This window comes from Lutra lutra, chromosome 7 (assembly GCF_902655055.1).
Source record: "Lutra lutra chromosome 7, mLutLut1.2, whole genome shotgun sequence".
NCBI classification, from domain to species: domain Eukaryota; kingdom Metazoa; phylum Chordata; class Mammalia; order Carnivora; family Mustelidae; genus Lutra; species Lutra lutra.
Window position 1 is genome coordinate 139,085,763 of NC_062284.1, and position 119,579 is coordinate 139,205,341.

The 119,579-nt window shown below is 42.2% G+C and overlaps 2 protein-coding genes and 2 non-coding genes across 13 annotated transcripts; 2 read left to right on the forward strand and 2 right to left on the reverse strand.

Moving 5' to 3' along the window:
- Positions 1–15,835: 15,835 nt before the first annotated feature.
- Positions 15,836–90,662, reverse strand: ATG2B (autophagy related 2B). Of its 3 annotated transcripts, none has more exons than XM_047739229.1 (42): positions 90,038–90,662; positions 77,916–78,078; positions 74,727–74,879; positions 74,001–74,103; positions 72,469–72,631; positions 71,172–71,351; positions 67,349–67,445; positions 66,930–67,115; positions 65,765–65,916; positions 65,568–65,673; positions 63,271–63,532; positions 61,283–61,433; positions 60,447–60,539; positions 60,123–60,311; positions 58,011–58,284; positions 55,938–56,040; positions 53,956–54,148; positions 53,566–53,708; positions 46,957–47,114; positions 46,410–46,582; positions 45,712–45,862; positions 44,286–44,485; positions 44,056–44,136; positions 42,766–42,872; positions 42,511–42,603; positions 41,614–41,684; positions 41,130–41,206; positions 40,508–40,678; positions 38,813–38,954; positions 36,988–37,190; positions 35,695–35,921; positions 33,939–34,047; positions 32,782–32,976; positions 31,809–31,910; positions 26,425–26,503; positions 25,920–26,127; positions 23,405–23,474; positions 22,973–23,055; positions 21,744–21,865; positions 21,339–21,493; positions 20,480–20,629; positions 15,836–17,113 (listed from the first exon to the last, which is right to left on the reverse strand). In XM_047739229.1, exons 1-42 carry the CDS (start codon positions 90,197–90,199, stop codon positions 16,883–16,885), a joined length of 6,231 nt encoding a protein of 2,076 aa, XP_047595185.1. In that variant the 5' UTR covers positions 90,200–90,662; the 3' UTR covers positions 15,836–16,882. The 3 variants fall into 3 exon arrangements, with proteins under 3 accessions (XP_047595185.1, XP_047595184.1, XP_047595182.1); XM_047739228.1 differs by having other exon boundaries at positions 33,939–34,044; positions 65,765–65,919; XM_047739226.1 differs by having other exon boundaries at positions 65,765–65,919.
- On the reverse strand, positions 57,643–57,806 carry LOC125105940 (U1 spliceosomal RNA). Its single transcript, XR_007129178.1, has one exon. It is a non-coding gene; the product is annotated as a U1 spliceosomal RNA (small nuclear RNA).
- Positions 90,663–90,733: 71 nt separating the features above from the next.
- On the forward strand, positions 90,734–115,317 carry GSKIP (GSK3B interacting protein). Of its 8 annotated transcripts, none has more exons than XM_047739233.1 (5): positions 90,736–90,831; positions 103,315–103,375; positions 104,705–104,857; positions 109,601–109,859; positions 113,621–115,317. In XM_047739233.1, exons 4-5 carry the CDS (start codon positions 109,602–109,604, stop codon positions 113,774–113,776), a joined length of 414 nt encoding a protein of 137 aa, XP_047595189.1. In that variant the 5' UTR covers positions 90,736–90,831; positions 103,315–103,375; positions 104,705–104,857; position 109,601; the 3' UTR covers positions 113,777–115,317. The 8 variants fall into 8 exon arrangements, with proteins under 8 accessions (XP_047595195.1, XP_047595189.1, XP_047595193.1 ...); XM_047739234.1 differs by lacking the exon at positions 90,736–90,831 and adding an exon at positions 90,921–91,182; XM_047739235.1 differs by lacking the exon at positions 90,736–90,831 and adding an exon at positions 91,240–91,258.
- TRNAK-UUU (transfer RNA lysine (anticodon UUU)) lies at positions 99,119–99,191 on the forward strand. Its single transcript has one exon. It is a non-coding gene; the product is annotated as a tRNA-Lys (tRNA).
- Positions 115,318–119,579: the final 4,262 nt, after the last annotated feature.

Below are 119,579 nucleotides of genomic sequence, written 5' to 3' on the forward strand. Positions count from 1 at the left end.
CCTATTATGGGAATCATTCTAGCCATGCTTATCAGGCCCCAGACAGGCAGACCTGGGGTATCTCCAGGGCTGGGGTTTTGCCAGAGGACCTCCACCGCTCAAGGGGATTGGGGGTTTTGGTCGGACTATGGAGACTGGCTGAATTAGAGAAGGCATGAACTTAGGAGGTGAGGAAGACAGACATGGATATGGCCACAGAGCGGGGACCGTGGGAGCACCTAGGTGACAGAGCAGAAGAACAGCAGGTTGAGGCCACAGAGTAAGAGTGTTTGCACAGAACATTCCATCTCCCGTGTGGCCATGGCCTTGGGCAGCTGGAATAGAGAGAAGGAGAAGGCCATTGGTGACAAGGCAGTCCAGGAATGGAGAGGCAGGGGATGGACAGCCCACAGGGTCCCTGCGGGCAGGCAGGCAGTGCTGGAAGGTCCTGGGGAGGAGACAGCTGTGGGTCAGGTGCCAAGGAGGGTGTCCGGGCGGGGGTGGGAGTGCAGGGAGGAACAGCTTCTGCTTGAGAAAGGCCAGTGCTCACAGGGCAGCAGCAAAGCCCTGGATGCATTCAGGAAAGGGAAAGAAGCCAGTGCTCCTGGAGCCCGCCAATGGGATCTAAGAGGGCCTGGGCCACCAGACCCTCGCAGGCCAGCAGTGGCCACCCCCGAGGTCAGTGCACCAGCCCCTGGAGGTGTCCTGGAGAGCAGAGATTTAAGTCAACAAGCACCATCCAGCCAGCACAGTGTTTAATTTAAATCACGTGCTATTTAAAAACTATTTTTGAGTTGGTGACCAATGTTTAAATTCCACCCAAGAATCCCATTCCCGGCTTCCCTTGGGCATTAGCAGATCTAGTGACATGGAGCTGCATTCCTTCCTTAGGCAGAAGCTTACTGGCCCTCTAGTTCGGGCCAGACACTGCTGTGGGTGCTGGGAGCACAGCAGGGGCCCCCAGGCACTGACTTTGGGGTGCTCTCTAGGACACCAGTTCTCTGGTGCTGAGAGCAGGTGCCCCTGACGCCAGGGCTACAGCCACCTCCCACAGAGCAGAGGCTGGAGTCACCAGCTTGCCTGGTTGCTTCCCAACACCAAGGCCATGTCTGAGCCCCTGGGGCAGGAATCCTGGGAGCAAAGGTCCTGAATAAGGTGGCCAGGACAGGACTAGCAGGCAGAAGTAGAGGGTCGGAAAGGAAAGTAACACCCACTCTCTCCTTCGCTCTGAGTGACCTGACCTGAAAATGTCCTCCTTGCTGCTTTCTCGGTCCCCTGTACCTTTTAAAAATGCCCTCTGGGGGTTGCAAAAGACGATGCCACCATCTAGAGCGTGCTGGCATGAGAAATCAGACTGTTGGGGCGCCTGGGTGACTCAGTGGGTTAAGCCTCTGCCTTCAGCTCAGGTCATGATCCCAGGGTCCTGGGATCGAGCCCCACATCGGGCTCTCTGCTCCGCAGGGAGCCTGCCTCCACCTCTCTCTCTCTGCCTGCCTCTCTGCCTACTTGTGATCTCTGTCTGTCAAATAAATAAATAAAATCTTAAAAAAAAAAAAAAAAGAAATCAGACTGTTGCTGGTGCACCTGTTCAACATTAGGCTGTATGCATGGTCTCCCAGACACCTGATCTCCTGGATGGGTGTAACTGTCACCAGAGCCCGGCCCGCAGCCCTGCGGACAAGGTCAAGTGTTCGTGGACAGAGGGAGAAAATCCTGCCTTGGTTAAAAGGATCAGTGCTGTGCAAGAAATAAAATTTTTGAATTTGCTGCTCAGGTGATGCGCTCGACCCGGGGGATTCCATGTGTGGGTTAAGCCTCACCTGGTAGGGCTAACACCTGACATGAAGGGATGAGTGAGCACGTGGTCTCCCAGCATCCCTGGCTCCAGCACCCAGGTGGGCTCCCACTTTCTGTCTGAGAAGGGCCCAGGGTAGACATGCAGGGCCCGTTCTCTAACCCAGGTCCTGCTGTGGGCCTGTCGCGTCAGTCCGCAGTCGCCCTCCCCGCTCCCCCACCGTAGCCATCACCCCATCTGTCGTGGACACTGAACAGCACTAAACACTCCCAAATCCCAGCCCGGGGAGACTCCTGGGTGTTGCAATGGACATAGACAGGTTCTTCTCCGGAGATGAGTCACGAGCTTGACGAGGAGCAGGCAGGAAGTCTCTCCTACATGCTAGAAAAGGCTTTCCATTAAATTAAAACAAGTGCGTGTCAAACCAGCACAATGTGGCTAGAATCCGAAAACGTTCCTGGTTGTGACATTGCACCAGACTTACACACGATGTCATCACAGGGTAAACTGAGTAAAAGAGTACAAGGGATCTCTCTGTGAATTGAATAAAAAGTTTAAAATACATGTATATACTATTGAGTTGAACATTTCCATTTTACAGATAAGGAAGCTAAGGCCCAGACACAGGCAGAGACTTTCCTGAGGTTACCCAATGAGCTGGATTGCTGGGGCAGGGCTCTGTCCAGACCCAGGGATGCCCACCAGACTATGAAGTCAGAGAACAGGCCTGAGTGCCAGGGATCCCACCATGGGAGTTGCCTTCCTGGTGGCAGACTCCCTGTGCCTGGCACTGGATTTAAGATAATGAGCAGGAAGACAGGCTCACTTTTCAGGAGCTTTTAGAGACAAAAGGGTATTAGAACGGTCAGTTGGGGCTCTGCAAGTATGAGGGGAAGATACTTCAGGATTTTCCTTGACAGGGAGCTTAGAGACTGCTGAAAGAGCTGCCAGTTCTTGGGTTATATTAATAGGAGTATAGCATCTAAAATGTGGGAGGTGATAGCCCATTTAGCTTAGCAAGGGACAGGGTACATGAAGAGTATTGTGTTTCATCTCTTGGCTCATTCAGAAGAAAGGGATCAGACTGGCAAAGGGATGCAATAGCATAACCTTCATGACACACAGAGCCTGAGAGAGCTTTCCTAAAGAAGCAAAGACCTACAGAGAAAGGGGAACAAATGTATTTCATGTTTCCCCAGCAGGACCAAAAAGAAAAGAAAATCCTGAGAAACACATTCCAGCTTACTTTGAGGAAAGAACTTTCTGAGAGGCAGAGCTGTCCCATGATAGAACCTGGCTAACAGTGGGTTCCCTGGTCCCAAGGCACACCCACCCTTGAGCAGCTCACTGCAAGCAGGGGGGCCGATAGGGAAAGTCATTTCTCAGTATGAGCTGCTAATCCCAGGATGACAGAGTCTGCCTGGAAGGAGTTCAAGAAACGGGGGTAATAGAGGAGGTGACCCCGAGCTGGGTCTTACAGTTAAATAGGACAATGAGGGTGTCAACTACCCACCGTCTTTGTCTTGCCCAAGAAGTGATGCAGTGAGATCAAGGGCTGGAAGAAGTATTGCAAGGCTCAGAAGTCAGTGTTCCCTACAGGCCACAAGAGGCCACAGAGACACTAAACAGGGGAGTGTCAAGTTCAGACCCACTGAACAACCACTCCACCAGATTACGTGGAATATGGATGGTGGCCTGGCACCCTGTAGAAGCTATCTCTTGCTGCACAACAACCCGCCCACAAGCTTATAGACTTAGAACACCCGTGGCTCACAGTTCTGTGGTCGACCACACCAGCCGGGCTCTGCTGACGGTTCTTCCGCTGGTCTTGGCGCGCTCCCGCATGCATCTGTGATCAGCGGCCGGCCAGCCAGCTCTGCTTCGGGAGGCTGAGCAGGAGGTCTGCAGCAGACCCACACCCGGCCTCAGACAAATTCCAAATCCCTGCTAAATGAGGTGTGATGCTGGCAGGTGGGGGAGCACCCCAAATCTGACCTCCCCAATCTAAGAATCAGAGCTGCTGGTCCACTGCTGTGACCTCATTCACTGCGGGCTTACTCCATGGTGGGTGCCGTGCAAGGCTCGGTGGCAGCAGACCGTGAGATGCTGGCCTCTCGGAGAGTTCATGGGGCAGGGATGAAGTCATCTCATGGAGGCTGCTCAGATGATAGGGGACCCGAGACCCAGAATGCTCTGCCCCCTCGCACGAGGTGACAACACTGATAAGAAGTCTGGGTGAGGCACCAACTCCCTTACTGCATCTCCCCCTGCACGATGGCTCCCACAACACCTTCCTAAGAACGTCTTGTCTTTTGCTTTCTTTTTTAAAGATTTATTTATTTATTCAAGAGCAGGGAGGTGGGGCAGAGGGAGAGGGAGAGAGGGTCTCAAGCAGACTCTGCACTAAGCACAGAGCCCAACTCAGGCCTCGATCTCATGACTCTAAGATCACGACCTGAGCTGAAACCAAGAGTTGGACACTTAAGCAACTGAGTCACCCAGGTGCCCCAAACACCTTGTCTTTCCCCAAACACCTTTGCCCGGAGCTGACAGGGTGAGGGGAGGGGTGGGCCAGTCTTCATCCTTGCTCTCCTATAGGAGACATTTCTACTGTCTGCAACCGTTCCAGGCCTCCCGTCTTCCAGGAAGCAGGGATTGGTCCTCCTCGTGCTGTGGAGGCTGACAGTGGCCCTCTCAACTCCTTTGGCCAAGGCCAGGGGACTTGGATTCGCTTCTAGGCAGAAGCAATTCCCTCTTCCTCTGCTATAGCAGACCCTGAAGGCTTTTGTCTAGGAGGTGGTATCATTAAGACGTGGAGACCCATCAGCCTGGATCCCTGAGTTACCAGAAGAGCAGAGCCCCTACCCCACCTGCACGAAATGCGCAGTATGAGTGGGAACTCCGCCTTGGTGGTTTTGAACCCCAGAGCACTGGGGGTGTTTGTCACACAGCAGAATCCTGCCCATCCTGACTGACCCACCAGGTTTCCCTGAGGAGGGAAAGCTCCCCACACCCCTGCCCTGTTGCCCTCTCCTTACTCCTCTCCATGGAATGAAAGTGACCTGACTGGCTGGTTTCAAAACAAGAATTGAGCCTCTAGAGCTCACTGCCTTCCCCCATGTCCTCTCTGTCCGCAGACCACTCCACTCTCAGCCACAAGACGGACTCTGCCTCAGTGGGCCTGGTGGGTAAGTTGGCCTCATTCTGGAGTTTGGAACTAAGAAGCCTCTTGATGCCACACATTGAAGTGACATCACCCAGCCAAGCCCTCCTCAGTCATGAAGGTGACATTGTGGCCCCATCTGCTGGCTCCTGACTGCCTCACTTAGCTCACTTAGCTCCAAACTCGGGCAGGAAGACAGTGTCCCTCAACCCCAGCTCCCATGCCCTTGCTGGGCCCTCACTCCAAGGGACTCAAATTCCAAACATCCATCACTCCTTGGACAAAAACATGAAATGCAAACCTGATTCCCGAGAGACTTTCCACAAAACCTGTAGTAAAACCTTAGCGAGTTTTGATTCCGGGTTTCTTGACTGCAGACACTTCGGGCCTCACAGCCCGTGGGGTGGGGTCTGTCTTTGGCAACACTTCATACCTCTCTCTTCTTCCACTAGATTCTAGAAGCCGACCCCCGGGGCGACAGCCTAAAAGTCCCAAGTTATTACCCAATGTCCTCTGCGAGCAAGGTCACCCCAATCGAGAACCACGTTTTAGCTCATGTGATCTAGTCCTTCAGTAACGGCCTCAAGGAAAGTCTGGTGGTCCAGGGAGACTTCCTGAAGGTGGAGGGATGCCAGGCTTGAAGGATGGAACAGAGGGAAGGGGAGAAGCCATGGTGTCAGAACAGCTGGAGCAAAGGGAGGCTGGGGGGCGGGCACACAGACAAGTGGCATCAGAGCAGGAGGTCCACACAAGCGGCAGCTGGAATGATTGAAGAGCCAAACAGAAAATCGCAAACAGTAAATGTTTGCTGGTCCCATTAGCGCCATCTCTCCTCCCCCCACAAACAGTGACAACATTTATATTAACTCGTCATGATTGACATTGGCATCATTCCCTGGTGTTTAACCATAATCCCTCCAGTCAACACCTGTGCCTCCTCCCAAAGTCCCAAATTTCCCCTCCGTCATCCTATTGCGGACCTCAGGGTGGGCGGAGGGGTGAGGTTGGGAAAGGGGGAGCCGAGGAAGGGAAGAATGAGATTCAGTCATAATGTAGGCTCTGGACGTGGAAAGTAAAGACAGGATCCAACAGGACGTGGCTGAGGGTGGGATGACAGGCGCTTGGAGGTGCAGGGTCAGATCTTTATGTAAAATGATGATGTTTGGAGGCACCCGGGTGGCTCAGTCAGTGGAGGACACAACTCCCGATGGCGGGGCTGTGAGTTCCGGCCAGTGTTGGGCATCGAGCTTACTTTCAAGAATAAAGGTATTGCCTATTTAAAAAATAAAAAAGGGGGCACCTGGGTGGCTCAGTGGGTTAAATGTCTCCCTTCTGCTGAGGTCACGATCTCGGGGTGCTGGGATGGTCCCTGCTCAGCGGGGGGCCTGCTTCTCCCTCTCCCTCAGCCCCCAGCTGTGATCTCTCTCAAATAAATAAATAAAATCCTCTTTAAAAATTAAAATAAAATAAAAATTAAAATGTTGATGTTTTGCTCGCTGGCCTCCCCCTCCTGCCAGCCCCCAGCGGCAGGGTCGGGGATCTGGGGCTCACCGCCCGCGGAGGACGCAGGAAAGACCGCGCAGATCTTCATCTGAATGGAAAACACTCGTAGTATCTCACGCCCCAAACACTCCCTTATCAGCCCCAAACACTCCCTTATCAGCCCGGTGCGACGACTGCCCTGGGGCTCCGGTGTTAACCACCATCTGGGGGAGGAGCTCACAGGGAGAAACCAATTGCGAAATTACAGGATAGTTTTATTTTTAATTTAAGCAGTGTCCTCAAGAAATAGAACGCTGCCTCAGACGAGCCTGGCGAAAGGGCTGGGATAGTTAAGATTTTCCCCAAACCTTCCCACTGCGCTGGGCCGGGTGCGGGCCGGGGAGCGGGGTGGAGGGTGTGGTCAGACTCTGCGCAGGCTCAGTTGCGCCGCTGCTGCCGGCGGGCTCCGCGCGGGGCTAGAGCCAGGCTGACGTTCCACTCGAGAAGGGAGCGGGCGCCCCCTGCTGGCCGCGGCGGGAATCGCTCTTTCCCCCCTACAGAGGATTCTGCTCAAATTTCCAAAGCTCTTAAAAGGGTTAAAACACACAGGTTTCAAAGCTTCACGGAACATAGAAATGGGAAAAGGCAGTGATTTCTCTGGAGCACAGTTGTTTAAAGATCACTTCAAATAATAAAAAATGGGGGCGCCTGGGTGGCTCAGTGGGTTAAGCCGCTGCCTTCCGCTCAGGTCATGATCTCAGGGTCCTGGGATCGAGTCCCACATCGGGCTCTCTGCTCAGCAAGAAGCCTGCTTCCCTCTCTCTCTCTCTCTGCCTTCCTCTCCGTCTACTTGTGATCTCTCTCTGTCAAATAAATAAATAAAATCTTTAAAATAATAATAATAATAAATGTGGGCACCTGGCTGGCTCAGTGGTCTGCCTTTGTCTCAGGTCCTGGGATCGAGCTCTCTGCCTACTTGCGATCTCTGTCAAATAAATAAATAAAATCTTTTAAAAAATGTTTTAATGATGAATTTTGTTGGGGCTTTGTTAGCAGGTACCACTTCTACAAGAGGAAAATTGGCAACAGACACCCCCGCTTAAACGGGTGTATCACTGACCCGGTGTTTCCCCTCGTCAGGATTATCAGACAAATCATGGAGAAACCGAGATCCTGCCAAGTTAAGTGACTACTCAAGGTCACTCTTGGGGATGGAGAGTGGCTGAAACTCCAGCAAATAGGGACATAAAGGCTAAGAAAATGGCTTTCACCTGTACCCCTGGGGCAAATAATACATTATATGTTAATAAAAATAATTTTTAAAAAAAGAAAAGAAAGTGGCTTTCAAAATGAAACCCTGTAAGAAGAATTAAAAAGGGTTTTGAAGACAACAGAATGTTCTGAAGGGGAAAATCTTAAAAGCGAAACTTTAGTTTAAGCTGAAATGGAGAAGAGAGGAGCACCTGGGTGGCTCAGTGGGTTAAGCCTTTGTGGTCACTGCAGGTCATGATCCCAGGGCTCTGGGATTGAGCCCGCATCCATTGGGCGCTCTGCTCGGCAGGGAGCCTGCTTCCCCCTCTCTCTCTGCCTGTCTCTCTGCCTACTTGTGATCTGTGTCAAATAAATAAAATCTTTAAAAAAATAAAAAGAAATGGAGAAGAGAGGTGTTTATTTGGCTTTGGGAGTGAGTGTCCATCATAAGTGAAAGGGGGGGATTTCTGAGTATAGAGCTGTGACACTGACACTGATTTTAAACAAGTGGAACGGGGAAGGAGGTTGTGCTTGACTTTTACCCAATGTTAAACGCATGTTGGAGTTAGAGCCCTGAGGCCTCCCGCGCTCTGAACATAACTGGGCCATATCTGGGCAGACAGAGCCTCCCATTAGGGTTTTGGAAGCAGGATAATACTTTGCACCGAGCAGCCATATTTTCCTTTATTCATCAGTGGAATCTAAATTTAAAAGAATGGTTTGTCCTCCGCTGATAGTCTAGAAATTCTTACAGTAAGGACGTGGGAGGGTTTGGTTTTCTTGGGGATAAACAAGCCCGAACGACTTCGCACCCTCTTTGCCTTTTATTTCCAAATGCTAACCAGGATGTACCCTCCAGGTCCAATTTCCCCGTGACTGGGCAATCCTGAACATCAGGCTAAAAAGGGAGCCGGCTCCCCCAGCAATCCCCAGGTTTCCCCAGATCCGTGTTTAATGCCGGGGAAGCAAGAGGTCTGAATGGCCGAGGGTAAGACCAGGTGGGGGGTCTTCAGAAGCAGGAATTCCAAGTCTAAAATTGCTCAGAGTAGTTTCTGCCTCGGCTTTGTGAAATATCACTTGATTTCTCAGGAGCAAGACATATTGATTTCCATTTCGTAAGGGGCAGATGCCTGGAATGATGAGCTAGGTCTAATCGATGTCTTCTCATGGGGTTCTGAGCTCCCTAAGAGCAAGGGGCTGTCTTTCAGCTCTCACCTGGGACATGGCACACGGTAAGCATTCAGGAAACAGTAACTACATCGAATGCTCACGTGACACTTACAGTATGTGAGACACTGTTCTAAGCACTTGCAGGTATTAACTCACACAATCCTCACAACTGTATTATCTCTGTTTAATAGAGGAGGAAACTGATGCACAGAGAGGTTAAGCAACTTCCTCAAGGCCACAGAGCTAACAAATAGTGAAGTCTGGATTCAGCCCTAGGCAGTCTTGCTCTCTAAAATCCGTATTCTTAGCCACTCTTCCAGTGGTACCCAAACTTGTCTACATACAAGTCACACCCCTCCCCGGGGGAGCTTCAAAAATAGGCCCCAGGGATTGTGATTTAATTGGTCCTGGGTATAGCCTGAGTTTTGGAATTGTTAAAAGGTCCTCCAGTGGTTCCAATATGTAGACAAATTGTGAGGGCTGCTACATCACTCAGCAAACTGAATTTAATTTGCTCCATGCACAACTGCTTTCAGGAACACGAATAAGCCCAGGGCGGGGGTTGGGGGGTGGGAACCCAACTCGGGTAGTGGCAAATTATCTTGGAGTGCAACTACTTGTGATTCCAGTAGGGTGCTGCTGAATGTGGGTGCCAGGTTCTCAGTCAGGAGCCCCATGTAGCAGTCCGGGCAGGCGCTCACCAGGCCCCATTTCCTCCCTTCCTAAACACACGAGACTACAACGCCAGGTTCCCTCCATCCTGGGTGTGGTCACGTGACAGGATTCGGAGGCAAATGTCTCCAGCACGAGGCTGTCCTCCTGCCCACGCCCCACACGTTTCAGGGGAGGCAGAGCCACAAGGTGGGGGAGGCTGGGCCCCGCCAGCCCCACTTGAGGAGAGCTGCCACACAGGGAGGGGCACCGACTGGGCTTGAGAACGAGAAGCAGCTGGGACCTGGAGCTTTATCTGTCACCAGGGACTTGTGTTCCTTGACCAGCAGATTGAGTGGCCTTGGGCCGGTCAGTTCTCGGAAGCATCAGTTTTGTCACCTGCAGAAGAAATAGCACAGATACAAATAAGGATGCTCGAGGGCTGGGGGGTGCTTATCTGCCCCTCGGGAGGGTAGGGGCCCCGAGGGTGGGATTTACTCCTCTGGCGGCTCTGGTTCTTTCCCTGCATGCCAGGCCACGCCGCTGTCCAGCCGCCCCTCCTTCAGCTGCAGGTTTGGGGAACCTTGGTCCCCTCGGGCCTGCAGCCAGGCTTCCTGCTGCTCCAGCAGCTTCTCAGAAGGTGAGGCATCACCACGGACTCCTGGGAGGCCCGGCACGCCAGAGCTGAATGCCAGAGAGGGTCCAAGGTCCTGTGGTCTCCCCGGCCCCGCCCACCCAGGCTCCATCAGTCCCTTCCTCAGGGCCTCCTTCCAGTCGTCCGCCTGGCCCTCTGCTTCCTCCGCTGCCGGCCTGGCCCAAGCTGAGTGTGACTGTGACAGGGCGGTGTGCTGAGCGTGGCAGTCCCAGTAAATACGGAACAAATACGGGGTTTTCACCTGTTTTCTATAGGTGTATGTACTGATATTCTCATATATTGCTAAAATCAAGAAACAGTAAACTGCACTGCGTAAAGGGCCTCTTCAAGTCCTGATCATGTGATCTCAGGCACAGACCTTTGTCTCTCCGGACTTCATCCTCCCTGCAAAGTGACCGTGTGGGACTACAGGACCGCTAAGATTCATTCACTCACTCATCCATCCACTGGGCCCCGATGCCTTGATTCTGGGCAAGGCCCCGTGCCAGGCGCCAGGTGCGTGTGCGCCCTGCCCTCACCGAGGGTGCCAGGCGACGGACACGGAGGCAAGTCAGTGCGGACTTCTGAGAGCAGCACCACAGACGTCTGTCCTGTTCGTGTGCGATAATGGAGAATAGTCGGTCAGTAGGATGGCTGCCCTGTCTGAAAACGGTAACTTTTAAGTTGCGACAAGGAGGAAGCGGGCAGAGCATTCTGGAAAGGAACGTGAGAAGGCTCCAAGGCATTGTTCTTCTTTCAGGAGGCACATTATTTCCCCCCGGGGGAGCGGTTATCCCAGTGGTTTGCGCCAGGAGGGTTATTCTGCCTCCCGGGGGACACCTGACCATGCCTGTGGACATTCTGGGTTTCACAGCTGGCGAGGGGTGCCGCTGGGTAAGGCCAAGGGTGACAGACCCTGTGACAGGGTCTGACACAGAGCTATGCTGCTCAACATCCCACCATGCACAGACGGGCCCCCCAACAAAGGATTAGCCAGCTCTGAATGTCAAGACTGCTAAGGTGTGGACACCTTAGTGTCCCGTCAGCAGCCCCGTCAGCAGATCGCAGTTAGTTGGTGCTGCGTGGGGCCTGAGCTTCCTCACGAAAAAAGAGAAAAAAGGGTCTGTAACCTCTGCATACAGGAAGTGGGAGAACCAGAGAACGAGGGCAGCTGGCGCCAAGCCAGGCGCGCGGAGCAGGGCTGGAGATGCAGGTGAGAGACGGAGAAGCAAGTCTGTTCCTGCCTTCGGCTCAAGCATTCCAAGAACCGTGAATCTTACTCTTCTAGAAAAATTCCCTTCTTAGTTTCCTAATTCGTGACGAGCTTTCACTAATCCAGACCACAGTGCAAGTTGCCCTTAAGGGATGTGCTAGGATGAACATGGGGTTGGGAGTCACAGCCTGGGACCAGAGCAGGGTTTCTGACTTCTCTGGAAAACAGGGGCCGCACCAACCGCGTCTCAGAGGGGCCCTGAGCTTATGGAAGGAGCCACCCACAACCCCGGCAGGCAGCAAGCACCCTGAGAAGGTTCCCGCCCGACCGTCACAAGAGCCACATGTGAGGTGTGCCGTGATGCTTCCCTGACAGCTCAGAGCGGTTCTACAGTGACACTTGTCCCATCAAAACCTCTTCCTGAGCAGGTTCCCTTTAAAAGTATTCCTTTAAAATCTCTTTTAGGGCAACCCTCTCGGGTCCCCTCCCTCCTTGGGAGCTTTGTACTATCACTTTGCTATCACTTAAAAAACCTTGCTTTGCTGCCCCCCAAAAGATTAATAATAAGATCTTCGTCTTTTACAAGTAAAAACATTTCCCCACATAGAGCAGACTTGCCAGGGATTTATCTAGGCCCCTCAGACGGACACTAGAAGGTGTGCTTGCCACAAGTCCACCTTGCAGGGCTGAGATAACGGTGACGGATCCCCTGCAGGGGGGAGGAGGGGCAAACTTTACCGTCACGTCCCTGTGCCGCTCAGAAACAGGCAGCAGGTGGACACGCGATTTGCCATCATGAGCACCGGGCTCAGGGGAACACAGTTTCTCAGTGACAGGGTCTGACACAGACCTATGGCCCACCCCGAAAAGCGTTTTATACAGGCCTTGGGACCCATGCATGGCGAAAGACAACAGCGTTTAAAGCAAGCTCCAAAGAGTAAATATTTTAATTTTCTTCAAGAGTACTCTTCATTTCATAATATTTTTCATAGTCACACAGACACGTTACATTTCCACAAAAAGACTCATACAGCAGCAGCATTCTTAAAGTACTCACATCCAAAATTAAGTAGGGAAATGAGGAAACTTAGCAACGAGTATACAGCGTTGTGTGAGATTAGGTTTGATCTCTAAGGTAAGTCAGGCTGGATTCGAAGAGGGGCTGAACTTGGCAACCGCCCTGCTGCCACCCCTCTCTCCCCCCACCAATTCCACAGTGGACCAGTGGCTTATGGAAACGACACAGGACAAATCCAACCAGAAATTGGAAGCTGCCATTTCGTACATACAGAACACAAGTGAAACAGCAAAGCAGACACACTTCTTAAACAAGAGGCTGCTAAGTCCACAGCCCAGGGCACCGGAAGGGTTACGAGCCCCCCGCTGCCCTCCACCACCCTATGATGCAAAGCAGCCCGCACCCTGGCCCCTACCACGAGGCCACATGCTCAAACCACGGTGCCCACGGTTGGGACGGGAGCCAAAAATCCCTGACACGGATGCTTCTGACCACTGTGGACCTCTCAGCGTGAGCAGTTGAAACTCCCAATTTCTCACCCCAAAGCAGCCCACGAGGATGGTGTTAGAGTACCTTTTGTGTGTCTCACGTACAGTAACAGGATCTAAGGAAAACACTCGCACATCAACGGACCCGCGGCAGCTGTGTTTACAAGGTCTAGCAAAGGGGGTGGTGTGCCTACATGGTCCTGAAGATACGGAAATAAAAATAAGTTGGCACTAAAGCACTCACCTGGGCTTCTATGGCAAGACTGACTCTATCTTCCGATAAACAGAAATAAGATTGTTTGATTAAAGATTTTTTCCCCTACGTTAACTATACACTATACAGATAATCTTCCTAGTTAAACCTAAGACTCACAGTTTTCTATTTGATTTATTCTATTTGATACCAGCGGGTATGTCCAATGGGTGCAGCTACAGATACAGGAGTATCACTCTGTTTTTGACAGTCCCTTACTTTCAAGCTCAAAGAACTTTATAGACGTTGGCCCTTTAAGTAGGTTCAGAGGATGTGAGGGGAAACGGGGTAACTGCTCACCATGAACACTAGCCCTGACATACTCCTCCCCGTAATTCTGAAGAATTTTATCAGTGCGGGAGTAAGAAAATGGAAGCACAGGCCAGTGAGGTCTCTTAAGTCATGAGGTTTTTCTCATCTACAGAATTTAATGTGCCAGCAGTTGTTAACCCTGAAACCATGTAGTGAAGGGTTCTCATTTAAAACTGCTGAAAGTCAACACTGCCCGCTGTCCGTCTGCTCTGGGGAGAAAACACAGTGCCTAGAATCCAGCCCAAACACACTGGCAGGAGGCAGGACACCCTGGACCAGCAGCCCCAGCAGGGGAGCAGACAAAACCGTCTAGACTATTTTGAGACTGAGCAAAGGCACCACACCTACAGATCACTGTTTTTAAAGGAGGGGATTAGAAACTAAACATTTTTCCTGGAAATATTTTAGTACCATTTAAGAGTGACACACAGCAGGAGGCAGGAAACATGAGTTTTTAGTATTTCTGCTATTCTAGGCACACTGCGACTTGGAAAGATTCCCTAAAGTGAGTCTTGCATTATAAAAATATTGATGTGACATATATGTGCTTAAAGTGGAAATCCAAATTGGACCCGAACTCCACAAAAATGAAAGTTTATTGCTATGTCTATAAGAAATACTGTGTTACATCTATCCTAAAAGGCAAATATTGAAAGGGAATGGTCTACTTGTAAATAATAGCAATCTGGGGACACACAGGACGGGAAACCGGAGGTGCGCATCAGCCCCATTCAAGAGGAAGTATTGCCATGGCCCACGGCCTTCCCGGCCTTTAGAAAGTGGCCTTCACACGCTTCTGTGACACTGTGCTATCCTAAAACTCGCTGGCGGATCTTGGCCAGGCTCACTCACCCGGCCTCACCGGGGAAACACCTAGATGGCTTCCATGTAGCGACATGTGCACACGCTGTCTACTCCACACAGAGTAACACATCAAGAGTCAACCCCACAGGCACCGTGGCCACTCAGAAACGCAGTATTCTGAGAGATCCAAGACCTGAGGGAGCCTGTGGCTACTGTGTGCAGTGTGACCTCCGTGCTTTCCTCTAGCGTCCCCAGCCTGGGGAGTCACAGGTCTGGGACAGTCTACCAAGCACTACATCCCAGACCTTCTACACACACACACACACACACACACACACGGCCTGATTCCAAAATCTGTTGCAATTTGTCATATAAAACCCCTTGGTTTACAGACGCTGAGGCTTAGAGAAATCCAATGCCTTGACCATGTCACCTGCCGAGTGAGGGCAGACTTGGCCACCTAAGGGTCCTGCCCAATGCTCTTCTTTCTTACTGTGTCACTGTGACATAAAGGCTGGAAAAGGTATTTGTAAGAAAGAAAAAAATAAGGATACTTAATAATGCAGAAGCTTTCAAACAGTCTACCTAAACATCTCAAATAAAGAGCATCTTGGTTAAATGGGCCATGAACAGAGCCTTGACCTGGACTTTTCTGAGGCAGGTTTCTGGTTCCCAAACCCAGATTCTGTGGCTAGCAGGTACAGGAGTGGAGGACAGAGAAAGAACCACGGAGATGACATTATGAAGATAAATGTTACAATAGGACTTATAAACCAAATTTGTCAAAAGATGGGTCTATCTGCAACTCAAGAGTACAAAGAAGAGGATGATTCTTTCTCCCTAGACTGTATCTAATTAAACTTAAATAGGGTTACTATGGAAGATGTATTTTAAAATTAAAGAGATTTTATATTTTTACGTTTGGTCAAGGGCTTTGCAGTTTGGTTAATCACCACAAATGACAGACATGGTATGTTCTGTTTTCAGGACGCATGGAAGTCAGCGAGCAGGGCGGTCAGAACGTGCCCCAGAAGCAGGCTGAGCCTCCTCCGTGACACACAGGTGTGGCTACTGTTCACTCAGGAGCACATTCTACACGACTCCATTTAACTGGGACAAAGTAATTGATGGTTCCGTGAGCAGATCCCTTTTAAGGTTTTTTTAGCAGTAAAAAGGAAACAAAAATTAAGTGCTGTTTAATGCAATTTTCATAAATTTTAAATGTCCAGATGTTGAGTTTACATTGCTTTCTTGTTCAGAAAATCTAGAGAATGGGATCGATTCAACATCATTTTTCAAACCCCAACCTGAAATGTGGTTCTGAAATCCAAATTCACACGGATGGCGGCCTTTTCCCTGCATCAGAAAATGCACATCATACAACTTTCAACAGTTTTAAACACGAAGCCCTACACTTTCTTTCTGCTAGATCCACCTGAAGTCAAAAAGCGAGTCCTTGCAAACAATTTTCCTCTCACTCCTAGGTAATGATTTACTGGATATTAACCAAAATTAGTTTCGAGGAAGTATTCCCAAGTGTCTTGGGATGGAGCCAAGTGCTGCATCTAAGAATATGCTCTAAGAAAAGCAGAATGTTCATGGAAGCATAAAACAATTTTAAATTTAAATAAAAATACTTTATTCATTCCTGACAGGTTATCAAAATGTACATTGTTAACCAAGTAAAAGCGGTACTTCGAAATAGCTGACTAGGGCATGTTTGGAGGATTTTTGGTTAATTTCAGAAAAGTAAAAATCATTTCCAATCTCCCCTTCCACACATTCCTAACAAGCTTGCACTGTATCTGCTTGAGAGTGAGCACACAAACAATCATACGGGCCCCAGTTCATTAGAGAGTGCACATTTTCATTTACACTTAAAATAAATGAAAGTTACTCCATTTGAGTTCGCTTCCTTTGCCAAAAACATTGTCTTACTCCTCTTTATATTTTATGAAAATCTGTAAATTACATAACGAACAGATCACATGACTTGTATTAATCTACACACCCACACCCACACACACACACACGATAAAGTGCAACACAACAGACATGTCTGCGACACGCATTTCTCAAACGCCCCTAGAAAGACCTTCTGAGGGGATGGAAATAATGTTCTTAAGCGCACGGACACTAAATCCAACAGACCAGGTCATTTATTCCTCTGTGATATTTATATTAAAATCCTATTTGTTTCACTTTCCCTGTAGCTTCTGTCTCTCTTTCTCAATGAGTTTCGAAGCTGTGATTCTCTTTAAACCTTGAGAAAATCAACTCCTCAGGGCAATATAAATAGCGCTTTCAAAGTGCACAAATGCTTCTGAGCACTGTGGACGGTAACAGGAGGCTGCCCATGATCTCTCACCCACAGCGAGGAAACCACAGCCACTTCCGTAAGAGCGAGCATCCACTCACTCGGCAGCAAACGCTTAAGGTCTTTTGACACTAGTCACCAAACATTTCTCTAGGCAAGTACCAAACCAGCCCTAAATGTCACAAGCTTTTGGTTGCATGTTGCTTTGATATTAAATTATTTGACTAAGAAATGCTTTTGTTCCTGAGATGAGCACAATCAAAGTAAAGGAGTACCCTGTAAAGCGGCCAGTGGGACACGGTGCTTCTTATTTCCACCCTCACTATCTCCATAAACAATCGCGTCTGAAGTATCAGTCTTCCCCATGGCGCCATTTCTGTGACTCGTCTTGCCGAACGTCGGGTCTAATTTGGTTTCTCATGCCACCTAATACATTTGATGTCGCTTCTGTGGCAACAATCAGAGGTTTCACCACCGCAGGAGGAATCTGGCGCAGGACCTCGCCCACGGCACCAGTGACCCCTCTGCTCTCGTGTTCTCGAGCTGCGGTTTCGTAAATCGTCTGAGCCGTGTCCGTGAGTCCCTGAAAGGGGGAGGGGAGAGAAGGTCAAAAAAATCTCTGCATTGACCTACTGTATACAACTTCAGCAGAGTTCATCAACATTATGCTTATAACTAGACCAAAAAGTCCACTGTGCTTTTGAGATAACCCAGGATAATTATATTTATGACAAATTGTAATTATACGGAATATAAGACGCAATTATTATGATTTAGCATTTTGTTGTGACACGTTGTGTGCAGAAAATAGAGCTAAGCTACCATTTCAGGTAGGGAAGCTTAAAGAAGTATTCGATGATCGAAGAGTAGCTTTCTTGGCACTAATAATCACTCGAGTTAAATCAAACATCGCAAACAAAGCTTCTGAAATAAATATAATCACAAAAGGGATATGGTGATAGTTTCTTTGATTCAACTGTAATAAGAAAACCTAATTCTACAAAGCTCCAGAAAATTATCTGTTTTAAGTTACTGGCTATGTACTAGAAAAGAAACTGGAACATTCAATGAAGAGGAAAGGATTGGATTAAACAGAAAAAATTCTGAAAACATAAAACAGGAACTTGTTTAATAATTTAAAAGTTTCTTCAGCATTTTTTCATGTTTCTTATCCCTGTGTAACATTAAAATAATTGTGGCTGCTACACCGTACAGCTGAATGTGGAAACCTGCTCATCAAGCCAACGTAAAGCGTCAGCCGACTTTCGACTCCACCGTCTGCCTCAAACCCCACAGAGGCCACGAGGCACGGCTCCGCTGACTCTTCCAGGCAAGGGCACCGCACCAGGCACTTCGGGCTGCTCTCCAGGGAAAGCAAGGAACGCTGTCCGAACCCAGAATCCAGTCCTCGCTCCGACAAGCTAACAGAGTGTCCTCTCCGCCCAGCACGGCAGGGTAAGCACGCGATGCCGCAGGGGGACACCAAGTACGGAAGACGGAGAAACAAGTACAAGTGCGGTTTTCACAAGCACCTACAGTCAGTGGAACTGACAACAAAGAAAATGCGCACGGCTGCTGCACGTGTCCGCGGCATCCCTCTCCCCTCGCTCGGCGCCGCTCCCCAGCCCACGGACAAAGCGGGCACGAGCCGAGGAGAACACAGCGAGGACCGCCCCCGCGTTGCGGAGACGACGGACGTGAATTCCTGTCTCGGCTGCATCGCGTCACGGTGTCCTCTTAGTCAAGTCCTTTCACTCACCCTTTCCTTCTGTTTTGTTTGGGCTGGTTGCTAGTCGAGTCCTTTCAGCGGGGAGCTCCAAGTGTGCGGTGAGGGTCAGATGCGAGCGGCACGGGACACCCGCAGGGGCCGGCGCCCGGAGCTCACGAGGCCCGCCCCGGAGTGCGGCCACTGCCCTCCCCATGGCCCCCGGCCACCACGGAGGGGAGCGACGTCAGCAGTGGTCAGCCAGCACATGGAAATATCTGCAGGCCACACAGTTTCTACCACAGATGCTTTTTCTTTTTCTTTTTCCAATCCTTTAAAAAATTGTTAAAATAATTCTGAGCTGGGAGGTCCACACCAATACGGGTCTGGGCCAGATGTGACCCAGAAGCCACAGTGAGTGGAGCCCTGACCTCAAGGAGGAGCCAATCTGTGAAACAGCTGGAATGTTTTCTGTCCATCTTTGAGTCACTAACATCTCAAAGGGAAGATACTTATCACCACAGAGGAGCTTCCACTCAAAAAGCATTTAACACCGAAGTCCGCGGAATCAAGCACCCCGACCACCTCCATCCGTGCTCACTGCTCTCACCCTCCCCTCCCCCACTCTTCACACTGACAGTCAGACACACAGAACCAGTCGGCAGACCCGGATACCCCGGGTCCCACAGTGGCCCCGCTGCTGACTCGCCGGCTACGCGGGGAGCCATTCCTGCTGCACCAGCATCCTCTCGGGCAAGTGAGGAACACTGCCTCCCCTGAATGGTCGCTATACGCCTGACACAAACTCAGCACCCAGATGTTTCTTCAAACAACCACAGATTAAATCAGGCAAGCGTTATGCTAACTGCAAAGTGCTCCATACCCAAGTGCTATTATTTCCTGCTGCCCAGGGCCCCAGCTTTGCCCTGAACCCCAGGATCGTTTCTATAAACCAGACTTCTAACATGTCTACTGATAACTGGCCCAATCCTGACATCTGTAGGATCGGATCTGACCAGTCCCTATTCTGCTAATTAAATCTCCTTTGGAGAAAAGCAAGTGGTCTTGCTTTTATTTATTCCATCAATACATTTCCTGGGGGCCCTACCTCAGTGGCCTTCCAACCACTCGGAACCACAGAGGCCACTTTGTCAGGGAAAAGACCATCCTAGGCACTTGTGCCTGTCAGAATATGACGGGGACTGGGTGGGGGAGGGGATCTTTAATGAAATCCTAATACACGCATCAAGAGTAAAACCACCTCAGGGAACCTGGGCGGCTCAGTTGGTTAAGCATGAGCCTTCAGCTCAGGTCATGGTTCCCAGGTTCTGGGATCGAGCCCCGCATCGGACTCTCTGCTCGGTGGGGACTCTGCTTCTCCCTCTGCCAGTGCTAGTGCTCGCTCGCTCTCTCTCACCCTCTTGCTCTCAAATAAATAAATAAACTTTTTAAAAATCTCAAAATTCATGTCATAAAAAGAATGTCGGAACGTCCCCGACAGTGCCCATTAAGAACCAGGATTCACTGGTGCAACTAAACTGCAATTAGGCTTAATAAATGTTGAGGTTCAGATAGTTACAAATCACCAACTTCATTCTTAACCTCTGGCACAGATGAACAAAGGGACATTTATATGAACATTGCTGCAGCAGTGCTTTAAGGAAAACAAGGTCTACCAAGAGAAAATGAAGTACGGTATGCTCTACAACGAAAGGCCATGCGACCGTCCCAACGAGGGGGACATGTATCGCCACGGGCAGACCTTGCAAGGCAGACTTTACAGGGGCACGTACACTACAACACCAAGTATGTTAGCTCTTAAAATAGAAATAATGGTATGTGTTGCTTATGAGTAAATACACAGTAAAGCTATAAAAACATGTACCCAAAAATGTGTACCACCTTCAGGAGAGTGAAGGCATGGGAATGGGATCAGGGTGAGCGGTTCGCCCGCAAAGCTGTACTTTTAAGCAAAGCTGAGTACTGCGGCGCAGAACTTCCGAGCACGTGGGGCCGGCGCGAGCGTGTGCGCGTGGCCATTACCCGGCTGGCTCCGCACGCCAAGAACCAGCCTTTCCTCCAGATCACGACTCTCCTGGGGAGCCCGTCAGGACCTCGTGCAGGCACTGCCACTTGCTATGGGCAGCGATTCCAAGCCCACTCCCAGGGTGTGCAACCACAGAATACTCTTCCAACCAACCGCAGGAAGGCGGCTGCGGTCTGCCCGCCCGGGGAAGCACTCACCTCCTTGACAACACTGTAGGCCTTCGCCACGCCCTCCCGCAGGTCCACGGGCTGGTGCGCTAAGCGGTGATGAGGGAACCTTTTCATCTTCTTGGGCTCAATAGAAAGGGTCCCAGGAGACACCATGTCATAAGCGGTCTCTGCTGCGGCCTGGATCGTTTCGCCAGGAAGTAAGAAACGCATCAGAAGACAGTCTGCAGAGCTGTGCTCCACCAACGCAACTGCCACCGGAGCCAGGAAGAGCAGGGGGACTCGCAGGCCCTGCCGCAGGCGCGTCTGCAGGGCCGAGTTCTCCCCGACAAAAACTGAGCGCTTCCGTAACAAGAACATTAAAGGGCACACTAAGAACTAGTATCTGGACTGAGTGTCCCTCCTCTGTCCCTCTGAGAACCCTCTCTGTGTTACCAGGTGAATCGACAATGCCCTTTCTGGGACACCTGCATGAGGTCAACCAGAGTTCAGTACTTAGCAGGACAACCCTTACTGCATCTCCTATCCGAGCTGCAATGCCTCCTTCACGTCCAGCTAGGATCTAGTCTCACTGATGAGGCAAAATAAATCCCCGACTGACTTAACGGTTACAGTTTAACTGAAACGGGCAAGCAAATTTGACATTGCATTCCACTGCTTTATTCTACCAATTATTTAACACCAGAAAGCTGAGCAATTAAAAAAAAAAAAAAAAAAACAAGCAAAAAAAACCCCCACAAAACCCAATGATATTAAATCATCATGATTAGGGTATCTGTTCTCAGCATTTGGTGTATTTCACAGTATCTTTTTAAAAACACAAAAACCCCAGCCGTTTTACAATAGCGCTTCCTCTCTGTATAGAGTGAGGTGGTCGGTGGCGAGATACCTGTATAGTCTGAACCATCCTGTTTGTGAGTTCTAGAGCAGCCATCGCTGTTGAGGTGCCAAAGGAGGCAGCCCCTCTCTGGAAGCCTCTGACGATGCGGCCATCCTTCCGGTACTGCTCTATCGGCAACCAAACCAAGTCCTTTAGGCCTTGCACTAGAACAGCAGTCAACAGAGAGAATCAGCGGGACTGCGGGAGCTCCGATCTCTGCTGTCATTCTAACCCTGGGAGTTTTAACCTCAATGGGACGCAAAGTGCTCTTACAGGTGTCTAAGACCACATGCAGAAGTCTTCCAGAAAGATGGTCCTCACACAGACTGTCCCAAAGACACCCATAATTCCAAGGGGTTAAGAATCACAGATCAAGCAAAATAAATCATCTTTTGATTAAAAAAGAAAACTCACCTAATTGTACTAGTGAATGCATAGGCCCAACACCTCCCAGGATTCCCGGTAGCTGGTTCTTCTTAATGTCAGTAAGCCATTCAGTGATTGCATACGAAAACAATTTGTCAACACCTAGCAAGCTAGAGCAAATGACTATTAGTATACAGAGAAAGGAAAGAGATTTGTAGGTTCAGATAAGCTGGGGAGTTTTTTTTTTTTTTATTTTAGTTTCAGGGGTAGAGTTTAGTGATTCATCAGTTGCACAGAACACCCAGTGCTTGCTGTATCACGTGCCCTCCTTAACACCCATCACCCAGCTACCCCACCCCCCACCCCAATGCCCTATAGTAACCCTCAGTTTGTTCCCTACAGTGTAGAGTCTCTTATGGTTTGCCTTCCTCCGTGTTATTTTATTTTTCCTTCCCTTCCCCTATGTTCATCTGTTCATCGTATGAGTGAAATCATATGGTATTTGTCTTTCTCTGACTTAGTTTGTTTACATAATAAGTTGGGGGGATTTTTTTTAACTTAAAAGAAAATGTACCAATTACGAGGACAAAATATTACAGATGTTTAATCTGAATATACATAAACATTATGTACATATATATAATCCAGCTTAATGTTAGTAATTTCTATAAAGCTTCAGTAACATATATGAATGTGTTCTTCCACTGCTCCTATTTCTTTAACATCTAAAGCTCTAGTACAGGAGTGCCTGGGTGGCTCAGATGGTTGGGTATCAGACTTGGTTTCAGCTCAGGTCATGATCCCAGGTTCATAAGATCGAGTCCCACATCAGGCTCCATACTCAGTACAGACTGTCCTTGAGATTCTCTCCCTGCCCCCCACATGTGCACACACGTTCACTCTCAAATAAAGAAATAAAATCTTTAAAGCTCTAGCACAGGATTAACTGTCTATAATTGCCACGTGGGTCTCAGTTACTATGAACCATTATGTTGTGAAATTCCAGTCCTCCTGCTAAATAAATGAATTTATGACCTTGGGAAATTATTAAAAAATAACTACACCTATTTCTGAAAAATACTACTTTAGTCAAACTACTACTCTCTCAGCATAAAAAGTAGACCCTAATCAGTAAGCCTCCTCTACAAATGAGCCCTCTGCACTGAATACTGTAAAATAATGATTTATGTTTGCTAAGAAAAGTCAGTGCCCGGTTTGTTTGTAAACTAACTGCAGTCACTATACCATAAAGCCTCATAAGATAAAAACCGACCTACCCATGCCGGTAGAAAAGCCGCTTCAGCTTCAGCTCTGAGCAGTTTAACTGGGCCAGACCAATCAGAATTCCGGCCAGAGTACCCTTTAAAATTCAAAAAAGCCAGATTAATGTGTAACTGAGCGACCAAACACTTAAAATAGTGGTCATTTGGACAAGTCAAGGTAATATTCATTCATTAATGCAGCTAAAACACTTGAAATATTTACAGCAAAAAAAAAATATATACTTAATAATATATATTACCCAATTTATACTAAATTTTACTCATGGGTTAAGTAAATAATGTTTACTTTAAAAACAGAATTAAATTTTAAAATCTTGCACATCACTTCAAACATATAAACCATGACAGAAAAAGTTTGAAAATTAACTCCATTAGAAAAACAAAGAAGGTAACTTTGTAGGGTATATTTATACAAAGTTTCCAAACCTGATCCATTGATACGTGTTTGCCATGATAATCAAGTCGAATAGGAACTTCTGATGTGAATCTAAATTCTCTGAAGATAAAGAAAGGAGGGGAGTTAGTTATATTCAGAAGTACCTGTGGTTGAAATTAGATATAAATTAAACAGTTCAACTAGGTAATAAAAACGAAACCACAAAATAAATAAGGTGACTATCTCGAGGCCTAAATAAAGGGCAATGTCTTTTGGCCCTACCTTTTCTTAAGGTAATATAACAACTAAACGAAAGTTAATCATCTTATACACTGTATATATTTTATTTAAATTTTCTCACAAAAAAACTTCCCCTAGTTTACTAAATGTTTACCTTAGAAAAATTTATTCTGGCAGATATTCTCAATTTATAAAGAATAATAAAGGCAACCTTCAAGATCAAACCAAATAATATAATCATTACCAAGAAGTAAAAAAGAGAAGAGGTAAGGGATTTATCTCAACCGCGTCATGACGCAGAGAGCACCAGAAAAGCCAGCCACGAATCCCACTTTTACCAGCTATACGTGTATATAGGAACTTAAGGAACTTAACTCAAGGAACTTAACTCTGAGCCGAAACGTCTTAGTCAACTTTTAAAATGCCACCCCTGTTGGTGAATTTTAGTGAGCATCCTTGAAATTAATGCTTATAAACAGGATATTGACACACAACCATTCGGAATTCTTTAAGAATGAAATCATAGTTAGACACCGATAGTATACATCAAACAAAAGGAACTTCCCAAAGCTGGACTGTAAATTGGACTTAAAACATAATTTTTCTACTGAATTAGTGTCTGCATTTATATCCTAAGCCATTCCACAAAAGTCCAATTTAACGCACAGTAGAATGGAAAAGCTGTACTTAAACATCAATCATTACAAGAACCTGGGACCCCAGGTCATCCCTCATCATCCAGATACGTATCTCCACTTGGTTCTCTGGGCATTTTGGTTCTCTTCCTCTTTGTTTTCTTCATGGCATATAATATGACAAATCATGTATGTTCATTATTTGTAGGCTCAATTATACAGGGAATTTTTCTCGACCTTGCTCACTGTGGCATACATAGAGCTCAATAAATATTGTGGGATGGTTGGCAGAAATCAGGCCATCACTTAGAAAATACACTAGATTTGGGATTAAGACCTGTGTTCTGGCCTTGACTCAGCCACTATCTGTGTGGTCTTGAACAAAGCAATGTACTTCTCCAGACACTAAAGCTCCTCGCCCGTGAAGTGAGTAACCTGGACCGTATCACTGACTACCACCCCTAAGCCTTCTAGGAGCTTGTGAGAGTAGAAACGCAAATCCATAGCTATTTTAAACAGTCTAATTAAAAAAGAAACAAAACAAAACAAAACATTTACCTGAGTGAGGCTATGCACGCTGAATAAAAAGTGTCAAATTTCCCTGCCTGCAGGCCAGAACTGTTAACAATTCAATTTCTTTTGGACTGGTTATCCAGTGTTCACAAAAACCAAACCAGGAGTTCATGTGTGATTAATATAAAATGAGAATTTGAATTATTACTTATGATACACAATTTTTTGTAGTTAAAAAAAATTTAAAGATCAATGTGGGAAAGTAATTAAAGAGACTCTTCTTTCCTGGTGAAATGTTTAAAACTGCCAGAGATCATTTACAGGACCCTTCCAATTCTCATAATGTTATTTTTTCCCTCTATTTTCTACAGTATACAAGATATATAAAATATGAAAGCACTTTAGTTACACTGCCCACGTAGGGCCATACCCAAAGTCTAACCTAGAGTCAGCTTGAAAAGACAGAATCTGGGGATGAGCACAGAAAATGAGGGGAAGTAACTAACGGTTCCTCACAACACAGGTGGCTTCAATCTTTCTTCTTTCTCCTTCCAAAACAGCCAAGGCTCCAGGCCCACCATGAAGGGCGGGGATAGAAGGAAGAAGGGAAGGATGAACAGGTCTGGAAACGGGGGATAAACTCCAGTGTGCAAGCAGCTAGCGGAGTGGTGGGGCAGGACAGCAGGAGCATGCGGGCCTTTCCCGACGGTGCCAAATGAGCCAGGGAGCAAGCAAAGGGCCAGGAAAGACAGAACAGTCATTGGGAAGGGCAGATGCAAAACCAGACAGAAAATGCCCTTCTCCACGTGGGAGAAGGGAAGCACAGGGAAACCGAAGGGAAGCCTAGGTATGTGAGGGCAAAGAGGAAAGGGCATCATGTTTGAGGAGGTACAAATAAGCCAGTAAGAGTGACCAGGAAGAGGGACAGAAGGAAGAAGCTAAGAGGAAAAGGACGTTCCTGCTCCAGAATCAAGAGACACGACTCCTGAACCAGGGTTACCATGTGTAATCAAGGGTGCAGGACACGTGGAGCCCACACATAAATAAAGACACCAGTTACTGCTCAGCAGTGCAAAGAAAAGCTGGCGTAACCTCATAATTAGTGGCGGATAAACACATTAAAGAACCTGCAAAACACTAAAATAATTTCATGTGTCATCAAAATTAAGTGACTTACCTAAAAAACATGGGCTGATCACTAAATGATGCCTCTTCAGCTGAGAAGTCCTTCTCTTCCTCCCCATTAACCACTCCCACTGAGTTGGCACCATCATCTTGGGAAGGCTGCTTTGGCCCAGGGAAAGAAAGAACTAGATTTGGCTCCTTGGAGGTGCTTAAGTGCCTTGGCAAACTGCAGGTGACATCAGCTCCAGGAGACTTTTTAACTGAAAAGGTAATGCGCACATTGGAAAAATTAGGAATGCTTCTTTAGAGAAACCATTTAAAATTCCTATGAATTTAACTTGTTTTGCTGCATTTAATAAACACAATTACTGCTAGAGAAAATTGACTTCTACCTTTTAAATTATTACTATCACATAAACAGCATCTGCAAAGTACAAAAGCACATTTATATAAATGAGAATAAAGACTGTAAGTACACTCTCAAAAAGGCCTCATAACAATCAAAAATCAACCCAAGTACTTGTTATAGACTTTTTCCAAATATACATATTTAATACCTTCTGGATCTGGAGCCATTAGAAGCTCTACTTCTGTAGAAAGACTTGTGAAGAAATCCTTCAGGAAGAACAAGGCATCCTAAAATGAAAAGATGTAATTATAACCAAAGGGCAGGCACAGGGGCGGGGGGGCCTGGGAGGGGGACATCTACTTCTGAAACTATGAAGTATCTCAAAGTCCCATATTTTACATATAGTGGTATAAGAATACCACTATAATTTTTTTGAATTCTTAGTCTGCGTGAGGCACTGCTCCTATTCCCCATCTCTCTCTCTCTCTCTCTCTCTCACACACACACACACACACATTCCTTGTTAATTCTCACAACTCTGAGAAAATTAGAGATGTGAAAATTAAGATACAGAAGTTAAAGATCACATAGCTATTTCTAAATCAAGTACATTCTGGTTTTCTCAGAAATACAGGCATCCTTGTTGTTGGACACCAGCGCTCCGTGTGAACCAGCGGCAGCGGGCGTGTTACCGCCGTGAGGAACAGCAGCCGGCCAGCCTGGACACAGGCACGTACCTCGCAAGTTCTTACTGCCGTATTTCTGCCTTTACCACTACATTCTATTGCCTTAACACATTTTCTCCAACAGATAAGATACTCAAAATTAAAATCCATAAAATCACCCAGTGTGGTCTCTTTTGAAATGATACCGTAACGAAAATGCACGGACCTGTCTTAATGCTGTCCGGGCGAGCCACATTCGCCGGGTATTAGTAGCTTCGTTTTACCCACCTCACTCTCACCATCTGGAGATTAAATGCCTATTCTTCCTTCCATTTAAAAAAATTCTCAATTAATGTAAAGCATTACTACTGTACCAAAATGCAATGTGGTGGGGAAGTAAAGGGTCATATTTGGTAGCACACCCTAAGTCCGGTAATTCCAAAGGATCTAATCAACTACTACTAACATTTACCAGAAGTATAAATGATGAAAGTCAGAAAGGTATTTTTTTCTAGGAAATGTGGCATATGGGAGACTGAGGGATGGGACTGAAGAACAAGGACATGGTTTTAATAGTACTGAAACTATTTTGGTTCTACAGTAATGCAGTGGGTTTATGAATTGCTCATTACATTATGCTTCACACTTGTATATTTTGTTCCATTACATACATTATATATCACCCAGGTATGTGTGCATATATACATTTAACATATGTATATCAAATATTAGATGTTTCAAATGTAATAGTACCTAAAATATTATTCTTTGACCACTAGATGGTGATATTTTAACACAATAAATACTTCGACTCTACGACTGCCTTCAAAAAACACGAGAGAAAATTTCCAGGTATAAATATGCTCTTAAAAAAAAAAAGAGAGAGAGAGAGAGAGAGAGAGGGCACCTGAGTGGCTCATCAAGTTAAGCCTCTGCCTTCAGCTCGGGTCATGATCTTAGGGTCCTGGGATCGAGCCCTCACATCAGGCTCTCTGCTCTGGTGGGAAGCCTGCTCCCCCCTGTCCCCCTCCCCCGGCCTGCTCTGCCTACTTGAGATCTCTCTCTGCCAAATAAATAAATTAAATAAATAAATAAAATCTTAAAAAAAAAAGAGAGAGAGAGAGAGAGAGAAGACCATAGAGACAGTGGCTTTTATCCATTTTCACTACAAATGCACAAAACAGAAGAGGGGATATTAATTGTCAGCATTTCAATACGCTCTCAGAAGTTTTGATTTTGGTATTTATGCTAAACTCTTTACAACTCAATAAAACCACCTGATTTTAAAACTAGCAAGACACAAACACTTCACAAAAGGGTACAGAGACGCCAAGTAAGCGTGTGAGAAGGCGCTCAGCATCGTTAGCCATCAGGGAATCCAAACGAAAACCACAACGAACACCAAATAAGACCGTTAAAATTAAAAAGACACTATCAGGTTTGGTCAGAGTGTGAACCAGCAGCAGCTCCCTTTAAGTTCCTGGGGGAAGGGATGTCCAAGGGTCTAACCACCTTATAAAGGAAAACCAGCAGCTTCTTACGATGGTCAAATACACATCTGCCTCATGGCCTGGACACTGTTTATGATAACCAAGACAAAGACGACTTGTACACAAACTTGTAACAGCTTTATTCCTGAGAGCCCAAACCAAGAAAACAACCAAATGTAAATCACATAAATGGATACACGAACTGTGGTACGGCCACACCAGGACATCCGTCCTCAGCAATAAAAAGGAACGGACCGAACAGAGGTGAACAGCCACACCTCCGCACAGATGAAGCTCCCGGCTCAGGAAGCCGAACACACTTCCGTTTACACTAAGCTGTGGGACGGAACGAGCTAACCTATGGTGATGGAAAGGAGACCAGTGGTTACTTGGAGGTGCTGGAGACCGACCACAAAGGGGCACGGGGAACTCTGAAAGACACAGAAAACGCTATTTCAACTGGCGGAGTAGTTACTCCAGTGTACCTGTCACGCTGTACACTGTACACCTAAAATCCGGCACTTTATTGCATGCAAACTGTACCTCCATAGAATCAACTTCTTAAAACTTTAAAGAAATGTGGTTTTGGTTTTTGTTTTTGTTTTTTTCTTAACAAACTTAGGCTATAGTTATTTCTAGCTTCAAGAAGATACTAACAGTATCCTCTATCGCAGGACAGAAGTGTTAAAATAACAAAATAAAATAAAATAAAATAAAATTAATTATAATGTCGTACTCAATCAAGCAATGATGCTAAAAAGTCACAAATGTGCCAACCAGTACTGCTACAGAGTCACCGTCTCAGCCAAGCACATACTTCCCTTAGCAGAATGGCCTCACATCTCCTCTCACAACCTGAAACGGGCCCTCAATGCCTTTACACAAATCTCAATGCAACTAACTCCACCACTTCCCTTAAGACCCATGGCAAGTGTCACCTCCTCCAGAAAGCCTTTCCTGATTACCCCTCACTCCTCTGAACTCCCTGCCTGGCTTCAGAACCCCTTCTGCTGTGGCACATCCTGCTATGCATATCTTTACCACTAGGACTCACCACAGGGTGTTAAAGTCCTCTGTTTTATGTCAGTCTCCACCCCCATACAGAGATCTTTGAAGATGGGGATGTTCACTTATCTTTGTATTCCCAGCATCCTGGTACAGGACCTGGGACAAGGCTGGCATTCGGCAGATCATTTGGGACTAACAAGCATATCTTCCCCGCACAGATTTGTACGCAGTGCTACACTGAAATGGACACCAGACTGGGGAGTCAGGAAATCTGGCCTCTTCATGGTTCACAACTCAAACTGCCTAGTTACATGACTGCCTCATTTACTTACCCTTTCCCAGATGAAAACTGTTCCTTCTGCCTAGTATCCTATGGGCATGCTAAGCTTTGGAAACAATGGCCCTGAACTTAAACAGCAATGCAGCTTTTTTGAAAACATGAGAAAATAGCATTTTGCTTTCATACTTACTATCTGTGATCTAGTTAAAAGAAATAAAGTCAGGGACATGCTTGGTGAGGAAAACATTATGCAAAGCATCATTGTTCTTCAACTGATTTGTTTTCAAAAGAAAAAATGGAGAACAGAAGTATCCAGTTTTCTCTTCAGATGACCATTTGCTCTCTCAAACCAAAGCTCGTCGATCTTAGAAGGTGCCAGTCCGAAAGGACGTTTGCTCAATGAACCCATTGGCACATGCCTGTGAGCATGGCTGTGCTCCCCTTGGGTTCATCTTTGGGAATGATTTCCCGCTCCTCTTCAGGTCAGCCAAAAGAGTGAGTTCCCTGTTTTCTCAAAGATTAGTATCTCCCCATTTCAAAAATCACAATGCTTTATAGTTCTAAGAAGAAATTAAGCTCAGTATTTTTTTTTTAAAGTCTATTAAAGAAAACTGGGTAGGGCGCTTGGGTTGCTCAGTGGGTTAAGCATCTGCCTTTGGCTCAGTTCATGGTCCTGGGATCAAGTCCTGCATCAGACTCCCTCTTCAGCGGGGAGTCTGCTTCTCCCTCTACCTTCCCCACTGCTCATGATCTCTCTCTCTCAAATAAATAAAATCTTAAAAAAAGAGAAAAAAGAAGGAAAAAAACCTGGGTTTGCTATGTCTGGCAAAGTCATGCCATAAAGAAGTATCCCACTCAAATTCTTGCTCACACTAATTTCCAGAGATCGAATTTCCCATAAATGCTTGACTGTAAAACTATTCAATCACAGGCCCATGTATGGATAAATCAAAATATGGGTAGCCAAAGAAAGTCTTCTCATAAGGAGAGAAAATAAATCTAAAGAACCACTGGCAAGTCTGTCCCAGCTCAGGAGCTATAGATACTAATGTGAAACTGGGCTGGACTTCTGTGCCTCACAAGACAGTTTTTCTGAGAAACTGCCCATATTTTCACAAGATGATCATTTTAATACCTTCTTCCAGAAATATGTTACTTATTTCAATAACAAGTCAACATTACTTAATCCGAACCACGTAAGCAAACCAACAGTGCTATTCCACAGACTCTCCTTCTCACACCAATGTGAGGCAGAGTAGGACAGTTCTGTCTCAAAAGCAGACTACTTTGAGAACTCCATTTATCTGTTCAAGGTGTGGCGTGCTTCAGTTAATAAGAACAACAGTTAATACTTCTGATCCTTAACACCAGGCTAAATATTTAACTCATGCTAGTCTCTTCTGATCCTTATTTTTTAAAAAATGATTCTGTATCTACCTCTACTACTTTGATTTTATCAGTGAAGGAAATGAGGCTTGGAGAAGTGACTTGCCCAAAGCCACCAACTAGGGAAAGAGAACTGAGGCGTTAACCCCAATCTGACCCCAGCGGACTGAAGGGCGTCAAGTGCTCACACCCCCTGAACCTAGTTTGCCCAAGTGGCACCGACTAGCTTTTAAACAGCGGAGTTAAGGCAAAACCCAGGACAATTTGATGGAAATGCTTGCTTGCAAAGTGGACTTCTTTGGGTCTTTCCACAAATCTGTTGTTTGTGACCGTGACAAAATAATTTGTCATCTTCCCCAGGGCAGAAGGAATTCTCTTCCAGGTGCTGTGGTGAAGAGACAAGCCCTCAGATCTTTCAATTACAGGTATCAGGGAGTCATTTCCTACGCTTTGAGAACACCTGAGTACCTGCCCCAGTGTGCATCCGTGAGCACGGGAGAATGGGAAGCAGGGACCGAGTGCTGGGTCATGCAGACAATGAGGAGACTGGAGCAAGACATCTAATAATGTTTACTCACCAACAGTTCAGATTCCAAACGCCTGATGAATCTGCCCTGTTCTTTACCAGCAGAATTCTTGGCAATTACGCGATTTTCGTAACAGTTAAATAACAATAAACATTTTAATTCACCTAAATTAAATCTCTCCTTCTGAACCTGGGACACAGAAGTAGAATTGCACACACGACGCTTGCAGCACAAACCTGGTCAATATTGAGGCGAAGTGGCATCAGGGACACTCGCAAGCAGCACTCCTGCGGTGACCTGCCGGACTCCGGGCGCACATGCAATGCTTTCACCGTCAACTACGAGAGAAGAACGACATTTTTCTCCAACTATATTGCAACCTTGTTTTCTTTAAAAAAAAAAAAAAAAAAAAAAAGAAGAAGAAGAAGAAAGAAGAAACAAAAGGAAAAAAAGTCCCATTTGTTACAGGATAACTGAAAGTGGAATTTTTTCCCCTTTTTGTTTAAAGGCCTGAATCACACCCTCCTGGGTCACGCGCTCCCCGAAGCTCAGGATACGGGTTCTCTTTAGTGGGAAAGACACAAACAACAGTGTGGTACACGCACTTCAGGGTCCGCTGGGCCCTGGAGCAAATTCACAGGGCCACACTCCAAAGACAGCTTCTAGGACATTTTCTTCTAGCAATCCTGAGTGAACCATTCCTACTCCACTACAACTCACAAACTGTCAGACATCTGGAACACTTCCAGCAATACTAAATATTCTGTGTAGATCACCATGGACTTCCAGTTTGCCTTGGGTATCAATACACTGACAATTATAAAATAGACCCTAAAAGCGACATGTAAAGTAATTTTTAAATAATAAAACTTTAAGGGGCACCTGAGTGGCTCAGTCACTTAACCATCTGCCTTCAGTTCAGGTCATGATCCCAGAGTCCTGGGATCAAATCCCACATCCGGCTCCCTGCTCAGAGGGGAGTCTGCTTCTCCCTCTGCCCCTCCCTCCAGCTCATGCCTGCTCACTCTGTCTGAAATAAATAAAATCTTTAAAAATAATAAATCTTTAAGCAGCATATTTAAAAGGTATTTTCATATTAATATGAAAAAAAACCTTCAATTTCCCATTTCAATCTTCTGCAGTTAGATACAATAAACACACTTTTCCAAAACGAATATACAATAGAAAATATGAGGTCTTAAATCTCACCATGTTGGAATGAGCTTTTCGAGGCATTTCTTTACTGCAATACAGGTACAAGAACTTATTCATTTGTGACGTTGCCAGACGGTCTCGAATTTCCAGATCCTGCACGATGAACGCCTGGCGGGAGACCGGGCGCTCCAGGAGGCCGGAGTCACACTCTGGCTTACAAGGCGGGTAGACCTCGTGCTGAAACTTCACCTTCACAGAAAAGAAGGAACACAACCCTTTTTACCCTTTATTTAAATTAGATTTCTCCTTTAAAATGCAAAGTATCACCCATCACTTTCTTGGAATTCTCGGGTTCCGATTCCACTTTCAGAGAACAGAACCCTCCTTCACTTGTTCACTTTATTCATCTACGTGTGTCCCACCACACAAGGATAAGCTCGGCTGACATCTCTTATTTGATCCTGGCAAAATCCCTATCCTTTTCAAGCAAAACTCTCTATAAGAATACAGAGTAATACATAAAATCATCACCTTGCATACCTATGAAATTGCTTGAAAAACAACCAGTGGAGATAAGGATCAAGTTCCAAAGTGGGGCAAGGATACAAGGAAACCATTACTACGGCATTTCCGCAGTAAGCACCCTAACATACGGCGGCCGGCACAGTCCCCGACGAGCTGAAAGAACGGAGCGCACGGGAGGCCGCTGGCGCCCTGATGCCGCTGGCGCCCTGGACATACTGGTCTCTAGACATTCATGACGGACCTGACACAGGCCTATCCAATGGCAGCCCTCCCAGATAGCTACTCCAGGGGAGCTGTCCCCAAGTGTGGTCCTGGGAAAGGTATTATCAGAATCACTGGGGAACTCATTAAAAATGCAAATTCCTGGGCCCCACCTCATACTGATTCAGAAACTCTGGGGCCCAGCAACTTGTGTTTTAACAAGCCCTCGAGGGGATTCTGATGCTTGCTCAACTCTGAGACACACTCTTCTAGGGACAGCCTGGGAAAACAAAAGCAAAACAAAACCCCTCAAACTTCTTGGAACATTTGAGAAAGAAAAAGCAAAAGTTTTACAAGACCCCTGCATTTTTCTAATCCAAAAGGCTGGGACTTATGGCTCAAGACCACCAGGTTGGGGAGTAACCAAGGAACCCCCATTAACGTTCCTACTTCAGTGGCTTTTTCCTTTCAAAATGCCATCTTACCTTGCTTAACTGTATTTCCATTAAAAAGTCATGGTTTCTTCCTTTTCCCCCACATACCATGTTACGTCCATGCCTTGTGGGAGTGTGAGAAGGTGAACTGTGGGGACTGCTATAAATGGAAAAATTAAAAAAAAAAAAAAAAAAAAAAAGCCTTTTGTTAAAGGAAATATTCAAAGAAAAGCAATGAGTAACCTCAGGAAAAATAGCAAGATAAAAAGAGAAAATATGATTACAGAACTATCAAGACATGGTCACAGACGGCATTTCTTTGTATTAAATCTTAATGCTTTGGAGACCCGGAGAACGTGAATTTTATTACTAACATTGTGGCAATCATCTGCTGCTAAATATTCAGAACTACAGAAAAACCTTACTATGGTGTTGGTGTTCATGTAACAGGACACAGAAAAATGAGACCTCCTGAGAAGTTCCTTATTACTTCAGAAACTCCCTACAGAGTACAAGTCCTTAAATCCCAATCAATACCAAAAATAAATAAATAAAATCACGGTTTTTTTTCTTGAGATTTTATTTATTTGACAGAGCATGAGTGAAAGAGCAGAAGCAGGGGGAGCAGCAGAAGCAGACTCCCCACTTAGCAGGGAGTCTGATGCAGGACTTGACCCCAGGGCCCTGGGATCATGACCTGAGCCAAAGGCAGATGCTTAACTGACTGAGCCACCCAGGCATCCCTAAAAAATCACTTTTAATTAGAAAGTCTCTGCACTGTTGTGCCAACGATTCCCATTCCTTGAAACCTTTTCTGATCCTCCCACCCTAACGAGAATGTTCGCTCCCACTGCACCGAGGCTGGCTGGTCCTCTTCTAGCTCCACCTAACAACACACTCATTTAACAAGTACTTCAGGAGCACCAAGTACTTGCCTGGCACTGCTGGATGCCAGGCATTCAGGGTCACACCTGGTCCCTGCCTCCTGAGGCACAGGTTTCACTTCACTGCCCTCATCTGCTTCCATAATGGCCCTTCTGAATGCAGGGCAGGGTCTGGGTTTATTTTTAAGATTTTATTTATTTGAGAGCAAGAGAGAGTGAGCATGAGAGACAGCATGAGTGGAGAGAAGGAGGGTCAGAGGAGAGGCAGAAACAAACTCCCCACTGAGCAAGGAGCCTGATGTGGGACTTGAGACCAGGACCCTGGGACCACAACCTGAGCTGAAGACAGACACTTAACCCACTGAGCCACCCAAGAGCCCTGGGTCTTATTCATTTTAGTGAATGTGCCTCTAATATAGGCTCCAACACATGGTAGGTACCCCCAAAATTTTGCTGAATGGTAATCATTTAAGTCACCATATTTTAGTAAATATACAAACAATGCAACTAAGTTTACAAATGAAAAGTTTCAATATTAAAAGAGTAACATTTAAATAACATAGTTTTCAATACTACTTTATTAATAATTCTTAAAATGACAAATCCTAGGGGGTCTGGATGGCTCAGTCAGTTAAGCGTCTGTCCTCAGCTCAGGTCAAGATCCCAGAGTCCCAGGATCAAGCCTCACATCATTCGCCTCCCTGCCCAGCGGGGGGCTCTGCTTCTCATCCTGCCCCTCATTCCAACCGTGCGCTCTCTCACACGTGCTCACTCTCTCTCTCAAATAAATAAAATCTTTTTTTAAAAATGACAAATTTTTTCTAGGAAAAGTCTATAATGGTCTGTAAAAAAACAAACAAACAAAAAAAGCAAAACAAAACAAAACAAAAAACCAACAAAAACTTATGTAGAAATCAACTTACATGTAACTTTTAGCTGGAGAAGTAGGAGGGACTGTTCCAAAATCCTTTCCTCCATAAAGATGCCAAACAAGAGAGACTTCTTTAACAACATAGCGGACGACAGGGATGGGAAAGTGCAATGGGGCTTTGCTCGTGTCCGTCTTCTTAGCGGGCTGACTAAAGTAATTCTCTCTTATTACAATTGCATCATCGACCATCACTTTTACAACAGGCTCTTCCTCCTTCTCCTAAAATAAACAAGGAACACACACGGTCTGGTCTCAGTAGAAACCACTGATTATGCTGCGGATCTCAAGATTTCTTGATTCTGAATTCTTTCTAACAACAGTATCAATATATGAAATGGGCAAGTGGTGATATTAATCATCACACAGGATACTCCGCATTATTCAGCATCAAATAGACTTTCTAGGTAAATCACTCCACAAGGAGTCTTTCATAGTCTTCAATCTAGCTTTTACCATTTGATAATAAAAAGCCACAGATTTAGTATGTGTGTGTTGATGTGAGTGTGTGTCTGGTGTGTGTGTTTATAGTTCTTTAATTCAAAGTCAAGACTACATTCCAAACTTGCCATACTTCAACATATGGATCAAATTACCATGATCCTAATAATGAAATCATCCTGAGTTTGACTGCTTTTATTTTTTTTAATTTCCCAGGATGCAGTAAAACAAATACATTCACCAAGTCACTACTGAGCAATTTAGTATGTACATGTGCTAAATGGCGATTTCATAAGTTCAACTCCAGCACTTAACTGATCTATAAGCTGTGCGCTCATTACATCCAGACCACACTTTTTAAATGGAAGCAGGACTCTCACATGGCGATTACACTTATCAAACACCCATCAGCCTTCACACGAACCACGTCTTACCTTTCCCAGTTCTTGGACTAGCAACTCTGGATAGCACTCCTTTTGCCACGTCCTTGCCCTGAGGAGCTATCTTAACTATGCACAACATCTGCAGTTTATAATCTACGTAGAAAATTTTGCCCTGAAACTAATAATACACTATATGTTAACTAACTTGACTTTAAATAAAATCTAAAAAAAAATTTCGTTTTTAATTTTGCAAATATTGAGCATTCTTCTCTGAGTTTTAGAGCGATATGTCACAGAAATAGTATAGCAAACATTTGCAAAGCCTTAATAATAAATCACAGAATGAAGTCGTTGTGAACTGCCAAGAGTTATAAAAAAATCTGAAGACTCTTTCTCAAGTACCCTTTGGTCAAGTCAACCTGTAACACTACCTTAAGGCCTCAATTATAGTATCCATTTATTACCTGAACGTTTGCTCTTGGTGCAAAAATAATGCAAAAGTCATCATTCTCCGTGGGCACACGTGCCATGGCATCACTAACCAAGTGGTGTGTGAATGAGGTGTAAGGAGGGCCAGGCTCCTGGGACACATTTCCACTCTCATCTGGAAACAGGAAGAGGTCTGAACAACATGGCTCCTGAGTTTGAGATTTTTCATCCAAAACACCTAGGTAAAAAAGAATACAACACTCAGTTTGGGCACATTTTGAACAGTAATGCTCAGTACACATTTTAACCACATGTCAGATACACATTACGTTGAGATGTTTTCACCTGCAATACCTCATTTATTTCTTACAATAACCTTCCCATTACTAATAGAAAGACTGACAGTAAGTTTGACGTTCTCTAAGAGAACAGTAAATGACGGTCTCATAAAGTCACAGTGAGGCTCCTCTTAGTTATCTCGCGTTAGAGAAGCTCCGAAATGGGCAGCAGCTTGTCAGTGTGGACTGGAGTTTTGTTTAAGCCAGAATTGCACACTGACAACTCTGTCCTGTGAGTGGAGATCTGTAAACTTCCGGAACAATGCTGCAAGGGGAAGAACCACCGGTTACATCTGGCAGTGTCTCCCCTAAAACTACAGGAAATCTCTGCTTAGAGAGAGACGGGTGGGGGAAACAGTGGCTAAGAGGGTCTTTGGCCAGGGAGTGGTGCCCTACAGTAAGGAGGCTACTCTCTGGGGCACTGGATACCCAAATGGGCCACCTGTTCTTAGGCAGCTGTCAACGTGGTTCACAAAAGACTGCATGCATGCCAAAATCTGTCACGTGAACATACATTTTTATGCATTTTTAATACATAGTAGATCCACTAATTCTTTCTCCATTCCATTAGTCATTTCAAGCACTGTGACATGGACTGGGAAGGTGAAGATGAATGAAGTGATGTTTTAGCTTCCACAGGCTCAGAGGCCCGATTTTAAATTCTTCTGCAGCAGCACCTTGGACATACTCATCCTTTGTAAGTGCCCAGTGCACCTGAATATTGAAGCTGCTCAGTAAATATTCGTGAAACATTCTTTCCCACATAAGTAGGCTAGCTGCTAATACAATGTAATACATAGGAAGCTGTAAGTTCTGTTTCCGGAGTTCTAATTTATGCTAAATTAGAATAAAATCAACAATTTAACCCTAAACTTTTATAATACCATGAGATTTTTTTTTTTTTAAATTAAGATTTCAGAACATACAGAAATGACTACATTCATCCAATTAGAAAAAAAATATTCTGGCCAATTCTTTCCAATGAGGAGGGAGCCTGGGCTGCAAGATAATTAAGGCTTCTGCATGCTTCTGTGCCTCTGTCAACGTTCATGACCTTGCCAAGACGACCTTCTCTCTCCCTCCACATACCTAAAACCCAGCCACTCTTTAAAAAATTAAGCCAATTCCTCTCACTTTCACTGAAATCTCATGAGACAATTCCAATCCCTTCCAACCAGTAGATGAGGACGTGACACATGCTGAAGCCCTTTCTCACGTCATTTCCTAATCATTCTAAGTAAGAACATCAGTCTGGCTTAGTGCCGATCTGTGTTAGGAAACTCGAAGCTAAAAGAAAAGATAAGCTTGGACTTTCATTTAATCTGGGCCCCCACAGCACCCTGGGCCAGTGTGTGTGTGTGTCCTGGATGCTGGATCAACTCAAACCGATTGGCTAATAAGTATCCACCAAAACGCAGACTTGTTTTTTCTTTAATAGGTGACTTACTGCAGAACTTGCAACCATACAAATAGCTTAAGCCTCAAGTGAGGACTCCCAGGGAGGAAGGCCAGCCAGTCCTACCGTTCGCCTGGGCTTGCGCAGACGCGGCGGCCTGCTGCAGGTCTACCTCCTCCATGGCGTCACTCATCAAATCGCGTAACATCTGCTGGTCTGCTTCAGGAAGTACTGGACCTCGTGAAGAAGAGCGGCCGCTGGAATCTACCTACAGCCAAAACACCTAATTAAAAATAACTGAAAATGCTCTAAGGAGCAAACTACTCAGCATGGTGCTGTCCTAGAAACACATGGCATTTTACTAAGACACCAGAAACAGGAACAGTCATCGTTCTACCTTCTGCCGGGCAGTGGCCGCATTCTAAGTGGTTGGCCTCATCATCACCCCAACAACTACTGGCAAACAGAAATGAGTGTGCCATCATCTCAAAGCCAGCACTGAGAGCCGGGGTGGTGGAGAGAGCGCATATTAGAGGAGAGAGAAACTAAGAACACTGTAGTGAGGCCTGGGGGGAAGCAGTCTCCTTCTGCAGAGTGCTCAAATCTGGGGGCTTCCCCAACTCTCACCCCATGGACACAAAGCCGCTGGAGGGCAGAGTCTCATGTCTTAGAACGGATGGACAGTGAAGGGTAAGGAGGGGGCATAAACAGCGGGGTAAATCTACCACGTGGGGACCCACAGGGTTCAACTCCAGCACGGGTGCTTAAACATTTTGGTTAGTGAAATGTGGGTTCATTAAATCCAGCCCAGGCTTTTTAAATGGGAGTATGACTCTAAAATGAAAGATCCAATTTGAAAGGGATAATTTAAAACAACTTTCAATAAACTGGAGAATGTCTTTAAAAAGAAAAACAGTATAGAGGGAGTGTCATGAACTGCCTTCTTATCAATGAGAAAATGGCAAGAGCAAGGAGTCAAAACCCAAAGCATAACATGGATGAAGTGTAGGAGCATCTGAACAAAAGACAATGCAAGGCCAGTCAGACCCTTACTAGAGGCTCCATTATCTACGAGACTGAGAATCCTGTTCACAGAGCAGGCCATGAGAAAGAATGAAAAACCACCAAAAAGTTAAAAACGCTAAACAAACCAGACTTTGTTCAATCTGTACATAAGAGAGGACAGAGAGGTGATACTTGGGGGCATAAGAAAGCTCTGGCCCATAAATAAAAGTATCTGAGTTTTGTTACTATTTCTGCTACTTAATTTGGGCAAATCGCCTAATTCTCTGGGTTTTAACTTATTCATCTTTGAAACAGAGATGATAATCTTCCGTCTTTATCACACTGAATTCAAGGAAATCACAAATGAGAAAATACACTGAAAACCGAACAGAATCATATGTAACAAACAAAAGATTACGTAAATCTTCCGGTAATAATACTAACGCTTGTATCTATCCTGTCATAAGCAGTTTTACATACGAATGCCATAGAACAAGCTCTCGTGCGCTACAGGTCTTCTTTCTTCCTGGAGGGGAGATGAAAATAATTCAAGTCTGGAAGATAGGATTGTGTTGGCTGAGAAGATTAATGTTCTAAAACAAGGAATATCAAATGGTAGAATGGTTTTCCAAAAAGGCCTATGGAGTCATCTTTCCAGACCCATCACCCTGAAGGGAAAGAACAGATGGGTGATTTTTCAGTTTCTTTTCTACCTCATGACTGTCATAAAGACCTCGCTGATGCATACACGTCACGCACGTGACTGCAAGGTGTCCAGGGTGAGTTAGTTCTAGTGAATCATGTTGCTGGCTATACCTTCATCTTTCTCTGAGGGGCTCCAGGCTTCATCTCCACCTTGTTGGCTGCATGTAAGTCCCCGTAGCTTGCAATGTACTGAATGAGATTCATGAGTGCAGCACAAGAGTCCGAGCACGTTCTGATATGCACAATGTCACTGGAACAGTGTAGCTCGAAGCGTGGCTCAGTCTGGACGGACATAAAAGAAATGAACAGGTTTTTCAAACAGGAGTAGAAAGTTCTTCTTTTGCATAGGCTTACATTACATAAAATAGAATTTTCCTTGCCACAGGAAATGTATATTTTAACTATATCCTAATTTGAAAATATTTTATCTATTTTTGACCAAAATAATTATATATATATATATATTTTTTTTTTTTTTTTTAAAGATTTTATTTATTTACTCATGAGAGATGGAGAGAGAGGCAGAGGGAGAAGCAGGCTCCCTGCAAAGCAGGGAGCCCGATGTGGGACTCTCTCCCAGGACCCTGGGATCATGACCTGAGCCAAAGGCAGACACTTAACTGACTGAGCCACCCAGGCACCCCGACCAAAATAATTTTACAGTAAATTCAATTCTTTAGTCTCTCCTATAAAAAAATAGAAGTAAAAATTTCCATTTATTTTAATAACTTACTTGTTCTCCATTGGAATCAGATTTCACTGCAGTTATGGTTAATTCCAAAAGCCCCATGTCCATCACACGAACATAATCTAAAATTTTTTAAGTAAACAAAATATCTGAGTAAGGCCTTCAAAAAAATGCGTATCCAACCAAAACGTAATAAAACTAGCATCTTAAAAAAAAAAAAAAACTAGCATCTCTTTAAAATTCATGGCAATTAGTGGTACAAATATTTAGAATTGAATGGAAATATAGTTTCATCCTATAAAAGTCCTGTAATTCCCTTTATTTTACTTAGGAACAAAACAAATCTTACATTAAATACAGTACATGTAATCTGATAAACTTAACTGACATTCTAAGGACAGTACAACTTCAACTGATATTTAATAAGATCCTTAGTTCAATAGCATTATTCCAGAGTTCAAATGCTCTAAAATATTCACATATGAAAACTAAAGAACATTCATCTATCTCAAATTTTTTCAACTCTTACCTCTATTCAAATTTATAGTAACAGTATTACACTTGTCAGACAAATGCAAAGCAGCTTCATCCAAGATTATTCTGAGGAAACAATATTAAAAACATCCAAAAAATTAACTCTGAATACACGATGCATGATCATGACATACTTCATTGTATCATTCTTCTGATATACAAGTTATCAAAGTCCCATGTAGTTTCTTACAAGTGGTGTCTAACATTTCTTTAAAACTCATTATTTCTGAGTGCTGAAAATACTTAAATGGTGTAAAGAATGAGAATGAATCAAACTGGAGGGGAGATGAACCATGAGAGACTGTGGACTCTGAGAAACAAACTGAGGGTTTTGGAGGGGAGGGGGGTGGAAGGTTAGGTGAACCTGGTGGTGGGTATTAAGGAGGGCACGGATTGCATGGAGCACTGGGTGTGGTGCATAAACAATGAAATCTCAGAACACTGAAAAAATTTAAAAAAATTACATCTATACTTCACACCACTCACAAAAATAAAATCCGAATGGATCCAAAAAAAGAGAGAGACATAATCATCTGCTCCAATTAATTTTACATTTTCAGCATTTTTTTAATAGTACCCACATTCAGAAGATCTAAATTGTGAAAATAAAGTGCTATCAAGTAGTGTAGGAAGTTTAGATTTCTGTTTTCAAAAGTAAACCATCTCAAGAATCCATTTCATCTCTAAAAATAAAAAACAATGATAAACAGAAGAGATAAGATGAATCATTTGAAAATGAAAATTTGAAAACCTGGATAAAGGGACATGACTATGAGCAAAAGAACGCTGATTTTTACAAAAGGTTGGGACGTCAGTCAAAGAAGTTAGCTCAACACCAGACAGCATGTTTGGAAGAGCTGCATTTGGCAGACAGTCAAGTTTATCCAGGCACCTGAGAGTAGACGAGGATTTGTCCAAGGCAACACTACTCGAAACGCTGAAGGTTTCCACAGTGAGAAGAGATCGGATCGGCAAGTGAAGAGGTCTAATACCAAAAAGAAACAAATAACATCAGTTTGCTGCAACAATAGAAATTCCCTTAAAAGAACATTTTGAACTTTAATTCTACAATCTGAATTACGTATTTTTTTCAAAACTTGACACATATTTTGAATAAAGCTTTACTTTGTTCCATTTGCGAACTGACCTATAATCAAGGGCACAGCTCCAGAGATGCACATGGAAAGTTGTAAACGAAGTTGGAGGATTATATCCCAGAACAGGTTCATCAGCAATGTTCAAGAAGTATAAAATCTACAAAAACAAAAATATAAAATGCCCTGCTTTAGAAGGGAAAAAAGGTTTGATAGGATAGCCTTAATACCAATGTAAAATATCTCATAAAAAAAGCAACCATTTTGGGGGGAAAAAAATCAATGCTAAAAGGAAAAAAAATCATCATTTTGAAGCAATTCATTTTAAAAAGTATTTGCAAAACCACTCCTGAGTTTGAAATGAAGAGCCAGCCCCATCTGACAACTGCAATGCTATAAAGTCTTGAGAAAATTATATCTTGTCAAAGATATAATTCATAACAAAATCATTATACAAACTAAAGTATGTATAATATGCTTGCACATTATTTTGCTTGGGACAATTCCTGAAAAAATAAATAAACTTTGCTGAAGATTGCTTACACTCCATCTGGTTTTCTATGTAACCCACTTTTGGGAAAAGCTTTTTTTCCTTATATTATACCTAGCTCAGTCTGAAAACCAGACTGTCTTACCAACATCTATTCTCCTGAATTTCTATCTAAATGAGGTTAGACTAAATCTTCCCCTTACAACTGAGTTCAGTGTTCACACCAACTATCTCTCTACCCTTGCCACAGAGATCTAGATCTCCTCAGGTTTCCTAAATACTTTTATGAAAGCACTCTGAAAACCTGCAGGTATAAAAATATTTTACTATTTTCCAGCACAAAGAAAAAGTTCTCTTTCTAAGGAAAATGAACAAGAATCACAGTGCACTAATTTTCATTTTTATTAGAAAAGAGCCAAATGTATTTCACTAATCAAACACTGTAAATTAATTACAGAAATCCTTATAAATGCCTCGAAGCATGTTACTGGCCTAGGGAGTAATTGTGAAGTTATGACACATAAGGAGTGAGGACAAGTCAACACATCATTTGTCGCTCCTCTATGTCAGGTACTCTACAGGGTCTGGGACAGAGAGTCCTTTCCCTTAAATGACTTAAAAGATAGGTCTGCCTTTGAGATGTTTAGGGTCAAAACTTAAAGTTAAAAAATCAATTTCATTCTGGAGTGGTGATAATGTTCTATTTCCTAACCTAAGAGGTGGTTATATGGAGTATTTACTTCAATGATAATTCAGTGCACACTGATCATCTCTGATTTGTACCTCTACAGTGTGTGTATTACATGTCAACATAAAGTAAAAAGCAAATCGATATGTACATAACAACTCTTACCTGCTCATGCCAGCTAAGCCCAGAAGGAAGCATTCTGTGCTGCAGTGTGGCTCCTTTCAGCCCCACAGCAATGAGAAATTCCTATAAAAAAGTTATACCGATCACCTACATAATCCTCTTATTCAAACTTAAAAAGTTTTTCTAATAAATATGTTGTCTTTCATGCAATCACTTTTAGCTAGTAATCAAATGAACAAGTCTTTAATGATATAAAAGTACAAAACACAAACCTTTGTATTGGACTCTGACTTATCAGATAGTATTTTAACTGCAACAGAAAGCATATTCAAAGTGTCTCCTGCAACGCCATCTGTAGAAGCTCTACTGAGGCCATCTTCCTCAGAGGAATAAATAGTAGGTTCCAACCAGTGTGGGCGGGTTGAACTGGGCAGTCGTGTTTCTGTAGGGAGAATCACTCCATCTACCACACCTACATCAACAACAAAGTGACAATGAAACAAAATGATAACTGGACATTAGTTCACAGACTTTCACAACTCAAAACAAAAATCCATATGTTTCCACTGAATATAATCCTGGAGGTAAAAATGACCAAGCACCAGCTGCGCATTAATAATCTGTACCTCTCTGCTAATGTTGGTATGACTGATAGTACCCTACTTAAAAAAAAAAAAAAAAAATTATGAAATGCTAAGAGAATTAAATTTTAAAAATCTGATAAAGGTTAAGACTGTGCAAAGTATTTTCTGTACTTTGAAGAAAAAAAAAAAGAATTTGTATCTTCTATTCACAGGGGAACAGGGAAAGTGCTCAAAAGATGGTAAATTCTTTTTGTTACCAAAAGAAAATGCTGCTAAAGAGAGAGAGTAACGAATGTAAAGTCCCATCAACTCATTAGTGGATAATAAGATACAGCACATCCATAAAATGGAATATAATTTGTCAATAAAAGGAATAAAAGGAATTACACTTGGATGAACTTTGAAAACGTCATGCCATATTTTCATATTTGAAAACGTCATGCCAGTCACAAAAGACCATATATTATGTGAGTCCATAAACACCCAAAATACACAATCCACGAGGCCAAGTAGATTAGAAGTTATTTAGTGCTGGGGGTGGGGTGTTGAAGAGCCATGGGAGGTTACAACTAAAGGGTGCACAGCCGCTTTCGGGGGCGACGGGAAGGTTCTAAAGTTGATCGTGATGATGGTTACAACAACTCTGTGAAATACTAAAATCCAGTGAAATAGATAGTTTAAATGGGTTAATTGTATGCTACATGAACTACTGTACTTCAATAAAGTTGTTACCCAGGAAAAAAAAGTCAACATATAACTTATGGTAAGTATTACTTTGCCAGTGGAATCAGAACACCCCACAGAAAATAATCTCTAATATGAGAATTCTGTTCTCAACAGATTTTCTTTACTAGGGGGCACACGGGTGGTTCAGATGGTTACATATCTCCCTTCAGCTCAGGTCCCGATCCCAGAGTCCTGGGACTGGGCTCCATGTGGGGCTCCCTGCTCAGTGGGGAGTCTGCTTCTTCTCCCTCTGTCCCTCCCCCCACCTGTATTCTCTCTCTTTAATGAATGACTAAAATCTTTAAAAAAAAAAAAAAAACTTTATTAAACAAAATGTAAATGGGTCTGAACAGAGGTGAACAGAACACACTTTCAACATATGTCCTACCTTTGTGGTAGAGACTAAGACTGCTAGAATGAAGGCAGATGTAGTGTTTGTCATCACAGCCTTCATACTTGGTCACACAAAACAACGAACCACTGTTGAACTCTAACCAGAACTCGCCATGCTTATTTTCCAACAGCTCTCCATTATCTTGCTAATAAAAAGATCAGAAAAACACAGAAGTCATTAATTTTTTTCATTATGTTGCTAGTCAGCATACATCACTAGTCTTTGATAGTGTTCCATGATTCATTATTTGCGTTTGACACCCACCAGTCATTATTTAAATGCAGAAAAGTCAGAATGCCCATTGGGTTGCCCCTTCCTGATACAGCCTAGAGGATTCTCCCACACGGCAGCAAAGCGGTCTGAATCCCAAGCCACGCAACGTGGTGGCACGAAATGCTGTGCAGGGTCCCCCATGCAGAGTGAATCCCCAACTTCACCGTCCTCTCTAACAGGTAAATTACTAGTGATCACCTCAGCAGAACCAGCATGTTTGCAACCACACAAGGTTCGTCTTGCGATCCACAGTGAAAAGCTCACTGTCCAAAGCCACCATCAGGGCAGAGCACCTCAGAACCCGGACCTTCCACAGGCATTCAAACAACCTCCCGCCACCCCACTGATGGCAGGTGCAACCACGGTGCGTTTAAAGTAAAATATAACTGAAACAATACTTTGCTTTTGCAAATCCTTACCCTAACATCTGTAAACACTGCCATTAGTCCATGGTTAATACTCAGAAGAACTGAGAGAAAACTCTGTGAGTTCTTGTTCTGAGAATCTAGTTTTTTTTTCCTACGGGAACGATAGTTGGGATCGACAGTAGAAAAATACTGCAGCGTCTCCTCCTCAGATCCACTCTCCTCATCTGTGAGAAATAAACGTCATAGTGATATAGCCCATGGAAATAAAATAGCAACTGGAGTATCATCCTCAAAATACCTATTTTACAACAATTTTTCACCAAGAATCTACAGGACAATAAAAATGTACTTTCTGTATTTTTCTTTTGCACTGAACTTTAAACAATGTACATACTATCACTATAAAGATAACATTTAATTTATAATATTCGCAGTATATAGATAGAAGAGGAGAAATACTATAAATCACTAAAAGATATAAAATATAGTTACAAGGGGAAAATATCCAAGAAACATTTTAAAATCTATCATTTGAAAAGGTTACTGCTTTACTGATAAAACCGGCATTTTAAGTCAGAACAAATTTAAAATATATTACCGTAGTGCACTGTGGATTTAAATGGACTAAAACTATCTTTGTTGAAGGTATTAATCAGCTGACTGGCTACAGAAAGACCAATGCCATAGGAAATATTTTCAAATGTCTCCACTGGCGAAGGAGCTGTTGGTTCCCACAGCAGCAAGTCATTAAAGATCCTAAGGAAGACAAAAGTTGAAAATAACGTAACTCATAGTTTAGCTCAAGTTAAACTCAAGAACATGTCTGTAAGAAGTCACATGAACGGGGCGCCTGGGTGGCTCAGTGGGTTCAGCCTCTGCCTTCGGCCCATATCGTGATCTCAAGGTCCTGGGATGGAGCCCCGCATTGGATTCTCTGCTTGGCGGGGAGCCTGCTTCCCCGTCTCTGCCTGCCTCTCTGCCTATTTGTGATCTCTTCTCCCACCCCCCTCCAACAAATAAATAAATAAATAAATAATTTTAAAAGTTAAAAAAAAAAAGAAAAAGTCACATGAACAATAATTTTTCTAAATGGGAAATAGAAATTAGATCCTACAAAGTAGGGTTTTTTTTTTTTGTTTTTAAAGCATTATGTCCTTTCAATGGAAGTTACTGATGCGGCTCTACTGAGGGCATTAAGAAAAAAATCTGTACAATTAGGTACAATTAGCTATCTGCCTGCTTTTACCTATGCTGTGTGCACCAAATTACATACACCTAAATGCACTTTACAGGAGGAAGTTACTTTAAAAAAATTAAAAGAACAGAGGAAAAGCTGTTCACACTGGAGAGCAACTCTATAAACAGTAACAGCACGCTGTCTCATCAGCTGCCCTGTCTCCCCCAACCCCAGAACCTGCCCCCACCCCGCCCGCCCCCACCCCAGCCCCGCCAATCCCATGGGGCAGCAGAAGAATCATTACTCTCACTTCACACTTGGAGAAACTGCCTCCTAAAGGTTAAGTGCCTTACCCAAGGTCACACAGCTAATTTGTGGGAGGACCAGGGCCACAGCCCAGATCCTGTCCAGCTCCCAAACCCAATTCAGCTCTCCTCATTACTCACTGTTCCTAGGGATAACTCCTTTCTCTCTCTCTCTCCCACAGAAAGCACCACTTCCCTGGAAAGTGGGCATGGACTAAGAATGCATCCGAAATAGGAACAAAGACAGGAAACCCTCTACTTGCTGCACAGCCAAGTCAATCCTGGTGACTAATGGGTGATACACATCAAGCTGGACTACTAGCACATCCTACTTTTTCAAGGAAATATCTGTCACTACTCAGGTGCCCTTCTGCTCCTATCCCCCCACCCCCCATTATCACCCCTGCTCTAACATTTCTATTAATACTCAGACTTCACAATATCCTCTCTGAAGCCTGCTGTTAAGATCTGGACCCAGTGAATCCTTCACATACGTAACTCAATCATGGAGCCTGTAACAGGATTTTCTTGCTTCCCCTTCCAAGACTGTAGCCTCTCAGAGAAAGGGCCTTAGGTCTTGGTCATCTTTATCTGTGCCTAGCACAGTGGCTGTCACGCAGCAGGCACTGAGGGTTTGCAGCTGAGAGGACCATGGATGACTCGCATGGCAGGACTGCCAAAGGCAGAGCCTCATGGTAAAGCCCAGTGTGAATACCAATCAAGGTGCCAAGCGATGACATAGGCCTGGCCCTTCCTGTGAGAAGCCACTTGTCTAGGAACTTCCTGGGCCAATTCCTAAGCTTAGAAAGTATAAACCAGGACTGAGTACCATGACTCTCAGTAGGCTGAAATCCCCACCCCAAAAGCTCTCCATCTGGAACCATCTGTAGGTGAAGAACACCAGGGATACAGGGCAGAAATAGGTCTCACCTCAGACACAACATAGATAGCTATGCCCCAGACTGTGTGGTACTCACTGACTCACTGCTTCTCGGGTATATTGCTCATAGGACAAAGAAACAAGAGTCCAAACCGGATCTTACTCTAAACCCCTTTGTAAATAATGAAGATATAAAATGAATTTTCTCAGAAAATGCCCTTCCCTAAGTTTATTCCTTAAACCATTCTCTTATCTTCATAGGTTAGAGAAACTATGACTTTATGGTAAAACCTGGAGTTCTTAAATGTAAGCATTATATGATTTTGCGTTTTCCTTATTTACATTTTGGTCTAAACACAGTCTTCGTATTAATACCGTAAAACACTGGATGCTGTTTCCAACACCAGAAAGAAAGCACTCAAGATATCTGAGGACAAAGGAACCCCTGGGCGGCTCAGTCTTAAGCATCTGACTCTTGATTTTGGCTCAGGTCATAATTTCAGGGTTATGGAACTGAGCCCTAGGTCGGGTTCCTCACTCAGCAGGGAGTCTGCCTGGGATTCTCTCACTCTTATCTCTCAAATAGATATTTTTTTAAAAAGGATATTTAAGGACACATCACCATGATTCTGTGGCTATGAGCCTGAAACGTGACAGACAAAAAACATCTGATTTAACAAAGCTAGTGAAAAGTCTTTTATATGCTACTCTAAAGGACTTTAATAGAAAAAATCTTCCTGTTCCATGAGACTGTCTATCTAAAAAGAGGCACCTGAGTGGCTCAGTCTGTTAAACGGCTACCTTTAGCTCAGGTCATGATCTCAAGGTTCTGGGATCGAGCCCCACATTGGGCCCCCCTGCTTAGCAGAGAGCCTACTTCTCCCTCTCCCTGTCACTCTGCTTACCTGTGCTCTCTAGCTCTCTGTCAAATAAATAAATAAAATATTAAATAAATAAATAAATAAATAAATAAATAAATAAAAATAAAAAGAGCCCATTAACCACAGCACTACAGGACTAAACCAAGATCCTAAAATGTATGAAGTTAAGGCAGAGTTGGTTATATCTCTTCCTCAGAAAGTCTTTTTTAGTGTATGAAATAAAAACTAAAAATAAATTTTAAAAATTACATAGATAGGGGCACCTCGGTGGCTCAGTGGGTTAAGCCTCTGTTTTCAGCTCAGGTCATGATCTCAGGGTCCTGGGATTGAGCCCCTCATCGGGCTCTCTGCTCAGCGGGGAGCCTGCTTCCCCTCTCTCTCTCTGCCTGCCTCTCTGCCTACTTGTGATCTGTCAAATAAATAAATAAAATCTGGGGCGCCTGGGTGGCTCAGTGGGTTAAGCCGCTGCCTTCGGCTCAGGTCATGATCTCGGGGTCCTGGGATCGAGCCCCGCATCGGGCTCTCTGCTCAGCGGGGAGCCTGCTTCCCTCTCTCTCTCTCTCTCTCTGCCTGCCTCTCTGTCTACTTGTGATCTCTCTCTGTCAAATAAATAAATTAAAAAAAATCTTTAAAAAAATAAATAAATAAAAAAATCTTTTTAAAAATTTGTTAAAAAATTACATAGATAAAAGGGCAATATTTAGCAAACACTTAGCAAAACTCAACTGGGGTGTGAGGATTAGATAATACAGATTATTAATCATAATTCAGCCATCAAAATGAGAAAATTATGTATAAGAATATCCTTGTCCTTGGGAAATACACACTTGAGTGCTCAGGGAGGGGCATCCGGTCATCAGCTTACTTTCAGATAGTTTGGCGGTGGGGCAGGGAGCTCTTTGTTCTATACTTGCAACTTTCCTGTAATTTTGAGAATATATGAAAACTTTGAAACACTATTAACTCAAAAAATATATATATTAATCCAAAATAAAAAATAGACCTATTCAAAGCCAAATGAAGAACAAAGAATTCACACCCTGAAGAACTTAGATATGCGATTTATATGCCGCACAGGGGGAGGGAGTACTTCAACATTTATGTAACTGTAGGTACCTAAGAGCCAGAGAAGTGAGCAGAGTAAGGCAGAACAGAAACATCCTCAACAACCACTACTCAGGGCGCCTGGGTGGCTCAGTAGGTTAAGCCTCTGTCTTCGGCTCAGGTCATGATCTCAGGGTCCTGGGATCAAGCCCCGCATCGGGCTCTCTGCTCAGCAGGGAGCCTGCTTCCCCCTCTCTTTCTACCTGCCTCTCTGCCTACTTGTGATCTACCTGTCAAATAAGTAAATAAAATCTTCAAAAAAAAAAACCCACTATTTAACCAACTCTGCAGAAGAACAGATAACTCACTCGTTACCAGATTTGAGCGATCAATCCCCCCTGCCCCCCGCCACCATACTGACGGGCGACCCCCATATGCTAACCGCTGGCTCCTCAGGATGAGGCTCCAGCACACCAAAGAAGTCTGCTCCTGTCGGGTGAGCTCTATGTTCTATATATTCACCAACTTCCAACTGTGTTTGGCCTCAAATGTGTTCATCTCACCTGTATGTATTGTTGTTAGCATAATATTGAGTTAAAGTATACCTAACAGATGACTTAAATATACAGACTGAGGTGGAAAAAATCTTAAAAACCGAGAAGGATTTTACATTCAGATTCCTTTGAAACTATTCAGTAACTGAAAACTGTAGACAAAACCATGTATTATGTAAAACTTACACATGTGGCTCATATTAAAAGGAAGAAAAGAAAGGCCTTGTCTTGCAACTTAAACAGAAATTATAAATGAACATATTTGTAAACTGAATGTTTAAGGTACATGTTTCTGTTCTGATGTCCCAAATTTAACCAACAGCCACCTGCTCAAGCAAATGCAAAAAGAGAAAGAAACCAATTAAGCTCTTCTGACCTCTAGGTTAGATCCTGAACTAGTTGTTTCATTTTGCTCAGTCTTAGCCTTGCACATTTGTCAACTCTTGGTAGATATTCCTAACTATAAGAGAAGAATGGTCTAGGGGGTCAGTAGTTTCCAAACTTTAGATCATGTGTAACAGCTAAAAACAAAAACAAAAACAGTAAAAGCCTCTGATACAAATTTATAAATCATAGGCTTCCACTTATACACATATGTATAATATAAAACAAATATAAAAAAAATTTTAAGACTGTAGGGGTGCCTGGGTGGCACAATAAAGCCACCAACTCTTGGTTTTGGCTCAGACTGTGGTCTCAGGGTTGTGGGATCGAGGCCTGCGTGTTGGGCTCCGCACTCCGCACGGTGTCTGCTTGAGATTCTTGCTCTTTCTCGCACTTCTGCACATGCTAAGATAAATCGTTAAAAAACCAAGATTTTTTTTTTAAAGTTAAACAGAAGAACTAGCATTTTCTTCCTACATCTCATATGGACCATCCTGTGAATCTCATCATCAAGACAACTAAAGGCAGATCTTTCTGGAACTTAATTTTCTGATTCTAAGACCAATAATCCTGGTCACTAACAAGCAATAAGGAGATCCAGAGCTTATTATTAACAGTTAAGGAATAAAGGGCCAGAGATATCTGATATCAAGAAAATGTATAGCAGAAACAGTACAGCTTCTGAAGACTGATAGAAACGAGAAGCACGGTCTCACATAGGAGAAGCTAGTGATGACTGACACTAAGAACATCTTTTTTCTAGAAAAGCACATGACCATCTTTCAGGTACGCTATAGAAGTGATTCCTTCAGGGGCGCCTGGGTGGCTCAGTGGGTTAAGCCGCTGCCTTTGGCTCAGGTCATGATCCCAGGTCCTGGGTTCGAGCCCCACATCGGGCTTTCTGCTCAGCAGGGAGCCTGCTTCCTCCTCTCTCTCTGCCTGCCTCTCTGCTTACTTGTGATTTCTCTCTGTCAAATAAATAAATAAAATCTTTAAAAAAAAAAAAAAAAAAAAAGAAAGAAGTGATTCCTTTAGTGGATGGGAAGGAGGACTGTAACAGAGGACTACTGAGTGCTTACTGTTTGTCAGGCGCTGTTCTCCAAACTTCTCAAGTGCCGTATCATCTAATGCTCCAAACAACCCTCTGAGACAGGTTCAAGTATCATCTACATTTTACACATGAGGAAACTAAGCTCAGGTCAGGTCAGCTGTGAAGGAATTCAGAGTCTAGGCTCTTTTAACTCTAGAATGCTACTTATTTCAACATATTTGCTTTGTATATATATTTACGGATATTTGCAATCAATTTAAATTGTGATATACAAGTTGACAAGCCTGAGTTTTAGAATTCTAAGATGCGTTTTGAAACTCTGAAAAAAGGATGTTCCTTGTAACAAAGACTGTAGGATTCTGATTTTACCCCGGCACCTGCTGGCCCTCCATAAAGGGGTCTCCAAACTCTTTTCATGTCACTGCACACATAGAAGACATTTGTCCAGAACTCTGTGGTAAGGTGATGGACAGCAAACAGCCAACATAGGTGAAGGAATAAACATCACGTAGAAGTAACCTACTTAGTAGACACACTGGTTAGGAAACTCTGCTATTACAACAGCCCACCACAACAGTTACCAGTTTTGTAATCAACACCATACAAAGTACCCAGAGATGATATATAATATTTAAGCAAGGAAAGAAAAGGGGAACATGGGGAAATAGGGAGGCAGTTAGGCAGAAAAGTCCAATCCCAAAGACTCAACTAAATGTACCGAAAACTGGGGTGCCTGGTTGGCTCAGCGGGTTAAGCCTCTGCTTTCGGCTCAGGTCATGATCTGAGGGTCCTGGGATCCAGGGATCCAGCCCCACGTCAGGCTCTCTGCTCAGCAGGGAGCCTGCTTCCCCCTCTCTCTGCCTGCCTACTTGTAATCTCTCTCTTTCAAATAAATAAAATCTTTAAAAAAAAAAAATGTGTTGAAACTCACCTATTATAAAGCTTCTCGTAAAAGCGTTTATTAGGTAGTGTTATATGAACGTTGGGTAATGAAAGTTCCAGCACATAGTGAGAATTACTGATTGCTTTATCCTGAAACTCTGTCATTTCCACAGGGTCTCCTGGCATCACCATCTAAAATATAAGAGTTCAGTGCAAAAAAAGCCTCAAATAACCCTTTCATGTTTAAAGTAATAGTAGCATCTTCTTGCCTAAACAGATAAACAAGCATGTAACTTTGTACCAGGGAAGAAAAAAAATATTACTCAGTCTTAGAGTTAAGAGCCTAGCACAGTATACCAAGTGCTTCTTCAAAAACAAAGAATGAAAAGGACTGCTGTATGGTGAAGGACAACCCCTTCGTTGCTCACTTGTATTTTACCTGCTCATTTTCAAACATGACTCTCCGCGACGAGAAGGGAGAGGGGGCTGGTCTTCGCAGATCACAAACATCCTTCAGGGAATGAGCACCTCCCTCCTCCTCCTCCTGATAGCGGCCGTCACTCTCTTCTTCCTCAGCTGCTATTCTCTCCAAAATGGAATGCACAGCTGGTGGGTTCAATTTCAGTACAATCCTGACAGCAGAGACAATTTAAGAAGTCAAGGTCTCAGTGTGAACAGCAAGGCTTTAACTTTTCTGCACTGATACAAAGACCAGTGATGATAGGACTCAGCTTCTCTACAAAGCCTATGTCTCATGTAACCACTTCTGAGTGTGCTGTAAACTTCAAAGTGTAGAATGGATGAAAACAAATAAAAGAAGGGCATTAATATTTCATACTTAGCTAACTGAAAATCTGACCTTGTGAGGACAGTTATCTTTCAATTTCCCTAACAGCTGGCAAATTTGACCTAAGAATTCTATCTATTTTCCTGAAACCAAACGCTTCTGGGGTCTGTTCTGCTATGACAGAGTATTACACATCTAAGAGAACTTCTGCCATAGAAATTGTTCAAATGGAAAAAGACACTGATAAAAGAACAACTTAGAACTGCAAACAAGAAAGTATCATTTTCCTTCAGGAATTTCAGTAACAAAAGGCTTGCCTTGTACTGAAGACACAAACCTGAAGTAAAGAAGCAGACACCCTGGGCCCCTGCTTTCCTACTCCCTGCACATCACTAGCAAAGGCTTTGCCGGTTCCTTCCCAACACTGTAGACAGGACGCCTAGTGCCTTCAAAGCAAACCACTGTGGGGCATCTATAGTGGGTTTTTCCCCCAAATAAGTGGTGCCAGTTGGCTCCCCTTATGAACAATCATAACTGTTTCCTAATTTATAGATATCCTAATGTAAACTCTGCTCCAAATTAATCGAAGTAAACCCATTTCTTATGATGAACACTCGGGCACTGAACTGCTCATTATCAGGCACGTCCTGATCACACCTCTCCCAGGAGCCTGCTAGGTCTGACCCACAGGGACAGGTAGGAAAAAAGCTGGCACAAAAAAAGATTAATTCTCAAGTATTAAATATTTAGTTTTCAATATAATAAAAGTCATTATTTCAAGTAAACTAAGTCCTTTTAAATATATCCAAGCCCACTATCAGGCTATTAATAGTCTTGCTGTAATATATAATATATAATGAGTAATTAACAAATGTTAATAATTAATGATCTCTAACAAATATAAATATTACTTTATTAATTCTCCTAAGAAATCTGAAGCCGTGATTCTTGACATCCGCCTGCACGCCGGAATCACTTGGTGTAATTTTTAGACTACCCTGATGCCCAGGCTCTACCCCAAAATCTCAGGGTAAGGCCCATGATTTGAACAAGTGCCCCAAAGCAATCACGTACTATAAAATTCACTTGACAACTAACCAAATGATGCATATAACTCTTCTACTGTAGCTCTGAACTAGTTCTTTTAAATGGTTAATGATTCTTTTCTGTCCTTCTAATTAAACGGGGTGACTTGGGACCAGGGAACACACTTTATTCCTTCATCTCTCACAGTACTGACAGACACCTTTCATAGAGTAGTACCCTCACTGGATTTGTCAACTTAATTTGTCCAACTTTCTCTGTGTTATCTCATCAAGGCTGAGTATTTTTAGTTTAAATTGAGTGCCAAAACGTCAATTGAATGTACTACAGCAGGGGCACCTGGGTGGTACAATCGGTTAAGCAACCAACTCTTGGTTTCAGTTCAGGTCACGATCTCAGGGTCCTGAGATCAAGCCCTGTGTGGGGCTCTCGTTTGGTACGTGCAGTCTGCTTCAGATTCTCTCTCTTCCTTGCCCTCTGCCCCTCCCCCTACACACATGTTCTCAAAATAAATCTTAAAAAAAAAAAAAGTACAGCATTTTTGAAAGGATAATCTCATTAAATGTCTATCATACCACCTGCTTACTCACCGTGGCCAGTCAAAGTCATCTGATGATGCTGTATCTCCATCTACTCCACTAGACACATGGAAAAACTTAACAGACGGTTCTCCTTTATCTTCCTGGAATGACCCTAGTAAAACAAGACTGAATAACTACAGTGCATTTCTTCTCAAGTGCTTAAAGATAGCTTCCTCCTAACATAAGCAAAGATCTTCTGAATCAGGGACACAGGGCAACATTAAGTTGCACAGGAAAGGACACAGGGCAACATTAGGTTGCACAGTACTTATTCTTTTGTTCCTATTTCATAGGTACATGTAGGGAGACAGAAGGAGCAGATAAAGATGATGTCTTCTGTTCAAACTCCAACTCTTAGGTACCAAGTTTAATGTGTCAGGTACATAATCATGACACACTAAATGCAGCAGTTGCCACGTACTGCCACTGAATGGTTATTCTACACCGAAGTTTATGCAATTATAGGAACATAGAGATAATAACTATATTTTTTAAATGTCTTGTACCAAGCACTGGAAGAATTACTTCCACTCACAATAACCCTATGCATGCTTGTCCGTCCATTTTACAAAGAATGACTTTCCTCTAGAATAATGTTTCTTCCCACTGTAGATAAGAGAAGACCAGACAACTCCTAAAGGCCCTTTCATGAAGTCATCATCATCAAGTCAATTATAAATATCTCTAAAGATGCGTAAAACTCAGAACAAGGGAAAAAATACTTTGCAGCCTATCCCCTGAGATGGAGAAGCAGGATATGGTGGCAGGGGAACGTGCGGTTAGAAGGGTGTAGTGGCAGAGGCAAGCTGATTTGGAACCATAGAATGAAATGTCAGAATCTTCCAGAGTTCCACATAGACCTGGTTTACCCTAAGTCAATATATATTCTGTCAGATGACAAAAGTAAATACAGAAAAGCTGTCAACAGGCTTTACAAAGAAAAGTCACCAGAGATTAGTATGATGATTGAAACCTCAAGTGTGAGACTTCGGTTTGAATCTTGATTCTGCCATTTACTACCACGTGGTCTTGGAAGGTACCTCTTCTTAAGTCTATGGATTCCTCACTTAATAAAGGATAAAAATAATTGGAAATAATAAGCCTAACATAACCATGATGATGAAAGGAAACCAGTAACACATGTGAAATGCTTGGTATAGTTCCTAACACAGAGTGGCACTCAAGAAATTCTGGTTACTTTCAGCCCTACAACAAGTAAGGAGTCAGGTGGCAATAAAAATGTAAGCTAAAGGGGCATCTAGGTGGCTCAGTCAGTGAAGTGTCTGCTTTTGGCCTGGGTCATGATCGCAGGGTCCTGGGATGGAGCCCTGTGTCAGGGTCCCTGCTCAGCGGAAAGCCTGCTTCTCCCTCTCCCTCTAGCCTGCCCCTGTTCGTGCTCCCCCGACTCCAAATAAAATGTTTCAAAAAAAAAAAAAAAAAAGTGGGACGCCTGGGTGGCTCAGTTGGTTAAGCAGCTGCCTTCGGCTCAGGTCATGATCCCAGCGTCCTGGGATCGAGTCCCACATCGGGCTCCTTGCTTGGCGGGGAGCCTGCTTCTCCCTCTGCCTCTGCCTCTGCCTGCCATTCTATCCGCCTGTGCTTGCTCTCTCTCCCTCTCTCTCTGACAAATAAAAAAAAAAAAAAATTAAAAAAAAAAAGTAAGCTAAAGCACTATACTCCCCTGTAGAAATTTTTTTTTTTTTTTTTTTTTTTTAAGGGGAAAGCATGAATGCAATCCCCCACTACCACAAATCATGCAGTCGAGTTTCCCACATTTGGGAAAATCGCAGGGGTCAGCACATCCGGAGTGCAATGGACAAGCCTCATCCTGGGAAAACCACCTTTGTGATCATGGTATCTCCCCTGCCACATAATTTCTGAAAGTATTTTAATAAAGTAAATAATCATGCTTAGTAATTTTCAAAAAAATTAATTCTAACACATATTGGTATACAATACTGGAAAAAAGTCATTACTCTTGCTTTCTAATGGTGTCTATACCGGGGGCTACCATAGAATTTTTCATGTTTCCTTGAGTAGTAGTTGTTTGTTTCTGCTCTGGCTCTGCCCATTCAATCTTACCAACTAGTTCTCTAAAGGTAAGTTCCAATTTAATTTGTTCCGGGGTTGATCCTCCTATAAATTCAGTCTTAAATTCTAGATCTGTGAATGCTAAATGAAGAATCTCCTTCTGAAGTGACTTCTTAAACCACGGCCCTCTTTCTTGATCTGACCGAAGATCAGGTATTGGGAAGCGAACGGAAAGGTTTAACGCCGGTGTGGCAACTTGTACTGATATCCGACAATTTGCAGGATTATGTGAATCATCCAGAAATACTTCAGTAAAAGCCTTGTGCTAAAACACAAAGTATCAAAAATATGCCAAAACATCAAGTTAGATAAACATAAATGACACGGATATTCAATATTACAATATACATAATCATATCTATTCCTCATTCAGTATAATGCATTAAAATACAACCCAAATTAACTACTACCATATTAATTTAGTGTAATGAAATTTTATAATGCAATAGCTATTGATAAAACTTCAAATAACTGGCAAAAGTTAAACCAACTAAGTCAAAATCAATCAAAATAAAAACTGAAAGTGAAGACACAGGCGCTATAGATATGCACATTTTATTATAGACTAAAAAAACAACAGTGTATAAATTAGGTTACAATAAAAAAATAATAATAAAAAAATAAATTAGGTTATAATAAATCCAATACAGTTAAAAATCAATTCAACTTTCAATTTGAAGGCTTTATCTACTAAATGCTACTTTAATGACCTGATGGGAAATAAGACAGATTATGCGAAATATCAGGGCCCATCCCCAACTTAACTTTAGATTTCCAGGACTGAGCCTAGAGCCTGGCACAGCCCAAGTTTTAAATATTCACCAAGTGACTCACTGTGCTCCCATCCAGCCCAAGGGTGTGAGCCCATCAAACAACCCTTAGAAACCAAGCTACATACGCACCCTCTACTCAAAGCCAGGTTACAACGAAAGGGTCAAAGAACATGCCCTTCAAATAGAATCTATTTCTGTTTTGGGGAAGTTTGTTTTGTTTCTCTAAAATGTACTGAAGCTTAGAAAGCTTTAGCCCAGAGTACACTACAGTACACAAAGTACACTACACTACAGTACACTACAGTACACGCTTTCATGAATCAGTGTCTAACCTCCTGAATCAGGGAGTTCCTTTCTTACCCTGGACAGGGAGTTTTAGCACTCCTGTTCTTTCTCTCCCCTCTTGGACTCTGTAATACCAACCCCCACTCTTGAACAAAAATAACCCAAGAGACTAACCATCACGCCCGTACGCGTACGGCTAACAGCCCCGCAGAACTGGAAATATAAGTAATTGATGACAACAAAAAATAAAGGATGTTGATTTAATGTGAATACCTACCACTAATTAAGGGGGAAACAGTAAGTAGAAAAATAGCTCTTCCATTTTCTTTTAACCAAAGTTCTATCGGTTCCTGGTCTAAGAACCCCCCCGCCCAATTCCAGCCCAAAATTCCTAACAGATCTCTTGCAAATCTGACTTGAACTGCTTAGAAGAGACACCATGCAGCAGACAGATCTAAATGCGATGCTTGATAACACAACGGCATACATTATGTTCCCACTTTCAAAAGCATACCTTACAATAGATGGGCTACATTTTATAGGTAGACCAGGTAGTTGACTGAATGTCTGAATAAATTTCGTGCAGACATTATTATCGTAATTTATAAAATTCAGATATACACAGAGAGGGAAAGGAAATCTAATCCTACACTCTAACATAATCAATGCTACTAACTGGTATATTTCTACCCATTCTTTCACTCTACCTCAGTTCTATTTACACAGTTGTGACAAAAGTTTATGTGGAAAAATAGGTTTCACTTTTTCTCTTAATACTTCATGAGTTTTCTTCATGTTGCTACAACATGTTTATAACCCTCATTCAAAATGGCCGCATAAAATTTCACTCAATATTACTACAAAACTTACTCAGCTAGTCTGCCATCCAGACATAAAAAGTCTCCATCTTTTCATTATGAACAATGCTGTTTTAATATTATATGCTATTTAATCTATTGAGAATACTTAAGTTCAGAAATGATCCCACTAAGCCCATTAGCTAGCTATACTCGGGATTAGTATTTGTAACGTTCTGAATACTTACGAGACTAATATGTTTATTGTATGAAGTATACATGTGCGAAGCCATCATCTCTACTGTGGTAAGCTTCTGTGGTTGGAGCAAGGAATTTAACCTGTCCACAATACTGATATCCAGCTCACAAAACACAGGATTTAACTTAATCTGTAATTCTGCCTTCTGAGGAACAGAACTTAGTCTTGCTTGATTACCCTTAAAAAAAAAAAAAAGGAAAACATTAACATGATCACTAACAGTACAACAAGATTAAGTGGAAACAGTATGACTGTCACAGAATATGTATCAAATGAAAATTTACAGGTGGTAGCACACAATAAGGCCTCTTACCTGGGGTCCTTTATTCTCAGAATGCTTATAATGAAGCTGAAGGCACACAGGGGGATAGGAATCCGTTCGTTCTTTGGAATGGAACATTAAAAGCTTACAAACAAGGACAGAAATAAGTTAATTCTAAGATCTTGAACTATAATTCATCCCATGAATTAACAGAGGTGCTAATAAAGGTGGAAGGACTTTTTTAAAACCAGGAAAGCTGATTTTAACATTTCATTTTGGTCATTCACAAGCAATGTAAATCTTAGACAAGTTAATTTCTGTGATACTTAGTATCTCATCTGCAGAACATACTGAGAATTCAAGTGAATTAATGCCTAAGCAAGTACTCTGAAAATAAAATAATGTACACGGGCAAAGTAACAGCTATAAACGTTATCTTGATAGCTTTGGAAAATTTCTCTAGCACACACTTCTAAAATTGGAAAAAAAATCAAACTAATAATAAATGAACAAAAGACATTTTGCTTGTCCTTGAACAGCGCTTATTAACACACTATGGGTATTCAGTACTTAACAGACTTCTTCCGAAATTAATAGTGCTTAGAAAGTTAGTGAAATAAAGTCAACTGTCCCATTACCTGTCTGCTGCTCTAAAACAAGTCAACTCTAAAAATTCTAAGACTCTTACAATGACCTTGAATGCCATACTTTAAAATGTTTCAACAAAATACATATGCGTGCACATGCATACACGCACACATGCACACTTCCTTCCCCTGTGACTTCTTATACATTTTTTTTAAATAAAATCAGTGCTGTGAATACAACCCTATAAAAGCAAGGCAGATTTAAAGAATAATCCTAAAGACAAAATATCTAGCATTTACCTCTGTGTAGTGAGGAGGAACAGAATGAGAATCAGTTGGAAACAGGCACTCCAAGAGTTCCATTTGCCCAAGGGACATATCAGTACTAAAATATCGGGAAGCTGGCCTTTGTCTTTGTTCATAGGACACTTTGATGCCAGTTCCTATAAATCTATTACAGAAAATGAAGCATTTAAGAGTATACCTCTAGGTTAACCAATGTGTCAAGGAATAGTACACGTCACAATAGGTGGATAATCGTGCTCTATTAACACAAGTTCAAGTTGTTAGCAATAACTAACATTCCTAAGTGTATTAACCAGAAAGAGTGCTTCAAACTGCCCATTCCCTGAAATTAAGAAAGCAATGTCTGATAGGAAATTATCCAGGATATATTTATTTCCCAACAATGCCTTCCCTTCTTTGACACTTTAAGTTTATACTGCAGTGGAAAAAAAAAAAAAAAAAAGACAAACTTTCAAATCTGTAAAATATATGTAATCGATTCTTAAAATCACTTAAAAGCCTCATGCAGGGCACCTGGGTGGCTCAGTAGGCTAAGCCTCTGTCTTTGGCTCAGGTCATGATCTCAAAGTCCTGGGATTGAGCCCCGCATCGGGCTCTCTGCTCAGCGGGGAGCCTGCTTCCTCCTCTCTCTCTGCCTGCCTCTCTGCCTACTTGTGATCTCTCTGTCAAATAGATAAATAAAATCTTAAAAAATAAAAATAAAAAAATAAAAGCTTCATGCAATATTTCAAAACCTTCGGTCTGTGGATCTCAAGTAAAAGTCATCTTCCTGTTTTTATTGCTTTTGTTATATTTCCTACTGGCAGACATTTGAAACTTTGTCAAATGTTTTTACAGTTTAATTATAAATACTATGGTCCTAGCTTGCAGAGTTTCTTTTGCTAGATATAAAAACTACTCTGTGAATTTTAACACTTCAAAAAAAAAATAAAATAAAATCAAAAGGTCAAACTTTTCTTAAAATATTAATGTATGTGCCTAAACCATTAACATAAAATATAATCAAAAGAAACTTTCATATTATCATGAGCAATGTTTACATATTAACAATATTATACTTACAAATTTAATTATCTCTTCATCCATTAAACCATTTCAAACCATGAAAGAATCACTGGCTATGTGGACAGTTTTTTTTGTTTTTTGTGTGTTTTTTTTTTTTTAATAAAATTTTGTTGTTGTTTTTAAATAGGCTCCATACCCAGCATGGAGCCCAATTTGGGACTTGAACTCACAACCCTGAGATCAAGACCTCAGCTGAGATCAAGAGCTGGACATAACCAAATTAGCCACCCAGGTGCCCTCAGATGGCTTTAACTTTTTAAAGCAGAAATTGAAAATACAGCATCCAGGCTCAGGATCAGCCTTGGTACCCTCTCCCACCCCACAGACAATGGCATGGGAGTCATGTTACGTCCATGTCCCTTCTCATGAGCCCACTCCTCTCTCCGCACCATTGCCATCTCTGCTGAGCCAGTGACAAAAAGAACTATTTTTTTATTATAATGGTGCCAATATTTTAACTGGCAAAATGTGGCCAAAAAACTTGTCTAGGGTGCCTGGTTGGCTCTGTAGGTTAAGCGCCTGACTTTAGCTCAGGTCATGAACCTGGGGTCCTGAGATTGCGTCCCAACCTTGGGCTTCCAGCTCAGCATGGAGTCTGCTTATCCCTCTGCCTCTGCCCCCACTTCCTGCTCATTTCTCATGTGTGCTCTCTCCAACCAATGAATTAAAAAAAAAATCTTAAAAATTGTCAAGAGCAGAGAAAACTCCAGATTATCTCAATCTTATATGCAATAGTTTTACATGCCGAGTAACCTGAATAAGAGATTCTATGGTAAACATATTTGTAGCACTGCAAGAAAACCTCACTCATTCCCTCATTTACAAATAAAATGCGAATCAAAAAAAGAAATAGGCAGATAAAAAAGCACCCATACGGTTCTTTTTCAAGCATCATTAATAAACATGACAGAATTTACCTAAGGTGATCGTGTTTGCAAGCTTCTGCAAATACTGTCCGGAAAGACTTAAAATCATCTGTTGAAAATCTTGCTGGGTCAATCTTTTCTATACAGGTAAAGAAAGCTATTGCCAAAGGCGTCAATGGATTAAGGTTCAATGACGTTTCAGGTGGTGATAAAGGATCGATGTGAAGCACAGAAATGGAAAAGGTTCCCACAGCTAGTCTAAAAATAAGTTCAGGCCTGGATTCATCCACTGAAACAGATCTAGATGGGAGAGCTGAAACACATGGGTTAAAATTATAGACATAACATTTAATACTTAAAAACTATCCATTATATCAAAATTATAAAGAATTTACTCAAGTGTTAGTTTTAAAAAGCAGGTGATCACAGAAGAGTCTGAATGATATTTGATATTAAACAAGTAAGATAAACTGTTATCTTTCTACATTTGATATTCAGGGTCCTTGATACTTGAAGCATCAAAAAGAAACATATGAACAAAAGTTTTTGCATTAAAAAGTCAGAGATTAACCCAAAAGCTGCTCACCAAATTTTCCTTTAAGCCCTTGTGTCTATTTCAATTAAATTTTACAGAGAAGAAGCAGGGAAATACAATCAAAATCACAATGAGAGGGGTGCCTGGGTGGCTCAGTGGGTTAAGCCTCTGCCTTCAGCTCGGGTCATGATCTCAAGGTCCTGGGATTGAGCCCCACGTCGGGCTCTCTGCTCAGTGGGGAGCCTGCTTCCCCCTCTCTCTCTGCCTGCCTCTCTGCCTACTTGTGATCTCTCTCTCTCTCTCTCGTCAAATAAATAAATAAACCTTTAAAAAAAAAAAATAAATAAATAAATAAATAAACCTTTAAAAAAAAAAAATCACAGTGAGATACCATCTCACACCAGTCAGAATGGCTAAAATTAGCCAGTCAGGAAACGACAGGTGTTGGCAAGGATCCAGAGAAAGGGGAACCCTCCTATACTCTTGGTGGGAATGCAAGCTGGTGCAGCCACTCTGGAAAACAGTACAGAGGTTCCTCAAAAAGTTGCAAATAGGGACGCCTGGGTGGCTCAGTTGGTTAAGCAGCTGCCTTCGGCTCAGGTCGTGATCCCAGCGTCCTGGGATCAAGTCCCACATCGGGCTCCTTGTTTGGCGGGGAGCCTGCTTCTCCCTCTGCCTGCCATTCTGTCTGCCTGTGCTCGCTCGCTCTCCTCTCTCTCTGACAAATAAATAAAATTTAAAAAAAAAAAAAAAAGTTGCAAATAGAGCTACCCTATGACCCAGCGATACACTATTGGGTACTTACCCAGTAGTGTATCACTACATGTTATGTAAATACTGGGTATTTACCCTAAAGATACAAATGTAGAGATCTGAAGGGGCACGTGCACCCGAATGTTTAGAGCAGCAATGTCCACAATAGCCAAACTACGGAAAGAACCTAGATGTCCATCAACAGATCAATGGATAAAGAAGATGTGGTATATATCTACAATGGAATACTATGCACTCCTTAAAAAGAAATGAAATCTTGCCATTTGCAATGACATGGATGGAACTAGAGGGTATTGTGCTGAGTGAAATAAGTCAATCAGAGAAAGACGATTATCATATGATCTCTCTGATAAGAGGAATTTGAGAAACAAGACAGAAGATCATAGGGGAAGGGAGGGGAAAAATGAAACAAGATGGGACCAGGGATGGAGACAAACCGTAAGAGACTCTTAATCTCAGGAAACAAACTGACGGTTGCTGGGAGGGAGTGCGGTGGGAGGGATAAAGAGGCTGGGTGATGGACACTGGGAAGGGTGTGTGCTATGGTGAGCTCTGTGAATTGTGTAGGACTGATGATTCACAAACCTGTACCCCTGACACAAATAATACATTATATGTTAATTAAAAAAATAATAAAAAATAATTTTAAAAAATTTTTACGGAGAAGAGACCTGAGGTTCTCTTTCAAGGAAAATGTAAACAATGGAACAAGTATTGATGGTTGATTTAGACTCCTGAACTGCAATAATAACATGAAACTTGTGGTGCACTTTTTACTAAAGATATTTAAATACACAAAGACTACCGTGAATGGGCAACTATTCTGAAATACTTCATGGTGAGTTGTTCAACTATGCTTCACATTGTCTTTCTAAACTTTGTTAAATGGTCTAGATCAAAAAAAAAAAAAAAAAAAAAACATGAAGGGAAAGAAAAGCAGCAGTAGAAAGGCATTTTCTAGAAACAAGCAATTTGTTTTGATTTTTCATTTTTTAAAAATTCCAGTGGAAAACTACCGTAAGGGTCTTATACTACTTACAAGTCTTCTGTAAATTTGGTGGGTGAACTAGGTTGGACGGCAATGTGGACCCTCTTACTGGCTGTTCTTTATGAGGTTCAAGGAAATCTCCCCATGTTGGCTGAAGCTGTAAAAGAATTTTTTTTAATCACATGATTATGAAGTATAGAATTTCAGAAGCCACTTTTCAAGAATAGAACAAAATTGAAATACTGTACCACAGTAGCACTTAATGGAGATCCTGCTGGAGTATTTGTGTAGGTACTAGTTAATGATAACTCAAGGTCCATATTTGGAGGGTCTCCCAGCGGTGGAAGAGAAGAGAGACTATGGGACATGTCCATATCGGCCATGGAGAAGAAAACTTCTTCTTCTAGACAGAATTAAACCTTGTCAGTTGTATAATTTAGATCTTTAAAGTAAGTTAACATACATTAATAGAATATTCTTCAGATTCTCTGAAGTACACTGATGCCCTACAAGTGACATTACTTCTGATGGGGTAATTTGTGAGGATCCAAGATATAAACAGCATAGTAAAAATGCTCAGCCAAATACAAGTTAACAAAGTTTATGTTATCCTACTGGTGAAACTGTTTTTTGTTTGTTTAACGTAAGATTCGCAGAACTACATGGTGTATTTTTAAGAGTCATATGACAATTTAGAAGTTAAAATCCAACTTTAAAATAGTACAAACATCTCGCAATCTCTGGTTTCATATGAATACAGCATTTTTAAACAAAAAAAAAAGAAACACCTGAGTGTATTATTTCAGAATTCTGTTTACATTTCACTTCTTTCTGGAAGTTGTTTTACCCTCACGCAAATGAAGTTTGTTATCACCAAAATTTCTTGAGTAGACTTTTTTAGTTTTTAACTTATTTAGTTCAATTTAATTCTGTACTTAAATGGATTCTTATTAAGGTATTGTGCTAAACATTCCAAAACACCTGTAAAAAAGCAAAGTAAACTTGATAAAGACCCTATTTACATTTAATTGATGGAAGAGTAGGAAAAAAAAAAAGGCTCCATTTAAGAGCATCTGTCAATCATTATACAGGCATGTAAGAATTTGACAAAATGAGTAATTACCCACAATTTATCTTTTGTGTAAGTCTACATTTTTGTAAACTGACTGTCCTTAGAATTAAAAAAAAAAAAGTCACAATTTACAAAACGAGATTACACAATCAAAAAAGGATACGTGAGCCAGCGCATCACTGTAACGCTACAGTTAGATCAACTTACAAATTTAAACCTTCTTAGAGCTCTGATCTTTTGTTCTTTCATTACTAAACTCCCATTTCACCACAGCCAAATTAGGCTTACTTTGCTCTATGCTGACATTGTAGGAATCTCGTGTCAATGCTTCAGTTGCTTACCACGGCTAGAAGGTGTACGAGCGGATTCTGTCTCATAAAAGCTTTGCTCTGAAGACACACCTGCTGAGAGGGAATCTTTTCTCAAATAATACTGGTTTAATTCCATCTGAATTCGATATTCGTCTTCTTGCTGCATGGGTCGGTTTTTTCTATCTTTATTAGCTAACCCTATTTTGCTAGAATTTTCTACAAGTATAGAAAGGAAAGGAAAACAGTAATTAAATTTGGAGGTAATCAATCATCTCTCTCCCAAAACCACTTGTCCAATACCAACAGCAACTTCATGTCACAGTCAATGCAGAACTACCACTATTTAATATTAATCAAAGCTCTGCAGTAGCTTAAAGTGACTAGCTAGGAATCACAGAATCTGAAAAGTTTTAAATAAAAATAACAGAGTTGCCTATTGCCATACTTGCCTGGTCCAGCAATAGCTGCTAACATATCCAAGAGCAAGTGCACCTGCCTTGGTGACAGGAAGAGATGAATAGAGTCTATCTGTCCATCAATATCCAACTTCAAAAAAAAAAGAAAAAAAAAAAGCCATTCAGGATAAACACTCTTTAAAACCTCGTCAGCACAAATCCCATATACTTTCACGCACTGAAGGAACACTCATTCCTCAGTCTTAGATTCTGCCACCTAAGATTCCCTCCACTCATTTACACAATCTAAATGAAAAGACTTAAAGGCCACCAAACTGTTGTTCTCAGGGGGAAAAGCCTTCTGCAAGATACCATGTTGGCAAGTCCAATGTCCTATTTTCATCTCTGAGTCTTCTGAGTATTTCAGGTGTTTGAGGAGGCTTCAAGCCAGTCACGAGGAAGGCTATGAAGACAGCAACAGCACAGAATTCATTCCCAACAGGATTTCAGACTCAAATCATAATCCTCAAAGCGGGATTCAAACCAAGGGCAAATAAAGCTGGCTTTCCCAAGTTTGCCCATGGATAATGCTCCCAGCACAGCACGTGAGGCCCTTCCCTATCAACAGTGCACCTCTCCGCACGCCCAGGCAGCGTTCCACAAAGCCCACTGTCTGCTGGGCAGGAGAGTGCAAACCACAGCAGAGATGCTCACGCAGTGGGTGCTCACGTGCACTGCCTTGCTCTTTTCAAGCCTCTGTCCATTTTTCCTCCTGGAAATAGAAGCCCCAGCCGATCTCATCCTGATTCCTGTGGAGTATATTCTTTTTTTTTTAAGATTTTATTTATTTGACAGAGATCACAAGTAGACAGAGGAAGGCAGAGAGAGAGGAGGAAGCAGGCTCCCTGCGGAGCAGAGAGCCCGATGTGGGGCTCAATCCCAGGACTCCAGGATCACGACCTGAGCCGAAGGCAGAGGCTTAACCCACTGAGCCACCCAGGTGCCCCTGTGGAGTATATTCTAACAAAACAATTACTCTATTTTCTACACCACACCCTAACAAGTTGAGTATGCCTGCCTTACTTTTCATTCACCTCCTCTTAGGGGTGATGCTAAGACTCCTATTATCTTTACGCTGTTTTGCAATTTTAAAAGAATTCAATTAACATTTATATTTGGGGAAAATGGTATCCTCCCTGGGGCGGGGGATTTCCTCTGATTCTAAAAACGAAAAACATTGCATAGTAATGCTGAGAAGCTTCCATGATCTGAGAATATAATACATTCTCCAGGAATAACAATCATCACTATCACCTTTTTCTGAGTATTGGGGAATTATGCTTTCATTACATTTCCACTCATTCTAGTAAGACTCCTGTTTTACAGACAAGGACACAGGATCATAAAGATTTGCACAAGGCCATCTACAGACCCAGAGCCAGGATTTTAACGTAGGCTGACCTAGATGGGAAGCCCTAACTCCTCCCATGGTACGGCTCTCCGTGCATTTGTTTTATGGGGCTCCTTGCTGATGGCTGTCATCCCAGACAATGAATCAGCAAGGAGTTTAGGCTGGGGACAGTGGGAGAATCTCTGATTATATGCCATATTTAAAAACTGGTTTTTAATTTCTTAGTATTGAAAACATAATCTCCGACCTTTATTAGGATGGTTGATCAAGAGTTTCACTTCTAATGTTCACAGAAATATTATTTGTACATTCTAAATTTGGCATACAAAGAACAAAGCACCTCTTACTTTCCTCTGGAAAAAGAAAAGACAGAACATAACTAAAAAAATTTCAGACTCAATATGACACAGTAACTAAACAAAAGGTCTATAAATTCAATACATACAGCTCCTCTATTTTTTTACATGATGGAATCCTTAAAGTATATGCTAAAATTGAACATGTGAACAATCTGGCTGGCACACAATTTGGGGTGGGTACCGTCTCAGAGAACCAAAAAACTTTTAAAAAATTGGTTTTTAAGATGTATTTATTTTAGAGAGAGAGAAGGAGCACAGATGCATATACAAGGAGGCAGGGGCAAAGGAAGAGGGAGAAAGAGATCTCAAATAGACTCTGTAGGAGTGTGGAGCCCAACCCAGGGCTCAATCTCACAACCCTGAGATCATGACCTGAGCCAAAATCAAAAGTTGGACACTTAACTGACTGAGCCACTGAGAGGCATCCCCCCAAAAAAATCTTTCATAACATTTTGATCCCACAGTTGAAAAACCTGTGGATCTAATGAACATCAGCAAGACTAAAGATCTGACTCTTGAGTACCCCCAACCAATGCCATCTTTGTCTATACGGCATTAAGTTTATGGGATTTATGTTTCTCAAAGCTAGTATCTTGTATCAAATACAGTATCTTGCATTTTTCCATTTAGCCTTCATTTGCATTAAGAACAAAAAGTACTCAAACTCAAGTTACTACACAAAAATTACCATGTAGGCAAGGACGGTAGTATCTCCAAATATCAAACACTGGCTGGCAAATAATGCCATCATGCTCTAATTCCAGATGTTCATTTGTCACCTAGTACACAGATGTCCAAAAGTAACACCGAAAGGCACTTACACAAATCAAGACATAATGTGCAAGTTTCGGTTTGCACAAAGATCAATGTACAAATGTTGAGGACCATCTAATTTAATCCAAACAGAACTACAGAAGTGACTGCCATTGTTCTTCCTTCACGGAGAAATAGCTCCCTTCCTGGGAGGCATGGATGTGTTCCTTTTCCAAGGATATTAGCACCTCGGAATTTCCTGTAGTATTAAAACATACCTACAGCTTTCAGGTTATTTTATGAACAGGCTTAAGACCTGGTGAAAGGCTTTCACACCAACTGAGGTAGGACAGAGCAGTAAACAAAAGGAGAGGAAGTAATCAGCAACAGGAAGGCTGACATTCTGATCACCTTCCTCTGCCTCTAACTATAGGGAGGCGGGCCGACCCAAGGACAAACTGCCGGAGATCCTCCATCCTCTGAAAATCTCCTGTGCATGCATGAGTCCTCAGTTGCTCCCTCTTCTTCAGTGTCCCCACAGCCATGTCTATACCCTTTATCACATGTTGTATTAAAGCAAAGACAGTATTTCCCTCTTCTCTGCATCTCCCCCAAGAAACTGCACAGGGCCTGGCATCTAGTAGTCACTCAAACATCTAGCTAGTTAGGCCAGTGACTAAACAAATGAACAAATCCTGATACTTTCTTAAACTACATTTCACAGAGATTATATGGAAAATTGTTTTCAAAGTTTGAAAATAACACTTCACAAATACATTTTCAACAGACTAAATATAGGCTTCCTGATTCTCCAGGAGACTGTCCAACACTGTTCCCTAAGAAACAAGTGCAGTTGTCTTTACAGGATCTTCAAAAAGACATGAGACACCATGAAAAAAAAAAAATCAATCTCTTTTCATAAATAACAACTATAAAAATGGTCATTCTGTTCAGAACACACCTAGGTGGGCATTTTTACAAGCATAAAATTAAACATCTTCTATAGTCAATTTCTTACTTCCAAATCTCGTCTCCTTTAAACTGAATGGTATGATAAAAGTCTTTAACAAATTCCTAATTTATTAACTCATTAATGTTTCTGAACTGCTAGAATGGGGGAAAGTGAGTGCAGGAGACAATGCTAACACCTGAGCATGAGCAGGGGCTAAAGACAGTCAGTGCTCACGTGAGGCCCTGAGACCTCAGGACAGAGGCACCAGCTGAGAGTAAAACACAGACTCCAGGACAGAGGGCAGCCTAGAACAACCCAGAGTAGCTAATCAGCGGGTCACTGCACACATTAAAGAATACCTGTACTTCTGTTTTAACTATAGAAAATGAAACAAACACTGACCTTAGCTCCAGGAAGCACTTCATTCTGTTTCAGCGTGAGACTCAACTCCAGCCTACCAATTAGCCCTCCAATCTGCACTGGGTCAGAGGGCGCTACCTCTGGTAAACTTCTAGTTAATTGTGGGTGTGGCTCATATACAATTTTGGGATTCCAGCTAGGTGACAGCTTTGGCTCAGTTTCCTACAATGAGGCAATAAGAATAAAGTAATTCTTTAAAACACTTTAGTGTAAATAACCCAAAATGCAAAATACAAATGTCAACTTAAAGTATTTGACATGAAAAACTGTATTATGTGACAATGAATAAACCAGTGTCTTATAGCTAAGTAATAAAAGCAAATCATGGAAAAGGACTTTATGGAAAAATGCACATCTATTCAAATTACAGCAATAAGAAAACAATAGACATTCTATAATCATAAAAATTTGAATGTAAAAGATAAATTATGGAAAGACTGTTTTATAAAAGGACTCTCTACTCTTACAAAGCATTAATACAAAGTTCCTTAATTATAAAACTTTTTTAAAGTATGATTTATAAGTTTTCAGCCATACATTCATTATGTAAGGTAAATGTGAACAAATGTGCTTTTGTTTTTACTATAAAAGTGTATTAGCTGTTAACATGTCATTTTCCCCACATGGAACAGTATCCAGTGTTATATCCAGCACTGGTAGGAAAGGCATCAATCATAAATAGGAGTATTTTTAAAACTTTGAAAAGCAGGTCTCCATTACGGAGTATGTGTGTTAACTTCCAGATCAGATGGAAACTCACTAACACATATTCTATATCTTAGCACAATTTAATAGCCCTCCTTTAAACTATTTATTTATTTATAAATTTATTTTTGGAGAGGGAGAGAGCGACTTTTAAGCAGGCTTCATGCCCAGTGCATAGCCCGATGCGGGGCTGGATCTCACGACCCTGAGATCATGACCTGAGCCAAAATCAAGAGTCAGACGCTCAACTGACTGAGCTACCCAGGTGCCCCTAATTTAAACTTTTAAAAAAATCTATGATTTAGGGGCGCCTGGGTGGCTCAGTGGGTTAAGCCGCTGCCTTCGGCTCAGGTCATGATCTCGGAGTCCTGGGATCGAGCCCCGCATCGGGCTCTCTGCTCAGCAGGGAGCCTGCTTCCTCCTCTCTCTCTGCCTGCCTCTCTGCCTGCTTGTGATCTCTCTGTCAAATAAATAAATAAAATCTTTAAAAAAAAAAAATAAATAAATAAAATAAAAATAAAAAAATAAAAAAATCTATGATTTAGTGTTTGTTTTCTTGGTTTGTTTTTCTTACCGCTGGTGCAGTTGAACACACTGGGGAAGATTTTGCTGACGCAGAAAACTCCTCCCAGAAGAGAGACACTCCGGAGAGCTGGAGTAACTTGTGAGCAAAGGCTGTGGGCTGATGCACGTTAATTCCTGAGGCCTCATCAGCAGCTTCATCACAGTAGACAGTTCTCCACGTTCAAAACAGAAAACGTTGGCGTAAGAAAACCTACTTGCAAGTCTAAGAAACACACATAGCTTCTAAAGGTGAAGGGTTTTCTAGTGTTACCACTCCTCAGAAAATGCCTCATGTGGTCAGCATCAGAGCTTCACTACAGGAAAGGTTTTCACCAAGAGACCTCAACCTCAAGAAGGATAATTTTATGAGGCTCCTAAACTGGGAGGAGAGATTCATAGCTTCCTAAAGTTCACCTCAAGGAAAACTATTCCTGTGCTCCCTCACAAACATCTCTTGGTAACAGACAGCATTTGGCTCCAAGTCACAAGCCCAAAATGAATGACATTTCTTGAATTCTTATGACTATTCTACAGGTTCTTAGGACTCACCATTTCATTTTCAACAAAATACAGAAGGTAGTTCTACATCCATGAGATTTTAGATATTTTTTAATATACCATTTCAGGTAATCCAACCTAATTTCAAAAATCTGTTAACAATAACTGTTTGACTAATAGGTAATTTAATGATGATAGAAAGATAGAAACCATGACATATTTGCTTAAAATTTGGTAAAAGCTCCCAACAGATCCCTGTACAAAGTGTCTTTGGTGCTCAGTGCACATACTTCATTCCGCACATTTCGGTCACATTAAGACACAGGTGAACAGTGACTACCTCAAGGGCAACCCTCTCAGGTCTCCTCCTTCTTTGGGCACTTTGTACGATCTGTATGTTACTGTACTCTCAATAAACTGGGCTTTGCTCCCCACCAAACAAAACAAAACAAAAACAGTGACAACCTCAAATCAACACTCAGCTATTTATAAGGCTCCAAGTGGTCATACACGGAAAATGGAGTCCATACACGGAAAATGGAGTCCTGGTTTCCATCTTTTTCAGTAAATCACTATCGCACAGATACTCTCACAGAATCCTCTCAAAGAAAACCACAGGCTTAGCCTTTCTCATGAAAGCAACACTTAGATCAAGCACAGGAAAGCAAAGAAGACCTTCGTATTAACGAGACGCTCCAAAACAGGGTGTCACTAGTAAGAAAAAACTGTTAGGAGTGCCTTCAACTTAGCAGCACTCACATACTCACGATTTTCATTTGACATTAACTAAAGAGAATCCTTTGCTCTGAATCCCACACAGTACTATATACAATTATACCTCAACTGGTACTTTAAGCTGTCAGTAATGGGATTAGAACGGATCTTGAAGAGCAGCGCTTTACCTGGAAACCATACGATATAGTAGTAACTCAACAGCATCACTTCTAATCTCTAAAAGCATCATGAAATCTAATAAAAGTCAGATCTTACTATTTATACAAGAACAGAATAAGGTTGTTTATTCTCAGATATAAGAAGTCTTACCTTTCTATTCGAATTTCAAGTGCAGTTCCAGTTTTGGAATTTTCTGGCACATGTTCAATTCTCAAGACAGTGTCTATAAACGTGACTTTCACTCTTCTTAGTACTAGAGCAAACAGGTAACTGTCAACATGAGACCACATGTATACGAAATAAAAATTTCTAATGAAAAGAATAATTACTAGTTTAATAAGAACTTACAAAATAAAGTAAAATCCCCAAATCTTGAGTTTGGAAATAGACATTCTGCCCTACTGAGCACCTACCCCAACACATCCCAACAGATACATGTGCAATGCCTAACACTCTCTGAACTCTAAACCCTTCGTCATACAAGCATAATAAAAGGCACAGAGGAGAAACTAGGATACAAAAGGACATGAAATTAAATTGAATATTTAAAATAACCTCAATTCTAAAGTTAAATTGAATATTTAAAATAACCTCTCAGGCTCTCTGCTCAGCAGGGAGCCTGCTTCCCTTCCTCTCTCTCTCTCCGCCTGCCTCTCTACCTACTTGTGATCTCTGTCTGTCAAATAAATGAAATCTTTAAAATAACCTCAATTCTAAAGTTCTGAAGTGAGAAGAGAAACTCCTTAAAAAAAAAAAAAAAATCAGTCCAATGGATTTTCCTTATACAAGGCTTACTAAAGAAAGGTACTAAATTACTTGCGGGTGGGGGAGAGAAGAAAAAAAAAGAAAGAAAGAAAGAAAATGCTCAATGCCAACCTGTTTCAATGGTTTCAGCAAACTTCTCAAGTCCTTCAAAAGGCTGCGATGCTTCTCCTTGTTCATCTGTTAATTTCTGGCGAAGACATTCTTTTGCCAACTGCATACTGCTCGTCATGAAACTTGACCAATACATAGGCTCAGAACCAGTTGCTGCAGAAAATATAGATTGATCCTAAATAACTTCTCATAGTTACAACAAAGCCATTTCTTAAAATGCCACATTTGAAACGTGCTCAGTGTTTCAAATCCTTATTTAATCCTTATTTAACATATTTAACATCATGGTATTACCTAGGCATATGATAGTCTATGAGATTTAAGCATCACCTTATAATAACGAAGTGAAAAAAAAAATCACAGAAAGAAGTCCAGAGATACGTGTTCTCATTAAATGATATGTATCTGTCAAATGTTAACTTATGAATTCATTCAACAAGTATTTAATGCATGCATGGTACGGTTCAAAATACTGTAGAACAGGGGTCAACAAATTTCTTTTGGCAAGGGTCAGATGGTAAATAATTTAGGCCTTGTGGGCCCTACAGGGCCTCTACCCTAACTACTCACCACTCTCACTCTAGTGCAAAAGCAGGCGGAGAGAGTAAGGAAATGAATGAGTATGGCAGTGTTCCAATACAAATTTATTTACAAAAATATGATAGATCAAATTTGGCCTACAGGCAATAGTTAGAGGACCCTGCTGTAGGGGTCAGAAAAATAATGATTAATTCTCCCCACAGAGAGCCTACAATATAGTGGAAGAAATGAGATGTGGTTAAGAAGAATTAGTAAGCAACTATGCAATGTCAACAGAAAACATGGATGGCTAAACCAAGAGGCTGACTCTTCCCATGGACAGAATTTAATAGGAAATCTGGTAGAGGTGGCATCTGACCTAGGCTTTAGAAGGTCAGTATAAATGTAGATAAGATAGAAGAACATCCTTGGAAGAATCCATGAACTGGGAAAAATCCTTCCCAGATCATCCCTCAAAGAATGGCACTACACTTCCTTACATTATTCAAAACAAACTGACAGATTACTACAATTACTGCCTCCCAAAATGGAATTTAAAAATCCTTCTCGTGGAATATTTTTAAAAGCAGAATATTTAACTTTCCATAGGAAAATATTATTCTATCTACTCATCATGGTTAAAAAAAAATAAAATATTCTTGTTAATTAAATGCCATTATCGAGGAGGATTTCCATGCACAGACTACCATTTTCAAAGTAAAGGTGCTACTAATTCTAATAAGCATAAAATTTAAACTCTGGTGTTCCAGAAAGCATTTAGGATTATAATTCTTCAAGTATTTCTTGACCAACATCACTTGCCACTCAAAGAATTTAAATTCAGAATTTAAGATGATTTAGATGGTGACTCTATTGGCTTAAAAAATACATACACATACACCCCCCCCAACACACACACTCCAGAGCAGAAAATCTGAGCTATTTAACAGAGCACAGTGGTTAAGATTACAGACTCCAGAAGTAGATTGCCTGGGTTGAGATCCCAAATTTCCACTGAACTAGCTATGACCTTGGACAAGTTACTGAATTCACCTGCACTTCAATGTCCTGCTCCATAAAAATGGAGATAACGAACATGTCTATTTCAAACCGCCATGATAAAATAATACTGGTAAAGCACTCACAACAGCATCTGGCATGCAAGCAGCTCTATACACGTTTAATAAGTCAGAAAATGGCATATAACTAAAGCTACCATCCAGATATACTTATATAACTTACTACTTTAAAGCTTTTCCCTCCCAAATTTTTCTTTGAAAAATTTCAATCCTAAGGAAGAGGTGAAAATATGGTGCAATGAACACCTGCACAGCCTTCATTTAGACTCATCACAGCTATGCACACACACACACACACACACACACACACTCTCTCTCTCTCTCTCTCTCTCATCCTTCTGCTGAACTATCTGAAGGTAAACTGCAGGCACCCTAACACTCCCAAACACCTGAGCAGATAACTCCTAAGAATACAAATATTCCCATGCGAAAGCTCAGTGACATGAACACACCCAAGAAACACAACACCGACAAAATACTATCTTCTATACATTCTACACCCAAATTTCTCAGCTGTCCCAGTAATATCCTTCGTAACAAAAACAAACAAAAACACAGGATTATCTACTGCAGTTATTCATGACTTATTCTTCTTTAATCTGGAACAATTCCTCTACCTCTCGTCTTTCCTGATACTGATACGTCAAAAGAGGACCAGTTAGCCTACAGAATGTTCCTAATTTTAGATTTGTCAAGTCCTTCTTCCTTACAGTGCTATTCAGACTATGCACTTGTAACAGGAACAGTATATACATGACGTGTCTTTGTTAGCCATCCCATCAGGACCCACATCATGGCCCTCTGACCCACTACTGATGGGACTAAGACTGACGATTAAGGTCGCTGTGGCAACTATCAATTTCCTCCACTGCGAAAGAAACATTTTTCTCTCTGTAAACAGTGTGTCATCAAGGGGAAGTATGTTGGTACATCACAAATCAAGCTCCTCAATGACCTGTCACCAGGTGGGGTTAGGATTCACTGATCATTACCACCTCAATCAATTTTTACCATGGTTGTCAAAACCATGGTGATGGTCTATCATTTTTTTCTACTCTAGTAAATTGACATTCTACTGCAACAAAGAGCTTTCCCTTCTTCCTGCCTCCCTTACATACAGATTTGTATGTATGGACGTAACAGTATTTGTAACAGTATGGACATAGAGCTATTTTTTTTTAAATTCCACATGTTATAATCCATTTATTGTTATTAGTCCCAGATTTGGCCAAAGAGAGCACCCAACAAGTCCAGTCCTCTGTCCTTTTAACATTTCTCCATCAATCTTTGAGCACTTCCTTGGTTTCTGGCACAATACTTTGAAACTTTAAAACACATGTCTCTTTATACAAGTGGTAACAAATAATTAACCAAATCATCAGTACACTAAATTTCCTGTGGGTAAACAGGGCAAGAAGTAACACTAAAGGTAAAATCACACCCCCCCAAGTCCTAATATTTTATCTACTGATAATCTCACAAATAAATGCTAAGTAATAAATACTTAATTTAATACAGTTAGGTTACTTTCCCAATCTGTGAAGAATACAATAAAAACAAATAAAACAGAAACACGTAACAACACACCTACCTAGGCGGGGTCTAGGCCGGAAGACCATTTCTAGCCCTTTCACTTCTAGTGCACAATTCTCCTGCAGCAAGGAGCCCCACGGAACTGATAGAGAAATTGACTGTATGAATCCTTCAGTGACTTCTAAAGGCGCATCTGCTGACTCCAGGATCTCATTGAGACACTAAAGAGAAAAACCAAACGCATTTTGAAATCACAGGAATCAGAACTCAAAATTGTTAACTTATTCAAAGACGCTGAGTATACGCATGTATGTGTGTCAGACACTAGGGATACGGAAACCAGAATCCAAGATAAAGATTCTCCATGCTCAGAAGTTTACAAGACAGCTTGCCATGAAAGACACACATAAATAAGGTGCTATGAGCTACATGAAAGAGGAAATACACTGTACTCTTTTGGAGAATGTAACGGAACCTAACCTGGAGACCCAAGGCAGGGCACCTGAAGAAATGCCATTTAAAAGTGAGACCAGAGAAAGCTGAGGAGTTAACCAAACTAAGTGGCCCCAACAGAGACAGCAGTGTGTGGAATAATCAAAGAAAGCAGAGGTTAGAGAGCACAAGCCCATGGACCTGAGACACAAAACTTTGAGAAGGAAAAGCTACTTTAGGCTCCAGTGTAGTGTGCTAGGGTAAAAGAGCCAGAGGTAAAACTATACAGATAAGGGAGAGTGAAATCCAAACAGCCTAGTAATTCATGTTAAAGAGCCTAACATTTATCTAAGAGCAAAATGTAGCCACTGAAAGGTTTTAAGCAGGAAACCATGATGAGATTAGAACTCTGTTCAGTTCTGCTACCAAGACAAGCATGTATTGGAAGAAAGCAAAACTCAGGCAGAAAGGCCGTTCTGAGTTAAGAAAAGCTAGGGAAATTGGTTTGGTGAGGACAAGGACACTGAGGATAGTATGAAGTGGACAGATTTTTTGTACAATATTAGGAAGTAGAATTAACTGGCATAATGAGAAATAATGAAAAGAAAGAATGAAGAATGACTTCCAGGCTGGGGACCTGGGCAGCTGGTCAGCTAGCAGTGCCATTTCCTGAGAAAAAACCTGGAGAAGCGGGTTGGGGAAGCTCGGTAGCGGAGTTCCAAAGAGTAAATGTGAGCAGACATCTAGGCGGTGATATCCAGAGGCAGTTGGATATCCTGGTCTAGATGTCTGGACAGCCACCTGGGCTGAAGATACAGAAGGGTATTATGAATCCTGAGGGCCAATGAAGCCCTAGGGTGAGGAGAGACAGCCTTTAGGAACTTGTATAGGGTTAAATGTCAAGAGGCCTAGGACTAAGTCCAGATAAACACCAACATTTAAAAATTAAGAATCTGGGGGCGCCTGAGTGGCTCAGTCGGTTGGGCGTCTGCCTTTGGCTCGGGTCATGATGCCAGGGTCCTGGGATCGAGTTCAGCATCGGGCTCTCTGCTCGGTGGGGAGCCTGCTTCTCCCTCTCTGTCTCCCACTCCCCCTGCTTGTGTTCCCTCTCTCGCTGTGTCTCTCTCTGTCAAATAAATAAATAAAATCTTTTAAAAAAAAAAAATTAAGAATCTGGGGTGCCTCGATGCTCAGTCAGTTGGGCGTGGGACTTGATTTCAACTCAGGTCATGACCTCAGGGTCGTGAGATCCAGCCTTACATCAGGCTCCATGCTAGGCATGGAGCCCACCTGAGGAACCTGCAAAGTCAATTAGAATAAAAGCAGAGAGGTAGAAGGAAAATCAAGAAAGCCTTACATCCCCCCAAATCGTGGAAAGACAAGTATAAAAAGTGGTGCAGTGCAACAAAGGCAAAAAGAGACCAAAGGTTTTTGAGTGTCCACTGGATTTTCTTAATATTTAGGGTACTAATGATGTGGTAGGGAAAACCAGACTACAACAGAAGGAAGACAGAATGGATGTAAATATACTTAATAGAATAATTAAGTGTATTTCTTGACAATGTACTTCATAAATTAAAATAACAGGGCGCTTGGGTGGCTCAGTGGGTTAAAGCCTCTGCCTTCAACTCAGGTCATGATCCCAGGGTCCTGGGATCAAGCCCCACATCAGAAGGGAGCCTGCTTCCTTCTCTCGCTGCCTGCCTCTCTGCCTACTTGTGATCTCTGTCAAATAAATAAATAAATTCTTTTAAAAAATTTAAAATAACAAATGCTTATTAAATGCCAGTGTGTATGTAAGGTACTTCTGCACGCTACGGTGAATAACAGTGTCATAATTCTTTGTCTACCTAATGCTGAATGTTGAGATTTAGACTGGCTCACATTTTCTCATTGTACGTCACTACTTTAAAAGCTTTCTTCATGCTATATTTGTGTAACCCTACAGACTTTCTGAAGAGTACATGGGCATGGGTGGTTTTAAGGTAAACACATTCATATCCTCAATTCCACAAATATACTCTGTACTAAAATTGACCTTCCTGAGAAGAGTACTTAACCATGGCACCATGTTGGATCTCCTCTCCCATATTCCCTTGTACAATCTCCGTTCTCCCACTTCGCCAAAAAGGCTTATCTTTTCCCTTCCCGAATCCTCCTTTGTGCACTACCCAGGGTATAAAAATCTCCAGGAAGCACCAACAGTTAAGTTTGCTAGTCCTTCTGTATCTTATACATATCTTTGGCATGACACTCAAAGTCAAAGAACTAAGTGATGTTGCTATTACAAAATCCCTTCAATTCTCATCTACTTATTGATGACTCAGGGCTATAACTATTTTAAAAACTTGAAATTTATGACGAGCTCTATCAAATTCTAGTTGTAAGTATATTCATTTATGGGCACATGAACTAATCAGGGAAAATGGGGGAAACCACCTACCCACATCATTAAGAAATGTATTTCTAGGGCACCTGGGTGGCTCATTCGGTTAAGTATCTCCCTTTGGCTCACATCATGATCCTGGGGTCCTGGGATTGAACCCCGCAGTGGGTTCCCTGCCCAGCGGAGAGACTGCTTCTCCTTCTCCCTCTGCCCCTTACTCCCAACCCCTGCTTGTGCTCTAACAGAGTAAAATCTAAAGAAAAAAAGTATTTCCAATAGAACTTTTTCACATTTAGTTATTAGTTAGTTATTAGTTATAACAGTTATTATTGTTTTGATCAACTGTACTTATAATCTGTACTTATGATAATCACAGTTCCAGAGGGAAAAATATTAATACTTAAAAAGCCTAATGATTACCTGAAGGAAATACTGTTAAGATCAATATGGGAAACCCTTAGAGGAACAAAGGAAATCACTAAAAAATCTCAAAAAACATCAAGTGAGGAAATCATTAAAGCAATTAAAACAGGAATTAAATTTTAAAATGAATTAGAAAAAAATACTTAATGCAAAAGAAAGCTGGACAGTAACAGTAAATTTTTAAACATGGTCAATTTCAATTCAGTTATATTTTTATTGTAGAGAAATCACAGCACAATCAATAAAAGACTTAAGCATAAAATATATAAATTAAGATAAACTTTTGCAAAGCAAGATGGACATAGGAGTTCAATGGGAAAAGATACAATGTTAAATTTCCAACTATTAATGAAGAGTTTGTTCAAGCATTTTTGAATGTATAGTGGTGGGTATTCAGATCCTACTGGGTGAAAATATGTATTTTTTACACCAATATTTACAACACAATAAAAATTATTCTCTACAACTATTTAAAATGCTAAAAAGAAAACTAAAGGCCAAGCTGGAGTCACTTGCCCCCCAGGACAGCAAACTGACTTAACTGCAGTTTCAACCTCTCCAGGAATGAAATTTTAGGCCCATCAATCTGGATTTTCTTGTTGGCAACCAATGAGGTAATCTGTCTCGTGGGCTCTCCACCCCAAAGGAAGATGAGGTGATCCACCTAAATCTCCCGCTCTTCCCCCTAAGGAAAGAAGTCCTTTCCAGAAAGATCTTTTTCAGAAACAATCTCTTCTTTTGCTAGTAGCTTCTACCCCACCCTCCCTGCTTTCAGTAAAAACCTTCCCTTTTGCACCACACTGGAGTCCCTCTACCTGCTAGGTGGGGTACTATGTGACTCAGCCAATTAGATTTTCAAATGCTCTTGGGTGAATTTTGGTTTTTAACTAAATTTATTATTAAAAAATTTTAAGTCAGTTTGAAAATGCACAAGGAATGCAATACTTTTTCAAAAATTTTAAGAGAAAACTGGGCAGACGTGTTTAAAGAACACTCCTTTAAAAGAACACGTATTGAGGTCCTATCTCAGTCACTTTACTAGCTGGAAGGCCTTGGACAAATTCTTAGGTCTCAATTTACTCATCCATAAAATAGGACAGCATCTATTTCACAGGGTTATGGTGAACATAAATGAGATAATAATGCATAAAGCTATTAACATAGTTCCTGATACCGAGTATACGCTTTATAATGTTGACTCTTGTTCTTTATGTTGTGTGGACCTACACAGAGCAATGATGAGTACTACTAGGAACTCAAGGTATATTTGACAGTATGCAGAAAGAAAAACATTAAATTACATTTCTCTTTAGTATATGCCATAAAACTAACTAGGAAACTACACCCTTATTGGTTTAAACCAAGGCATCAGGATTCAAAGATAAAATAGAGCATTAAAATTAGAAAGACCTGGGGTGCCTGGGTGGCTCAGTGAGTCATGATCCCAGGGTCCTGGGATGGAGCCTCACATCAGGCTCTCTGCTCAGTGGGGAGCCTGCTTCCCTCTCTCTCTCTCTGCCTGCCTCTCTGCCTACTTGTTCTCTCTCTCTCTGTCAAATAAATAAATAAAATCTTTAAAAAAAATTAGAAAGACCTGACTTAAATTAACATTTGATTAGCATTTATTACATACAGGACACCACACTACACTATTCTATCTATGTTACTGCACTGAATCATCATAATAGCTCTCTGAAGTATGCTTTCATATTTTCGTGCCTGTTTTACAGATAAGGCAAATGAGATCAGAAGAGTTGTTATCTCTGAGAGAGATGAGATTAAGGGCTACTACTTCATACTCAATACATTCCACACACACACACTTCATCTTTACCATTTGAATTTTTTGCAATGAGCATGTTAATTATATAATAAAAGCAAATAATTTAAAATATACTAAAGCGTTTTAAACTATGTGTATATATATATATATATATAGACAATGACAACCTCTGTAACATGGGATCTGTTATTAGACATCTAGGAAACTGGATTTGATAGAATTCTCTTCCCAATAAATACCACCTTTTCATTTGTTTCAATTCTGTGGCTACCTTAAACTTGTAACAGTTCAGAAAGGGTTTTTTATGGCATTGAAGAATAGTATTAAAAGAAATAATCTGGTAATGTTACGATAATAGTTCTGAAAAGAGTCAACAGTTCAAGAATTTACACTGTGCCACGAAGGTACAAAATACCATCTCTAAACAGAAGATGTTTAAATAGGTCATACTTAGATACAGTCTGTCAATGTACTTGGGCAAAATCCCCTATATTCACTATCATAAAGTACTTGGAAATTCACTCATTCTGTGAAACTACAAGGTCTACCACAGGAGAGTAAGACGAAATTCTCAGCCTACTTGGCCAAATGGATTCCCTGTTACCTACTCGGGCAACATTTTCCTCATTAGCCCAAAGCAGTACATCCTTGTGACTAATTCTTAACCTAAAAGAGCTACCTGAAGTGCTCAGCAGGTGTCCTATCCCAGATTAGACTTTTTCTTATGCTGAAGGCCATTTTGCTTTCAGTTATCAGTAAGTTCCATGCACAAAGATAGAAAAAGAGAAGTTAACACTGGTCTACTACACCATTTGGCATAGAATTAGTAATCGATGTTGTCTGAACTAAAGATAATTTTATTACATACACCAGTATAAGCAGGAAAGCAACAGAGAGATTATTAAGTTGAAATCAATGTCTTTTTTTTTTTTAATCAATGTCTTAATGTCTATCTTCCTGGACATACTGAACTTCTGTGAAGAAAGGGTCTTTATCCACTTCTATATACCCCAGCCCCTCACACTGACACATGCTAAGAACCCAATAAATGTAAATGAACCAACTGATCAAGAAACTGCAGTTAAAAAAATAGGAATAAAGTCAAGTCTTAAAGAATTTCCTTCTTTCAATATTTTAAATTTTCAGCCACTTCCTTGGGAAAACAATTTTTTAACGTATGACCCACTACAGTTGTAGAATACTTTCAAACACTCCGCTTCTACTCCTCCCTCCCACCCTAAGCCCTTCCAAGGTAATGATCTCCAAAGTGCGTTATATGTATCCCAGAGAGCATAACAGAGGACTTATAAGTATATGAGAAGTTAGACATTCTATATTCAACTCTTCCACATTTTTAGATTTAAAAGTTGTGCCAATATTTAATATACACATGGGCATGGATACTCTCACTCACACCGTTCATCAGACTGGCACAAGGCGAAGGCTCCACACTGAGGAAATGTTAAGCGTGGTGCCCTCACTTGGATATTCCATTTCAGCACACTGAGAGTTATTTCGCACAGATTCTACATTAATAAAAACAGATCGGGTGAGGGGCGCCTGGATGGCTCAGCAGGTTAAAGCCTCTGCCTTAGGCCCAGGTCATGATCCCAGGGTCCTCGGATCAAGCCCCGCATCGGGCTCTCTGCTCGGCGGGAAGCCTGCTTCTCCATCTGTCAAATAAATAAATAAAATCTTTAAAAAAAAAAAAAAACAGATCAGGGGGCCTGGGTGGCTCAGTCAAGCCACTGCCTTTGGGCTCAGGTCATAATCAGAGTCCAGCGATCCCCACATCGGGCTCCTTGCGAAGCAGGGAGCCTGCTTCTCTCCTGCCTGCCATTCCCCCTGTTTGTGCTTGCTCTCTCCCCCTCCCTCTCTCTCTCTCTGTCAAATAAATACATAAAAATCTTTTTAAAAAATTATAAAATAAAAGGTGCCTGGGTGGCTCAATGGGTTAAGCCTCTGCCTTCGGCTCAGGTCATGACCTCAGGGTCCTAGGATCCAGGCCTGCATTGGGCTTGGGCTCTCTGCTTTGCAGGGAGCATGCTTCCCCTCTCTCTCTCTCTGCCTGCCTCTCTGCCTACTTGTGGCCTCTTTCTCTCTCAAATAATTTTAAAAATCTTTAAAATAAAAAATAAAATAATAAAAATAAAAATAGATCTCGAAACAGTAAGGTCTTTGTAAAGAGACAGAATGTGACAAAAACTTTGATTTCCTGGTTTTCTTAAGGCCAAATATTTAAGAGTTGAATTTAAAGATGATAAGCAGTTTTCTTCTACAAAGAGTTCTAAATATACTGTTTATGTGATGACCCATAGCTATTAATAGCGCATGCTACCTAGTGGGTATATTCCTAAAAACAAAACAGACCATCTTTTCAAAGTGAAGTTATCACTTTAGGGGCACCTAGGTGGCCCAGTTGATTAGGTGTCTTGACTCTTGGTTTCGGCTCAGGTCATGATCTCAGGGTAGTTAAGACCGAACCCTGTCTTGGGCTCTGCGCTCAGCATGGACTCTGCTTGAGACGGTCTCTCTCCCTCTCTCTCTGCACCCCGCAAAAGGAAGTCAAGGTATCACTTTAATAATGAATGAGAAAATAACTGCTTCTCAAGGCACCTGGCTGGCTAGGTTGGTAGAGTGTGAGACTCTTGATCTTGGGATTGTGAGTTCAAGCCCCATGTTGGGTACAGAGATTACTTAAAAATAAAATCTTAAAAAAAAAAAAAAGAAAGAAAAGAAATGAAAAATGAAAAACTGGAGCACCAGGGTGGCTCAGTCAGTTGAGTCCTCCGCCTTCAGCTCAGGTCATGATCTCAGGGTCCTGGGATTGAGCCCCCGCATCGGGCTCTCTCCTCAGCAGGGAGACTGCTTCTCCCTCTCCTCCCCCAAACCCTGTCTTGTGTTCTCTCGTTCTCTGTCAAATAAGTAAATAAAATCTTTAAAAAGGAAAAAAAAAAAAAAAAAAGGAAAAAGTGATTTTCAAAGGATACCCATACTGCAGAGAAGACATTCTGGAAAATTGTATTTGGGAAATGTTTCCAGCCATACATGATTTTGTTACTAAAACTATTAAAAATAGTCTATTTTTTAAAGTCCTCTACATAGGTTATAAAAGATTTGAAAACACAAGATTATCCCCGTGAATCAAAAAATCTTAAAAGAATTTTTTAAAAATAGGTTCTAGGGGCACCTGGGTGGCTCAGTGGGTTAAAGCCTCTGCCTTCGGCTCAGGTCATGATCCCAGGGTCTTGGGATCGAGCCACCAAATGGGCTCTCTGCTCAGCAGGGAGCCTGCTTCCTCCTCTTTCTCTCTGCCTACTTGTGATCTCTGTCAAATAAATAAATAAAATCTTTTAAAAAATAAAGTAGGTTCTAAAGTTAATCTTTTATATATATAAAAATGCAACAACTTCCAATCAATTGGCAAGAAAAACTGAGACTAAGGAAGAAGGGAATGTCACAACCAATTTCAACACAATCCTGTGCATAATTGATTTTTGAGAATCTAAACATTACAAATGTCGCCAATGATGTGATTCTTCCATTTGGATCTATGAATCTTTGCCAGGTATCTTTTTCACTCATGAAAATCATTAAAATCAAGAGTCAAAAGCAACTGAATTTGGAATCAGAACTTTAAAGAGTTCGGACACCTGAGTAGCTCAGTCAGCAGAGTGTCTGCCTTCCGCTCAGGTCCTGATCCCAGAGTCCTGGGATGAGTCCTGTGACCCACTCCCTGCTGAGCAGGGAGCCTGCCTCTCCTTCTGCCTTCCGCTCCCCCTGTGTGTGCAGATTCACACATGCACGCTGTCAATCTCTGGCAAATAACATAAAATCTTAAAAATTAAAAAAAAAAAGAACTTTGAAGAGTTATAGCTAAGTATCACATCAAAATGTATCCTAGTTCATACACAGCACACTAGAATTGATAAATCAGCAAGAGCAAATGTCTACTGAATGCTTTAATATTTTAACTGGGCATATCCTTTGCCTTCAAGAAACAGAACTATAATCTCAGGTTAAGTCCAGCCATAAACTGTTATGTTAACAATCCTGAAGTCAAATTGTAAATTCAATTATTACCACCTGGGGCCCCTGGGTGGCTCAGTTAGTTAAGCATCCAACTCTTGATTTGGGCTCGGGTCATGATCTCAAGAGTCCTGAGATCGGGGTTGGAATCCATGTACGGCTCTACTTAAGATTCCCCTCTCCCTCTCTCTCTCTCCCCCCCACCCTTACCACCTTCACCACAAACCCCCTCTGCCCCTCCCCACACACGTGTGTTCTCATTCTCTCAAAGAGAAACAAAACATGAAAAAACAAAATAGAACCAAAAAAACAAAATATCACTACCTCTGATTTCCCATGAAGATTAAAACTACACAAATAAGAGTGCCTGGCACAGTGCCTGAAATAAACAGATGCTCAATAAACTTAACCGCCTTTTCCCTAGCTTGAAGCCAGTGATTAGAGAATAAGGGGCTTGGGGCCCCTGGGTGGCTCAGTGGGTTAAGCCTCTGCCTTCGGCTCAGGTCATGATCTCGGGGTCCTGGGATTGAGCCCCGAACTGGGCTCTCTGCTCAGCAGGGAGTCTGCTTCCTCCTATCTCTCTGTCTGTCTCTCTGCCTACTATGATCTCTGTCAAAGAAATAAATAAAATCTTTGAAAAAGAGAGAGAGAGAGAGAGAATAAGGGGCTTAAGAATGACAGATTTGAATTCTCACGGTACCACTTGTTATCTAACTTTGGGCACATTTTTTAATTCCAACTTTAAAATAGAAATAATAGGGTGCCTGGGTGGCTCAGTTGGTTAAGCCATTGCCTTCGGCTCAGGACATGATCCCGGAGTCCTGGGAACAAGTCCCACGTCGGGTTCCCAGCTCCATGAGGAGCCTGCTCTGACCTTCTCCCCTCTCATGCTCACTCTCTCGCTCTCTCTCAAATGAATAAATAAAATATTTTTTAAAAATAAAATAAAATAGAGGGGCACCTGGATGGATCAGTCATTAAGCGCCTGCCTTCGACTCGGCTCGTGATCCCAGGGTCCTGGGATCAAGCCCCACATCAGGCTCCCCCCTCGGCGGGAAGCCTGCTTCTCCCTCTCCCACCCCCCTGCTTGTGCTCCCCTCCCCTCCCCTCTCTCGCTGTGTCACTCTCCGCCAAATAATAAATAAAATCTTTTAAAAATATATATAAATAATAATATCCACCTTATTGGTGTCACCTTAATGTGACAAGTCATTAAAAAATAATGCCTAAAGTCACTCAACCCATAAAAGACAATAAACGTCTAATCCTCCTCCTCTAAGATAGCTTATTCATACCTATACTAGAAGTATGTAGATTCATGGGTCATTAACTTAAAAATATCCATCAGGGGGCACCTAGGTGGCTCAGGTTATGATCCCAGCCAAGGTCCTGGGATCAACCACCGCACCAGGCTCTCTGCTCAGCAGGGAGCCTGCTTCCCTTCCTCTCTCTCTGTCTGCCTCTCTGCCTACCTGTGATCTCTGTCTGTCAAATAAATAAATAAAATCTTTTTTAAAAAAATAAAAATTAAAAAAAATATATCCATCAGAATCCCTATCTTCAGCTACGAATTACAGCAATATACTACCCTGACACAGTGTGTGGCATGAAATGCGTACTCCATTAATGTTTATTGAACTCAGGTGAATTACTACAGCTACTGTCACTAAGCCAACAGGCAGCTTGGGCTAGCATGCCCTAGCCTGGCGTGGGACTAGGTCTACGCACACCAGTGCTCTTTCCACTATCATTTGCGGTCTCCCTAATTAATTCATCTACTCACTGAAAAAAAAAATACATGTTTATTCATATTAGTACAAATTCATCGAAGGGTCATAAGATGTTAGCATAATTTGAGTTTTTCGGTTTTCTGAGGCTAAGGAAGTCATTACTCTGTTAACAAACACTTTTATATGAAAGTAAAAAATACTGCATCTGCGTTCGGCTCAGGTCATGATTTCAAGATCCAGGAACTGAGCCCCACATCCAGCTAAAATAAATATTTAAATATTTAATAAAATAAAAAATAAAATATATTTAAAAATATAAATAAAAAAATAAAAAATATTTAAACTTTTTAAACAGCTTAAATGCGGGGGGGAGGTCCTTTTGTTTTCAACGATCACCAGCAAGTCACCTTTGTTTATAACTTCCTAAATGTAACCTGTGTAGGAATGCTTTTAGAAGAGTGAAACTACAATGGCACAACCAACTCAAACCGCCAGCAGCAAACTCCAGCCAACAAATAAAGCGTTGGGGGAAGGAGAGAAGCGGCTTCATTCTTGGTCAACTCAAGGCTGAATACAGTTTGACTGAAAGGACTACGCACTGAATATACAAATGCAGGTACAACCGTATGGGGCGAGTTAAACAACACGTGTACGACACCTGTAAGACCCACAGAGTCAACTCACAGCCTCTGGCTGACAGGTACCAAACAGGTTTTTAAAGGTCTGAAAACTGCAGCCTCAGCGCTTTTGCAACACCTGCTTTTACGATCTGTCACGTGAAGCCAATAAGCACAACTAACCAGCACTACTAGGGCCGCACAACCACTCACAGGCTGGCCTCGTAAACGTACCGTCAAGTGAACGCAGGTAAACCCTGCGGTCGGAGGCCTTCGCCCAACTTCCTTCCAGAAGGCAGACGCTGTACGAGGACCGCGGTGTTCCAGCAGCCAACCCAAAATAAATAAAGGAATAACTAGAAATTCGGACATCCCCAAAGGTCTTCCTCATCCTCAATCTTTCCAGAGCGCCATCCCACGAAATAGGATTTGTTTGCCACGGAAACCCGCGACCCCTGCTACCCAAGAGTCAGCCCCGGTCACCACCTTCCAAGGACCCCTCGAGGCCAGCTTCCCAAAGCCCCCAAACCACTAACACAACTGCTTCCTTCAATGTAGACTCCATCACCTCCGTTAAGTTTCTGACGCACGTGATTTGGGGACGCAAACTTGCTAGAAACAGACTAAGCACTTGAACACGTTTCTGTGAGCCCTGCCACACACTTGGATCCGAACGGTTCCCAGGGAGGGTCTGAACGTCAACAAGCTCGGGGGACACTCGCTCAAATCGCCCTAAGGAGGGGAGCGAGACCCTCCCGGCTGGCCGCCGGCGGCTCTTACCCATTTGTCCAAGGGGACTTGGGCGAGGGACCCGGTGCCCTGGTACAGGTCCAGGCTGAGCTGCTCCAGGCTCAGCTTCTCCTGCAGGAAGTGGCCCAGGTACCTCTGCAGGAGGTACCGACAGGCCCTCTTCTTGATGGACTCGGAAAACGGCCAAGGCATGATGGGGGCTGACGACGCGGCCCGCGGGGGCTGCAGGCGGCGACTCGGGCGCTGGGGCCCAGGCTTCCGCTCCAGGCCGCGGCGGCGGCGGCGGTGCCTCGGGTCCCGGCCGGCGTCCCGGGTCCGCGGCGGGGCCTAAGCCCGGGACAGCACCTCCATGCCCGCTTGGCGCCGGGCGTCCCTCAGGGCGACCCCATCATCCGCGCCGCGCGGCTCGCGCTAGGCCTGGCGGGGACCCGGCACGGGGTGGGAGTGCGGAGCCTCCGCGAGGATCCTCGCAGCCACGGGATGAGGATGCAAGAAAACACCGCGGGAGGCGGCAGGGCCCGAGGCAGATACTGAGGCGCACTCCTCCACAGCCGCCGCGCGACGAATTTGTTGTCATCCGCGGGGCGCGCTCCCGGTTCTGGGACGCTCCCGGCGCGTTCACGACACCCACACTCGCGGCGCGCGGCCGGCGCTGGCGGAAGTGACGCCACACTAGAGCTGAGGAGGCGGGGAGAAGGGCCCTGAAGGGAGCGGTTCCGGCTCCGAGGGGGCGGGACGGCGCGAGGGCGGGAGGCGGGACGGCGCCGCGAGTCGGCTCCAGACGCTTCGGGAGGGAGGAAGAGGAGGACGCTGGGCGCTGGGAGGTGAGCGGTCGCCGGGGAGGCGGCGGGCGGGCGGCGGCCGAGCGGGGCGAGGGCCGGGGGGGGTCCTGCGAGCAGGACGCGGCGCAGCGGGCGGGACCGTGGGGGGCGACGGCGGAAGGGGCCCCGTGCCCGGGTTGACAGGGGTCTGGGGGCGCGCCTGGCCTGGGCCGTCCGGTTACCTGGGACCCCGACCCTGGAAACGGGGCTCGGGGCGCCACGGGTCCCGGGCGAGGGGCTGCAGGGTCTCTCGGTCCTTCCTGCCGCCGCGCGCCCGCTCCCCCCAGTCTCCCCCGCCCCGGGTATTGACCGGTGCCCATTGTCAGCAAGTTACTCGTCCCCCGCGTCTTTCAGGTATTGTTTCCAGAGCTTCATCTTCGTCCTGTTTGCCTAGCGGCTTGCAGTTGGCAGAGCGCTTTCTTCGTGCTGGGTGCGCTGCACCGGGCCCCGGGAAACTTGAGTTGTGGAGGCATCTGTGGGCAGGACCGCTTTCCCTGCTCAATGCCCGAGCCTCCGGACCCCGCGGAAGCCTGAGCGAAGTACTTGTGCTGCGCTGGGAATCTGCGCCACCGTATTCCTGCCTTTTAGCGGGCAGCTCCTGCAGAGGCCGAGCCGCCCTTTAACTTGGTCAGCCCCGAAAGGCCTGCGCGCTTGTGTTTGGTGTCCTGGAGGCCAGATGCCCGGGGTTAGAATCCTGACGAGCCGAGCTGGAGGAGGGGCGAACCTAAGCAGCGCACCGGTGCAGAAGGTTCACTTAGGGGTGGGGAGTTAAGACGAGGGTTTCAGGAGATTTTATTGCTTCGAGGGTAACTTCCACCAAGACAGCCCGGAAATGTTGACAGATGGCGAAAGCTCCGGTTCCCCTATTCCACAGCCACTTTCGCGTTTGAGAACCAGCGTGCTCTCTGGTGTGTGTAGTTGCTTTGATTGTTGGTCCCCTCGTCTACTACGGCCATACCACCCTGAACGCGCCCGATCTCGTCTGATTGTTGGTCCCCTCGTTCTTCGTGTGTCCTAAGCATTCTCGGGTCACTTCAGTTCCCTTACTCTTGGTTCTTTCAGCAGTGTTTGTTCAGGGCCCATTAAATGAAGGTCTCCACAGTTGGTGATGTGGAAAAGGTAGAAAAGAATTCCCGGAGTTTATGTTCTACGGTGAAAGGGCCGTTATTTGATTCAGTAAATATTTATTTGTTGCCTGCTGTGGTGCCAGAGACTGTTCTCGGTGCTGGGGATAGAGCAATGAACTGATTAGGTTCCTGGCCTCACGGAGCTTATATTTTATTGAAGGGAAGAGAAGCCAACAGTAATTAAATATATTGTGGACCCTGCGCTGGTAAGTGCTATAGGAAAAAAAGAAAAGCGATATGAAGATAATGGAGAGGGAAGAGATTGTCACTTGTATACAGAGGGGAGAAGAGAAGGCCTCTCTTATTTAATAAGGTGATATTTTAGCAGAGTCTTGGAGAACACTGGGGAGCAAGAGGTGTTGTTTTCCATGGCAGGGGAAAGCAAGGGCAAGGCCCTGTGGCAAGGGCTTTGCTTGGTGAGTTCAGGGAGCACCAGGGGGGGGGCATGAAATAAAGAGAAGGAGGAGCTGTGGGGGCTTGGGTGGGGGCAGGTCCTAAAGGGCCCTATAAGGACTTTGGCCTTTTACGCTGGGTAGGTGAATGGGTTTGAGAAAGAAGGGACACAGTCTAGCCTAAGCCTCTATGGGATCATGTTAACTGCGGTCTGGAGGTGGGAGGACCTAAGGAGAAAAGGTCAGAGCAGTTAGAAATTATTGCCGGAATCCAGGCGCCGAAGGCAGTACCTTAGACTACAGTAGTCCGGGTCAAGACAGTAAGAAGCAGTTAGATTCTAGATATATTTTGAAGATGATAAGAAAGACATATTTATGAATAATAATTACATTTGCCATAAAAGGGGTATAAACAAAGTAATGAAAAGGTGGAATCTCCTTTGGCAGGGCGTTGGAATAGGCCTTGTGAGGTTTGAACCAGACTTTCGACAAACAGATACAATTGACTTCTTTCTTTCCAGTCCAAATGTTAAGTGATTTCCTTTGGAATAGAGGATTGCATTCAGCCTGTCCATGGAATGCCTGAAATTTCAAATTTCAGGAAAGGGAAATAAAAATCAGAAGTTTTTTTTAATAAACATGCTCCCTTTGAGTGTTACCGGCGTTGCCTTGCATGTTTTATGCTCTCTAGGAGAAAGTCAGCATAATTGTTAAGGCTTAGAACCTAGCATTATTATGCTTTTAGCTCAAATAGGGTATGAACTCATCCTAAATCACAGTGCTATTTTTGTGTTTTAGCAGAGTACCGTCACAAAATGGAACACCTAGTGGTAAGTGAGGAAGGTGAAGAAACATGGTCAACCAAACGCTCAGCTGCCAGCTTTTTAAGAATTCTGTAAAAGGCTTTGAAGTGACAGGTTAGAGGCTACAGACCAGAGCTATGCACATCCTTCAGAGAAAGCCATGTTAACGTGTAAAACAAAAGCGGATGACATGCTGTTGGCTTTTTGATACTTGCACTTGAGGTAACAGGAATATGATGTTAGGGCTCCCACATTGCATGGTTCTGGAAGCAGTACAAGAGGGCAGCAGCCACAGGACTTTACATGATGTGAAAAGCACCAGACTCAGTTAAATCGCTTGAGTTTCAAAGTCAGCTCTTCGTTAACCATCTTTTTAATATGTAACAATAAACAGATATTTCTTGAGCTTAGCACCATGCTAAGCACGTTCCATATGTACTTGTGGTATCACATTAGGTGATTCTGTGGTTGGCTTCATTTTAGAAAGGAGGAATGTGTGACCAAAGAGACTCAAGTATCTTGCCCCAAGGCCCAGAGTAGGTCACGGAGCTGAGATCTTGGCGGTGTTTGAAACCCTTTAACCACTGCACCTACGGGCTGGCCACTTCTTGTTCTTACTCAGAGGATTTTCCAGACTGTGATATAGGATACAAATAAAAAGTCATCCTGATTAAGATACTGCATTCTAGCCCTCTGCTGACTGTTGGGATGTCATCTGTAAAGTCAGATTCTCATAGTGAAAATTGGAAATCTGTATACTGCTCTTGAAATCATTTTATTTTGCCTCTGTTCTATTTTTTAAGATTCTATGTATTTGAGAGAGAGAGAAAGAGCATGAGTGTGGGGGGAGGGGTGTAGAGGGAGGAGGAGAGGCAGACTCCCCACCAAGCAGGGAGCCTTGTACAGGGCTCCATCCATCCCAGGACCCGGAGATTGTGACCTAAGCCAAAGGCAGATTCTTTTTTTTTTTTTTTTTTTTTTTAATTTTTTATTTTTTCAGCATAACAGTATTCATTATTTTTGCACCACACCCAGTGCTCCATGCAATCCGTGCCCTCTACAATACCCACCACTTGGTGCTCCCAACCTCCCACCCCTTCAAAATTCTCAGATCGTTTTTCAGAGTCCATAGTCTCTCATGGTTCACCTCCCCTTCCAATTTCCCTCAACTCCCTTCTCCTCTCCATCTCCCCTTGTCCTCCATGCTATTTGTTATGCTCCACAAATAAGTGAAACCATATGATAATTGACTCTCTCTGCTTGACTTATTTCACTCAGCATAATCTCTTCCAGTCCCATCCATGTTGCTACAAAACTTGGGTATTCATCCTTTCTTTTTTCTTTTTTTTTTTTTTTACAGCTTTATAAACATATATTTTTATCACCAGGGGTACAGGTCTGCGAATCGCCAGGTTTACACACTTCACAGCACTCACCATAGCACATACCCTCCCCAATATCCATAACCCCACCCCCCTCTCCCAACCCCCTCCCCCCATCAACCCTCAGTTTGTTTTGTGAGATTAAGAGTCACTTATGGTTTGTCTCCCTCCCAATCCCATCTTGTTTCATTTACTCTTCTCCTACCCCCTCAACCCCCCATGTTGCATCTCCTCTCCCTCATATCAGGGAGATCATATGATAGTTGTCTTTCTCCGATTGACTTATTTCGCTAAGCATGATACCCTCTACCTCTAAGCATGATACCCATCCACGTCGTCGCAAATGGCAAGATTTCATTTCTTTTGATGGCTGCATAGTATTCCATTGTGTATATATACCACGTCTTCTTTATCCATTCGTCTGTAGATGGACATCTAGGTTCTTTCCATAGTTTGGCTATTGTAGACATTGCTGCTATAAACATTCGGGTGCACGTGCCCCTTCGGATCACTACGTTTGTATCTTTAGGGTAAATACCCAGCAGTGCAATTGCAGGGTCATAGGGTAGTTCTATTTTCAACTTTTTGAGGAACCTCCATGCTGTTTTCCAGAGTGGTTGCACCAGCCTGCATTCCCACCAACAGTGTAGGAGGGTTCCCCTTTCTCCGCATCCTCGCCAGCATCTGTCATTTCCTGACTTGTTAATTTTAGCCATTCTGACTGGTGTGAGGTGATATCTCATGGTGGTTTTGATTTGTATTTCCCTGATGCCGAGTGATATGGAGCACTTTTTCATGTGTCTGTTGGCCATCTGGATGTCTTCTTTGCAGAAATGTCTGTTCATGTCCTCTGCCCATTTCTTGATTGGATTATTTGTTCTTTGGGTGTTGAGTTTGCTAAGTTCTTTATAGATTTTGGACACTAGCCCTTTATCTGATACGTCATTTGCAAATATCTTCTCCCATTCTGTCAGTTGTCTTTTGGTTTTGTTCACTGTTTCCTTTGCTGTGCAAAAGCTTTTGATCTTGATAAAATCCCAAAAGTTCATTTTTGCCCTTGCTTCCCTTGCCTTTGGTGATGTTCCTAGGAAGATGTTGCTGCGGCTGACGTCGAAGAGGTTGCTGCCTGTGTTCTCCTCGAGGATTTCGATGGATTCCTTTCTCACATTGAGATCCTTCATCCATTTTGAGTCTATTTTCGTGTGTGGTGTAAGGAAATGATCCAATTTCATTTTTCTGCATGTGGCTGTCCAATTTTCCCAACACCATTTATTGAAGAGGCTGTCTTTGTTCCATTGGACATTCTTTCCTGCTTTGTCGAAGATGAGTTGACCATAGAGTTGAGGGTCCATTTCTGGGCTCTCTATTCTGTTCCATTGATCTATGTGTCTGTTTTTGTGCCAGTACCATGCTGTCTTGATGATGACAGCTTTGTAATAGAGCTTGAAGTCCGGAATTGTGATGCCACCAACTTTGGCTTTCTTTTTCAATATTCCTTTGGCTATTCGAGGTCTTTTCTGGTTCCATATAAATTTTAGGATTATTTGTTCCATTTCTTTGAAAAAAATGGATGGTACTTTGATAGGAATTGCATTAAGTGTGTAGATTGCTTTAGGTAGCATAGACATTTTCACAATATTTATTCTTCCAATCCAGGAGCATGGAACATTTTTCCATTTCTTCGTGTCTTCCTCAATTTCTTTCATGAGTACTTTATAGTTTTCTGTGTATAGATTCTTAGTCTCTTTGGTTAGGTTTATTCCTAGGTATCTTATAGTTTTGGGTGCAGTTGTAAATGGGATGGACTCCTTAATTTCTCTTTCTTCTGTCTTGTTGTTGGTGTAGAGAAATGCAACTGATTTCTGTGCATTGATTTTATATCCTGACACTTTACTGAATTCCTGTACAAGTTCTAGCAGTTCTGGAGTGGAGTCTTTTGGGTTTTCCACATATAGTATCATATCATCTGCAAAGAGTGATAGTTTGACTTCTTCTTTGCCGATTTGGATGCCAAAGGCAGATTCTTAACAGACTGAGTCACCCAGGTGCCCCTGCTTCTATTCTTTTGTCGTGCATATATATAAGCGTTGTCTTGAAGAACAAATCTACAGTATTTTTCAGCTCTTTGATGCAGTAAATTTGTGATGAAACACAACAAAGTCTATTAAATCAAGTAGAGAATGAAGAACTCCGTGATAAATACCTTGGTAATCAGTTCATCAATCCTCCAAAACACTAACATAGCACAAAAATCATACCCACAGGTGAAGTAAGAGCTGGTTCCTGAGGTGCCTGGGTGGCTCACTCCATTAAGCATCTGCCTTTGGCCCAGGTGTTGATCTGCAGTCCTGGGATGGAGTCCTACATGGGGCTCACTGCTTGGTGAGGAGTCTGCTTCTCCCTCTGCCTCTTTCCCCTGCTTGTGTTCCCTCTCTCTCTCTCTCTCTCAAGTAAATAAATAAATAAAATCTTTAAAAAAAAAAAAAAAAGAGCTGGTTCCTAAATAATTGATGTATGATGGTACCACAACATTCTGGAAATGTTCTATGAGGTGATGCAGTCTACCAGAATAAGTAATAGCACCCAGAAGATATTCCAGTTTTGTTAAGGTGCTGGCAATGGCATATTCCTCAGAACCTGGTAGGGAGCCAATTTAGAGTCAAAATGGAAAGCAGAGAGATTTTCTATTTTATATCTCTTTAGATATTGATTTGTCTTATTTTACATCTAATGTACTTATATTAAATATCGTACCCAATCCTCTGTGTAACCTAGAGGATTACATGGAAACAAAAAACTTAAAACCTGGAGGGTTTTTTTAAGCATTCAGTTTTTTTCTTAGAATCTCATTTACAATTTCTGGTTTTGAGGGAAGGGTTTTTCACAGAGGTGCAGTATTGCTGCTTATCTACACTTTACAAGCCTTCTCAGATTAATACTGTCTGCATGCTTCTTCACTGTTAGCTCCCTCCGTAATTGATTTGTTATTACTCGGTCATGTATATGTGTCTTTGTCATTGTTGGAAGTAGGGTGCAGAGTAATTTTATGTATAAGTGTATAAATGGAAAAAAATATACCATTTTTATTTGAATTACAAATACTGTATATTTGTAATATATGATAATTCTGATTTTAAGTTTTAATATTTTGATGTAGCCTAGGTGGCTCAGTCAGTTAAGCATCTGTCTTCGGCTTAGGTCATGATCTCAGGGACCTGGGGTAGAGCCCCGTATCAAATTCCCTACTCGTTGGGGAGCCTGCTTCTCCCTCTCTCTCTGCCTCTCCCACACCCCCAGCTCATTCTCTCTTGTTCTTTCTCTCTCTCTCTCAAATAAATAGTCTTTTTTTATTTTTTAAAATGTAAATAAAATTAGTTTCAAAATACAAAATTTCATAATTACATAATTTCAAAAGAGCTACTGAAAACAGATTAAATGTATGTTAACAGAAAATAAGGATTAAACTAACTTTAGCTTTGGCCAATTTCTAAATGTTGCTAATTATAATTAATCAACTTGATTCATCTTTACTTTCAAAACTCTTGTTTGAGAAGCAGATAAATTCAGACCTCTCATTCCACTTGAAACTGAAGCTGCTTTAACTATCTCAATAGCTTGGCTTCTTTAAGAAGAATGTTCTCCTTCTATACCTTGTACTTTCCAGTATTTCACATTTTCTTTTTTTTTTTTTTAAGATTTTATTTATTTATTGACAGAGATCACAAGTAGGCAGAGAGACAGGCAGAGAGAGAGGAAGGGAAGCAGGCTCCCTGCTGAGCAGAGAGCCAGATGCGGGGCTTGACCCCAGGACCCTGGGATCATGACCTGAGCCAAAGGCAGAGCCACCCAAGCGCCCCCAGAATATCACATTTTCAAAAGACTCTTCTTGTCTTATTGCAAGCATAGTACATTTTCTTTTACCATAGAAGAGTTAGAATATTTAAAAAAAAAAAAAAAAGTTAGAATATAAACAATTAAGAGATAGGGAATAAAAGACTTAGTAATCAATATCTTGATAACCAGTTTCATGAATCCTCCAAAAACACTGACCACAGCCCCTAAATCATACCAAGAGTTGGAGGAAGAGCTATTAATAATTACCTTAACTTTTTACAAAAAAATCATACTAATTGAAGTGGGAAGAAGTATAAAGACTTAGGTCTAACTCAGTATTAACCTGCTACCCTTCTACTAGCTTCCACCTCTGCTCATTAACATCATACCCCCAGACCCAATGCCTGGAATTTTAAGCTTTTTGAGTTAATTTCTTAGGGAAGAGCAGTACTTCTTTTACTTTTCACTCAAATATTTTTATCAGAGGCAAGGGAAACCCTAGGGGTATAGAGGCATAACCTTTAGAGGGCATGGCTTAACACCTCCATTTGCTTTAAAATTCTGGCTATTTTGCATCATACTTCAAACTATTGTTACTATAACAGTGATGTGTATTTGTGGGGAATGTCTGCAGTGTTTATCTTAGATTTTGTATGCCCCTTGTTACAAGGCCAAGTATCACAGATTGAGAAGCAGAGAGTTGGAAGTTTTTTCTTCGGTTTATTCATTCAGAAAATACTCAGTGAAGGGGCACCTGGCTGGCTCAGTTGGTAGAGCATGTGACTTTTAATCTCAGGGTGGTGAGTTCAAGCCCCACATTGGGTACAGATTATAAATAAATAAACTTAAAAATATATGTATTCAGTGAAGACCTGCCTTATGTGTGACCCTGTGCTGGTAATGTATCACAGGCCCTGATTTACAATGAAGTATGAAAACCTACAGCAGTACTAATGCAAAGGAAGGAGGATATAGTGATTAACTCTTTCTTGAGATCAGATAAAGAATCCTGAAATATATGTATCTGAACTGAATTTTGAAGACTAAAAGTCTGAAAGTACAGCTGAACTTTGAACAACCAACTCACATGCAGTTGAAAATCCAAGTGTAACTTATTTTTTTCAGGTATAACTTTGGACTCCCCAAACCCTTTTAACTAATCGCCTGCTGTTGATTGGAAGCTTTATCATTCACATGAACAGCCAATTAACACATATTTTGTATGTTACGTGCATTGTACACTATATTCCTAACAAAAGAAGATGTTATTAAGAAAATTGTAAGGAAGAGGGTGCCAGGGCGGCACAGTCGGTTAAGCCTTCGACTCTTGGTTTTGGCTCACGTGGTGATCTCAGGGTGATGAGATTGGGCCCTATGTAGGCCTCTCCTCAGGACAGGGTCTACCCAAGACTCTCCCTTTGCCTCTCCTCCCAACCGTGTGCGAACTCTTTCTAAAATAAAAGAATCCTTTTTATAAAAAGTTATGAGAAAATACATTTATAGTACAATACTGTATTTATTGAAAAAAATTGCATATAAATAGAACTATGCTGTTCAAACCCATTTTGTTCAAGGGTCACCTGTAATGTCAAAGTACAATTTTTTTTTAAGTTAGAAACGTGGGTCTTATACAGACATAGTAAGCATATGTCAAAAATGTGTTTAACTCTATGGGATGAATAAGTCGTGAGAACAAAAGGCACACCTAAGTAATATAGTTAGTGATGTTGTAATAGCGATATTAAAGGACAGATGGTAGCTACACTTGTGAACACGGCATAATGTATGAACTTGTCAAATCACTAAGTTGTACACCTGAAACTAATTTAACATTGTGTGTCAACTATACTCAGAATTTTAAAAAATATGTTTAGCCCATTACTGAAGGAACTAGTAAGGTGGTAAAGCCTATCCAGAGTAATAGGGGAGAGGAGTACCTTGGCTGCCTTGGTCAGTGGAGTATGCAACTCTTGATCTCAGGGTCGTGAGTTTAAAAGTAATATGGGAGAGCCCAAAAATCACTGAAAGAAAAACTGATGAAATGAAATAAGATTGCAAAGTGAGCTCAAAACTGGTTACTGGGATGTGCACTCCTGGCAAAAACTGAGGGACAGGGCCCAGATTTACCCTTTCACCTAAAACAATAAGAAAGTGGGCAGAAATACATGGGGAGAAAAAGCCGTTAAGACTTTGAGCATCTGACTGAAGGACACTGATCTCTGAGAGACAGGATACAAATGAGGTAAGCCCGTTGCCCAAGCTTACTCCCTGGAGAAAATTTGCAGGCATGGCACTGGGAGAAGAAACCCAGGTAGAGCATAGTAACCCCCCTGAGTTGAATATATGGAGCTAGGAGTTCAGGAAGCCCAAGTCAGCTAAGACAGAGCATTAGAAATTAGAGAGCTTCACAGAAAGCAAGAGCTGTGGAAATATACAGAAGATCCTCCTACAGCCTGCAGCCGAATACTGATCAACACATAGGTGTGAGGAAACTACCCAAAAAATTAGAGGAATTTTCAGAGCTCAAACAGGTATGTTCCTGTTCCTGTCACCAGAAATAGAAAACCCTGATAATTCATAGAACATCAGAATAATCAGAATGGTCTTTGACTCCATAGTGGGTCAAAATTAACCAGAAACTAAATGTAGCTTTGATACTACCTTAAAAAGTCTAAAAGCAAGACCCAAAAAGATCAAGCTGTTTCCAGATAGCTATATCCCAGAAGAATGCTTAGTGATACTTAGAGGAATATTAAAATAGCCAGGACTGTACATGGTAAAAAAACAAAACAAAACAAAAAAAAGCCACATTGTCTGGCATCTGACCAAAAATCACCAGGCATACAAAGCAGCAGTATACCTTCACAGTAACAAAAATCTGTAAATTGAAAACCAGCCAGAAGTAACCATGAAATTAGTAGACAAGGACATTAAAACGTCATTTCCCGGGTTGAAAAATCTTGAGAAAAGACTGAGCAAATTAAGTAGAGATGTGGAAAATATGTTTTTTAAAAAGAAGAGATGACACTGTAGAAGATAAGATTAGTAATTTTGAAGACATAGCACTGGAAGCTATTCAGAGTGAAACACAGAAGAGAGACTAAAAACATGAAATGAAAAGTAGGACAGGGTGCCTGGGTGGCTCAATCATTAAGCATCTGCCTTGGGCTCAGGTCATGATCTCAGGGTCCTGGGATCAAGCCCTGCATTGGGCTCCCTGCTCCATGGGAAGCCTGCTTCTCCCTCTCCTACTCCCCCCTGCTTGTGTTCCCTCTCTCACTGTGTCTCTCTGTCAAATAATATAATCTTAAAAAAAAAAAAAAAAGGAGTAGGACAACTTCATTTAGACTAATATTCATGAAATTTGAGTCCCCAAAGAGAGGAGGGGCACATCAATATTTGAAGAAACAATGGCAAAAAGTTTTCCAAATTTGTTAAAAACGATAAAAACTCAAAGATGTAAGAGACTCCATGAACCCCAAGCAAAAGAAATCAGGAAAACTACATCCAGAGGAACAAAGATAACAATGACATCAGATTTCTCATGGGAAATAAAGTAAGCAAAATAATATCAGAGAGACAACTTTAAAATCTTGAAGGGGGCGGGGGGAACTGTCAACCCAGGGCTCTATACCCAGCAAAAATATCTTTCAGAACTGAAGGTGAAAGGAAGACTTCTTTAGATATTCACAGGCTGAAAGGATTCATTAACAGCAGACCTGTACTGTAGGAAATGTTAAAGGAAATACATCAGGCAGAGGAATATGATACCAATCATAGATGCAAATGTAAATAAACACAAAGGAACACAGGCACCAGAAATAGTAATTATGTGGTTAAATATAAAATACTTTTTTTTAAATATTTCTTTTTTAAAGATTTTATTTTTCAGAGAGAGCAAACACAAGTAGAGGGCGCAGCAGGCAGAGAGAGAGAGGCAGGCTCCCTGCTGAGGAAGGAACCCAATGCGGTACTCAGTCTCAGGACCCTGGGATCATAACCTGAATAGAAGGCAGTCGTTCAACCAACTGAGCCACCAGGCATCCCCAAATACTTCTTTCTTATTACCTAAATTACTGAAAGATTGTTTAAAACAAAAGTTGTTATGAAGTTTCTAACATGTAGAAGTAAAATATGACAAAAATAGCAAAAAGGCTATGTAGTACACTCTTGTAAGTTTCTTACGCTGTACATAAGGGGTATAATACCAATTAAGGTTGAAGGTAGACTGTGATAAAGACATATAGTATGAACTAAAGTAACCAATAAAAACATGCAACAAAAAGTTCATAAGCCACCAAAGGGCGTAAAATAGAACTCTAAGAATTGGTCAGTCCAAAAGTAGGCAGAAAAATAAGGAAAAGGGAAGAGAATACAGATGGCACAAGTAGAAAACAGCAAAATAGATAGTAACCACATCAATAATTATAGTAGTCATACTAAATATAAGTGGTCTAAACACTACAATTAAAAGGTAGAGATTGCCAGATTGGATAAAAAAAGCAGGACCAAACTATATGCTACCTAAAGGAAACCCACTCTAGATATGAAGATTGTTGCTGTTACCATTTACAAAGAGGTTGAAAGAGGCTATTCTTCTCCTGTCTGGATTAGCAGCACACTTCAGACTGAGCCATCTGTATCATTCCTCTCCTAACATTGTCCTTGCATTCGACTAGTTAGGCTAGTCTCCTTAGAATTCCTGCCACACCCCATGCAGACTCTTCCTTAAAATGCTTTGTTGCCTATGGAGAATTCTTCACAACTCTTGAATCCTTTCTGCTTTATCCATAACTTCACCTGTGCTCATTCAAAACCAGTTTTGACTGACCTGTTCCATGAGTCAAAGTGAAGCCCCATCATAATTGATAATTATGTCATAGATCACAGAACGTCAGAGCTCTAGTGAACAGTAAAGAATTTACTGTCTCTTCCCCTTATTTTATAGGTGAGAAAACCATGAGTCCAGTGAGGTTACATGGCCAGCCCAGGTTCATACAAGTTCAGTGGTAAGTTTGTAGTAGGACCAAGACATACCATTGCTTTCTCTAATTACCTGCCACTCACAATTAAGTACATTTCTTAGGTTATAATTAGGATGCATGTTCATAATGTTAATAATTACATACGTATTTCTTGTGCTTGTCTTATTTCCCAAATTAAGCTATAATACCGGTAGACATCTTTTTTTTTTTTTTTTTTAAAGATTTCTTTATTTCAGAGAGAGTGCAAGGGAGAGGGAGAGAGCAACTCAAGCATACTCGCCATTGAGTGCAGAAACCAATCCCAGGACCCTGAGATCATGACCTGAGCCGAAATCAAGAGTCAGACATTCAATGAACTGAGTCACCCAGGTGCCCCACCAGTAGACATCTTTATTTAGTATTCTAATGCTTAGAGAAATGCTGGATATATAGGTGCACAGTGGGATATATTTGATAATTATGATATATGATAATAAACTTAGAGTCTAAATTGACAAGATCACAAAACATAAGAAGTAATTCATTACTTTCTACCATTTAAAACAAGATGGTTAATTCCCCTCCATAGAGTATCTAAGATTCAAAATATTTTTTCTAGGGGTGCCTGGATGGCTCAGTTGGTTGTGCTTCTGCCTTTGGCGTAGGTCATGATCTTGGGGTCCTGGAATCGAGAGCCACATCAGGCTCCCTGCTCAACGGGGAGCCTGCTTCTCCCTCTGCCCCTCCCCACCTCTGTCCTCTCCTCTCCTTCTCCCTGTCTCAAGTAAATGAAATCTTTCAAAAGAAATTTTTCTTCTAACATGTATTTCCAAATCTTGCTACTCCTATATAAAATAAGTTTAATTTAGTATCTTTATATCTACTGGATTTTTTTCAATTGTAATAAAAACTCAGTTCCTTATCATAGTATCCACAAGTATCCACAAACATGTATACCCATGCTGTCTGATACAGGAGCCATTACCTATTTAAACTTAGATGAATGAAAAATTAAATGAAATTTGAATTTCAGTTCCTCAGTCACTCTAACCAGGAGCTGGTAGCTACTATCTTGGATAGCACTGATAAAGAATGTTTCCATCGGGGCGCCTGGGTGGCTCAGTGGGTTAAAGCCTCTGCCTTCGGCTCAGGTCATGATCCCAGGGTCCTGGGATCGAGCCCCGTGTCGGGCTCTCCACTCCGCGGGGAGCCTGCTTCCTCCCCTCTTCTGCCTGCCTCTCTGCCTACTTGTGATCTCTCTCTCTCTGTGTCAAATAAATAAAATCTTTAAAAAAAAAAAGAATGTTTCCATCATTGCACAAAGTTCTGTTGGTCTAGAATTTGTTACATAATGATAAATTGTTTTTCCTGCAGAAAGGGAAACCAAGGATTTTTACCAGATTCATACTGATGAGAGAGCCATCTGGTAACCAGATATTGATGTGTCAAGAGTAATTCTAATAGTGTCCCTTCACCGAGATGGGCGCCCTTTTCCTCAGCCTCTCTGGTCCAGGCCTCCACAGTCAGGTATACAAGATAATGCATTGAGAAATAAAAGAAAATAAGTTTATAGTTCATATTTTATCTTCTGTTTAAATTCATATTTATGTGTTTTTAATATTTTAATTGTAGACTGTGTGTATGTGAATAAATATATCATGAGGTACCTGCTCACAGTATCTTTAGTTACTGGGATGCATTATCAGAAATGTAGAAATGATTTCTTTAGTGTCCCATTGATAAAGCCACTCCGTTGCTCTGGGGTCTACTGCCATGGCTCCAGCACTGTCCCCACTGGCTGCCTTCGTGTTTGGTGGGGCCTTCATGGCTCTGTGTTCAATCTCCTCAAGAGAGGATCTCAGTGGACAGGCCAGTCACTTTAGGACCTTGGACAGGTATATCCTGGATTGTCCAGGTCGGCCCAATGCAAGCACAAGGGTCCTTGTAAAAGGGGGAGTCTGTGTCAAGAGTCAGGAAAAAAAAAAGGTGTTCCACAGAACCAGAGAGTGTAGTGATGTGCTTCAAAGGTGGGGAGGTAAGGGACCATGAGCCAAGGATTGAATTACAGTTACAGTCGGCTTCTAGAAGCTAGCAAAGGCGAAGAAACAGATTCTCCTCTGAAGGCTCCCGAAGTAATACAGCCTGCTCCTGCCTGGATTCTCAATTTTTTTTTTACCTCCAGAATGATAAGGAAATGAATTTGTGTTGTTTTAAGCCACGGGGCTTGTGGTCATTTGTTACAGCAGCAGCAGGAAACTGCAAGACACGTACTAACTGATACTCACGTTCTGCAGCACTTTGGTTAAGCACGTTCAGCAGGACAGGCACAAAAATGTCAGAGCTCCATTTTTCAAATCGCTTTTATAAAGCTGTTGAAGAGCTAGATCAGTCACTAATTTTCATTTGGGGTAGAGGCTTCTGAATCCATTAGGATGCTTTCAGTTGCCAGTAAAAGAATGGGGATTTGTTGGATTCAGTAACTGAAAAATGTGAAAGTTAGGCAGCCATCGGGAGTCTGGCTCCGTTTCCCTGTGAATCTCTTGGCTCTGTTCTTTCCCACCATCAGCATCATCCTTGGACTAGTTTCCCCATCTCAGGATGGCTTCCAGGAACAACTGGGGCTGTGTGCTCAAACTTCTGTGGCCTAGGGTGACTGGGAAGAATTCATGTGTTGAGGACGACAGTCTTTAGCCAGGACTGGGGTCGATCTCACTCATGTCACTCCGTTACTTTACTTAGTAAGTAAAGCAACGGAGTGGCTTTATCAATGGGACACTAAAGAAATCGTTTCTACATTTCTGATAATGCATCCCAGTAACTAAAGATACTGTGAGCAGGTACCTCATGATATATTTATTCACATACATAGTCTACAATTAAAATACTAAAAACACATAAATATGAATTTAAACAGAAGATAAAATACGAACTATAAACTTAAGTTTATGACTCCCCTAAGAAAATCTGGGTGCTATTAGGAAAGCAGAAGGGTATTGATAATAATCAAGAGCCTGTTGTAGTGGATAAAAGATAAATTATAAGATCTTGAAGTAATACCAGTGTAAAATACTATTAATTTGCGTAGTGCTCTAATACTGAAATACGTCCTTTTCCTGTGTATGTATCATTGCCAGAAGCTCTGAATGTCTTTTTTTAATGTTTCATATAAAGACTTTGTTTGCTTTTTGTTTTTTTTTTGAGAACGAGCAAGTGAGCAGGGCATGGGTGGCCACAGGGGACAGGGGGAGGAGAATCCCAAATAGCCGCCCCGCACAGAGCCGGATACAGGGCTGGATCTCACGACCCTGAGGTCAGGACCTGAGCCAGAATCAAGAGACAGACGCTCAACTGATTGCACCATCCAGTGCCCCAAGACATTTTAGAAAAAATCTAAAAGTTTGCAGTTAGGAAAGTTGTCTCTTTTTTGCCCATTGGTGCTAATTATTACATAGCAACAGCTTGATGACCTACTTTCCTGACCTGTGAGGGTTTCTTCCATTCTGATGTCGGATTCCTCGTCTTTCTCCATCATTAAGGTCCTAATTGCAGTGAATTAGACTCTTGCCTTAAAAGCTTGTCAACAAGCTTTCTCATATAAACATTTTTTATGTAATGATTATTATTTCTGAAATCCATAATTGAGGTACTTGATCACTTAAGGAAAACAAAGATGTTCACTATTCATGCTGTTAAGAGACTTAAAATGGACAGTTCCATTTCAAAATCTTTAAAACTGACTCTGAAAAAATAAAAATGGGCTCTTTTCTTATACATAAAATCATGTATAATATTAAGGTACATAATGATTTTTAGGGTAAGGTAGAAATTTTTAGAAAAACAGGTGTTTTCACTTTCATATATGTAAGTCAGTATTAGGTTCCAGTTATCTGACAGATTGCTCCAGCCATAATTGATAAATTTGTAATCAACTTGCCAGTGGTGAGTGACTCATTCTGTTAAGTACCATGGAAGACAAGGTAAAGGAGCCTTAAAACATATCCTTAGTTGGAATAGGATTGGAGGAATGTATTACTAGTACATTTGCTATGCAGTTTTTTGAAATGGCTTGACATAGTTTATCATGAACTGCCTTGAGCAAATAGTTTGCCTTTAATGATGGCAAATGATGTGCAGCTACAGGAACTCTAACTCCTTAAGATTTTTGTGAATAATTCTAGAGCAGCGTCTACACAGTAGAATTCTCTAAACTCTAAAAATATGCAGCAAAATCTCCCAGAGATTTTGATTCACTTTCTCTGAGGTGGGGTCAGTGGCCAAGGTAAAAAATCACTAATGTAGAGGATTTTTAATTTTACAAATAGAGCACGAGTCAGTAACTGTAGAAAAAGAGATGGAATTTTTAAGATAATAGAGAAATTATATAAATGGCTCATACCAAGTTGAAGAGTCCTACTACATTCAGGACAACGGATGCTTAATCCAGTTCAAAGAAATGAAATCTTAACTTTGAAAGCCTGCAGCTAAAAAGAAACCATACTGGGGCACCTGGGTGGCTCAGCGGGTTGAGCCGCTGCCTTCGGCTCGGGTTGAGCCGCTGCCTTCGGCTCGGGTCATGATCCCAGGGTCCTGGGATCGAGCTCCGCATCGGGCTCTCTGCTCAGTGGGGAGCCTGCTTCTTCCTCTCTCTCTGCCTGCCTCTCTGCCTACTTGTGATCTCTCTCTGTCAAATGAATAAATAAAAATCTTAAAAAAAAAAAAAAAAGATAAAAAGAAACCATACTTTCTTCTGAAAAAGCCTCCATTCCAGTGCAATTTGACATTCATTAACTTTTCTCATTCATACATTTTGAATTTTAACAGTATTCACTGCTACCCCAGTTACAGAAGAGAAGCTAGAACTCCATAGCAACCTGGCAGGAATGTTGGATTGAGTTAGCCTGAGAAATAATGTTTTTCCAATTATAATATTTGGATCAGTTCAGACAAGTGGTAAAAACATGAGTTAGTCATTCAATAAATGGTGTTAGACCATCCATTTCAAAATTAAAGCTACACAAACTAAATTCCAGGTGGATCAGAAAGTTAACTGTACAGGGAATAAGAACTCAGAAGATAAGAGGTTTTTAAAATATACTCAATCATGGGGTGCCTGGGTGGCTCAGTGGGTTAAAGCCTCTGCCTTCAGCTCAGGTCATGATCCCAGAGTCCTGGGATCAAGCCCCACATCAGGCTCTCTGCTTCGCGGGGAGCCTGCTTCCTCCTCTCTCTCTCTGCCTGCCTCTCTGCCTACTTGTGATCTCTGTCTGTCAAATAAATAAATAAAAATCTTTTTAATAAATAAATTAAAATAAAATGTAATCAATCATAGAGTGGGGAAGGCCTTCGTAAGCAAAACCCCAAATCCAGAAGTCATAAAAGGAGCTACTGAGAAGTCATGTACTATAGGTAAAGGTTTGAATTCTGATTTAATGATCTGAGTTCAATTCTACTTCTGTTTTTTACAGCTCTATGATCTTGGAACTTAAGAATACCCTATAAATATCAAAAAGATGTTTAATTAAAGAAATGCATGTTCAAACAGTGAGGCATCATTCTTTACCTCTCAAATTGGCAAATATTAAGGATTGTAAAGAGGGTAATGAAAAAGTGTAGTCGCTCATATTTCTATTCATGGAGGATAAATCAGTACGGCCTTTTTTTGAAGGTGAATCAGCAGTATCTGTTGAAAGTTAAAATTAGCATACACTTTGACTCAGCAATTCCAATTTTAAATATTTATCCTAGAAAAAACAATTACACATTAAAAAGAAGTATGAGGATGTCTGGGTGGCTCCATCAGTTAAGCATCTGCTTTCAGCTCAGTCATGATCCTAGGGTCCTAGGATCGAGTCCCCACGTCGGGCTCTCTGCTCAGCGGGGAGTCTCCTCCTCTCTCTCCCTCTCCCTCTGCCTGCAGCTCCCCCTGCTTGTGCTCTCAAATCAATTTGTGTGTCAAATCAATAAAATCTTTTTTAAAAAATGAAGTATGTACTAAGATTTTTACTGAAGCATTGTTAATAATAGCTGAAAACTAATATTCTGAATTAGTATCACTGTGGGAATTAACCTTTGGGGGAGGAGTGGAAAATACAGACATTTTTTGAAAATCTGTACACATCTGTGAAAAACAATTGCAGTGGTTTTAGACGATATTTTTTGTAAAAGTTGCTAGCGAGTTAATGTTTTCTATTAAGGCATAGCTCCTTTTAATCACTAATATTTGGAATGTCTCTTTATAAGCATGTTTTATATCTGTCCACTCCTTTACAGAATGGAAACAGACTGTAATCCCATGGAGCTGAGCAGTATGTCCGGGTTTGAAGAAGATGCAGATCTTAATGGTTTTGAAGAAACTGATATGAAAGACATGAAGCTAGAAGCCGAAGCAGTTGTGAATGACGTCCTCTTTGCTGTTAACAACATGTTTGTCTCAAAAAACCTGCGCTGTGCCGATGATGTGGCCTATATCAATGTGGAAACGAGAGAGAGGAACAGATACTGCCTGGAGCTCACCGAAGCAGGGCTAAGGGTAAGTTGCTTTTCTTTTTAGAAGGAAAAAAAATTGTTTTATTGCTCTCTCTACCACTTTAGGGGGCGGGGGACAGGAAGCATGTTGACTGAGAGCGCAGTTAACTGAGAACGCAACACTCAGCAGCTCCAAAATTTTTTTTTAAGATTTATTTATTTTGGGGGCGCCTGGGTGGCTCAGTGGGTTAAGCCGCTGCCTTCAGCTCAGGTCATGATCCCAGGTCCTGGGTTCGAGCCCCACATCGGGCTTTCTGCTCAGCAGGGAGCCTGCTTCCTCCTCTCTCTCTCTGCCTGCTTCTCTGCCTACTTGTGATTTCTCTCTGTCAAATAAATAAATAAAATCTTTAAAAAAAAAAAAGATTTATTTATTTTTAGAGAGAAAGAGCGGGGGGGGGGGGTGTGCAGAGACTGAGCACAGAGCCTGACGAAGGGCTCAATCTCAAAACCCTGAGATCACGACCTGAGCCAAAACCAAGAGGCAGACACTCATCTACTGCACCATCCAGGCACCCCAGCTCCAAGATTTTTATAAGGAGAACTTTTTTCCCTAGGAATTCTTATTAATTCTAACATCTTTTGGTCAACATAGGGAAATTATATCTTTTGAAAAAAAAAATTTGGTTTGCAGTGTTATTTTGTTTTGATCATCACCCCCCAAATGAATTTCTTTTTTTTTTTTAAATGTTATTTTATTTTTTTTTTTAAGATTTTATTTATTTATTTGAGAGAGAGACAGTGAGAGAGAGCATGAGCTAGGAGAAGGTCAGAGGGAGAAGCAGACTCCCCATGGAGCTGGGAGCCCGATGTGGGACTCGATCCCGGGACTCCGGGATCATGACCTGAGCCGAAGGCAGTCGTCCAACCAACTGAGCCACCCAGGCGTCCCTGAATTTCTTGTCTATAGTTAAATATGTCTCCTAAAATGAGGTATTCTTTGTGCTGGGTGAGTTTTGCAATCATTGTGTTGAGAGAATCTTTTCCCACCTTTATTAAAATGTGTCTCCTACTAAAACAGCACCCCAGACTGCACTGTTCTCTAGCTGTTGGTCAGAACGAAGTCACAGCAGAATTCTCCGCCTCCACATTTGCAAGAGTGTCTTTTCCTACCTGTGAGCTTTTCTAGGCAGATTCACCTCTCTGTCTCCTTTGAACCAGAATCCTCACTTGGGAATAGTAGAAAGCCCTACCCAAAAGCCACTTAACATTTAAAACAACAAAACTCACTGAGGCGCCTGGGTGGCGCCTCAGTGGAACGTGCGACTCCTAATCTCAGCGTTGTAGGCTTGAGCCCCACTTTGGGTGTAGTGATTGCTTGAAAATAAAATCTTTAGGATGCCTGGGTGGCTCAGTCGGTTAAGCTGCTGCCTTCAGCTCAGGTCATGATCCCAAGGTTCCTGGGATCAACTCCCATGTCAGGCTCCTTGCTCAGCGGGGAGCCTGCTTCACTCTCTGCCTCTGCCTGCCTCTCTGCCTGCTTGTGCTCGCTCACTCGCTCACTCTCTCACACACACAAAGTGTTAGAAGAAAATAAAATCTGTAAAAAATATTAAATAAGACAACAAGACTCGCTGTTAGGAAAATTTTTGATCTCAACAAAGGAATAATGTTAGAAATCCCAAAACTTAGTTTGACTTTAATACTTAGCAATCTTGATCGAAGGTCTCTGACGTTTCTGTTTTCTATACCTAAGAGCAGGCCCACGAAGTTGTGCCATATCTTAAGGTAAGGGGCAAGGCCTAAGCAAGTAAGAATGTCATACAATATTAAACAATACACAGACATCTTTTTATTTCACTAGATTCACTTTGCTTAAAATTACACAAACCGGGTGTCCTGTGTATTCATTGACAGGCAGTCACCGCCACTGAAGTAGCTTGCAAGGCGGAGGCGAGCCCCTTCAGTATTTCCAGTCCCCTCGTAACTGCCACGTCCGTAGTCCTTAGCTTTGGGAGCAGTACTTGGATGAACTAATCTTTGTGCTCTCCTTCCTAAATCCCTAAACTCGTGCTAAAAGCATGTATTCTGTAGAAGTAGATCTTAAACAGAAATAGGCAAATCAAAAGTAGAGATAAATGACCCTGCATATATTAATTCAGTCTTGCATTGGTTAATTCTGAGATGACTGTGGGAAGGAAGGGTTCCGATCAGAGTCAGAAGCCTAACATGGGAATTTGAGTGATCTTCGGTAAGTCATTCAAACTGTGAGTCCCTACTTCTTTATCTATAGCCTAAAGATTGGGGCAGGGGGCGGGGGGGGTGGGTAGAAAGAAAACTGAAAAGGATTTGGGGAAAGCTTATATGAATAGTTTGCAGAAACATCTAGATCCCTTAAGAACCTGGCATGTAGGTATCCAGTATTTGTTTTTGCAGTCTTATTCAGTTAACTTTTAATTGAACAACTATCCTGGGTCAGGAATTGGAAATCAAACCATGATCCCTGTCCAGTAGGAGACTGCAGACTAGCGGGGAAAAGAGGGGCAGATAGAATTGGAATGCACAAAGAAAGTGTGGCGACACAGCGTGATTCTGAAGAGGAATGACTCATGGTCCTGATTCGTCTACCTCTGCTTGTCATTTAAAGATTTTATTTATTTATTTGACAGAGAGAGATCACAAGTAGATGGAGAGGCAGGCAGAGAGAGAGAGAGGGAAGCAGGCTTCTTGCTGAGCAGAGAGCCCGATGTGGGACTCGATCCCAGGACCCTGAGATCATGACCTGAGCCGAAGGCAGCGGCTTAACCCACTGAGCCACCCAGGCGCCCCTCTGCTTGTCATTTAAAACAAAACAACAGGGGCACCTGGGTGGCTCAGTGGGATAAGCCTCTGCCTTCAGCTCAGGTCATGATCTCGGGGTCCTGGGATCAAGCCCTGCATTGGGCTCTCTGCTCAGCAGGGACCCTGCTTCCCCCTCTCTCTCTCTGCCTGCCTCTCTGCCTACTTGTGATCTCTGTTGTCTGTGAAATAAATGAATGAATGAATGAATATATAAGAAAATAAATTAAAACAACACCATTTCTAACAAACTTGCATCTTCTTGGATAGGTGGCTTGGTTGGATGTCATTAAAAAATGAGAGTTTACATAGGGAATGTACTAGTTTTAGTCAAATCAACAAAAAACTAAACTGATTTTGCCCTAATGCTGTGCAGGTGAACCAGGAGAGATCTTGTTGGGGACAAAAGCTTTCACTGTGTATAAAGAAAACACACACACACACACACACAGAGAACGCATGCCCTTTACTCTCAAGAGTTGAGCATTTCTTTCCTTGTCAGATAAGTGATTTGTTAGTAATGTTAAATTAGTAATGTAACTAATTGTAAAGCCGGATTGAAACTATAAACTGTTTTTAGAACTTTTTATGAAAGAGTTTAAATAATAAAAAAAATATGGACCGATAATATATTATCTGTTCTGGTGCCTTGTTACAATTGATCCTCAGTAAGTATGGGATTAAACAGAAGTGTGTTTCAGTCTATGAAAAAGAAATACTGGTTCTTTGTGGCTTTTTACATTCCTTCTGACATTCCTTTTTGGTAAGGAGCAGGTAAACTGAACCTTTTACATTTTGAGGAAAAAATGATAAAGAAGGCATTTTGCTGGTGATGTTCCTGTATGTTTCCGATTGCTTGGAAGTTTGCATAGTTTAACTGTTGATTGAGAAACCGTGTCATTAAGGAATGGCTCCAGTAAACCAGTGGTTTTTGCTTTCTGTACCAAGTTAAAGCTAGTTGCTGGATTCACTGTTGCATTTATCTTGTAGGTGGTGGGTTATGCTTTTGACCAAGTGGATGGTCACTTACGCACTCCTTACCATGAAACCGTCTACTCGCTGCTGGATACTCTCAGCCCTGCCTACCGGGAAGCATTTGGAAACGCACTCCTTCAAAGACTGGAAGCTTTGAAGAGGGATGGATAGTCGTGACTACGCTTCTTCCTTCTAGAGGGAGCTGCTGCTGGTACAAAATGTTGACATAAAGCTTGAAATACTTGCATATGGTCATAGTAGAAAATGCAGCTTTGGTTTTATGTCCGTTTCTTGCTTCAAGTTTAGGCTTCTGACTCAGAACATTACTGATGATTGAGTTGTCTGCATTTCAAAAACCTAATCAGTATTTCATTCTGCTATTACAGGACTTTGAGGCTGCCAGCACTCTCTCTTACATAGGAAATTCTAGATTTGCACAGTAATATACAGGAATTAAAATGACCTAACTTCAAACTTGGATTCAGCTTGCTAAATCAGGGGTTTACTACTAGCTAGGACTGACTTTGTAGTAATTATTTTGCTACTAGCCTTATTGGAAACAAATTATCGACTAGTTTCCCCTGCACAAATTTTGAAATTCACTGCTACACTTAATCTATTTATACTACTAATATGGACTGATAAAGATGAATTAATTCTATATATTGCTTAGCTAGTATTAAATGGAAAACAGGTACTGAAATAATAGTTCTGTATTCCTCGTTTGCAACAGCCAGCCAGCTAAGAGGACAAACCGTTAGCAAATGAATGTAATAATTACTTGTTTCCAAGATATTTAAGCACATAAGCAAATATAGAAACAGGCTCCACTTTTCCTAATGAAAAGCATCTTCAGTGTGTGTGTGATTTAAGAGGAAGACGATTCTGATTTCCTAGAAAACAATATTTTGGCCTGTGTTGATTCTTATTATGAATGTTTGTTTACATAATGTACAGTCTATATTCAGAAAGTATTTTTGCTTCAATGTTTCCTTTCTATAATGTGCTTTGGTATTCCCATAGCGACCCTCCTTCCCTAACAGATGCACAGTGTTCTGTCTCGATGCTAACTCTGCAATGTAATATGCATGCATTGTATGGGTTTGAAACCAAAGGATGAATGAAGCATTCAGAGACGTAATATTTGAAAAAGGGAGACTCTGTTTTTATATTTTATTACAGGTACTAATATTTATAAAAATGAATTGTACCATGCTGCTACATGTTTTCAAGTACATATTGAATACTGAAGATTGGGGAGTCGATTTTTTAGTAGTAATCTAAAGAAGCAGCTGTAGAAATGTTGAAGTAAAATTCAGCATCGAGACACACCTTCATAATTTGTCATTTGCAGACTTTTTTTTAATCATTATTAAGTAATAGGTACTTCTAGGCTCTGAAGATCATGTAGACCAGATTGAGGTTGGGTTTGGGTCAATATTTGCCATCGGAGTTCATCGGGATGCTTTAACTATGTTCGGTAAATGCATGTCCATTCACAGCTTTATTTTCAGATGCTAACTGTTTGGGCAGTGAAGTCAACCTGCAGGTCAGATTTTCTCATGCTTAATCTCAGGCGAAATAAATGTAAAGGATATTTGTAAAGTTTGAATAAAATTCTGTTGACTCATTTCGAGTTAAGTATGAAGAAAAGTGATTGTATGTTCAAAAATTGACATTGTTCATTTTGTGATAAATGACTGGTTCCAGGAGTTTCCACGTCCGTTTTTTAATTCCGTGCGCTACATTTTGCTGTGAAGTGATCTGCTCTTTCTACCATTACGAAAGAGGAGCAGGGAGAGAAGACATTAATAAAACTATACAGATACTAAAACTTCCATTTCATCTACCTTGTTTAAAGAATTTAATCAGATAAATTAAGCCTTGGTTTCAGCTCCAAAAGAAAAGGGGAAAAAAGGAAAAGCCTCTAAACAAGTAACTCTTACAAATCAGTAAGAAAACAAGAACAATGGGCATATAATACGAGCAAACAACTCAAAAAAATATATAGATGTCCAGTAACCATTTCAAAGATACACAGCCTGGGGACGCCTGGGTGGCTCAGTGGGTTAAGCCGCTGCCTTCAGCTCAGGTCATGATCTCAGGGTCCTGGGATCGAGTCCCACATCGGACTCTTTGCTCAGCAGGGAGCCTGCTTCCCTCTCTCTCTCTGCCTGCCTCTCTGTCTACTTGTGATCTCTGTCTGTCAAATAAATAAATAAAATCTTTAAAAAACAAAAAAAAAAGATACACAGCCTGACCAGTAATTCAAGAAAGGAAAATAAGAGTTTGGCTCTGTGTTTCACCTAATAATTTAATAATCTCCCTTATTTAAATATAATGGTAATAGTAGGGATTTAGTGAGGGGCACTCTTACATTCTTGTCAGAGAATATATCTATGAAACCTTTCTGGAAAACATTAGTAATAGAACCTTTACAAAACTTACAACCTCTGTACCAGTAATGTCCTAGCAAACTAGCATAGGGAAGTGATTCAGCAGAAGACATACTACAAGGATGTTCATTTTCTCTAATGAAAAATTGGAAAGGCTCTAAAAAGTAATGGTTATGCCACATGCTCTTGATGGAAAAATATGCAGCCGTTAAAAATCATGGGAAAGATATCAACAGGAAAAAATTCCAGTACATGATAAAAAAGGGTATAAAACTATGATCTATCTTTGGGAAATCTACAATGTTCTACCGTGTTAATAGTAGCTATCACTAGGTGGTAAGATAAGTCATTTTCATCTCCTTCATGCTTCGTCAGTTTCTGCGTTAGCCTCTGTGCACTAGATAGAGAGGAAATAAGATAAATCCAGGGTTTCAGCCAGCTAGAGAACCTTTCTCTAGCAAAAGCATGAAGCTAGGCTAAGTTGCATTTGCTCCCAGGATCCTTGAAGAGGCAGTAGGATTATGAAGACAGAAGACTGCCCGCCTCTTTTCCCATGATGACTCTCTCCCCACCTTTCCTCTAGGTCATCAATGGCAAATCGGCCCCCAGTGGTTTCCTGATCCTTAGCTTCCTCTACCACACACGGCGCAGTTCTGTTCAGTGACCAAAACACAGAATGCGTAGAGGGGAGCAGGGTAGAAACACAGATCCTGACAGAGGCTGTGTCGACTTCAGAACTCTGCCACCAGCCCCGTTTTGTGGATGACCTAGCTGAGATTTGGACAGACAGACGGACTGGCTTAGGAGCCCACTTGTGAACACTGGAGTTGGGTCAGAACCCAGTCTTCCGTCTCCACCAACTATCCCCATCCAGTGTGTGTTGATAAAAGCATTGCCTGAACTCTGTGGTTACAGTTGCATATCATTTTATTGTGCTTGACAGATAATGCAGGATTTTTGGTTACATAGGTATTTTTTAGGGTGGTCAGTGATCTTGGATGTTACTGTAGTTGGGGGGGGTGCCACAAACCATATCCATATAGGCTGGTGAACTTAATTGTAAGTTGTGTCCTGATTGCTCCACTGACCAGCCATTCCCCTCCCCCTCTCCCTTTCTCTTTGCACTTACGTATTCCCTGAAACAGTATTGAAATTAGGCCAGTTAGTAACTCTACAGTGGCCTGTTAAGTATTCGAGAGAAAGGAAGTATCGCGCATCTCTCAATTTATATCAAAAGCTAAAAATAATTAAGTTCAGTGAAGGAAACGTGGAAGGCCAAGATAGGCCAGAAGCTAGGCCTCTTGCACCCTTTAGCCGAGATGTGACTGCAAAGGAAAAGCTACTGCAGCGAATGCATGAAGGATAAAGCAAACCAGCCTTACTGCTAGTGGGGAGGAAGTTTGAGTGTTGTAGAGGGAGGATCAGCCAACCACAACATCACCTTACGCTAAAGTCTAATCCAGAACAAGGCCTTAACTCTTCAACGCTACGAAGAGTGGAAGAGGCGAGGAAGTTGCAGAAGAGTTGAAAGCCAGCAGAGCTTGTTCAGGAGGTCTAAGGCAAGACGTCTCCATACCATGCAAAGTACAAATCAAAGCAGCAAGCTATGGAGAAGAGCTGGCTAAGACGATTAATGAAGGTGGTTACACCAAACATTTTCAGTGCAGATGAAACAGTCTTTATTGGAAGAAGGTAATTTCTAGGACTACGGTAACTAGAGAGAACACAGTCCCTGGCTTCAAAGGATGGGCTGACTTGTCCGGGGCTAATGCTCCACTGACTTCAAGCAGAAGCCAATGCTTACTTACCGTTCCAAAAAATTAGGGCCCTTAAGAATTATGCTAGGGGTGCCTGGGTGGCTCAGTCACTGAGAGTCTGCCTTTGGCTCAGGTCATGATTCTGGGCTTGAGCTCCGCACTGGGCTCTGCACTCAGTGTGGAGTCTGCTTTCCCTCTGCACCACCCTGTTCTCACTCAAAATCTTAAAAAAAAAAAATTATGCTAAATCCTCTCTGTGCTCTATAAACAGAACAAATAAGCCTGGCTGACAGCACATCTGTTTATAACATGGTTTGCTAAATAAATTCATTTCTAAATATTACTGCTCGTTGACAATGTACCTGGTCACCCAAGAACTCCGATGGAGATACGCAGTTAAATGAATGTTATGCCTGCTACCACAACATCTGTTCTGCCCCAGGGATCAAGGCGTCATTTCAACTTTAAAGTCTTATTTAACAAACACATTTCAGGGGCGCCTGGATGACTCAGTGGGTTAAAGCCTCTGCCTTCGGCTCGGGTCATGATCCCAGCCAGGGTCCTGGGATCGAGCCCCTCATCGGGCTCTCTGCTTCACAGGAAGCCTGCTTCTCCCTCTCTCTCTCTGCCTGCGTCTCTGCCTGCTTGTGATCTCTGTCTGTCAAATAAATAAATAAAATCTTTTTTTTAAAAAAAGGAACATTTTGAAAGCTATATAGCTGTCTTACAATTCCTCTGATGGATCTGGGCAAAGCAAATTGAAAACCGAAAAAGTCTTCACCATTCTAGATGCCATGAGAAGCATTCATTCATGATTCACGAGGAGAGGTCAAAAGACCAACATTAATAGGAGTTTGGAAGAAGTTCATTCCAACCCCCATGGATGATTTTGAGAGGCTCAAGATTTCAGTGGAGGAGAAAACCACAGATGGGGTGGAAACAGCAAGGAGCCCGAGGATGGGACTGCATGGCTGCAATCTCATGATAAAACTTGAACAGATGAGGCGTTGCTTCTTATGGATAAGCTGAGAAAGTGGGTGTCTTGAATGAATCTCCTGATGAAGATTGTTGAAATGACAACAAAATTAGAATATTTAATAACTGAGTTGATCAAACAGCAGCAGGGTTTGAGAGAATCCACTCCAATTTTGTAAGAAGTTCTACTGGGACGCCTGCATGGCCTAGTTAAGTGTCTGCCTTTGGCTCAGGTCATGATCCCAGCGTCCTTGGATGAAGCTCCATGTTGGGCTCTCCACTCAATGGGGAGTCTGCTTCTCCCTCTGCCGCCGCCCCCCCCCCCCCCCGCTCATGCTCACTCGTTGGTTCTCTCTCTCTCTCACTTTGTGCACTCTCTTCTCAAATTCCAGTAAATGAAATCTCTTAAAAGAAGAAGAAAGAAGTTCTGTGGATAAAACATTATCAAACATTATCACATGCTACAGAAATCATTCCTGAAAGGAAGAGTTAATCGATGCTGCAAACTTGATTATCTTATTTTAAGAAATTGCCCCAGCCACCCCAGCCTTCAACACCCACCACCCTAACCAGTCAACGGCCATCAACATTGAGGCAAGACCCTTGCTGAGAGCTCAAATGACATTTACCTTTTTTTTTTTAGCAATAAAGGTTTTTTAATTATGGTATGTACATTAGTTTTTTTAGAGATAACTCCTATAGAACACTTAATCAACTATAGTATAGGGTAAACACTTTTTATGTGCACTGGGAAGCCAAAAAATTCATTTCACTTGCTTTGTTGCAACATTTGCTTTATCATGGTGGTCTGGAAACCAAAATTCTCCATACGCCTTGTATGAGAGC

Excerpts from the sequence above, each read along its gene's own strand:
- GSKIP (XM_047739239.1), top strand. The coding sequence starts at position 109,602 with ATGGAAACAGACTGTAATCCCATGGAGCTGAGCAGTATGTCCGGGTTT. Across the intron at positions 109,860-113,620 it reads TCACCGAAGCAGGGCTAAGG|GTGGTGGGTTATGCTTTTGA; the intron begins GTAAGTTGCTTT and ends TTTATCTTGTAG.
- ATG2B (XM_047739226.1), bottom strand. The coding sequence starts at position 90,199 with ATGCCTTGGCCGTTTTCCGAGTCCATCAAGAAGAGGGCCTGTCGGTAC. Across the intron at positions 71,352-72,468 it reads TGTGTTCAACTGCACCAGCG|GAAACTGAGCCAAAGCTGTC; the intron begins GTAAGAAAAACA and ends GCCTCATTGTAG. Across the intron at positions 61,434-63,270 it reads TGCAAACACGATCACCTTAG|ATTTATAGGAACTGGCATCA; the intron begins GTAAATTCTGTC and ends TTTCTGTAATAG.